This window comes from Mangifera indica, chromosome 5, assembly GCF_011075055.1.
Source record: "Mangifera indica cultivar Alphonso chromosome 5, CATAS_Mindica_2.1, whole genome shotgun sequence".
In the NCBI taxonomy this organism is placed as follows: Eukaryota; Viridiplantae; Streptophyta; class Magnoliopsida; order Sapindales; family Anacardiaceae; genus Mangifera; species Mangifera indica.
This window is the reverse complement of record NC_058141.1, coordinates 20344161-20466056: the sequence shown is the minus strand read 5'-3', so window position 1 is coordinate 20466056 and position 121896 is coordinate 20344161. Positions and strand designations below refer to the sequence as shown.

Sequence of the window (121896 nt, the reverse complement as noted above, 5' to 3'; positions counted from 1 at the left end):
GAAACATAAATAAAATCTAATAGATTTGATACGAGTTAAGTTTGAACAAAATTTAGCTCAATATTAGTTTAAATTTTAAAAAAATAGTTTAAAATTAATAAATTTAAATTTAAATTCAACTAAAAAAAAATTAATTTTAAATTTGAAATAAATTCGGTTAAACTTGAATAATTTGTATTCAATTCTTTTATAAAAACAAATTTAATTATTCACTTACACGTTATTCCTTTGATAGTGTGAAAAAATCCAGTATTGATAATAACAATACTGAAGTTACAGTATCGGCTGCCCTGCATGTGGAGCCATTAGTCTATGAATGCACAAAATTATCCATGTATTTGGCCACTGTAAATAATTTTACGAAATTTGATTTAGAATGTTTAAACTTACACACACATATATATATATATCTGGTTGCGGAAATGAAGAGAGAGAAATATGTGTCTGTGTCTCTCATTACTGCATCGTCACTCCCTGCACGTTCCCCTGCCCCCTCTACTATCAATATATCGGCCCCCCCTCTCTCCCTCTCTCTCTCTCTGAAGCTGAGAGAGCTACTGGCAAGAAATAAAAACCTCCGTGGCTACAGCCATTTTCCACAATATTCAACTATGGATATCTATGGATTCTCTACTACTACCACTCAAGACCCATTTCGCATTGACGACCTCCTTGATTTCTCCAACGACGAAATCTTCTCCGCTTCTTCCTCTTCCACCGCCGCTCCAACTCACTCAGACACCACAACCGACGTCATCCAATTCCAACTCCCTCCGTCTCAAAACCTCGCCATTCACTCTTTTAATCCGTCTATTTCCACCACTGACTTCACCGACGATCTCTGTGTTCCTGTATGTTCTTTTGAATTTTTATAATTTTTTTCTGTTTTTTTTTTTTATGTTTTTGTACATTTGTTGTTTTTAATTCAACTGTTTTGAAATTTTTAGAGTGATGACGTGGCTGAGTTGGAATGGTTATCACGATTCGTAGACGATTCCTTCAGCGATTTCCCTAAAAACTCGATAACCGGAACACTAACCGTTCGATCGGACACGTCATTGTCAGGTAGTGGACGAGGCAAACGCTCAAAAGCGACAAATTCGATTACTTCCTCTAACACAACTACGTGGACCTGGACTTCTGAAACTGGAAATTTGAAACCGAAAAGAGAGATTCACCACCGCCAATCGTCGCCAAGTCTAGACGGAGGTGCGAGGAGGTGCACGCATTGTCAATCGGAGAAGACGCCGCAGTGGCGAACTGGTCCACTAGGTCCCAAGACGCTCTGCAACGCGTGTGGTGTACGCTACAAGTCGGGTAGACTTGTGCCGGAGTACCGGCCTGCGGCGAGTCCGACATTTGTACTGACTCAGCACTCCAACTCGCACCGTAAGGTTTTGGAGCTTCGGAGGCAGAAGGAGATGTTGAGGCAGCAGCAGCAACAGCAAGGGCAGTCACCGTCGCAAATGTTTCGTCACCAGCGTGATTTTGAAGTATGCTGAGCTGTCATAATCGGATTGTTTTCTGACAATGGATCATGTGAACGGGGAAATTACTGTTCCGGTTATGTTATCAGAATTCTCTATATTGTTAATTTGTTGGTTTTGGTTATTTTACAGTCTGTCTCAGCCGATAAAAAGGTCATGTCTTAAAATTCCAACCCACTGTTGCGCCTTTCGAGATTAGGGCTTCAGGTTTAAACGAGCGGGGCTCCAGCCTTAACTTAATGCGCTCGATCACTGTTGACTCGAATTCAATCCGAAAAAATTTGTTGAACTTTTCGATTTTACTTGTACTTTAATTGAAACGCGGGCACATCAAACCGAGAAACAATGTGCTTCACTTAAATATAAAACTTGAGCTTGGCTTGTTTGCAGTGGAGACCAGAATTGGTATTGATTTAATCAAATGATCAGTCTATAGTCTGATTGATTAGACGGATTGATGATGTTAGCATATTATAATTAATATTGAATAACGGTTATTCTGAATCTATGCATGCTTGTGTCGTTACATAACGGCCTTGAGTTTGTGAAGCATTTGTGAAGGAGGGATTTTAATATGCTTCTATGTCATATGATCAGTGGTAGGATTGGATCAGATCAGATCAGATGGTTGTAAATAACCGGTGAACAAAGGAAGAGTGAGATTGCTTGAGCTGAGTAGAAGGGAAAAATTGATGATGATCACGCGATGATCCTGATAATAACATAGGTTATATTGTTTATGCACGAAGCACGTGATGAAGACCGATATCCTTTCTAAGTTTAACCTACAGATTCGTGCAGAAGAACCGGCAATCTGATGTCAAAACACTATTAAATACAATGAGACAGAGCACTGTTGGCTTTAGCTGGCCGTTCCATCTTTTACGTAAAATTTGCTGCTGCAATTAGAGATGAACATGAGTCGAGGTTGGATAAGGATTAACTTGAGAAATTAATTTAGAATTGGAATGACCAAATCAAGTTCAAACCCAAGTCAAATCTAGCGGTGAACATTTTGTAGCAATTCCTTCTCCTCCGTTTTCTCACTTTCAGCCTTCAGGTGGTCAAGGACTGCAACTATAAAACATTTTGTAATGGATTTGAACATTTAATCCTGCATCATGCTTGAATTATCAAGAAAATAATAATCACTCCAAAGCAATATAAGAAATCCTCATATGAAGTGATAAAAAGTTGGAAAAAAAATAACAAAAGATTCCATCTTTAGTAAAAGCAGTCAGTAAGCAGTGCAAAAGATTGAAACGATCAGTACAAACTTGCTTAACGGATTATTCAATCCTAATTTTCCAAATTCATATATCATCAAGACAGGGCATATCATGACAATTTTCTGGAAGTTGAATAAAGAAATTCATTTCTTCCTTAAAAATTGACAGGCAGGTGTTATGGTGCGGAAAAGTTTAAAGAAACTTTCAGCCTCTCCTGCAAAGAATGGGTAGAGAGAGGCCAGGGTTCAATGCTCTGCTTGAGTTGAGAGCATAAGTACTAAGAAAAGGTAACATTATTTTACACAGTTTAAGTTTATTTGTTCACCCCTTTATATCAAAGTTAGTAGGTTTAACAGTCAAACAATATTTATGTTATTTTGTCTAACTATTATAATAAAAACATAATTAATTATCATTTCATTTAAAAAGTTTAAAATATTATATTAACATTTTTTTTTTTACAAACTGAACTATAAATATCATGGTAATGGTAAGAGTGTGAATATTATTTTCATAACTTAAAAATTTCATTAATACATATAACATTTTAAAAAATTATGGTTCACCTCAAATATTTGATTATATATTATTGTCACCTTTATTTATTCTTGTATTTGGAAATTTTTTATTTTTTATTTGAAATTAATATATATTAACAGCGCAAAGATTATATAATAAAAATTTAAAGTAAAGGTTATTTAGCTTTTTAATCATTTAAATAATTTTATAAAAAATAAAACACAGGTGAAAAAATAGTTTTCCCAAACTCTAAAAATGAAAAATTGTCATTTTATCGCTTGGACTTGAAGTCGTCGTTTGGCCCAGTGCACCTGGCTCCCGTCTTCGATCATCAAAAGACGTACGGTATTGCGATACAAGAAATGTCGTGGCCCTGCATGAGATGACTGAATTACATAAAGGCCAGACGACTGTGCCTCCCCCAAGTTTAGGGCATTTTCAAAATCATACATATGAGATTTGAATAGTTAAAAGCCCTACTTATTTATTTAAAATTTCAGTTAGAGTTAAGATAAAATCATAATTTAACTAAAGAAATATAAAATTTAAAGTTTTATTATTTTTACCCCTCAATTTAAAAATTTTATAATTTTTTTATATAAAATTTAAAAAATGAATATTTTCCCCCAGAGTTTGTAAATCATTTATAACAGTTTACAAATTTTAAGAGAAAAATATTAATTTTTTAATTTTAGATTAAAAATTATGAGATTTTCAAATTGAAGAAGACAATGTAACAAAATTTTGGTTTTTAATATTTTTTATTAAATGATAATTTTATTTATAATTCTAACTAAAATTTTTAATAAATAGGTAAAATTTTTAATTTTTAAAATATAAAAAATATAACTTTAAAAGGGCATATAAACTTGAGTGGAAAATTGTCTTTGGCCTTACATAAATGATAAAACAATAAAAGCAGTCATAAAAATTCATTTACTCAAAATAAAGCAAAACCATTATGCTGTGCCATAAAAAGCTTGATATAAATATTTAAAGCATACTGAAGGTTTAATGGCTGGGAATCACAAATTTCAAAAATTATTTTTGGATAAATATTTTAAAATTTGAATTTTATAAACCAAGAAAGTAAATAATCTACTCTGTATTAAAGTTAAAAAAGAAAATTATTGTCCATTCACCGCTTACACGTGTCTATAACTATCATCATCATTCCCATTTCCCCCATTTTCACTTTTCAGCTCTCAGAGAAAATTACCGAAGTAATAGTCTGAAGCGTCTCGACGATTCTCAGTCTTGGCAATCTCAGGTCTAAGATCCTAAGCCATTTGCCAAATCTTCCACCCTTGGTTACCATGCTGGGTCTTTCCGCTATGATTCCTAGTCAGATTCGGTTCTTGCTTCAAAGCTTGACCGAAGCAAACGCCGATTCTGTTTTTTTAGAGCTCTGTCAGGTACTCTGATAAAAACCCTAACTTTCATATTACATTGATTGTAAATATGTTTATTGCTTTTTAAACCCTAATTATTATCAAGCATCTAATTTGGTTGTTTGTAAACTTGAGAATGATTTTAAAAAAAAAAAAAATCTTCGAACGCAATATTTTGTTAGCATTCAGACAGCGTGTGGCTGTAATCTCGAGTCCTGAGTATATTTAGCCAGTAAGTATAAATGAACACCGAGATAAATTCGTTGAGTTAAAGTTACCAGTGGTACGCCAAATTGGTGTGCAATGGTTTTTCTTTGTAGCCTTTTTTTCTTTTGTTAATGTTTTAGGCAAAATAAATTGAAGCTGGATTTACAAGAATAGTAAGCTGTTCCGCCTTGGAGAAACAGAAACCCTAAACGATATACTTCAACGTGTGGTGGATGTGTTTGGATGGAAGGTTTTGTGATTGATTATTCCAGAATCAGAAAGATGTATCCTATGTCTGGCATAGGTTTAGGATTCATCCAAAGTTAGATTCTGAAGGAATCTTACTGATGAATTCAATTTGTTTGTGGTGTTATTTTGTAATTATAAATTGGGACAATTTGTTGCTACGTGTATATCTTAACTAACAAGGAGTTGTCTGTAAGAAATTATTGTAAGTAATACCTATGGAAAAACAGCTTATTGATTGTTATCACTTACGAGTGGGGAATTACATTTTTGTAGTGAGCCAAATAATAGATTTGGATGATGACATCCTTTGTCTTATAGATTTTATGCATCTGATTGGATTAATTTAATTTTTGTTTTTTTTTCTTTCCACTTGGCAGTTTATTGAATATGGAATTGGGGAATGCATTATTACACTGCAAACTTGCTTGGATCACTTGAATCTCCATGAAACTGACTCAAGGAATCCGCAGCTTGAGTCAATCGTAGCATCGGTTTTTAAATACATCATGGATAAACCAAATTTTGGTACTGTAATTAGTGAGTCACTGAGGAGTACCAAGATCAATGAGCAACTGCTGGAGAATTTATCTAATGTGCTACATTTATCTGTACCTGAAAGGATTGGGATTGGTTTTGCTTTGTCTGATTCAGAAAATCTTGACGTTATATTGTGTGGTAAGTTGCAGGTTGGTTGTATGATTGACTTCTGCCAATGCAGTTTTCTTTTACTTTCATTTTGATAGAAATTAACAGTTTGCTCCTTTATAGGGAAGAACTTTTGTGTAGCTCAGATTGAGAAGTTATGTGCCAATCCTGTTCCTTTGAATTCAGCTGAGCAAATTCAGAATATTGTTATGTTTCTTCAGCGGTCAAGTGACCTTTCCAAGCATCTGGACTCTCTTACGCAGATGTTGTCTTCAGTGAAATTGAAAGAACTTACTGAATTTCCCTTAATTCCAGTGCTTCCTGATGATATGCGTGAGGCTAAGTGTTTAAGGTGCCAGTCCTTTTAGTTGTTTTATAACCTTACATGGCTTTGATTTGATGGATCTTGCTAAGCCAACCGTTTATCATTTGAGAGACATAAGCTGCTTAACTATTAAGCTTTTCTTTTTTTTGTTGTTGCTGCAGAATGGATTTGTTCCATGAATGCATAGATAATGATTTTGATGATATTTTGGCGGAAATGGAAAAGGAAATGAGCGTGGGAGATGTTATGAAGGAACTAGGTTATGGATGTACGGTTGATGCCACGTGGTGCAAAGAGATTCTCTCTCTTTTCTTACCGTTGACTGAGATTAATCTTTCTAGGGTACTTGGTACAATTGCACGTACCTATGCTGGGCTGGAAGATAACCATAACACATTTTCAACATTTGGCCTGGCCGTTGGTTGTGGCACTTATTCTGATCTGCCACCATTAAGCTCTTGGAATGCAGACGTCCTTGTAAAAACGATCAAGCAACTTGTGTGTACTTCTGTTTTTCTCTTTGAATGTGACCATTTCAACTTTTGGTGTGATAACTGCATAATTCCTAAATATTTTATGCTGAACACAGGCTCCTAGCACCAACTGGACTAAAGTTATTGAGAACTTGGATTATGAGGGTTTCTACATCCCCAATGAGGAGGCCTTCTCTTTTTTCATGTCTGTATATAAATGTGCATGCCAGGTATATTTTGGTTAACACGCTCAACACGTTCATGTCAGTATATACTTTAATTACATCTGAATATATAGAGTGCTTTCCATGTTTGTTCTAATATTTAATGCTGAATGCAGGATCCATTCCCTCTTCATGCCATTTGTGGGGGTGTTTGGAAGAACGCTGAGGGCCAGTTATCTTTTCTTAAATATGCTGTAACAGGGCCACCAGAAATATTTACCTTTGGCCATTCTGCAAGGCAGCTGGTATGATGCTATGTAGATCCACTTATTGCTACATTCCAATGTGTTTGGTCTGAGTATTATAGTTAACAAACTATTCTGGCAGACTTATGTTGATGCAGTGCATGGCCATAAGCTTCAACTTGGACTTGCAAATCATGCTTGGTTGTGTCTTGACCTTCTAGATGTGCTGTGCCAACTAGCTGAGAGGGGTTATGCCAGCTTTGTCCAATCAATACTTGAGTACCCTCTTAAAAACTGCCCTGAAGTCCTGCTTCTTGGAATGGCACATGTTAATGTATGCATTTTATATCTTATTTATGTGGTCAACTTGATAGTCACAGTTGGATATGTTCTTCTGTTTGATAAAGTTTTTTTTTTTTTTTTGGTTTTTGGCAGACTACTTATAGTCTCATCCAGTCTGAAGTATCTTTCATTGTTTTCCCGATGATAATTAAAAGTACCTTTAGCAGTGGTATGATTCTTCACCTCTGGCATGTGAATCCCGATCTTGTGTTGCGAGGATTCGTAGATATTCACAACACAGAACCTGAAAGCTTGATTAGAATATTAGACATATGCCAGGAGCTGAAGGTAAGCTAGGGTATCTTACAAGTATGGCATTGATTATTGAACCCAGTTGTGTGTTGTATTGTTTGAGGTAATGGTCCTATAAGTGGGCTCATTACACCGGTAATTATTTATTTCCCAATAAGTGGCTCTCCTTGTCATCTTAGTTATTTAATGCTTGGAAAGAAATGGTCTGTTCTCTCATTTGGTACCCATTGTTTATGTGGCTATAAAGATTTCATCTATTAACTGAGTCATATTTCATTTACATTTTGTTCAGATCCTATCATCAGTTCTGGAGATGGTCCCTTTTCTTTCTGCTATAAGGTTGGCAGTTCTTGCTTCACAAAAAGAACTTGTAGACCTTGAGAAGTGGCTGAGTGGTAACTTAAGTACATATAAGGATTATTTCTTTGAGGTAATTCCAGTTGTTCCCTGATGCCAAGATATGGCATGTTGGTGGTCTTGTACTCCCATCAAATATAAATTATAGTTGTAAATAATTATATTAAAAAAAATGCTGACTGCATGGTGCAAACTTTCAGGAGTGCGTTAAGTTTGTCAAGGAGATTCAATTTGGTAGATCGCAGGATTTTTCTGCCAAACCTTTCCTTCATTCTGGTGCTTTATTGAATCTCTACATGGAGAAGATCACTACTATTATGAAGGTACTACTTACAAAATTGAGTTTTCTGATTTCAACTCGCAATCTTCTTTTCAATGATTTTATCTTGTTACCTTTATGATTGTTTATACAGGTTTTGAAATTGCATACTGGCTTGATCACTTCAACCAAACTCCTTGATGAACTGGAAAAGTTGCATGCAACAATCTTGGATTCTAATCCAAAGCTACAGAATGGTGGAGCTTCAGAATCATCAGCAACTGACGGATATGCAGATGATATTGAGGCAGAAGCGAACTCTTACTTCCATCAGATGTTTTCGGGTCACTTGACTATTGAAGCAATGGTTCAAATGCTTGCACGATTCAAGGAATCTTCAGTGAAAAGGTATTGTACTCTTCCTGTCTGGTTGCTCTTACACTAAAAGTTTCATGTATTATTTTATTGCCTCCAAACTCTTTAAATTACAGAAATATTGTCATGTATGGGGCAGAAGGAAGGAAGAGGGGATTCATATAGTTCATGACAACTGTTAAATTTGGGGTTGAGGCTTTGTTGTATTGGCTTTGTGCGTTTACAAACATTGTGAACTTTAGAAGGCAATTTCTTGTTTTTATATATGTTGTGCTCTAGAAATCCTTATAAGATGATAATTCATTCTTGATGATATGAAGGATGATGTAAAACTGAAATTTGATATTGTCAAAAATCATGGTATGGTGTTCAACTTTTGTTTTTATTTTTCTGATTTTTTTTATTATGGTGCTCTAATATGACTTCTGAGAAGAAATTTTTTTCTAATGTGTTCCATTATGGTGCTCTAATGTTTTGACATTTAAAAGCAAATTTTTTTACTAGTTTGCGGATTTGTTGTGACCATGCAGTTATTGCTTAGACATGGATCCTTGGGTTAGCATTTGCTCATGCCATATATAATGTTGTTAATTTTCAGCATCTTTTATTACAAATGTTCATTTTTACTGATTGATGTTTGAATTGACAGGGAACACTCAATTTATGAGTGCATGATTGCGAACCTGTTTGAGGAATACAGGTTCTTTCCGAAGTATCCTGACAGGCAACTCAGAATTGCTGCTGTTCTCTTTGGTGAGTTTCATACCAAATTTCTATCTTTGTTGTTTGATTCTGTTCTCATATGCCCAACCATAGTTGAGATGCTTGAATTTCATTGTGTCCTCCCTATGCTTAGGCATGCTAAGAACTGTTGTTAATTTTTATGGTAAGCTTAGCCTTGCAGCCCACAGATCCTTGCTTGCTACCTGATCATGTTGACATCAAGAAAGGAAAAGAATCCTTGTTTTAGGATTCACCTTCTTTGGTATTCAGGATAAGAAATATATGGTTCATGTGATGTGCAAGAGCTGAATATATACTGTTTACCCATTGGAAGTTATGTGCTCAACTTGGTAGTCATGGTTGTAGTGCTTGATTAGGTACTCATGAAAAATATTTTGGATGAGACTTTATTCATTTCATGTTTTGTTTTGGGATGCTCTTTATGTTGTGTGATTATATGAATCATTTGAACTTGTATCATTCACCCGAATCACTGCCTAATCGGTATTTTGTCTGTGTATTAGTTACTGCAATGTATCTTTAACTTGATTTTGCTTTAATTTCTTCATATTAAATCATTTCTCTGTATAAATTTCAGGCTCCATCATCAAGCATCAGCTTGTAACTCATCTCACCCTTGGAATTGCCCTGCGTGGTGTTCTAGATGCATTGCGAAAACCTGCTGATTCTAAAGTGAATATCTTCTTCTTAAATTTGTTTTATAGGTTTTCCATGTGTTACACTGCTGACATCCTCTCTGTAAGCAGATGTTTGTGTTTGGCACGAAAGCACTGGAGCAGTTTGTGGATCGTCTTATTGAGTGGCCACAGTACTGCAACCATATATTACAAATATCTCACCTGCGTTCGACACACTCAGAGCTTGTTGCTTTCATTGAAAGGGCGCTTGCCAGGATTTCAGCTGGGCATTTGGAAACAGATGGAACTAATAGTGCTTCAATTGTTCATCAGCTTGGTTCTTCTCAGGATACCTCAGGAAATGGGGAGGTACATGGTGATAGTTTTATGGATATACTATTAGTAAGGAAATAAAAATAGTTGCCATTGTCAAAGTGACCTTGCATAAATTGGTTTGCATTCCCTTTCCTTTTGATTCCCATGTCTGCGTATATAAATATTGTTTGTGTTGTACTTAGATCTGAATTTTTTTGGGGTCAATATTAATGATAACTTTGTGTAGCATAATTATAATTATCCTTGACCTCCACATTTACGTAGCCTTCATGCATGTGCTAGAAGAGCACCACTGATGGTGTGTCTTTATCCCTGCTATTTTATTTTCTTTGATTATTCTCTTACATTCAACTGCAAATGTACCAAAGTTGCTGTGTGCTACCATGGTTCAGATCACCACCTCACTACATCCAGATGTCTTTTTACCATCCTAGAGTGACCTCATGAAAATGTCTGATGTTGTTGAATGTGTTGATTGTTGTCTATTGTGACCTGTTGCTAATATGAATGACATTGGTTTTGAAGTAGAAACTAGACTGCAGTTCTTGAAGTAATGGTATAAATATCATGTATATTTATTAGCTAAAGCAGTGTAGATTTTTGTGTTTTGAGCCGTTGTTTATGCTGTTCCTGACTTCTATTTTTTCAGGTTAATAGTTCTGGCATTGCACGATCTGGTCTGCAACATTCTGGCCAGATCCAATTTCAACTGAGAAATGAAAGTTCTCTTGATGAGCGTAATAAAATTCCAGTAGCTTCATCAAATGATGTAAAACCACTTCTGTCTTCCTCTGGACAACCTTCAGTTGTCCAATTGGGTGATAATTCTGGTGTTCAGAAGGTATCCTTGGAGGCCAGCACCTCTTATTTAGCAGTTGAAATGCCTTTTTGCATTGTTGTGATTGGAGTTTTTTCCTAAAATCGCAGTTGCAAAACACAATAAATGCTCCAGCAATGCTGTCTGGCTCTCCTGGTTTTGTTCGTCCTTCCCGAGGAGTTACATCAACTAGTAATCATCTGTAACTTACATTTCAAGCATGTCATCTCTTTTTGTGTGAATAATTTCTTTATTCAATCTTGGTTATTGTATTCTATTACAGAATTTGGCTCTGCTTTGAACATTGAAACACTAGTTGCTGCTGCTGAGAGAAGAGAGACTCCCATTGAGGTAATTTTTCTATATCTTAACTGTCTTTCATAAATTATTGGACTGGACATTTGTGCAAGCAAAGAATATGCGTAGTATGTGATGAAGAGTGAATCTTAAATATTTTTTTTCCCTTACCAAGTTAGTTCTTATTCTCAATCAGCTTAAGTAAGTTCTTCTATGGTTGTCCCTAAACTGTGTTAGCCGTGCTGCCATGTTGGCCATGACATGGGTATAAACATTTAGCATGATGGTTGAAGATGCTTTCGTGATGAAAACTGAGTGATGTATTTAATGTGAGATCATATGAGTTTTCATGGATATCCCTCTGTTGCTGATCTGCTGGTATAAAAGTTCTCTAAGTTGTATCAATCATCTTTATCATGATGTTGGTGGTTGCCTGTATCTTTAGTACTAATTAAGATATTGTATATCTTTGTTTGCTTCCATTCTGATTTGATAAGTTTTTTTTTTAGTGCGGTAGTGTTAAATCTCTTATATATGATTTCCAGGCTCCAGCATCTGAGATTCAGGACAAGATATCATTTATAATCAATAATATTTCTGCTCTGAATATCGAGGCCAAAGCTAGAGAATTCACTGAAATATTGAAGGATCAGTACTATCCGTGGTTTGCACAGTATATGGTTATGAAAAGGTCAGAAATGTTGAGAACATCTATCTACTATTATTTATATTTTTTTATCATGTATTGTATGTTGTATTCTACAAATATTGTATAAATGATGAAGCACAACTTTCAACAGAGCAAGCATCGAACCGAATTTTCACGATTTGTATTTAAAGTTTCTGGATAAAGTTAATTCAAAGGCTCTGATCAAAGAGATTGTCCAGGCTACATATGAGAACTGCAAGGTTTATGTTGCCTTAACTATGCAGTTATATGTCTACAAAAACAAGGAAACAGAATTAATAATTTGTATTTAAATATTCTTATAGGTTCTATTAGGTTCAGAACTTATAAAATCTAGTTCAGAAGAGCGATCGTTGCTTAAAAATTTGGGTAGCTGGCTTGGGAAGTTAACAATTGGAAGAAACCAAGTTTTAAGGGCTCGTGAAATAGATCCTAAATCACTGATTATAGAGGTACTATAGTCTACAATATCTTTTTCTTTGAATGTGATCCTCCCTTGTTATATCCTTCATTCATTCTTATGATGTGTTTTACCCTGTTGGCAGGCATATGAGAAGGGACTGATGATCGCTGTCATTCCGTTTACCTCCAAGGTTATAAATCTTACTTGTGATTGTTTTTCATGATCTGGATTAAGTAGTGTGAATTTTTTTTTTCTAATCACTTGCTGCAGGTTCTTGAACCATCCCTAAGTAGTCTAGCATATCAACCTCCAAATCCTTGGACTATGGGCATTCTTGGATTACTAGCTGAGATCTATTCCATGCCAAACCTGAAAATGAACCTCAAGTTTGACATAGAGGTATTTACATATAATTTGCCCATACTTGGGCCTAGTATTACTTGTGTTTGTCTTATTCATTTACAAGATCAATGGTGTATGGAATTATGCATTTAGATATTCTTATGGTATTTCATTTCAGGTCTTATTCAAGAACCTTGGTGTGGATATGAAGGACATAACACCAACATCTCTTCTCAAGGACCGGAAAAGAGAAATTGAAGGAAACCCTGACTTTTCTAATAAAGATGTTGGAGCATCCCAGCCTCAGATGATTTCTGAAGTTAAACCAGGAATCATTTCTCCTCTAAATCATGTTGAATTACCAGTTGAGGTTGCCAGCTCATCTAATTCTGGGGGCCCTGCACATTTACTATCTCAGGTTTAAACTGGTTTTGTGTACTGTTGTTGATTGTCAGCGGTAAGGACTTGCATGTTGAATTCCTAAATCTCTGTCTCATATTTTTTGTGGGTTTAGTATGCTGCTCCTCTTCGTCTTTCTTCTGGTACTTTGATTGAGGATGAAAAACTAGCGGCTCTTGGCTTGTCTGATCAGCTTCCTTCTGCTCAAGGACTGTTTCAAGCTACTCAAACCCAGACACCCTTTTCTGTTAGTCAGGTATGGTTTTCATTGCTTTTTCTCACTTTTCTTTCCTTTTGATAGAATTTATTGGCTTCTAATTATTTTTTTCACAGCTTTCCACGGCAATACCGAACATTGGTACTCATGTTATCATCAATCAGAAGCTTAGTACCTCAGGCTTGCACTTGCCCTTTCAGAGGTTTGAATCCGGTTCCCTTTTACTATATCCAATTGCTTATTGAGATCAATGGCTTGTACTTATACACTCCATCTTTCATATATTATTGCAGAGTGGTTCCAATTGCGATGGACAGAGCTATCAAAGAGATAGTGTCAGGAATTGTTCAGCGTAGTGTTTCTATAGCTACTCAAACAACAAAAGAGCTTGTTTTAAAGGTTTCCTAACTGAATTAAGCTGTACATATCATATACATGTTTTTGAATGACATTTAATGGTAATTAAATTACTTGAATTCTGCAATTGCATGATTGATTAGTGAAACTTGTTGGGTTCATCCTCCTTAATCCCTTGGTTTTTACTTTCTTAACAAGTATGTAGTTTTTTTGATAAATGATGAAAACTGTCACTTCAAGAATCTCATGTTAATAGAAGTTCTGATAGCTGTTCATGTGCATTTCAAGTTGATCATCTCACCTTTACACATGCTTGACACCTCTTCCCTTAGAGACCCATTGCCATAATTTCTGTGGATATTTCCATCCAACCTAAAGAAGAATGTGATGTGAGAAGCAAAAGGTTTTGATTGAAGTTGTGAAAGCTTGACATACCCTCCCAACAATTCCTCCTGTCCTATCCTGTTGATAATCTGCCCAGCGCTTGATACAAAGCTTTTTCTTAAAACTACTGGTAGAAATATCTTTTGCTTACTTTAATTCAATTCATGTCAGGATTATGCAATGGAATCAGATGAGACACGCATATATAATGCAGCACACTTAATGGTTGCAAGTTTGGCAGGAAGTTTGGCTCATGTGACATGCAAGGTTTTTTTAAATTTTTTGGAATAATATCTGACATCATTTCTCACCCTCTTTGTTTTCTGAATTTTAAATGATGCCTCTTTTAGTTTCTCTCTTTAGAGCTTCAGTTTCTGACATCTTTTCCCTAATTATGTTTGTGGTTTTCCAGGAGCCCTTACGTACTTCTATATCAAGCCACTTGAGGACTTCACTACAAGGTTTAAATATAGCCAGTGAACTCCTAGAACAAGCTGTGCAACTTGTTACCAATGACAACCTTGATCTTGGCTGTGCAGTAATTGAGCAGGCTGCCACTGATAAGGTTTGGTTTTTAGTACTGATTAATAGATACTTGTATGAGTGTGCATCAAGGGTTTTGCCTTTGGATCAGTATAGGTTCTAAAGAGTATCCTGAATGGTTTGAATTTTACTTGTTTGTAGGTTTCTGATGTCATTTTAAATTTATGCAGGCTATTCAAACAATTGATGGGGAAATAACTCAACAGCTTTCTTTAAGAAGAAAGCATAGAGAAGGTGTTGGTTCCTCGTTTTTTGATCCGGGCATGTATGCACAAGGTTCTATGGGTGCTGTCCCTGAGGCCCTCCGCCCTAAACCAGGGCATTTGTCTAGTACTCAACAGCGAGTTTATGAGGTAAATAATTGATGGCCTGATTAATTGAAGTCTGATTAAATTTTAGGAGTAAGCATTTTAAGTTTGTTTGCTATGTGTCTTCTTGTTAGGACTTTCTTCGACTTCCTTGGCAAAACCAATCTACACATAGCTCACATACCGTGTCTGCTGGTCCTTTGACTTCATCCGGTGATTCTAGTCTCAATGGTGCATATGGTTTGGCAGCAGGACAAGTCAACCCAGGCTACTCAGCAATTGCAGGAAACACAGAATTTGAAGCAGGCTCTCGCTCGTCGGATGTTTCTTCTGGGTCAATTGAAACCAGTTCTGCTGCTCTGTTGAGGTGTTTTTCTTTTTTCAAGTACTTTGCTTTTTTCTAAAATTTTTTTTTCTGATAAACTTTAAATTCTGTCATGTTTCAGTGTATCATCTGCCAATAATGTGACAGCTGATAGTGGTGGAATTCAGCATAATTCTGAAAACAATTCTGTCTGTGCTTCTTTTACTCCTACTTCTCCAGCCCCGGAATTACTTTCTGTGGATTCAACTGAATCTGGAAAAGTGTGAAATCTTTCCTTCACTGGTTTATATGCTGCTAAGGATTTAAACTTCTTGTTTCTGATATTTGCTTCTAACTTTTGTGTTCAGGAACCAGGAACTACGTCACAATTGTTACCATCACCTGTCACCACTGAACGCTTTGGAAGTAGTGCTTTAGAACCTTCACTAAGTACAAGGGATGCATTGGATAAATATCATATTTTTTCACAGAAGGTCGGATATTACTGTATTTTTTATTTTTTGGTTGGCTCCTATCATTCTTCATTGGAAATGGTACATGATGAGCACTTGCTCATAAATACAGTTTGCTGCATTATGGTTATACTTTATATTGTCCTGAACGCACCTATAAAGTGAGTGAGTGTGGGTGTGTGATATAGGACTATGTTTTGTAATCTTGATGCATAGGACTATGGTTTGTAATCTTGATGCGTATGATTCTATGAATCTGTACAGTATTGTTTGGGATTTTGTTGTGTTTGTAACATAAACATCTATTCTGCTGCAATTTTGCTTTTTTTAGGTGGGGTTCGGGTTGGGGGCTTGTAGGAATCTGTATTCCGGCCACAGAAAAGATTGTGTCGTTTTGTTTTGTCCTCTCATCTACTTTGTTTCATTTCTAGCAAACTTATTAGTTCTTATCTTGTTTAAATGTATCAGTTAGAAGCTTTGGTAGTCAGTGATGCCACAGAAGCTGAAGTTCAGGTATTGTATTTTCAATCTTCTCGGTGTGTGCCTTGGCTCTGGTAGTTAAATTAACATTAATGTTAATAAACATATGCATTTATTGGGTTTTTTTTCCCTTTTTTGTTTAGGGAGTAATTGCTGAGGTTCCTGATATAATACTGAGATGCATCAGTCGGGATGAGGCTGCCTTGGCTGTGGCTCAAAAGGTTTACACGTTTATAGTTGGATATTTCTGCTGGTTTCTTTTTTTCCTTATTTTTTTTATGAAGGATTTCGATTGGCTTCCTTTGTTGGAGGCAAATTTTCAAATTGTGAATGGCTTCTTTTTTTTCTAAAAGGAAAATTTTGAGGTTAATTGTTCTCATGTTGAAGTCTATCTGCAAATTTTTGAATGGTTTTGGAGGCAAATTTAGACGTGTTCTTAAGATTTTTCCATATTTTCTTATAGGTTTTCAAGGGATTATATGAGAATGCTTCAAACAGCCTTCATTTTGGTGCTCATCTTGCAATTTTGGCCGCCATTCGTGATGTCTGCAAACTTGTTGTTAAGGAGCTCACACGTTGGGTATGCTGTGTTCAAATCTTTCTGTATTTTGCTCCACATTTTATGGTTCCTTGATATGCAGTTTTTCACTGGCTTGCCTGTTGCATATTACCATATTTGGTCTTTCTTCCCTACATATATATTCTATCTTGATATTGACTTGCCTATGCCCTTTTATCTTGGTATTTTGGTGCATGAAATATGCCCTGTTCAACTATTTTAATTAATGAAACGATAATAAACACTACCCATGGGAGGGCCAATACTGCACATTAATAAATTGTTCTGTCAAGATAAATGGCCTCTTATTGCAACTGAAAGTCCATTATGTAACTGTTTTCTGATTCAGGTTTCAACTCAAAATTTGCTGAATCTGAGCTTACCAGCATGTTTGGTCCATGTTCTCTAATTAATTATTAAGATGATCCCAGTTGCATATCTTTTGTTTCTTCACTGTTACAACTTAGTTTGCAACTTTTCTTATAGGTTATTTACTCAGATGAGGATAGAAAGTTCAACAAAGATATTACAGTTGGCCTTATTCGGAGGGAATTGCTAAACCTCGCAGAGTACAATGTTCAGATGGCAAAACTTATAGATGGAGGAAGGAACAGTAAGTATGAGATATATTCGCTTTTTTTGAATTCTACAGCAGATGAAAAGCTGATCTTTTCCATGAAATATGTGCAGAGGCTGCAATGGAGTTTGCCATTTCCCTTCTACAAACTTTGGTTGCAGATGAATCCAGAGTCATATCTGAACTCCACAATCTTGTTGATGCATTGGCAAAGGTTCCATTTATTCTTTTGTTTGAATGAGTGGATTAAATTACAATTTTGTTGTGCAGTTTTTTACTGTTGGACTTGTCTAGGTTGCTGCAAAGCCTGGTTCTTCCGAGTCATTACAACAGTTGATTGAGATTGTTAAGAATCCTATTGTTAATGTAACTGCTTCTGGTGCTGCTGCTGGGATGGAGGATAAGATTAGGCAATCCAAAGACAAAAAGGTTAATATATATATTTTTGGTCGTAAACTTCCAGTGTATCATTGCTTATGATTCTATAACTTTGATGAAACAGGCTCTTAGTCTCTCCACAGCAAACAGGGAAGATTATAATAGCATGGAGCCTGCAGACCCTGATCCTGCTGGTTTTTTCGATCAGGTATCAAGGCCTTTGTTTGATTTATATTTTTATTCTTAAAAATTATGTGATGAGGACAAATGATAAAATCATTGGTATTGACTGAAACCACCCGGAAATTTCTCACTTCAGTTAGTCCCCTTTAAAGGTTAATTGTCTTCCAGAAGACGCAGTTAGAATATCATCTCTATAGCTGAGCCAATGATCCTTTGTGTTAATACATATCTTGATGACCAAAGAAATTAACTGTCTCAAACTAACCCAATAGAAGCAGCAACCACAGGCTTGATTTCCAATCTGTCTCCAGAAGGCATCATATACCCTAATTTAATCTGAAGTAATCTTTGAACATTCTACTTATACATGATTCATTGTTGTTTCTATTTTAACTACACCCCTCTACACTAAAATAGATCTGATTTCTTGCTGGTTGGACTCCTAGAATTTTTTCATCACACACTTGTATTTGGTGTATGAATGCTTCACAGGTGTATGTTTTGTTCAAGGAGTGGTACCACATATGTGAACTTCCTGGCACAAATGATGCAGCTTGTACTCGTTACATCTTGCAGTTGCATCAAAATGGTCTGCTGAAAGGGGATGATATGACAGATCGTTTTTTCCGAAACCTTACGGTGATTGTTCTTTCGTAATTTGATTTTTTATTTAACGGTTTCAAGTTTTTAATTCAGTTTCCCCATCTTTTAGAAAATTGCTGTTGAACATAGCATACAATCTGAATCCCCTCAACAAGTGCAATCTGTCTCCTTCCATACTATTGATAGTTATGCAAAGCTTGTTTTATCAATCCTGAAGGTAAGTGTATATTCTTCTGGATGTTAATGTGGTTTGTCATTGTTTTATTTTCTGATCTTCCCATTTACAGTTCTGTAACTGATTATCTTTAAATGTTATGCAGTATTTGCCTGGGGAGCAGGGATCAATTAAAATTATTCTTTTGTCAAAGGTATCTTAACTATAGTTTTTCTTTTCTATAACTAAACATTATTTGTATAATATTTTTGTATATTTCACAGATTTTGACAGTCACTGTAAGATTTATTCAAAAAGATGAGGAGGAGAAGAAGGCATCTTTTAATCCAAGACCATATTTTAGATTGTTTATAAACTGGCTGCTAGACCTTGGCTTACTGGATCCTGCCATTGATGTTGCAAACTTTCAGGTTTGGCTCATTTGCTTTTACTCTTGCTGCATATAATATTTCATTGATTTTCTGATGTGGTTGCTTGTGTAGCAGATTTTGACAGCCTTTGCAAATGCATTCCATGCTTTGCAGCCCCTTAAAGTGCCTGCATTCAGGTTAGCACCACAACTTTATATACTTGTCAGCTTATAGTTGATATGTTTAAATTGTTGTTAGAACCTAACATTATAAAATATTTAATCATATCAAGTGTCATTTTGTAGGATTCCTTTACTAAGAGCCTTAAATTTTGTTGACATACAATCTTCACTTGGATAGTGTTGACATTCGTGACCATTATTCTGACTGAAATCAATAGTGCATGTCCAAATTGATGAGAGTCAAAAGGCCTAAACATCCATGTAAATCATTGTTGAGCTTATATGGAGTAACTTAATATCTTGTCTTAGGAAATACGAAATCTCTTTGTCTGGGGGCTATAAATATTTAGCTGGTGTTCAAGACTAATTGATGATCAAGTTTCTATCTCTTTGTTGTTGTAATAATATCTTATGATGGGCTAAGGTTTTAACACTAATTAATGACTCTGGTATCTATGGCTTTAGTAGACATTTGGACGGGACTATTTATTTGCTGTGGTGTAACTGTGCAGCCAAAGGCTTCTTTCTGTAAAAGTAGAGAGATGTATCCTCTCTTTGCTGTTCATTTAATGATATGATTGTTGGGAGTGTAAGAAACAGTAATTTTGAGGCTAGTATGATAAAGCATTATGGAATATTCCCACTTTTAAAAGAAGCCTGATTTGAACAAACCTTATTTTGTCTTCAACAACCATCATGAGTATTTTGTCTTCCAAACAGGTTGCCTGATTTTACTGCTTCTCTCTTGGAAAATTTCTTTCTTTTCAAGTCCCTTCAAATTTTGGAAGACAATGGGATTTGGTTGTCGTGTTAGTGTATAATGTGTTGCCTTGACAATTAAACCTGTGTACATGCTCTGAGAACCAATTAGATGATGACAATGAGTGTGGGAGGATGCATTTGTTAGAGAATGATCACAATAACTGAATGAACTTACATCTCTGTTTCAGTATAGACATTGATCTAGAAGACTATAGCGTTTTTGTGGTTTGCTAACATTGGTTGAAAATGTTTGTCCAGCTTTGCATGGCTTGAATTAGTGAGTCACAGGAGTTTCATGCCTAAATTGCTCATAGGAAATTCTCAAAAGGGTTGGCCATATATCCAACGTTTGCTGGTAGATCTGCTCCAGTTCCTGGAGCCGTTTCTTAGGAATGCTGAACTGGGAGTTCCGGTTGGCCTCTTTCAATTTCTGGTCTTTTCTTTCTGATAGCCCATATAACACAAGTACAAGGGGTGCTCATTTTGTTATCTGTGCAGGTTCGCTTTCTGTATAAAGGTACACTTAGAGTGCTGCTGGTACTCCTCCATGATTTCCCAGAGTTCCTATGTGATTATCATCTTACTTTTTGTGATGTGATTCCTCCAAGCTGCATACAAATGCGCAATATTATTCTCAGTGCTTTTCCCCGCAATATGAGGCTACCAGATCCTTCTACTCCCAACTTAAAGGTTCCTTTTGTCATTACTAATTTTGATTAATTAAAAAAGAAAACTAATTCCTTTAATTTCTTCAGATTGATTTGCTTCCGGAAATTAGAGATCCTCCTTGTATTCTTTCTGAAGTTGATGCGGCTCTTAGAGCAAAACAGATGAAGGCTGATGTAGATGAGTATCTCAAGGTATTTCATGTTCCCTTCAATTTTAGGTTCCTCTGATGAACTGTAGTTCATTTATTATAACTGAAGGACTACTCTGGACTTGGCCTAACTTTTAACTAGATCCATTTTGAACATTGCCTTTGTATTTCTGTCTCTGATGTGGAGCTATAGCTTTTTTTTATTAAAAAAAAATTTGGCATGCTTTTAAATATAATTTCAAATTATTTCAGACTGGACAGCCAGGTTCCTCGTTTTTGTCTGAACTGAAGCAGAAACTTCTCCTTCCTCCTAGTGAAGTTGCCACTGCTGGTACTCGTTACAATGTACCATTGATCAACTCTCTTGTGCTTTATGTAGGCATGCAGGTAACTCGTGTTTTGAAGCTAATTTTTTGAATGTTTTTTCTCTTGGTCATCTTGAATTTGAGTTTGGAATTGTTACTGTCTTGTACTTCACTGGTAATCTGTTCTCCAGGCCATCCAGCAACTTCAGACAAGAACACCACATTCACAGTCAACAGGCAACAATAGTTCGCTTACTGTGTTCTTGGTGAGTGCTGCCTTGGATATTTTCCAGACGTTGATACAGGATCTAGATACAGAAGGGCGCTATCTCTTCTTAAATGCGGCTGCTAACCAACTTCGCTATCCAAACAATCACACCCATTATTTTTCCTTTGTCTTACTTTATCTGTATGCAGAAGCAAACCAGGTGAGAACTCTATCCGACTGCATTACATGATTTTTTCTTCGTTTTTTGGTGGCTGTGCAATTTTATTCATTAGCTTAGATCCATTGGGTGATGGGAATATTTGTTGTTTACATTATCAATAACACTGTTTGCATAACAATGAGTAATAATTTATATATTAATGATGAAGTGTCATTATGTGATTAGGCAATTTTGAATTAAGGATAAAATAACATCTAATTTAAGATAGGCAAAAATCTTTCGGTAAAGATTAAATTTATTTTGGGCCTGTATAGGAAATCATTCAGGAGCAAATTACAAGAGTTCTACTTGAACGCCTTATCGTCAATCGACCTCATCCATGGGGCCTTCTTATTACATTCATAGAGCTGATAAAGGTAACTTTTTTTTTTTCTCAATCTTGATTGTTACAATGCTCATAATGTTAATACTTGGACTTGTGGATATTATGCAGAATCCTAGATACAACTTCTGGAACCAGTCCTTCATTCGGTGCGCACCGGAGATCGAGAAACTCTTTGAATCGGTTGCTAGATCATGCGGGGGTCTGAAGCCTATGGAAGATAGCATGGTTTCAGGTTGGGTTTCTGACAACACACACTGAGATTAAGATGTTAACTTTGCATGTATTTTTATTTTATCTTCTTTGGAATCTCTCTGTATTGTTGTTTATGTAGTTATTTTGTATCTAAACATTTTTAGTATATATAGTTTAGTCTTAAGAAGTTTTGTAAGATATATTACAGTACTTCTCTTCAGGTTAAGCGAAATTATCAGAAGAGATTTCCGTTTTATGTAAAGAGTCTGAATGTAAGTAGATCATGCTAACATAGCCTGGTCTGCAGACCCGAATTGAACTTTTGGTAACCAATAGTGGGGATGGATTTTAGTCAAGTCAAACTCCATTTGAATCCAAAACAGTTAATTTGAGATCAAGTTTGGTTCGCTTGATTAAAATTGTGTTTGTAGGAAAATTTGTTAGCAAGTTGACGGAATTGAAAAGATGTATTTTTTGGCAAATTTTCAGCTATTTGATCTCTAACTAGGGTGATTTCAAGTTGAACTAGGCTCATTTTGAGCGAAACTTCAATCAAAGCTAGAGCAATTCGGATTAAATCACTCATAGATAGCACGCTTACCTCTCAACCTTAATTTATATATAAAGATAGATGAAAGGGATTGTATTTCATTAAAGCGCCTAACACAGAGAAGAATATAAAGCATCTTACTAATATTAATTACAAACAAATTTTAAAATCACCTCTTTTGTTTTCCTGATCTCTTCGTTTAGGTGGCAACATCTTCATTTCAAGTCGGAATGAAAGGTATGTACAGTGAGAATTTGAAAGTACTAGTTTCAAGCAATGGTGTAATTGGTAAACCAATTTGGAATTGTCATTGGCACACTATAGGAACTTGTGAAGTTTCAAGATAAATGCATCTATCTAACATAGCAACCCAGACTCAAGTCTAATTTTGGCCTCTTCTTCTGAATAAAAGCCTTTAATATTTTATATATATAGATGGTAGTTGTCCCCTGAAATTCGGATCTCCGGGGACAGGAATTTTCCGGTATAAAGAAAATAATTTTCCATATAAATTTACTAAATTATACTACACATGTAACCAAAAATCATATACGAAATTAAATCCTAGTTCTAAAACCTAATCACCTCATCGGCTCACCGTCTTCCTTCTCTGCTTTCAAATTTAAAGCCCGATTGAGGCTAGGGCATCTCTAACAACATAATGATATGGTTGATGCAATTAGACATTTAAACAGTCCAGAGGTCAATACAAAATAGTGACATTCCAATAAATTAATAAAATTTGGTGCGAGTAATTCGAATTAAGGTTTTAATTAAAAAAAAAAAAAAAGAACATTTTAGAGTTAAAAAAAGCTACCGCAAACTACAGTGATCACGCCATCAGCAGATGGAAATTTCATTGAAGCTGGTTTTCTACTCTCTACGGACAAAGTAAAGTTTGCCCATGACATGAAGGACAGCAACAAAAGCTATGAAGCCAATGCTCATAATAAGTACAACATTTGGAGTAATCTTCAGTCCTGGAGCATCGTCTGTGTAAAATTGGAGCATGGAACCCGCTGCCCCACCTGAGGCTCCGCCGCCGCCACTTGTTGTCCTCCTCCTACGCATGCTTGCAGCCGCTGCTGCACTTCCTCTCTGGGGAGCTCCTCCGTTCAAAGCCATTTTCTGCAAAAAAAATTCAAGAATTCAGTAGTTGCATTGCATGTCAAATCTACAATTTTTTTCTCAAACAAATATAAAATACAGATCGACGAAAAGTTTTCAAGCGTTGAGAACTCACTTAGTAGACTCGAAAATTTAGGGCCGTTGAAGATGCGATTATGTGTTATGCACTGCATGCAGCAGTTTGGTTGGGGTTTTATGGTGAATAGATTTTTATGCTTCGCTTTGATTTGTATCCAGGTGGTACTGTTCAACCCTTCCACGCCTTCACATCCAATGATATTTAGCCATGTCATGATTAGTCCACGTCATTCTACTCGATACTTAAACCCAGTCTAAAATTATCAGCCCGACCCAGTATAATTTATTGTATTATTAGCACCCAACGTTGAGAATTTGGTCCGACCCAGAATGAGTTTAAGACGGTTTAGAATTAGGAATAAATTTGATCCAAATTATCCAAACTTATATTTGAGCCCGGATTGAAATAGTCGAATTTACCTTAAGGATTGTGCTTGATTTGAGTTAATTCGAATATTTAAGTTTGAATTAACTTTGATTAAATTCAATTAAAAGCTGATTTTAAGTTTCCCTCTTTTTAATCTTAAGATTTAATCCTTTTAAATTTATATCAAATTTAACCTTATTTTGAATAACATAAAAAAAGAGATTCTAAACCCATATCTAAATACACTTTTATGAAAGTTTTGATTTCAAATTTGATTAGGATTTTTATTTTGCGTCAGTTTTTCTATATCAAACTTAATTAGTTATTTCCTTAGAACCCTTTCATTCCCAATTTCCTAGTTTCGTTGTAATATCTATTCTTCAAATTTACCAATTTCCTAATTTAAATTTATTTTCAATCATTTTAATATTATATTTTTTTCAATTATTAATATCTATCTGTTATATTCACTCTCACTTTTTCACCCTAGTTAAGTTATACAAATTCATTTTTATATTAATTATAGGCCAAACGACTATTTCTCACCCAAGGTATGCTGTAATAATAAATTTCTATCTTTTAATTATGAAAACATCAAATACCCACTCATGAACGATTAAATTTAACAGAACCCTAACGTCTAAAAATTTTATCTCTTTTTGCCCTCATAAACTTTAAAAACTAAAATTTTCCCTCACCCTAAGTTTTAAAAAATGACAATTTCACCTAGGGTTTGGTTTTGAAATCTCCAACGACCTCTCTGGCTTCATTGCCGACGACCTCTCCCTCCCGATACATCCTCTCATTCTGACGATCTCTTTCCTTCCATTTGGAGGGTCGATCGACGTCGGAGACGCCTTGGGAGATGAAGAACTTCGTCGGGGAAGATGAAGTTCTTCGTCTTTCCAAACGAAGACAAAGTTCTTCGTCTTCCCAAGACGAAGACGAAAAACTTCATCTTCCCCGACGAAGTTCTTCGTCTCCCAAGACGTCTCCGAAGCCGATCGACCCTCCAAATGGGAGAGAAGAAAGGCCGTCAGAGCATGGTGGTCCGTCGGGAAGGCTTAACAATGGATCGGAGATGTCGCCGAGATTTCAAAACATCGGGGTGAAACTATTTTTTACTTAGGCTAAGAGAAAATTTTAGTTTTCAAAACTTTAGGGGGAAATGGTTAGTTTTTAGGGGTTAGGGAAAAAAAAGAGATAAAAGTTTAAGGCGTTAGGTTTCCGTTAAATTTAACTTGTCATTCATGAGTGGGTATTTGGTAATTTTCATAGTTAATGGCTGAAAATTAGTCTCAATGAAGCAACACCTTGGGTCCTAACCAATTCTAACAGGATTAGATTTAATCTAAACTTTTCAAATTTAAGATTAAATTGAATGTGCAAAGTATGAATCAAGTTTGAGTTTATTTTAATAAAATAAATCAAAGTATGTTTGAGTTTATTCTCAAACATATCAACAACTTAACTGAGGACTAGCCGGCTGATCAACAGCCTCACAAAAAACTATAAAAAATAAAAATAAATACATAAAAATTACGCAAGAATCTTAAAATCCAATAACTGTTCTTAGCCTTGAGTTACTCAAGCCACTCAATCTTTTCTCACCCTTGATAGGCACCACCGAATAACTCCAAAACTAGATGATATCCTACGCAGTTCTGTATTTCCTGATTATCATCCATTCTACTACTCTTTATGTCAGCAAACCCACGTATCCTGTCCAAAGAAGAATAATGAACCTTAAATTATTCTCATATTCTTTCCCCAATTCGTGTGGGGGCCTACAATGATTTTGCTTCAAGTTTATGGGCAAAATCCTCCAGCAATGGGTATCTCTTCACAATATATTTTCAGCATATCCTCAAACTTACTTCCATCATTGCTTAAAATGCTTCCCATAGATTTCACCAGTCTACTTCAGATTAATAAAGTTGCATTAGTGTTTTCCTTAAACATGATTATTAGTTAGAGCCATGCATCAATGAAAACATACCCAATGCGAATTTAACGACCAAGAGGTCAAACTTAAACAGATGCAATAAGTCCTCTTGAAAAGTGCTACTATTACCTTGAATACCAGTTGAAAACTGCACGTCAAATCAACCAGATCTTCGTCATTGAACATCCTATAAATCTATTTCTTAGAGATTCCTTTTGACGAAGTCAGCCATTGCTGCAAGATACAAAATAAGACAAAAATGAAATAAGGAGAAATTGTATTACAAGGTTTCATTACAAAAACATGTGAAAATCCTCCTTGACAGCAATACCTTTCAAATGATACTAAAGGCAAGGTAGCACCAGACATTATTATCATCGAATAAACACAGTCACTAGAAAATCTGCAGAACAGTTTGGACATGTATAGAAAATACAAGAGCTGCACTGACGATTGCATGAAGATATGATGATATTGCAGATCCATCAAACTGAAGACAATCTGACAGTACCAAGGAAAGATTAAGTTTACTAATTTTTTTGCTTACACTAAATCATTAAAAAGTCTGAACCATCTGATTAAAAAAATTTAACATATCTAACCTTGCTTAATGTTAGAAAAACAGTACTGACATCAACATACATAAAAAAAGTTACTCTAGTTTAACAATGAAATTTGGACATAAGTTGCCTCACATACACTAATTGGGTTGAAGAGAAATTAGTATATACTTCATCTGGCAGCCCACTATGGCAGGCCTTATCTGTGCAGAGAGAGATCAGCCGCTCTAATCACCATGCTATGCATCTAAATTAGATGATTTAATGAAAATTTATGAATTCCTATAGAGTGTGTGTATGTATCTGCTGAGATTTATTGCAGTTGCAGCATGAATTTGAAACCAAGATTATCCACATCAAATGACACATTTTAAGGCTTCAAACCCTTGAAAAATCTAACACCTTTCTTTCCCACTACAGTCCCTGCAAGACCAGATGACAACAGAGACCTGGAATCTGGCCGCCATTTCAACTCTTTCAAGACAGAAAACAGGGATGCCAGTGAAGGTGTGATTTCACTATCCTTTATCTTGTTACACGATACTACTCTTAGTCTTTGGAGCTCCTTCCAAGATAGAACGACCGACTCCAGGCCTCCAGTTGTTAGCAAAGAGCATCCTTCCAGAGACAGAATCTTCACCCTCCTATAGAAAAGTAAATACAGAATGAGTTTGAATTCTATGAAATTCTAACTACCTAGGAGACTGAAGAAGCACCATTTTGATTTCTTTATTCTTATTCAACCATGTGACATCTCCTGGAGTTGTAAGTTGACGGATCACTTTTGATTTTCCTGATTACAGACATAGATTTAGCAAATGGACTTGTTTCGATTTTGTTTAAGTCAAGTGTCAACAGTTATATGCAATATGCAGCATAAAGAATTTATTAAAATGTGAAACATAGAGATGATTAACATATAACAACAGCATTTTCAAAACATACGCAATGACACAAAAAAAAGTCTAAGAAACAAGTTAGTCTTCCAAAACTGATTGTCCACAATCAAAATTTCACACCACAATTCGCAACATTAAATGAAGTCCCTTTTTTAATCAATTAAACAGACAGTAGCATACGGTTAAAAAATTACAACAAATAGCTGTATTAATATCTTGGTGAACATTAAAAAAATCATAATACCTGCAAATACTGGCAAGGCCAAACACATCATCCTCCAATCCCCAACAGTTTTGCAAAATGATCTCCCTAACGTTCTCACAAACCAAAAAGAGAGCTTCCACACTCTGCTTATCTCTTAGTTGACACCCCTGCAATTGCAATTCCTCAAGAGTCAAACAAGACCCCAAATGCTGAGGCAACCCAGGACTCGAATCAATACCCTTACATAATTGAAGCCTCAACGTTTTCAAATTCCCACAAAACGTCAGAGCTGACAACCACCCTCCGTCCATTCTATGATCACAAAGGGTTAACTCTTCTAACATTTGACAGCATTGACCAATAGCTTTAATCCCATCATAGCTTCCTTCACATCCAGTTAACTCTAATTTCACTAATCTTCTACAACCCTGCGCCAATATTGTTAGACCAATATCTGAAACAACTGAACTATAAAATCCATCAATCGAACCTATCAATTTCACTACTTGTAAGTTTTGACAGACAGAAATACCCTTCAATGATAAATCCCCACAACAATGTAACTCCAATTCTTGCAAAGTGTGACACTCATCAGCAATACTCAATAAACCATTTTCACTTGCGCCAATAACGACTACTCTCCTCAGATTCGGATACTTTTCAGCCAGCAATTCCAGCCCTTGGTCAACTAAATCAGATGGTAAAAGGTTTTCGATTTGGTCAACAAACCCGTTCGTTGAAGAAACCCGAGTATCCACATGAACCGATAATGCCTTGTGAGTCACCAAAATCCCCGAATTTTTCGATGTACGAAAACAGGCACGAATGATGTTTATATCCGAAAGATTCGGGAACCGTAAAAAGACCCGACCCGATTCAATGAACGACCAGTCGGTTACGTTGAGGGATTGAACCAAACGGCCATGAAGGTATAGCCAGCGTTTGCATACTAAAGAATTAGAAACATGCTGAGATATTGGGAGCTTCGAGAAAATCTGAAGAAGAAGCTCGTCGGAAAGTTGGGAGAAGTGATCAGGTCCGGGCGGGTCTACCTTAAAAGATTGAAAAAACTGTAGATTAGGCTGCTTTGATGACGCTCTCGGGGAATCCGCCGGTGTTGAACCTGAAGACACAGATTTTTTCAGATGCATTTTGGCAAGCGCGTGTTTCAGATCTCGCTCTTTGAACCAAAAATCTGCTGGTAAACTGAAGGCTTTGAGCCCCTTTGCTCTCGCTCTAGGGCTAGCGCAAGGGCTTTTCTCTGTTGAATGTGACATTTCAAATAGGGTTAGGGTTAGGGTTTTTATCAAATCTGAATTATTAAAAAATTCAATTTCTTGTCTTTTGGCTGCCCGGACATGGCAGATCTTGGATTAGATTTTGTGGGGTGTGCAGATTTTCTCAGTGATTTACCAACGATTAAATGCGGAAGGGAGTAGGGTAATTGAACAAGATAGTTACCCGATGGCTTATTAATGATGACGTGTCAGAATACTATTGGTGTTTCTTTAGAAGTTGTGTAGTTCATTTATATCAGAGTGTGAGTGGGGTTCACTCTCTTATTTTTTTTTGGTAAGTGACTCTCTCGTTATTTATGAATGATTAGTGGCAGGCAGGCAGGCAAAATCATAGATTTGTCTCATGTAAAAGAGTGACGATATCAGTCTAACTTTGGTTGGGCCAGCGATTTTGGTTATGCAAGTGTCATATCATTAGACAATTAAAGGGTTAAAAATGCATCATCCAATTATTCAATTATATTAACAATAAATTCAAATAAATATTTTTTACTTAAATTTATATGAACTAACGATTCTTTATTTGTTAATTATTTAAATTTTAATATTTTTTTATTTTCACTTTATTTTTTTTATATATATAACAATTAAGGCTAATTTTTCTCTTTTAACTCATGATGTACAATTTTTATCATTATATCTATAATCAACAACTTGTGACACCCATTTATAACAAAAGCTTACATAAGGAAAGTCCTATTTGTTACTCTCATAACTCGTATAGTCTTACATATATGAGAGGTGTGATTCTTGAAAATATGGTCAGAGTAAAAGAAAATAAAACATTAATGAACAAACCCAATAAAGAGACAAAGAATGAGATAGTGGTGGTGAGGTAAAAAAAATGAATGTTAGGGATTTAATAAAGTAAGATTAAGGGGATTTGAGATAGTTGCTAGTGATGCAAATCTTGTGGCAGAATCCAAAGAAGAAGATAGATAAAGAGAAAATTTTGTACATTATATCTACTATTGATCATAAAATATTTTAATGTAGATGATGATGATTGGACAAAGCATGTGGTGATGTCAATAGATAATAGAGAGATTAAATATTTAGATAAAATGACATTCTTATATTTTCTCATAATAATTTTCATTAATTAAAGTAGATAATGGATGAATAAATAAAAATTTCAAATTTAAGGAATTAAAAATGTGTTTCATCAAAGTTGGGGTGGAAAATAGTCATTCGACCTCCTTGTTATTACTTCACAGGCATTTTTTGTCACTTTTCTGCTTTCCTTTTCATTATCTAATTTATTCAGACTTTTTTGTCACTCAAGGCCAATCATATTTAATCCTTAAATACTACTGGCCTAAGGCCCAGCTCCAAAAGGAACTTACATGGCCCGTCCAGAATACAAATTTAGTGGGCGCCCAACTCTATAATAAAATAGTTATATTATATATATTTATTTAAAATATATATTTAAAATTATACATATTAAATATGTACTCAAAATGTATAAATATAATTTTATTGTAATGGAAAAAGAAAAATATATGACAGATTTCAAATAGAGATGGGATCCAATCCTACTAACTCACCACCAATTAATGTTGGACTTGGATATTATTTTATTAACTAAAAATAAAGTATTATTTATTTAAAAATTATTGAATATAGATTATTATTATTATTATTATTATTATATTTGGTAAAATTTTTATTTATAAATAATTATTGTTTATATTTACAATTCATTTAAAATTTTAGTGAAGACAAGTTAGTATTTGGATAAATTAAAAAGATTCATGTCTACGTTAATAATATATTATCGACCATTTTTTTTCCTATTTTTATTTTATATATATATTTTTTGAAATTTGTCAATGTCCTGACCATCTAATAAAGATATGAACTCAAATCCAAACCGTATTTTAATATATAATTTAGTGTTTGACTGTTTTCTCATCTCATGAACTCATGACATCATTGATGAGAAATGCTTTTACATCCAGATTGTACATAAGCTTAGAAATTTCTCCCGTCTCTGTCTCCTTTCATCTGTCTGTCTCTCTGTTGATTTGTTGTTATCTTCTTGATAGCACAGATTTGAAGGCCTATTGACTTGACCTAATTCATCCTTCAACTTCCACTCAGCATGAAAATCATCTGAAATGAGCCACTGTGTTTCCACTTGGGATCTCCATGAGAAGAATCCCACTTTCCCTCCACTCTCCCACCGTTCCCACTCAAATTCCACCTCGCCTCACGTTTCCATGTACTTAAAGTCTTTCTCTCAATTTTATATACATATAAATGTATGTAACCTAAACTTGTGTTAAACTATTTGGTTGGTGTTGTGGTGGTGCAGGTTAGATTATGAAGTAGCAGAGCTAACATGGGAGAACAGCCAACTAGCTATCCACGGGTTAGGACCACCGCGCGTGTCTCCAAAACCCATGGCCTCCGCCAAGTACAATTGGGAGAAGCCACGCGCCAGTGGCACTCTCGAGTCTTTAGTCAACCAAGCCACTAGCTTGCTACAACGCAACAAGGCCCGGTTCGATACCGACACCACCGCCATGACTATGGATGCTTTGGTTCCATGCTCAAACCGCTCTGAAGACCGTATACATGCAATAAATGCAGCGCCAAGGCTTGGTGGCACGGCGAGTGTCTTGGATTGCCCTACTCGTGTTGGGTCTTGCAGCGGGCCAACTGCCACTCAGGATGAAGATCACGCCTTTAGGGCGAAGGTGGCAAGTGTCCCGGTGGCACCTGAGTGGACCAAAGCGTGAGCAGCACCGCCACGCTTGGAATAGATAGCCAGCACGTGACTCATGATACGCTGGGTTTCACTTCCACTTCAATGGGTTCGCCTGAAAACACTAGCTCTGCTAAACCTTACACCAAGGCCACCGTAGCCGATGATCATGACTCCGTTTGTCACAGTACACCACAGGCAAATCTCTAGCCTTTATCTTATAATGTATTGCATGCATTTATATATATATGATCTTTGAATGTTATGGTATTTTCAAAGAGCGAAGCAGGCGATGAGGGAGAGAAGAATAAAGGGAATGGGAAATCGTCAATTTCAACTAAAAGGAGTAGGGCTGCTGCCATTCATAATCAATCTGAACGTGTAAGTTTCTACTTCTTCATATCCAAAAGGCGCCGTTCTAGTTGGAGACAGTCAACTAAAATGATGTGCACTTTAATTTCCAGAAAAGGAGAGATAAGATTAACCAAAGGTTGAAGACACTGCAGAAGCTGGTCCCTAATTCTAGCAAGGTACCAAGTTTCACTGCCTATTTTTTATTTCATGTCATTATTCTACGCTGTGCATTGCAGAACACCCTTTTTGTTTCATCTTTATGAGCATTAACTCTGCTGATCTTACACAATTTTACCGTAAATTTTCATGAACACTCGTATGAGGGAGAATGCAATACTATTATATGAATACAGAAATTTCGAATATCTTGTCCAGAATTCTAGATTTGTATATAGGATAGATCACTTAAAACTTTGAGATATTGAATTTTTCTTTAAATGATATTTCACAAGAGAAATAATTAACTAAAGATCCTCAACTTTTAGCGTTAATAAAATCCCAAATCGATTAATAGGTTTAATGAGAGTCCAACATTATCTCCACAAATGATGTTATTGTTTATGATATTTCGATTCATTCATAACATATCACTTAAAATTAGGAAGTATTGTAACTATAATAGGTATCTAAGTTTTGTCTTCCACATGATATTTTTTTGTCATCGACGTGTTCAAACTGGAATAAAAATGATTTAAAAAAAAAAAAAAACTATGATGAAGAGATAACAAAAAGCTAAAGAATACGTCTTATCCCAAAAGCTTCCTAGTGTTTCACTGTCACTGATTTGCTACTTAAGAATATCTGTTCTGAGGCGTTATCCTTTAGTATATACTTTATTTAGGTCTTCCCTTTTGACTCATGAAGATCATTTCTTTCTTTGTTAGTTTGATGTCCTGAATTCATTCACACTGGTTCTCGATCTAATATTTTTTCGCTGTAAAAACTGCATTCTAGTCGGCTCAATTAAGTTTCATCGTCCGCAACTAACCAGAGAAGCTCTTTTAATTTCACTTAAAATGGAGAATGGGTAGAGGTGTGAGTAAATGTGGTCCAAGACCCTCTTTACATTCAAATGGCTGTATGTATTTTAAGAGTGACCCTACTATCCTAGTCCACAAAAACAGAATTGGCATTGGGACAAGTAGACAGAAGGTTGTTAGGTATGAAGACAACCACCTGCAACCACATAAACCTCCCTCCACCTCCTCTTGTAGGCCCTAACGCATTTATGCTTGTCTCATATCACCTGTAAACTCTTATCATTATTGCTTCAATGGACAGGGACAGCAGTGGTTATTGTGATGAGAATAAAAATAATGTAGGGTGAAGAGGGAGATTTGGGTTTTTTTATTTTTCACTGAATTATTGATGGTGAAGCTGACTGATCAATGCCATCGTAATTATACTTTAATATACGTACAGACTGATAAAGCTTCAATGCTTGATGAAGTGATTGAGTATCTGAAACAACTTCAAGCTCAAGTTCAGATGATGAGTAGAGTGAACATGTCACAGATTATGATGCCAATGGCCATGCAACAACAACTTCAAATGTCGATGATGGCTTCAATGGGCATGGGAATGGACATCAATACGATTAACCGTCCCGATATCAATGGTATGCCCTCCGTTCTATCTAATCCTTTCATGCCTATCACTTCCTGGGATGCGTCTGCTGCACCACCAACTGTTATGACAGATCCTTCATCCTCATTTCTTGCCTGTCAATCTCAGGTAAATATTATTTATTTCAACTAGCCTACATATTAAAAAATTGTATACATTATTAATTGAATAAATATACATGTAATACATTTAAATTTTGCAGCCGATGAGCATGGATGCTTATAGCAGGACGGCTGCAATGTATCAACAGCTGCAACAACATCCAGCCTCAAATTCTAAGAGCTAAGCATCAGAATATATATACATGGTTGGCTATGATATTGATATGATGTTCGTGAATGTTTGAAACTAAAAAATGGATTTAAATTTGTAGCTCTATATCAAAGTCTGCAGGAGCTCAAGCACGTGTCATTTGGCCAAATTATTACTGATTTTTGTCTTGGTATATACAATTATGCCACTTTTAGAATTAGTTTTACAACTTCTATAATTATTTACAAGCTATTATGTAACATATAAGCACGGTCTCTTTTATGTACTTAATCTTTATCATATAATTGACTTGTTAGACGTTACTTGATATTATCAAATTACTAGTAGTTTGAATTTATCTTTTGAAAAGTCATTTACTCACTATCTACTCTTTATCATATAACATATATGCTTTTACTTATTAGCTCATTATAAGAAGTTATTTACAGTTTCCAAAAAAACATAAACTCCAATAGGGTTTAGAGTTTAATGATAATAATAATCATTTCAGAGTTTGGTTGAGAATGACCGGATGATATCGTTTTTTTATATGATTGGGATAACAATTATGTATTATAATTTATATTTATTATAACAACAAATACGACAAAATATTCAAAATATTGACTATGATGGCAGTAGTCCCGTTTTGGGTAAACCAAAACTATTTACCCTATTGATTTTGTCCCCAGTTGTTAGTCCCTTTTCTTCATCCATAATCTAGGCTTTGTACGTTCAAGATTTTGTACAGTGTGGTTCTTCTTCTCCCCACCATTATAATTTGACAGGGAAAGCGTCGGCAGAGACATGCAACATGTAAGGTCTGCTAAAGTGCAAACATGTAAATCATTGAATCAAGGCCTGTCAAAGTGTTTTCACGTTTTTAACCAAAGGTGATGAAGGGAGAAGAGGTTGGTTTTTATTTTATGGGTCCCAATCCCAGACAGACTTATCTACATCTGCTCCCCAAGAGAAATATGATAGTTATGGGCTTGGAAGATATATGAGAGTGCGTGGTTGGAGAAGAAACCAAACGCTAGGACACTAGGACCACCACACGCTTTACAGTTTATCCTCAAAATCCAAGTTTTTGCTGGCAATCAAATTTGTCCCTGCTCCCCCTCTACAAAATCATTTAACCAAATTAGAGTTAGATGTGATCATAGTTATTTGAATTTAAATTCAAATTAAATGAGTTGAATTTGAATTTATATAAATTGAATATTTACTTTTTTAGATTTGAATTGTTCTTAAACTAGATTTTATTAAAATTTGATATAAATCTAATCTAGTCCTAATTAAGATAATAAATAGATAGAGACACAAAATATTAGTAGATAAAACATATGATTCTGAATAAAAAAGAAAGACTTGTCAAAATTATTTGACATTCCATCTATGACACCAAGTGTCACGGGTTTAGGGTTCTAATATAGCAAAACAACATATTAAGCACCTTGGCTTTATCCTTAAGTAGGGTAAGTCTACATGTACACAAACCATTTGCTTGAGATTTATAGGTTTTGTCTTGCTTAATCTCTGAACTCCTATCAATTCAGTAATATACTCTCCTTCGATGTCACGTTAAAAGCACACATAGCATATCAAACAATACTCACATTTTTTTCCGAACAACATGATATCCAATAGACTAACATTGCCCAACAAATTTACTAACTGAGGTGATGGACCAACATTTGCTCAATTGGGCTTGGAGATGTCATTTTGTGGCCCATGACCACACAATTTTGTGGCTTGGAGATAAATGATGGGGCGTGGCTCAAAGCAAAACTAGTTTAACATAGAAAGTCGATTTATTTGATGGATTTGAGCTAACCCAGACCTACATATTGGGCCTGTAAAAATTTTCTCTTCCTTGACCACTTCATGAGGCTAAAATATGGGTACTAATACCAACAAACAAACCAATTCCAAATTGAAGTTTTAGTTTTTGATTGGAGATTAATTTTTTGTTTATTAAATAAATATTGTTCATATTTTTTAAATAATATTATTTATCTCATTAATAACTTTTCAATAATATTAAAACTAATTCAAAATTTAAATCAAATATTATATATTTAATCCAACCTTAAATTAATTCCAAATTCATTCCTAGACTTTGAATCAAAAGTGTCGGTTCCCAATCAAATATTTGATAATAAATAGTACGGAACGAACAAACAATTCTAAACATTGTAATTGGCATTTTATATGGATATTTAATTATGTGGACCTATAGCTTTTAATACGTCTTTTGATGACAAAAGCCAGTAGGCAGTGGGTACTCTCACTCATTTACACAACATGCATGCATGCTTTCCCTTCTCTTTTCTGTCCACTTATTTTGGCACTTAAATGAAGGGCACTCGATTTAGCAGTGATGAGATACTCGTATTAGATTTTATGTGATTCCTGCCGTCCTTAACTTTCATTAAATTACAAATGATATTATTTTTCACAATCTTAGGGTAAATTCAAATGGGATAAATTGAGTTAAATCTAATATCAGTTTGAATTTAAATCAAATCTATAATATTTAATTCAAATTTAAATTTATTTAAACTAATAAATAATGTTATAAAAAAACTATCAATAAAATAAATAATATATTAAAAAATTATATTATTGATTATATAAATAATATTATTAGGATAATAATCAAGTTAATCTTAAATCTAAACTGTCAATATATATATATAGTACTAATACGAGATGGATAGTTTGAGTTGAGCGAGCTCGGCATTCTCTTATCAAGAACAATCTTGACTATCTTTGAGGTGAGAGTGAGATGGAGTCTCACTCAACCAAGCACCAAGAGAGAATCAGAGGATTTAATGCAAAATCAAAATGAAAAACAATAAGAGCACGTGATGGAAGTTGAATACCAGGATTTGATTACTATAATTTGTGTTGTCAAGTGTGATGATCAAGAGAGTCTCTCAAGGTATCACATTCGTACGTGTAATAACTTTGTAAAAAAAACATTGTTGTAGCTTGTAAGAAGGGTAAAATAAAATTCTCATTTTCAAAAAAATTTAAAAAAAATCAAATTTTTACAAATCTTATCTTTAAGATCTTAACATGATGATTTGCTTTTTTACTGATTTAAAAATTTATAATTCAATTTATACAATTTTTAAGTTTAAAAATCCTAGTAATCATGGGTTCACCACTATCACAAATTCACCACCTTTCGAACTCCTTTAATATATGTTTTTGATAACATTAAATTCATTTTTAATGTGGATCAAAACCTTAAAAAAAAGCTATTATATCTTATTACAAATCAAAAGTTTAGATATGTATTGATGAATGCCATTTTTTCTTAAGGTTTGATTTGAACGAGAGTGATAAAAAAAATGAAATAAGAGTGGATGTAAATTTAATACTTAAATTTTTTAAAAATAATTGTAAGTTGATATAATAATTTTGAAAGACTGAATAGTTAGAAAGATCTATATTTTAATAATTTGTCAAAAATGTTATGTGTAGATACGGTGAATGGGAGAATTGGCCAAAGGACTATTTTTCACCCAAATTTTAATGCAAATATAAATATATATTTGTGAGGTTTGAAAAATTTTAATTTTTATTCATAGACTGATTTCTGTTAAAATTTTTTATTATAGACAATGACAAAATTGTTATTTTATCATTAAATCATACCAAATTTATATCATTTTTCATCTTAGTTTAAAAAACTAACAATTTATCTCTTAGGTTAAATTTTGAAAAATTACATTTTCTCTTATAGGGTTTTTCTTTTCTTCCTTGCCATTTCCAATGACTGAAATTTGATCATGCCTCTTTGTCTTTTGCCACCAATGCTTTTTTCTCCTAGATTCGTCGTAAATATCAACAAAGATGTCTTCATTTTCGATTAAAGATGAAGACGTCTTCATCTAAAGAGATCTGAAATCTCTTCATCAGAGAGACAAAGAGATTTCTAGATCTCTTCGAATGAAGAGATCTCCATATCTCTTTGTCGGCTTTGTTCATGTACATTACATTAGAGGTAAAGGTTGACATCAACTCAGCCAATAAAAGAGAGGTCGTCAGATTTTTGAGTAATTTGGAGTAAAGATGGAGGGCTAACTAAAGCTTTCAAAAGTTTTGGGGTGACTGAAATGGAAAAAAAGATAAAAACCTTAGATTTGAGAAAAAAATGTAATATTTCAAAGTTAAAAAACTAAAAAAAAAAAGAGAAATTGCTAATTTTTAAAATTAAAAAAATATAAAAAATTATATATATTTTTAATAATATTATTATAACAATAATTTTATCTTTTATTCTAATTAAAAATTTTAATAAAAATTAATTTTTAAATTTTTTTAATTTTATAAATATATATTTATGTCGACATTAAAATTTAGGAAGAAAATACTCCTCTAACCGGAAAAATATTAACTCTTTCATACCGTCGGATTGAAATGTAGGGCCCAGTCAACAACCTGTGACCCGACTTTCATGCCTATTTCCAATTTTACCCTTCACCTCACTGTCGTGTCGGCGGGCACAGTTGGCGATGGTTAATTGTTTAATGATACATGATAAACTATTGCAAAAGCTTAGCTGTTCTGTCTGTACTTGCACTGTACATACAGGAAGCACTCAAATCTTATTATTTGATTCCTTCTTTGCTTCCACTCACCTTCCAATTGCCCCAAACCGATGTCGTATTATTGTATTTTTTTTATCATGAAAAATCATCAGTAAGACGGATTTAAGTTGGAGCCGAGTTCATTATCTATCTGAGCTCGACATCTGCCCGTAATTAACAGGCTGAAAATATCTATTCAATGCCCCTACAACCTTACTATAAATCCTTGTCGATACCTTGATTGTCCACTAACTGAAAGCTGCATTCTTCTCTCTTCAGCTGCTTTTTTCAGTACTAATGGCTTCATCAGCTCTTATGATTTCTCCGAGAAGGCTCCGATCAGATGTTTACTCTTATTCCTATCAGAATGATTCAAACATTCCATTGGTAATATCAGTTCTTGCTTCTTTGATAGAGAGAAGTATGGCTAGGAATGAAAGAATTGTTAAAAACTGTGCGTGGGCATTGTCAAAAGACCTCAGAACTCGAGTTTTCGATTGCCATGAGATACCAGACATGACAATTCAATCTTATCTCGAGAGAATCTTCAGATACACTCGCGCTGGACCTTCTGTTTACCTCGTTGCTTACGTTTATATCGATCGCTTTTGCCAGGCCAATCCAGGATTTCGAATTCATGCAAGAAATGTACATAGACTTCTCATCACAACGATCATGGTGGCTTCTAAATATGTCGAAGACATGTAAGTATTTTCCCCCTTTCTATTACTCAGAACTTTAGCTTTTTAATTGAATTCTACAATATTCTGATGGAGCATTTTATTTTTATAAACAGGAATTACAGAAACTCATACTTTGCTCGAGTCGGCGGATTGACGGCCAATGAGTTGAACAAATTGGAGCTGGACTTTCTGTTCTTGATGGGTTTCAGATTACATGTGAATGTGAGCGTTTTTGAGAGCTATTGTTGTCATTTAGAAAGGGAAGTGAGCATTGGAGGAGGTTATCAAATAGAAAGGACATTGCGGTGTGCTGAAGAAATCAAGTCAAGGCAAAAGGAAGAAAGAAGATTCAATCAAATTGCTCGGATTATGTTGTAAATTAATATCAAAGTTCCGTCCCAGGTGCCTGTTTTGTGTGCCATGGTGATAGAATTAATGGTGTACAGATAAATATATAAGAGAGTTATGGCTGATTTGAGTTTTTTTAGGCAAATGCAGAGTTATGGGTTTTTGCTAAATTTTTTTTATATTTTTCATAAGATAAAATATATGTTATGGTTTCTTCATTTTGACTCTGGAACTGGAATGTGATCTTTACTTTTTTGCCTTCTTAATCTTACAGCCCCCAGTCACTGTTTTAAACCAGATACGGCTGGTTCAATTGGAAATTAGTGACAAATTCAGTTTACAAAACCTATTTTAATTATGAGATTAGATGGTTTTAGTTTAGGTTCAACTGGATGAATAATACAAAACTGTGATTATATAACCAGATTAGATTGGTCCATATATTTATTAATGTATTATAAATATTTATTTTAAAATTTTTATTATGTCATATTGGTGTGTGTTATTGGTTTGACCAATGACTGATTTATGAAGACTGAGCACAAATTCTCCTTTTGTTGATTTGGGATAAGTTTATGACTAATTGGTTCAAATTTTAGATCTCTAATTTATAGAGAATAAGCATAAAACCAAGCTGCAAATTAAAGATCAACATAAAATTGAATGACTTTAAACTTGAAAAAAAGAGACACGAGCATCCTACCAAGACCTATGAAGGTAAAATTGAACTTTAATGACAGTACAAAATTATCAATTCCCAGAGCAGAGGAACCCACAAAGAAGATTGCTTAAATTTCCGTTTAGATTTAGACCTAAAAGTAAACACAGATGCTTTTCAAACTAGCTTAGTTGAAACGAATTGATTTTAAACTAGAATTCTGATTTGATAATTTGGTTTATTTGTTTATATGATAATACTATTTACTCAATTAATTACATTATTATCTTTTTAAAATATTATTTTATCTCATTAATAATTATTAATTTAGAAATCTCAAACTTAAATAGAGATTGTAGATTTAATCTGAATCCGATTTTTTTAACCCCACTGAAAAGGCAAAAGTAAATTAGATAATAATCATTTTGGTTAAACCTTGAATTCATCATCATTATTGTAGCAGGGGAAGGCCTGCACTGCCATGATTTTACAATTTCAACCAAAATATTAGAGCCCCACTTGGCACACGAGTAAGCAAAACCAATTTGGCATAAAGCATGAGACTAAGCAAAATTTGACATTTTTATATCTCAGTTTTTTGGTCAATTCGGCAGCTTATAAAAGCCATTAAATAATACAAAAAATATGCCCTTCTAATTAAGTACATGGTATGTATTCCCAACAGAAGACAAGTTCTAGCAGAGGAAATACGAAAGAAAGAGCAGAAATATGGAGGTGATAAGAAAGGACAAATGGTCGATAGGAGAGGAATCTTTGGCTTAAAAAAATTTATAAAAACAAACCAAGGTATTTAGCAATTTGTCTTGAAAATTAATTCTACCTAATTGAATTTTCCAAAGAGTTCATGGTGGTCAATTTACGTATATACAATTCTTTATTTATATGATAAAATGAAAGGTAATCAAGTAAATTTCATTAAAAATGTATATAGAATGAATATAATCACTTAAAATTAAAGTTAGACGTTACGTTATTTCGTTAAAATGAAAAATGATTTTATTTCTTATAGGATGAAAAAATAATAATAAAATATGATTAAATGAATCACAAAATTGTCAATATTTATCCCTTTCATTGTTTTTGATTGAAAGAGTTTCTTTTTCATATGTTGAGTTGATTTGATCTACGAGTAGATCACATGACTAGCCATTACATATAATTCGCATAGTTAATCGTCTCTTTTGGTGTTGATTTTGTAAGGTTAAATGTATAATAATTCTCTAGTTAAGAGTCGATCTTAAGATAAGCTATGTTTTAGCTTGATCTAACCCTAATCAATGTATCTTTTCATATTATTAAAGCCACTTTTGAATTGACAATCAAGATGCTGTGTGGGTGTGAAGCTTTTAGCTTCCCTTTGGTGATGTTGATGTACGGACATCTATATAATTCGATTAAAATGATAGACATGGGCTCTATCTCTGTTCTCAAATCTACAACAGGAACGATGGTTCTCCGCCGTTGTGTGGGAATGGATTACATCATGACCTGCCCTTTACGAGTATATAAAATGAGTAGCAAAACGACAAAGAGGAATAAAAAAATGGATTACAAGGAAGGTGGGAAGAAGGTTGGTAATGGCGATAGCGCCATTTAAAAGAGAATTATATGAATTAGATTAGGCGGCAGTATCTTTATAGTAGTTAGGTATTGTAATTCTTTACGTCGTTTACGACCAGCTTCTAATGGCCAACAACATTTTCAAACTATACTTTATTTGTATCACAACTCAGATTGTCTCCTCTCAACTCATGCACTTTCCATAAAATAATGCTCACTGAGTGGCAATGCCTGGCAAGTAATTTCCCAAGTCAATTCTCATCAGCTCTACATTCAAGGAATTGGTTTCCCATCTTCAACTCTTTATCTGCAGAAACTGTGAAATGAAAAGCTTATAATATAACGATCATTGAAGTCTGGTTTCGAGATCTTGTAATTAATTATTAAAAAATGAAGCTAATGACAGGAGTATCTTTTGTTGTATACGAATGAAATTTGACGCATGATTAGGAAGCTAAGCCATGAGCAGGTCTGGAGTCCAAACGAATTAGAACAAAAGCCAACTTATGCTCAGTTTGAATATGAAATTATGAGTTTGAATGATAAACAATGATATTAAAGAAAATGATGGGTCATTAAAAAAAAAAAAGAATCATTATGTATAAGTGGAAATTGATGTATATATTAGAGAGATGTCTATGAACTTGAATCAAATTGCCAAGTTTAGTTTGAGTTCCGCTTGATCAAGACAAATATGAATTCGAACCCAAACATACTCAGCTTGAATCATCATATCCACCAGCTAGTATCATTCTTATAGAAATTGTAATGAGTTTAAGGAAAATACATGTCTATTTTTGCTGCCGTGTCATTAAGCACTCACCTAACAGAAATCTGATCATGTTTCGCTCATCAATTATAAGATAAAAATGCTGATTTTCTGTCTGTAAATCTGATATGTCGTTTGCAATTTTTTCAGATTTAAGCTGTGTTGAATCCAGGCATTAATTTGATGGCATTTTTCACATGCTATTTTTTGCAGTTTGAGATGTCACACACGTTGTTGTCAATAAAGATATTGCTTTAGAATCATCTAAAGAGAAAAAAAATACCAAAAAAAGATTTGGATGTTTGGGGAATTATTGCTGTGTGATTTTAATTGGGAATTTTTCAGGTTTCAAATTGGACCAAGCCTACTAAACTTAAGTCTTGGGTCAGACCCTTCCGCAATGTTTCGGCAAGCCGAATTTTCAGACCCATAACCATTAACAAGGAAGTACTTTTTCTCCAATAAACTTCTCATTTTTTGAAGCATGACCGCCGCATTGTTCATCCATCCTTGAGCTTAAAATTAGGTTATGATGGATCTAAGTTGATTCAGCTAAAATTTAAGCTTGGATCAAACAAGCTAAGGATTGGGTTTATTTTTATAAAAATAAGTCAAATTTGAAATGATTTAAATATTTAAATTTGAATCAATTTAATTCAAATGAATTCAAACTAATATTAAATTAGACTTTCTTTGGATGCAACTCAAATCAAATTTAATTGTACTAAAAAATCTCGTGGTCGGAAGCTTGACCACTACTAAAAAGAGTACCTTCATGAATCAAGCTAAATGAAATTGTTCATTGGGCTTACTAAGGGCACTTTCACAATTTGAAAGACTTAGGGCTTACCTTTTTGATAGTTTATGAAGCTTGGGCTATAGTTTATTTTCTATGGATGATGTCCAGTAAACAGATGCAACAATAGAGTCACATCAGTTTAGGTTTAGCTTAAATTTAGGATGATGAATTTAATCTCGTCTAAGTTAATCAACAATAATATCAAAGAAAGAGAAGGGAAAAAAAAAAAAAAACAATCATCACAAAAGAAAAAAAAGCATTGCCAACATCAATTAGAACCCGAGCTCAAAGGTTGATAAAATGAAATTGTTTTAACTTAAGTTTGATTTGTTTGAAGCAAAAAATGATTTGAGCTTGAGTCCACCTCTAGCATTATTATGAGCTCACCTTTCATTTTCTTTTACCTTCTTTCCGTAATAAATGTAGATCATCATCTTCGTTGACATTAATCTAAAGATGTCGACAATTAGAAAGCAAATAATCAAACTGCAAAGAATCATTTTGAAGTTTCGTTTATATTTGTTGAAATTCAGCCAATCATTGAGCAATACAAGTTACATCAACTTGAGTCCATTTTCCATCAAAGTAGAAACCATACTGGCAAATTCTGTGCAAGTTTCATCTTTTCTGATTTTAGAAAAATCACAGAACAGCTTTCTGTTTCAGTTGTTCTACCAGATGGGAGCTTTGCCATGAATGGTGGTTTCTATGAATGTATTTCTGCAACCCCATTCTGTTTCAACGACCAACAATTTGTTCATAAGGGGAATTTCTTTCCATCTTCAAAATTCTTTCTTTCCATCGTTTTGATAGTGATAGCCATGTGGGTGATCTCAGTCAGGTAGCTTGCTTGTTGAGAATTCTGAAACTTTCGTGTCCTGACAGTGATAACCATGTGGAATTATAACCTTGTTTAAAAACAAAACATTCAGTAATTTCGTAATTTGTCTTTAATAAATCCAATAATTAAAATATGACGTGTCAACCAATGTCTTGAAACGAATTTGATATGTTCATTTAGGAACTGCGAGTTAGTCTTATCCCGTTAAACTATATTATTCGGTTTAAGTCTAAAACTGGAATGAATCACCATCGAACCAGCTCAAACCAACTAATTCATGGTTTAACATACGGTTTACTCCTATCAAATCCTTTTGCTAATTAATGAAAAATAAATATTTATGAAATTTTAATGTGTTGGATCTCTATACAAGGCATGGACCAAGAGACTAAGTATAATTTAGATGCATAGTTGTTTTGTTTTTTGTTTTTTTAATTTAAATTATTTGAAGGAAATAATTTATTAGTTGTGCAATTGTCTTTTTTTTTTTTAAATCAAAATTATTAGAAGTGAAATAATTTATTAACAATAAAACTATGTGTACCTACTTTGAGTACACAAATATGTACATATTTATATGTGTCATCATGTGATTGAATGATTTTGAATTAAGAATAAAACAATAATCAATCATATGATGACACGTATGAGTGTGTATACATTTATGTACCTAAAATGAGTACACATAGTATTGCTCATTTATTAATTTGTAATTGTCTTTTTTTATTTATATTATACGAAGGGAATTTTTTTCGGATCTTTGATTAACTGAGATTGATCTTTTCACCGGTTTAATCTCTAATCCAAGTCTTAAAATATTAGTGTCCACCATTTAATCTTGGAAAAAAAAATATATATATATATTTATACGTGCCTTGGATAAACAAAAACCCATTAGATCACAATCATATTGCATCATCACCGTGAAAAAAGAAGTGCAAAATATAAAAAATTTCAAAGAAAATCTACAAATGCCTAATCCCCGCAAAATATTACGCGCCGTTTTTTCTTTTTTTTTTTTAAATATTGCAGACTTTGGGTGTCCTCTGTAAGATATTCAATATTCAACGGCAAATAACCACCATTAACGGCAATTTTCTAGTTAGTTGCATGAAAATTATCCTTATATCTCAAGCTCTGAAGGAAGACCTCATATTTCATGAAAAATTACACACTGAATATGTCAAAAGCTGATATATATATTTGATTAATTGCTGAAAAAAGGCATACTCAGTCATTTTCCAATTCATTTCGATGCATACAGTGTGAATATTTATTAATTTTTATGATAATCTTTTTATTATTGTGATAACAAAATCTCATATAGTATTTCATATTCTGCAGTAAACAAAATTTTTCAATTGACACCTGGCGGTTCTACAATTCGAGCCACAGGTAGCATGACGAACCTAGTCTGTCTCTATAAATACCTGCAAATAAGGCTTAACCCAACACACAACTGAGAGTGGCAACAAGCGCATAGGATAAGAGTCATTTGATCTCATACAGTGATCATGGAGCTTGTTCTTCAATTTCCATCCTTTCTCTTCACTGTGGTAGCTATCTTATTTCTCTTAATCAACCCTTGTTACTGCTTCGATCCAAAGCTCCTTAACGTTTCGTTGGTACAAGAGGACTCCGCCTGGTCCCCAGCCGGAGCAACCTGGTATGGTAGCCCCACTGGTGCAGGATCCGATGGTAATGCATATATAAGAAGATTGAGTGCTTATATTTTCATAAAGAATGCTTTCAGGCGAATTTAACTTTGTTCTGAATGTATGTATATTATACAGGAGGAGCTTGTGGCTATGGCGCTGCAGTGAGCCAACCACCATTTTCTGCAATGATTTCAGTGGGCGGCCCTTCTTTGTTCAATCAGGGGAAGGATGTGGAGCCTGTTATGAGGTACTTACATACGTACATGCATGCAACAATTTTCCATGCATTCATAGTCAAAATTGCTTACCATGACAATCCAATTTCAGGTAAAATGCAATAACGATGAAAACACCGCGTGCTCAGGAAATCCAGTCAAGGTAGTTATTACTGATAACTGCCCTGGAGGTCCTTGTGCTGAAGGGACTCATTTTGATTTAAGTGGAACAGCTTTTGGAGCCATGGCAACTTCTGGTCAGGCTGATCAACTTCGTAATGCTGGAGCCTTGCAGATACAATATAGAAGGTGATTATCATTATTTAAAATCGCCAATGCTAATTCATAATTTATTAATTGATTTTTTTGGTGTAATCAGGGTTGATTGTAGCTTTCCTGGGATAACAGTGGCCTTTAAAGTTGATACAGGATCAAACCCAAACTATTTCGCCACGCTAATCGAATATGAAGATGGAGAAGGTAGTTTGAGCGAAGTTGAACTTAAACAGGCGCTTGACTCAGACTCATGGCTGCCCATGCAGCGGTCGTGGGGTGCAGTTTGGAAACTTGACTCGGGCTCAACTTTACGTCCACCGTTTTCATTACGTTTAACTGAGCCTGATTCTGGCAAATCTATTGTTGCTGATAGTGTAATTCCTGCTGATTGGAAACCAGGACAAACTTATAGATCAATGGTCAATTTTTAAGGTTAATTAGAAAAAAAAACAATAATGGAGAGGAGAGATAAGATAAGATTTCTATTATTGATGAAATTTCCTAATATGGTTGATATCATCACCCTTGCTTGTGTATGGAATATCATTGTTTATAGACATCTTCACTCCAACTTATATATGGAATATCGTTGACTCTCGACGCTCTTAAATCATCATGCATTTGTTCAATTAATTTTCCATTTTTAGTTTCTCTTTATGGAAAAAGTCATGAGATGTTCTGGCTTTTCTCTTGTTGTTTGCAATGTTTGAAATCTGTTTCGTCTTCAAAATACCTTGCATAGAAAATAAAATTTCTAGTAAGGTTTCTTTTGGACGTAAGAATCATATTGAAAGATAAGAATTTAATATATAAACATATTTATTTTATAAATGATATAGTAATTTATTAACAAATATTTTTATATATTACAACGAAAAAACTATAATATATTGAAATTATAAGTGAAAAATTTTATTTTGCTCAATTTAGTAATTTGATTAGTTTTTTTAAAGCTAAAGCTAGATTTGATCTGAGCTCAATTTGAACATTAATTAAAGTTTTTCAAATCGAACTTAATTTGAGTCCTCTCTTTATACTAGTGTAACAAGAAAGTTAGCTTATCACCAATTCTTTTTAAATTTTGATGACTTTTTATTTGATTTTTTTTTTTCAACCGCTTCTTCTCTCATTATTTGAATAAATAAAATTCAATCTCAAACTAAGCATAAAGTTCAAACCAAACTTCTCGGTCAGTTTTTCAATTATAAGACCAGACTAGTGCACATTTCTTCTATGTATTGTTTGGCTAATTAAGGCAATAATTAATTGTAATCAAGTCAAACATAAAGGGCATAACCTAAAAAAGTTGTGGCATGTGACTATAAACATCTTATAATCAGCTTCATTGAGACGTGAATTCTAATTTATTGAAAACGTACAAAAGTTCATAATTTTTTTTTTTTAATCTTTAATTCATCGAAACTTTTCCCGGATAACTTGTTTATCTGAATCCTACATCTGGATCCGACTAATTAATGTGTCAAATAGTAGGATTTTGCGAAGTGATTTGGTCGTTTCTTTCTGCCAGATAAATCTTTGCAACGGCAGCAAGTTCAGCGACGGGCTGAGATTGGTGGAATAAAATAAACTGGGGCCATAAATAGGCTTGTTGGGTCTCCATAGAAAGCCTATTTCAGTTTGCCAAAAGCAGCAACCGGTAACAAATGATTGTTTGGGCATGGTAATAGATTCGTACTCATTTTATTGATCGTGAAGGTCCGATCCAAAACAAATAATTCTTTGAATCGGGATAGATTTGAGTCGAATTAATCTGAATCGAATCAATTTGAATCACTTGATTAGTAAATAGTATTATTAAAAAAGAAAAAAAATATTTAAAAAAAATTATTAAAAAAATCGTCTGTATTTCAAAGAATTGTAAGTCAAATCCTAACAAAAAAAAATGACAAATAGATGAGCTACAGTACAACATGACAATGAAATGTTGATCTCAAGATAAAATTTCTTGAATTTAAACTTGATTTATTTGAGTTGAGTAGTGGTCCGAGCCCAATCCAATTTGGATTGTATCCAACCTTTGTGGAATCTAAAACTGCCAGTGCATAGACAGTTGAGTTCTCAATGTGCAGCAGGTGGTCAAAGAAATTGTAGAGGACGAAAAGAGTGCGAGAATTTTCAAGATTTAATGATGAATCGTGTCTTTATGTTATTGACTGGTTTTATGATTAGGTCTTGAAATTGTAATTAAGCAACCATAATCACAATGCAGCTTATGAATCACAGAATCCATATGAATCGAATATAACGTTGGACCTCAACATGTGTCACTACATGACACAAAACAAATCATCAAGCCAAAAGAAACCGAAAATAAAATAGATTTATGTGATTCAGCTAATAATCCCTACATCCATCCATAACCACATTAGAATTTCTCAGTAATTTTAGGATTACAAGATATACAATATATACCCATGTATTTATTTGTCTAGGAATTTAAGATTACCCTATTAACCTTGGTTGTGAGTTATGTCCTGAAATGACTGGAAACTTGCGAAAATGGAAATTAAAATCACACACACGACAAAACATATTTACATGGTTTGGCCAAAAAGACTTATATCCATAACTGCACTAGGTCTTCTTAAAAATTTTTGGACTATGAGATACAATCATATTTATACAAGAATTTAGGACTGCCTCCTTAACCTTTGGTTGCAAGACAATAATAAATTGAATGGAGCGTAATGTTAAAATTGAAATGATTGGCGTATTTCCACCCACGTAGCTGTGATCTCCCTGGAAAATGGTTGGTGATTGTAAGCTACAGATAGAGTTGAGCAGAGTGGGTGCTTTCAGCTGTGTTTTCTACTAAGCATGCTTCCCTACTTAATCACTATCACTACTGAAGTGAGTGATAGCTATTTGGCTTTCCGTCTGATTTGCTTTGAATCGAAGCGAAACAATAATAAATTATTATTAATTGATTGATTGGAGACTAAACCCACTGCACCGATGGAAACAAACAATGACTAGTATAAATGAAATAAATTATAATAATGCTTTATGTATTTAATGATGGTATTAACCGTTAATATATTGTCATATTAGTAGGTAATTAAATTATTTGTTTTTATTTTTAATTTAAAATATCAATTAATACTCATTTGTTAATACATATATTTAAGGGTTTATTTTTCTGAGTTGAGTTTGACATCAGTTTGAACTCATATCAAAGTTATAATATTTAATTTGAGTTAATTTAAACTAATGCACAATATTAATAAAAGTTTGTTGACAAGAAAAACAATATCGTTGGAGAAATAAATAATATTATAGATTAAGAAATGAGTTGATATAAACAATATTACACATGAACAAATGAGTTGAGTATGAGTCAAATTGTTAAATTAGAGTTCTAAATTAAAATTAATTCGTTCGAATCAAATCAAAGATCCATTCTGAGTTTGTCTTGAATTGTATCCTCGCTATACGTAGGATTATTCAATAATATATGTTGTTTAATTTTAATGAAAATAAAATCTGAGATATGTATAATCCATTGATTTTAGTATAACGGACTTGTGGGAATCATTGAGGGTAGAATGTGTGGAAAAGCTGGTAGAAACCAACCGACAGAGAAGGAGAAGCACTGGCTTTGTTTTCTTGGCTTGGAATTGAAGGGATATAAATAGGTATGGCAGTTAGAACCACTTTCTCTCTCTCTTTTTTTTTTTTTTTGCTTTTTCTGTTTTTTAATTTAATTTATTTTTTTTTCCTAAACATTAACCCATTTGCAACTCTTATGGGTAAAACTGTGATATATTATATTAAATATAAATAATAACATGTTATATATATAATTTGATATTTATTATATGTATATATAATATTGTTTCGTATTAATAAAATTATGTACGTTTATAATAATCCATGTATTATTATAAATATTCAATTTGATAATTGTTATAAATATATACAACGTTGTTATTTATTAATAAAATTATGTTTATTTAAAAAGTAATGTCATGTGAACTCATTTTTATATACGAAAATAAATATACATATAAAATGTTATTATATGATTATATATTATTTTATATTTAATTTAAAATTATTTAATTATTTGATAACATAAATAAAATATATACTTATATATTTAAAATAAGTATATATAATTTTATTAATATTTAAAATATATATATTAAATTATATATAAATAATAATATATTATCGCATAATTATATATTTTAAATTAAAAATAAAATAAAAATTAATTAAATTAAGTTATACCATCTTTAATTTTTAATTTAGTATTTATTGTAGTTACACGAGCTCCTTATTAATTAAAAATACGCGCACTTAAAATGTGTTCCAAATTGAACGCAGGTTATTTCCAGCTTTTATTGCCCAAACACACACAAAACTAAACTGTTTGTACGGACAACCGTCGATATAAGTTTGACCGGCGGCGCCACCACACCACAAACCGAAAAACACACTTGTAGAAAAAGTCTCAAAGCCCATTTTTCTTCCATAATCCTATCCTACCACTTGTCATTTTACACTCCTCTTAACATTACTCTTCGTCTTCTCTCTCACTCTCCTGTCCACAAAAACTCACCATTACTTTTACTAAAAACCAGGACTAGTAATCCTTCTTCCACCATACAACCTGACAACAAATTTCACTACAAGAACAATCTGACACCTCCCCTTTCATTTCCATCCTCAACCCCATTTCATTTTTTTATTTCTATGGCTTTGATGGTCGATCAACAACATTCAAACTTCAAACATTACTGTAAAATTTGTAAGAAGGGGTTTGGTTGTGGAAGGGCTCTTGGTGGGCACATGAGGGCGCATGGGATTGGTGATGAAAGTGGTCATTTTGATGAAGATGATCAAGCTAGCGATTGGGAAGATAAAAGCAATATACCAGCACCGAGCAATAAGCGTATGTATGCATTAAGGGCTAATCCAAATCGTTTAAAGAACTGTCGTGTTTGTGAACACTGTGGGAAAGAATTTTTGTCTTGGAAATCTTTTCTTGAACATGGGAAATGTAGTTCTGAGGATGCTGAATCTCTTGTTTCTTCGCCAGGATCGGACGGTGACGTCGACGGCACACCACGAAGAGGGTGCGGTGGTTGGTCTAAAAGGAAAAGATCTTTGAGAGCTAAAGTGGATAATTTCAACTCAATTTGCCCATCAAGCGAAGAAGAAGATCTTGCTAATTGTCTTATGATGCTTTCTAATGCAACAGTCGATCCTTTAGAGGCTGAGCCTGAAGAGTCATGTGCTTCAGCTAGTAAAGACGAGGAACAACGAAGAAATACAATGAATTTCATCGCTCCTATTTCATGTAGATCAATGTCCATGGATAAGGCCAAAGGGGTTGCCACTAAAGGATTGTTCGAATGTAAAGCATGCAAGAAAGTGTTCAATTCTCATCAAGCTTTGGGCGGCCATAGAGCCAGTCACAAGAAAGTTAAAGGGTGTTTTGCAGCAAGGCTCGATCATATGGATGATAGTTTAGCTGATGAAGATCACGATGTCATCACACACGAAGAGTTTTTTCCGACTAAATCAACCTCCAATTACCAATTTGATCATGGCACAAATACTCCATTACCCTCTACATCAAAAAGAAAATCAAAAGTCCATGAATGCTCAATCTGTCATCGTGTTTTTTCATCAGGACAAGCCCTGGGCGGCCATAAAAGGTGTCATTGGATCACTTCAAATTCACCAGACACTTCATCCTTGGCTAAGTTTCATAAGTTTCATCACGACACCATTCAAAGACCAAAATTCATCGACAATTCTGACCCACTTGACCTTAAACTCGATCTCAATCTTCCCGCCCCAGATGACAATCAAGCTGCAGCAGCAGCACGACGGGAGCACGCAAAGCCTTCAAGCTTTGAAGTGTCAACAGAGATGTACTTGCAGCCGTGGATGGGGAAAGAAAGCAAGGAGGATAATCACCATAGCCATCAAGTTAACAGTGACCATAAAAACATTAATAACAAATATAATTGTAACAACAGTTCATTGCAGATTGTGGAAGATGAAGCTGACAGTAAAGTGAAGTTAGCCAAGTTAAGTGAACTAAAGGATATGAACATGAACGAAGGTTCATCTCCATGGCTTCAAGTAGGGATTGGTTCAACTACTGATGTGGAAGCTGACCCATAAACATTACATTTTTTTCTAGTGACAGTATTTAATCCCAATTTTTTTTTTTTTTTCCAATTAAAAGGTGTAATTACAAAGTCAACAGGGTGCAAATATTAGGTGCAATGAAATCTGCACCCCATATAATTACGAAATCAAATTTTTGGAACGTGAATTTTTACAAATTACAGTTATGGCTGTGTAATTTATTTAAAAAAATAATAATATTTCCACAGTTGACATTATTTTTTTCTGTATCATTCATGCTTCGCACACTATGGCAAAAAGTAGTGGAGATTGATTTGGTTGTTTTTGTTTCAAAATCAGATGGGTGATGTATAATTTAAGGTGGAACGAAGATGAATATCATTCTACCTTGAAATCAGTATAAAAGTACATTGAAAGATTGTGAAATTCAAAATAAAAAACAAAGAGACAATAATAAAATATTAACATAGTTTGGCCGAAAAATCAAGAGATTACTATCATGACGGTGTCATTAGCCGAGTACTTAGAGAAAACAATGATATTATAGTGTTAAGAGTTGTTAAACAAAATGCTAGAAGTGTTTTTCCATTAACTTTTTCTACTATCTTGAATTTATAATTTAGGAGATTAGAGTTAGATGGGTAGATGAATAAGTAATGTGATATCATATGCAATCGTATTTAGTGGGTGATATATAATTACAAGATGGAACGAAGACAGGTATCATTATACTTAATGCTTCTGGTCCAATGAGAAATATATTGAACGAATTTGAAATCTAGTACAAGAGATGATGAAATTTTTACCATGGTTCGACTGATAAATCAAGGTCTACTTCCATTAAGGTATTATTAGCTGAGAATTTAAAGAAATAATGATATTATAGTGCTAGAAATTGTGAATGCTAGTAAAATGCTAACAATTGTCTCTCTTCTTTCACCTTTTTCACGATCTTGAATCTACAATAAATAAATCTAGGGATAAATATGAATTTAAGTTAATCCATATCCATATCCAAGCATAATCCAAACACCCTTTTTATAAAAGCAGGAACTGTAACTAGAATTGGAAGCAATTCATAACAGTAGATATAAATAAAAGATTAATGAATTACAGTTTGCATCTATTTTTAATAATCGGGTTTAGCAGATATAACTCTCTCTTTAAATTTTCGAGCTGTTTTCGATTTATTAAGACGAGATCGGCAGCATGTGAAAACGCATAATTATTATTGCATCCGATCATGCTTAGGATATATTAAGTGCACGTGATTCATTTATTTTACAAAATAATTGAGACAATTAACTTTTTTCAAATAAATCTACGCGTCATAAAATAAATAATAGACATTTATTAAAAAATCAAATTAATAAATACTAAATATTTTATCATTAGACTTTTTTTTTTTTAAGTGATGCAGTCTAGAGTAGAGATGTCAATGGGCCGGGCCGAGCCTAAGGCCCAAATAGTACTGGGCCTTCGGGCCGGCCGGCCTATTGAAATATAAAGGCCCGACCCATATAATAACGGGTCTTAATCGTGCCGTGTTGGGCTTTAATTTGGCTGGCCCGACCCATTTAATCAATTTTTTAAAATTTTTTTTAATTAAAATTTTTTTCAATTATTAAAACCGATAACAGTATCTCGAATATTTTATTTATAATCTTTCACTTGTGGCGGAAGAATACCGTAGTTATATGATGAAAAATATTATAAATTAATAACATAGTACAAATAAATTAATTTATATACGGTATAAATTATAAAACATAAATAAAATATATCTACTATATAATATTTATCTACTCATCTTCTATATTTAAATATCCGAATTCTTAAAAAATAAATAATTATTATTTGTGAATTTAGATATTTTATAATATTTTGTAATTATAAAATTAAAATAAAAATGAAATTATAAATATAAAGAATTATTATTTACGAATTTAGATATTTTTTTAAAGAGAGTTAATTAGATTGAAAATATAATGAAATAATTGAAATTGAGTGATTGAAATATTTATAAATAAAAGTGAAAATAAAGGAAAATAAAACAGATTTATTAAAAAATTTTTTTTTAAAAAATTATGCAGAGGCTTCTGCCTTGAAATCTGCTTCTGCCGCAGCGGCTTTTTGTTTTGCTTATGCCGCCCAAAAAAAAAAAATTTTATAAATAATACCAGGTCGGGTCAGTTTATGGGTTTAATATTAAAGCCCTAAGTCCGGCCCAGTACTTTATAGTATCGGACCGAGCTTTATCGTACCTGAACTTTTTTCGTGCTTCGGGTCGGGCCTCCATTTGGCCCGGTCCAATTGACGTGTCTAGTCTAGAATATTTTTGAACGAGTTATAAGGTTTACGCTATTAGCTATGCACAAACTTAGTTGAGTCCAATAATTGGCCTGAATATTTTCCGATTTGAGTTAAATTTAGTTATTAAATAAATTTAAATGTTAGTTTAAATTTAATTCATATAAAATTAAGCCAAATTGATATTTAAGTCTAAATTAGTTCAATATGAATATAATCCTACCTCTCTCTAGTGTTGTTATCACCCATAATAAGCTGAGTCTCCTTCATTTTGTACGGGGCAGTTTGATTTTGATCCCTTGTCCCTATATTTTCCAAGAATTCTTTGTTTTTAAATAAATGTTGCCAACAACTACAGCACAATTCTTCTTTCAGAGGTGCATCTTCAAACTACTTTGAGTCCGAAACTAACGAGAGGCTTTCAAAATTAAAGCCCACGAGTTCGTATTTCTTCTCCAACACGTTGCAATTCATTGTTGATATTTTAATAATTGATTGTGGTGCATGCAGAGCATTCTATCATACTTTGCAACTCCAACGCTCACAGGGGTTGATTAGGTTCCAACATCTTGTTTGTAAAGCTGATGTATCACCTGTGTCATAGGATTATAGTTAAAAGATGTAAAGATAGCTTTTGAAATTGAAAAACTGAAAACCATACTTTCCAGTAAAAAATTCAAGTGTCTCACCACCTCATCCCGTGAAAGAATTCGATTATCCCAACAGCCAACCATCAGTGGACCCAAGTCTTAGTGGGTTTTGAAAACTAACTGTAAATTAAGATCAGGGCCCGTTGAGTGTTATCATCATTTCCCCCATGTTCAAATGTTCATCAACAAAAGCTTCATCCATGATGTACGGCCAAGGTCACAATTGTACTTTATTGCCTACTTCGCTAAAGTATCGTATTGCTAACAGACAATCAATAGTCAGAAGCTATCGGATTCATTATTATTATTCTTTTATACGGTGATTTCATCGGAATAAAAAATAATCTTTTCTTTTCCGGAATTTCGGATATTAGTTCTTTTGTCCATGGATGAACAGGCTGTCTGCTCATGTTGTCCAAGCCCAAAAATCATGCCAGTAAAATGCGATTCTAACATAAGCCGATTCCAATGAAAGGCTATCCGTTGTCCCCACGGGATAACTTAATAGTAAGGGTGAGGACCCTTGAACAATGAGAGTGCACGGTTCATTTTTAGACATCCCTTAATAACAATTATGTCATTAAACAAACATGAAACATTTATTTTAACCTAGTAGTTATTAACTTAAACTTATTAATCTTGAAATTACTTTTTTTAATTTAAATAAATCTTAAATTAAGTTTGATATAAATTGAATCTATCATATCTTGACAAAAATATTCATATAGTAATACTTTGTGTATATAAAGTAGGGTTCGATGCTCTAAATAGACTAATTAAATATTTTATTTGACTAATTTCAAGTGCAATTAAAAGTTTTGGTTCATAAGCTACATGCTCTAAATTTCTCAACTATCAATATTATATATACATTCAATTTTAAGTATTCAATTTTGTATTAAAAATTATGTTATAATATAATTGAATATACATTTATATTTAATTTAAAATTATTAAATTATATAATAATATATTATTTATATATTTAACCGAATACTTAAAACAAATTTATATGGTTTTATTTAATTCTCAACACTCTTGTAATAAATTGATCATCCCTACTTTCACAACGAGCATTAAATATCGCTGCATCAGCTCCATCCATGCCAACATTGAAAGAATTGCAATGTAAAATGTTCATAATATTAATTGAATTTTAATTTATATATTAAATATTCACCGAATTAACATTAAATTGGGTTCAAATAAATATCGAAAAAATGTTTTTGCTTTAGACTTTAAAGCAAAATGCGTGCAAACGGGAAAGGCAAAAAAAGTGTAAATCAGAAGTAACAAAATAAAATTCCACATGGACTGCGCGAGCGAGATTTGAAGATGCTTGTGGGTGGGGATTGGATTGGATAGGGTTGGGTGGGACTGGATGGGATTAGGACCAGACTGGGTCTACGACTAACCCCTAACAAAGCGGCATTTAATCCCCAAACAAAACTCCCGTCACAAAGGGATCTGACTTTCCTTTCCCACCCGTCATTTCCCATCAGACATTTCAACTGAAGATCCAATTTTAAAGGGAAAAAAAAAAAAAACCTACATTACTTTTTATTTTTATTTTTTTAATTTTTTCAATAAACCAAAAAAAAAAAATAACAAGAAGCCTGCCACTAGCCGGTCCAGCCGGCTTGCTAAAGCTACCAAGACTAACACTTGGCCTTAGGATCACCGGCAAAAAGTAACAGAAGCTGGAAATAAATAAATAAACTGATTACAGTTTTTATATTTAGAGATGCAAAAAGGGTTACGTGGAGAGTTTTTATTTGACAAAAGAAGCCTGTTATTTTAGTCTATATCACAGCCAGTGGATATAAACTTAGTGGGGTCGGTTTTCTATATATGATGGCGCACTGTGTGGTTTTTTTATTCTGCCTCGTCGTTATAACAACCCAGCAAGCAATTCTCTTGACTTGAACAAGAAAGCTAACCATCGGTTGATTCTGGTCACCTCTTTGAAATACCTAAAATACCCTCCACTGGTTTCATTAGAAAAATATGAACACGCTAGAGGTTGGGAGGACAGATTAGGAAATCGAAAATGTGAGGTAGAAAAGGGAATAAATACAGAAACGGGCAAAGTTCGCATGTTACATGTCGTTCTTTCTCCCTTCATGCATACGCTTTAAATCCATATTTATATAATTTCTTTTTTTTGCCGTTTTGAAGAAATTTAACTCGTAATAAATAAATTAAATTTTGGTTTTGGTTTTAAATAAAAAAGAAAAGAAAATTATGACTTTGTATATATGTCTTGGCGGAGGAAGGGGAATGCTTGTCACCTACTCCCGAGTTTCCATTTTTCTATGAAAAATCCAGAGGTCGAAAGCTCTGAGTCTGGTTTTTGTTGTAATGGAGAAGCATAAGTGTAAGCTTTGCTTGAAGAACTTTTCGAATGGAAGAGCTTTGGGTGGTCACATGAGGTCTCATATGTTGAATTTTCCGATTCCTGCAAGACAAGATGAAGAAGAGGAGGAGGAAGAGGAAGAAGAAACGAATCGACTCAGAGATGATACCGAGTCAAGTTCTTCACCAGCTTCATCGTCTCCGTCAGAGGAAGAAGAAGAAGAAGGAGAATTGGAAAAGGGTACGTTGTATGGATTAAGAGAGAACCCAAAGAGAAGCATTCGTTTGGTGGATCCTGAGTTCTCTTTTGCTCTTGATGCAGGGTCTGTTATTCTTCAAGATAGAGAAAGCGAGACTGAGTCGTCAAAGAATCCAACTCGTAGACGATCGAAGCGGACTCGGAAGTTGGAAAATCGCTATCAGTATCATCATCATCAGCAGCAGCAACAACCAGAACAAGAGATGGTAAAGAAGCTTAAATTTAACAAACTGAGTAAGACCGAGTCATGGGCTGAGCCTGAACCGGTGAGTTCCATTTCTGACACAACTACAGAAGAAGATGTCGCTTTCTGTCTTATGATGCTTTCAAGAGACAAGTGGAAGAGAAAAGAACAAAAACAACAACAACAACGACGACATGAAGTTCGAGAAGAAGAAGAAGAAAATGAAGATGCAGAAAAGTCAATGGAGGAAACGGATGAATCAGAAGAATTCAAATCTTCAAAACAACGAAGTCGAGGAGGAAAGTACAAGTGTGAAACATGTAAAAAAGTATTCAAATCTTATCAAGCTTTAGGTGGGCATCGAGCAAGTCACAAAAAGATTAAATTTTACTCTGCAACTCAAGAACCTGAGTCAGAGCAAGAAAATGCAGGTACTTCTACTTCTGTTCCAATAGCGGGTAAGAAAATCCATGAATGTCCTGTTTGTTTCAGAGTTTTTTCATCTGGGCAAGCTCTTGGTGGACATAAGAGAACTCATGTAACTGGTTTAGTAACAGCAACAATGCCACCATCGACTAGTACTCCTGGTAGAAGTCGGTCCAAGTTAGGAGAAAATTTGATAGATCTTAATCTTCCTGCTCCAATTGACGATGATGATATTAGCCAGATTGAGCTGTCTGCCGTTTCTGATGCTGAATATGTGAACCACATCAAACGATGAAACGCTCAACTTGTTCCATCTAAAGGTAAGAAAAAAAAAATGGAATTTTTAGCTTCTTTTTGCGTGTTTTTGGGATCTAAAATTATGCCATTCGTTGCAGTCAACTGGGTTTTTCTATAACTAGTTTCATGTACTAAATCATCTAACTGTAACTCTTCATCTCCTTCAAAATTTCTCTCATGGTCTGTAACCACCGATTCAGGAGTATTTTTATTAATGGAGAAATCATAGATGTTTACTTAATTTTATTCCCTCTTTTCATATATATATATATATATATATATATATAAAATGCCAGGCACTGTAGATAATGGGTTCTGTTTAAGCTTTTCTCTGTTTTTAGTTGATTGTTTCACCTGTATTTTCTTAAAAATACAAATAAAAAAAAAAAGAAGGGTCTCTCTCAGAAACAGCATATCTGCTATTGTTACAGTTCATGAAGAAGAAACTTATGGTGCAATGCATGTTCTGCTATTGTTCCATATCTGTTCTTCTTTTGTCTCTGTCTCTTCTCAGACTGTTTTAAACTTTACTTACAGAAACATCTGCTAATAAGCCAGTAGAGATTTGGAGGAGATACAAATTAATCAACCTACACCAGATTCACATTCAATACACATCCATTTCTAGAATTCTTCTTCTTCTTTTCTTATCTTTTCTGGTAAACCATTTCTACAATTCTGAAAAGGGGTTGAGAAAATCCAGAAAGTGAACTATTTCAAAACGAAATAGGTTGCTATTGGAATATAACATGTTTGGTTTGGATTGGTAAAAGTATCTAAGCCAAGGGTAAGGTCTCATTGTCAAAGGTGGGGCCGTCTAAATAAATGTATAATCTCGAAATTGTTTAAAAGCTTCAAACCCGATTAAGAGCTTGTGTTGATAGCTTTAGCGACAAAGGTAGATGCACTCATGGAGGAGAGTAAAAGTTAAAACAGTTGGAAGTTTCAGTCTGATGCAATGGTTATGGATCATGAATTAGGCGTAGAATTTTTATTTATTTGATATCATCAATTTAAATTAGGTTCAATTCAGACAAAAATTATCGTTTTATATATATAAGCCTAGTCAGTCAGGTTAAGTGGATCAAAATATATGGAAGTTTCAGTTCATATTCGTTTAAAGTTGTAGTAAATGAAACTATAAATGGCCATATTTTATACTTTCCTTTGCCAGTTCCTTGATTTGTTCTTGTAAAAAAAAAAAGTGGGAAGAAGGACGGCTAAACTGGTCATGGGTACTTAAAAGAACAAAAGGAGAGGTGGTCACAGGAAACTAGTTTAACAGGAGTTTGAGCATTTGATGTGTGACAGTTCAATCAGATCCATAAAATCCGTCAGAATGCATGGATTTGTGTTGTGATCAGATGTTATTTCACATGTCTTATGAGATGACTAAATGGATTGTCAGCTTTTTAGCTTGACAACTTGCCATTTTAGACATATTATATATATTACTCCAATTCACTACATATTATATATATCACTCCAATTCACTACTGGTGCTCTGCTCCGGATCATTTCACCGTGAGAAGAAAAGGTTTAAAAAAAAAAAAACCCTTGAAAGCTTTTCAAGATTCACGGAACAAGTTTGCATGGACAAATTGAATTTGATCCTTTGGTCAAAATTAGGGTTGGATTTGTTCTTAGTTTTATAATATTATTTATTTAATTAATGATATTATTTATTATACTAATTTCTTATCATAATATTATAGTTGTGATATGAGTTCTAGCCATTTATAGTCTAGGGTTGGCTCGGATCAAACTTCAAAGCCTTCCCCACTTGGAATTATTAATATTCGTCGGATACCTTTTGTGGAAATTCAGAACTAGATTGCATTTTTTTTTTTTAATGTATCACTGTAGAAAGATTTATAGGTAGCAAATGCAAATACCTTTCATATTCTGCTGTAATTTAGCCGTGAATTTAACGATGCTTAAGTCAAGATTATCATACTAATTATATTTATTTTCTAATGATGCCAAATTATATTCCCAAAAAGAATCTGTTCCTTTAAAATCAGAGCAATTTTCAGGAGACAAAAATTACAGAAATTGATTTGGCAAATTAGGCTCCTACTCTAATATTTGTACTTTGAATCAACTAGCCTTTAGTTTTTTTTGCCCTTTTAAAAAGGAAAGGGTAAACGTCCACTTCAATAAAATTAATGGAAGAATTAAGTTTGTTTAGTGTCATAATGTCTGTCCATTAGTTTAGGTTTATCTTTAATGCTGACCTAATCAACTTAATTAGGCCATGAAAAAATTTAAAGGATCAACAATGAGAGGGAGATACGTTTGCCAGATTGGGTTAATAGCTCATGTTTGTGTGCGTGGTGTCTTTCTTGTGTTGTAGGTTAGAGCACACTTAATTTGAACACATGTAAAATAAAATCATATTGAAAGCATTTAACTTGAATATGACATGTTTTATGAACAAGGTGACACGTCATAATCTATTTAATCCATTATATAAATGGGTCGGATCATATTTATTATTCATAACTAAATTATGTTCAAATTGAGTATTTTTAATACAATATTAATTTAGATTCTGTTCGAACTGAATATCCTTTATTTTGTAATATGAAAGGACATGATACAAATATAACTAGTGGTAGACTTTATTAGTTGAATTAGCTTTGTTTGAATTAATATTCAATTTGATTTGAGCTAAATTTTTAATTTAATAGTTTGACTTAGAACTTTTTCTACTAATATTGTTCATTTCTTTAGCGATACTATTTATTTCATAGTAATACTATACATCAAATCGGCAAGATTTTAATAACATGTTGCACATATTTGTCATTTATACATGACTAAACATAGCTCATTTTGTCACCAAATGGCATAACCCTTTCTATAATCCCGTTTGCTATTTACATTTAAAAAAAAAAAAAAAAAACCTTTACCCAAACCGACTTTCTTCTCGGCTCTTATTATGTCGGTCGTGCCCCAAATCACAAGTCTGGATACTTTCAATATCAAAAAAGTCGGTGAGTGGGTTATTGTTCCCTTCAAATTAAAAAGATGGCAGTAAAGAAGGGTAAAGCTTCATGACGTGAGGGTGAGTGCTAGCTAGTTCATATTCTCGCACTCAATGGTGGGGAGGCAGAAGAAACAAACAAACCAAATCAAAATCACCTCTTGATTTGCCGGCTTACGCCTTAGAGATGTCAAAAAAGGAGCCACCCAAAAAGAACCAGTCAACAATGCCATCCCTTTTCAACTCTCATCCTTTTTCTCTTACAACTTCTAACAAACACTACATCATCATACAAAAAAGAACCCCACTTTTTTACTTTGTTGAATTCGTTGCAGGATTCGTTTCATCGTAGAAAAATCATAAACTTGAGCTTGTTCGAGAGACTACCATCATTTGGTTTGCCGTCATTTCCAGAGAGTCTGAGACGAGTTCAATATTCTAAACTAGTATTAATTTTAGATGAAGATCTTGTTAACTATTTACATATTAGCTTTATTTTTATTTTATATTGTTATTACAAGGTCTCGATATGATTTGAGTTGTCTTGAATTTTACTCACCTCAGTTGCCGAATTGGAGTTTAGTTTAAAATCTGGGTTGGATTCAAACTAAAACCTAAATATAGATTAATTTAAAAAGTTGATTTAAATAAATAATTATTAATTTAAATTTATTTAAATTGGTTAAAGATATTATTAAAGAGTTATTAATAGAATGAATAAAAGCACAAATAGGATAAACAATATTAACAAAAGGGAATTTAGGTCAAACTCATACAAAATTGAAGTTTCTGCCTAAATTTAAATATAACTGAGTCAAATTTATATTTATATATATGTATAGCTTTATTTTTATTCTTTGGACTTTTTGTATGCCATATGTTGACATTACCTAAGGTTCACGCCAGAAACGCCATGATTCCTTTACATGCTCCTCCTTCAAAGTCGCATATACTCGGTAATGCGTCTTGCATGGGATGTGAAGGGATCTCCAACACTGTCACGGCAAATATTACAATACTTGGGGGAAAATTTTGTTTTCGAGTGTTTAAAAGATAAAACGTTTATGATGAATGTTGAGACTTACCATTCATTTTCTCATTTGGTATTCTTCTGAAGTTCGAGTCTGAAATGAAACTTAGACGGTCAAGATTAAATAATACAGAAGATGTTTTATAGTTCTTTTACATATTTCTTTTTCTGCTGTCATGAATAACAATCCTATGAGAATTAGAAAAGTGTCCATTAACCTATAAAGATAAGTCTTTCTCTAATTTTATATTATATAAAATAAGAAAAACTTGTTTCTCTAAACCAGCTTGGTATGAATAACAGCAGTCGAAGAACCGGTAACCATAATCACATGTTGAATGAGATATGGGCGATGAAGCTTAAGAATAATAGAGCTGAGGCAGTTGGGTTGACTCAGTGCGCAATAAACATTATAAACTAAAGTAGTTGCAGAGAATAAATTGGTTGTTGGGAGTATCTGAATGATCGATCATGTAGCAGCTGATACAGGAAAGTGGCATGCAATGTAGTTGGGAAAGGGAAAGGGAAAGGCTAATCAAAATATACTTAAATTTATATATGAAGCTCGTGTTTGTTTCAGAATCACATGAACATGTGAAGAAGACAGACTTTAACATGAATAAAATTCTGTGTGGATGTGACTGTGAGATGAAAAATCACAGTTCCTGCAGTGAACTTTATTGTTAGGCTCTACCAACTTGCTCTTGCCCTTTTTTCTATGAATAATTTTATGATGTAATTATGACTGCCAATTATCGTGGGAATGGAATTGGGCTGTTATCCATGGGTTTGGACTATCACCAAATGAGTTGAGTGAATAGGTATTGGCATGTAAAAGCCACTGAACCCAAAATAATCTATTTAAGGTTGAATTTAACTCATTTAATTGATAAATAAATGAAAAATTATTAAAGAAAAAGATAAGTCATTGAAAATGAATTTAAAAAAAAAAGATAATTGTTGGAGAAGACCAAAAATAATTGTGGCTGAGACAAATTTTATTGCAGCATTGCTAGCAAAACCTCGATCTAAATTTGCCAATGTCGAATTAACCTTTTTTGTAATAAAACTAATATTGAATTGAACCTTGTTTGACTCTAATCCCATTTGGATTGGCCAAAGTTTAGAATATATTTATTTTCAATACTTATGTTTTTATATCAAAAAAATTATGTGTACTTATTTTTTATACATAATTTATATACACAAATGAGATGTTATCATATGATTGGATGTTTCGTTATCGTATGATGACACATGTTTTAAAATCATTTAATTATATGATGATACATTATTATGTACATAAATTATGTACAAAAAATGAGTACACATAGCCACTAAGATCATTATATCTATTAATTAGAGAACAATTTTGTTAGTTCAAGAATTTGTGTTAGGCCAAAGGATTATTTGCCACTAAGATTTAGTGAAAAAATATATTTTCTTATGTTAATTTTTAAAAGTTTAAATATTTATTTATTAATTTTTTTATTTTTTAAATGTTTTTAATTAAATAATAATTAAATAATAATTTTATTTTTAATTTAATAATAAATATTAATAGATAAATAAATATTTAAATTTTTAAAAATTAAAACGTAAGAATTTGTCTTTACACGGATCCTGGGGTGTGAAATAGTCCTTTGGCCTTTGTGTTATTGGCATTCGTGATGATTGGAGTAGACTGACCTGGCATGTGGACAAAATTTGATATTATATATTTGATTCCAACTAGACATGGTAATGGCCCGAGTTAGCTTCACTGCCCATCGAGGTTATGGGTTGGGTAGACCTATATGTTTTTTAAAGTCTAAAGTCTAGCACTATAGATAATTGGGCTAAATCGGGCTTTAAATGGACTGCCCACTTAAACAATTTTTAAAAAAATTAATTATAAATTATTTTTTAATTATTAAAATTAAGAATAATATCTCGAATATTTTATTTATGATAAAAAAATATTATAGTTACAAGATAAAAAATATTATAAATTTATAATACAGTATAAATAAATTAATTTTCATACTTTATAAATTATAAACATAAATTAAATATATAAACTTTACTATTTATCTACTTATTTTTAACATCTACTTCTCTAAATTCTTTTGACATTAGATTCATTTGTAATATTTTATAATGATAAAATTAAAAAAAAATGAAATTATAAACATAAAGAATTATTATTTGTGAATTCAGATAATTTTTGAAAGAGAGTTGATAAGAGAAAATATGATTAAAAATATAATGAAAAAATTGAGATTGAGAGAAATTGAAATCAATGAAGAGTTGGATTGGTTTATATGAAGAAAAATAAATTAATTAAAAAAAAGAGTTAAAGGCTTCCTTTCTGTGTTTGATTTTTTTAATTTTTATTTTTTAAATAGTAACGAGTCAAGTCAAGTTGGTCTATTGGTTTAATATTAAAATTTATGATTCGGTCTGAAAGGTCTATGGGTTAGGTTCGATATGTTATAGCATCATATCAGACTTTATTGGATTAGATTTTAAATTTGTGTTTTAAATCAGGTCTCTATTTAATTCAATTTAATTGACGTGTCTAATTCCGGCTTAATAGCTATTATGGTAATGAACCATGATCCAAATTGGACTCGACAAGTTTCTTGATTGGGCCAGTCCAAGTTTTAAAACAGTAGAAAAAAGTCAACATTGTACCTTCCGGTTTCTTTAATTCAGCACCTACCTCGCTTCAAATGTTTCAATTTTATCTCACGTGCTCTACGAAAAGTCTTAAACAACCTTACCTATAAATGTAAGTTGGCTTTTCTTATGTTCGCGGTGACCTGTCGTCTCGTCCGGTGCTTGCTCCAAAACAGAATTTTGTCTCAACTCTTTCTCCCTTTTGTCTTCTCTTCCCTCTCGTCGGTGCTCAGTTTTCCCGTAAGTCCATTTCATTATTTTCTTTAATTCTCTTAAATTTCTGATTTAATAATTCTAGTGTAGGTCTTTGTTTAACTCTATCTTTTATCTTTCTTACTTCTTTTGTTTGGTCAATTTGATGTTTGTAGCAAAGACTATTAAGACTCTCACAAACCCTTTTTTTATTTTTTTGTTTTTATTGTAGATTACTTTTGTTTAGCATTAATTCTGTTATGTTTATGCATTTGCCTGTACAAGTTTGTTGAGTGCAAAATTAAGGTTTACTGTATTGTGAATTGTGATGGTGTTGCTAGGAAGGAGGGTTCTGTTGTAGAGATGGCGTCTCCTCTATTTGAGGCTGATGATCAGACGGACGAGGATTTTTTTGATAAACTAGTTAATGATGATGATGATGGGATTCCTTACAGTGGATCTGGGAATAGTCCTGTAAAAGTTGGTGACGCAGATAAGGCAAACGCATTTCCCGGTTCGATTATCGGTGATGTTGGTCCTACTAGAGTGAACTCTGGTGATGATATTAATTTTAGTTTTGAAGAGTCAGAGGGTGATGAAAATGGTGTTGTTTTGGCATCATCAAATGATAATGAGGACCATTTGGTTGTTAAAGAGGGCAATACAGTGATACCTAGTAGTGTAAATGAGTCCAGTGACGTGGGGTTATCTGAGGAAGGTGCATTGGATGAACATGCAATGGATAAGAGTAACATTGGTACAGGAACAAGTGTCAAAGTGGTTCAGTGGAGTTCATTTGACTCTGATCAGAATGTTGATGATGGTAATGGATCGCTGTCGAACTCTGGTTGTTTCAATGAATTTGGGGATGATTCTGGAGATCCATTTGCAAATTTGGGGAATTCAGATAGTTCAGGGGCTAAATTTAGTTGTGAGGTTGGTATTTTGGGAAATTCAGTTACTGATTTGGGTTCCTTTACTTTTAGGAAAAACCTAGACTTGCAGATTCATGATCAAAATTCAGAACAGAATATAGAGGGAGAGGATATGAGTAGTCTTCAGAACTGGGAAAATCTTTATCCAGGATGGAAGTATGACCCAAAAACTGGGCAATGGCATCAGTTGGATGGATATAATGCAGATTTGAGTGCAACTGGCATTGTGGATGCTGTGGGTAGTAATGATGTGAATGCCCAATCTGTTAGAATTTCAGAACAAAATTCAGCTGCACATCATCTGCCGCAAGCAGTTCAAACCGAATCCATTATACAACATGTGTCTGAAGGAGCCATAGATGTTAGTGTATCCAACTGGAATCAGATTTCACCAGGGACTGCTGAATACCCATCACATATGGTGTTTGATCCCCAGTATCCAGGTTGGTACTATGATACAATTGCACAAGAATGGAGATTGCTGGAGCCTTGTAATGTAGCTGCTAATCAGTCAGCTACTTTAGCTTCTAATCAGCAACTTCAAAATGACATTATCGAAAATTATGGGTCACAAGGCCTTGGTACTGAAGTACATAATATGAACCGGGATGGATCTGTGAACAACTTTGATCTGAAAAACACGAGTATGTGGCAAAACCAGCAAGTTGCCAAAAGTGAGATTACTTGTTTTACAGATAACAAACAATTAGACAACTTATTTGGTCAAACTGGTCTTCCAAGCAATTCTATAGGGGAAAAAACTGAGTTCAGACCCCCTGAATCAGTTGCTCAATTTGAGCAAGCAAATTGGAATTATAATAATAGCAATGGGGTTTCTGGCGTTCAAAACTTTATTCACTCCCAGCAGTTATTTCAGCATCCTTACCAGGCCAAGATGGAGTCAAGCCAACTAATGCATTCTAAACCAGCTTACTTTGATAGTCAGAAACCTGTTAGTTTTCCACAACAGCAGCATCTCCTGAGTGACAGTCAATTCTCTGATGTACCCAGCGAAGGTAGGTCATCTGCAGGGCGTCCTCCACACGCTTTAGTTACTTTTGGATTTGGTGGAACAATTGTAATATTAAAAAATTGCAGTACTTTCGACACAGACTCCTCATTTGGAAGGAAGGTTAGGCCTTAATCTATTTTGTTTCCACCTAGTATTTGGTTTCTCTTCAACATATAGATATTTAGTTTCTTTTCACTGTTGTGCAGTCATTAAATGGTATTTGTTTTTTGACATGAAGGATTCATTAGGAGGCATGCTCAATGTTATCAACTTGATGGAAGTTGTCATGGACAAGACTTCTGCATCAAGTTTTGGATTGGGTACTTGTAACTACTTTCGCACATTGTGCCAGCAATCTTTTTCTGGCCCATTGGTTGGTGGAAGTGTTGGAAATAAAGAGATTTACAAGTGGATTGATGAGAGGATTGCAAACTGTGAAGTCCCAAGTATTGACAATAGAAGTGGAGAGGATATGAGACTACTGTACTCTTTGCTGAAAATAGCATTCCAGTTTTATGGAAAACTTCAATCTCCTTTTGGCACTGACCCATCATTGAAGGTCTGATACTCCCACTGTTCGTGTCTATTCAGTTTTGAATTGTTGTTTGTGTTTTTTTTTTTTTTCTTCTGTTGATAACAGGATTATGATAAAGGCATGAGTGAACTTTCTTATTACTTTTTAACACCTTAAATTTATCTTCCATCCTTGATTAATGTGCTACTTACCAATCTGCTTAACTACCGATAATTTGCACTCTTTTATGTGCTATTGACTTTGATAAAAAACCATGCTTGTTTTTTATATCATTCTGGACTAAGCAGTTATTGATTTAATGGCTTCCACATATCATTTAAGCAGAGGATTTTTTGCTTCAGCTGCAATCCGTTGGTAAAGAGATTCATGTAGGATAAGCTCTGAGCTTGTTTTTTCTCACAGCGGCTCATCAATTACAACAGCTTTCTCAATGGTGTTGCCAGTGAGATGATTTCTTATTATTTTTTTCTTTTTTTATCTTCTGGAATTAGGAAAGTGATCGTCCAGAGTCAGCTATTGCTAAGCTGTTTGGGTCTGCCAAAAAAACTGATATGCAATTGAGTGACTATGGTGCCCTGACATACTGCTTACAGAATTTGCCTGCTGAAGCACAGATTCAGGTACACCATGTCTCCTCATCCTGGCATCTTGCATTAGTTTTCTTACGCTATAGTCTCTTTATAATGGAACTTTATAGAACTTTCTATAATAGCCACTTATCATTGGTTTAGGCAACAGCTTTGGAGGTGCAGAAGCTTCTTGTGTCTGGTAGAAAAAAAGAAGCTTTAAAATGTGCACAAGAAGGTCAATTATGGGGACCAGCTCTTGTTCTTGCATCTCAACTTGGTGATCAGGTAGTTGCCATCACTTTTTACATTTTCTTGGATGCGTGTTAAACATGCTTTCTGGGGATATTTTATAGTTGATCCTATTTTATTATAGATGTAAGATATGAATTCTGCGTGGTGCTAATACTTGTTTGTCTTTTTTATAAATGAATGAAGTTTTATGGTGATACCGTGAAGCAAATGGCACTTCAGCAGTTAGTAGCAGGGTCACCATTGCATACATTGTGCCTGCTAATTGCAGGGCAGCCTGCAGATGTGTTTTCCTACGACAAAACCACTAGCATTATCCCGAATTCTATAAATACATATCAACAGCCTGTACAGGTATATTAATTTTGAGTACTTATGCTCCGTTGTAAGTTCTATGTTGAGGATTGTGTTCAGCAGGAGTCAGCTAAACAACCAATATGATTGTGTGTTGGCAGGTGTTGAGTTGAACTTCTAAAGCATTTGGTTTCATCTTGTCTAGTGCTTCTGTTTAGGGGCACACTTGGAGATGGAAGTTAATATTATTTTTAATTAGTAGGTTTTAGGGTACAGATTATTAAGTAATTGAATGCATTGATATGGGCAGAGAAATTGTGTTGGGTGGAGACTCTAGCTCTATTTTCCCATAAAATTATTTATTTAAATCTTAGATATAGGATGACCAGTTGGGTCAATCCTGTTTTATGTGGAACTATGGATTCTGATTTACATACAAGAAGCATAAGAAAAGAAATTGGTTCTTATGGCATCAATTTAGATATATAAATGTAAAATTTAAAACCTTAACTTATTACATCTCATGAATCTGAATATGGAAGTTCTTATTCTCCCCTTAAAAGGTTTTCCAAACCTATTAGGTCAGGAAAAACAACTGATTTTATGCACCTTCTTGTTATCTAATTTTGTTGAAATTATGTTTCCACTAGCTTGTTCCATGAATACTATAATTTCTTTGAACTACAGATTGGGGTGGGTAATTGTATGTTAGATAAATGGGAAGAGAACCTAGCCATCATTACTGCAAACAGAACAAAAGGTGATGAGCTTGTTATGATTCATCTTGGTGATTGCTTGTGGAAGGAGAAGGGGGAGGTAGGTTGCATGTATTTATTTTCCCTTTACTTGTGGAAAAAAATTAATTATTCCTGACATTATCCTTGACAAAAGGTAATTTGACAGGTTGCTGCTGCACATTTATGTTATTTAGTTGCAGAATCCAAGTTTGAGCCTTATTCAGACAGTGCAAGACTGTGTCTTATTGGTGCAGATCATTGGAAATTTCCACGAACATATGCTAGTCCTGATGCCATCCAGGTTATTAAACATTATTCTTTTCTCTCTTAATAATTACAAAGGGAATTTTTTGTGTGGCAAAGCAGAATTTAATCTTCATACTCCTGCTTATCATACTTACTCGCCTTAGCCAGTAAATTCATGTTACTTAAAGCAAGTAGGATCTTGGAGAAATTTTACATAAATTTATGTCTCTACCACTTGTTTGCTCAGAGTAGGAGATGTTGCATTTGACAACTTTGTTTCTTCTATATTAAATAGTATTGCAACTGAACTAGCCTTCTGAATATCTTGGCAGAGGACGGAGTTATATGAATATGCAAAAGTGGTTGGAAATTCTCAATTTCTTCTCCAACCTTTTCAGCCATATAAGCTTATTTATGCTTACATGCTGGCTGAAGTTGGAAAAGTAGCTGAATCATTGAAGTATGTATGATATTCTATCATTTAAGATGCTATTTTCTCTGATTTGCTTTTGATTTTTTAACCTGACATGTTGTGTCAGGTACTGTCAAGTAATTTTGAAGTCTATGAGAACAGACCGAACACAAGAAGTGGACACATGGAAACAATCAGTGTTGTCTCTTGAGGAGCGATTGAGAATCCACCAACAGGTATCTCTCTGACATTCTATTCATTTCATCATTCCAGCTATCTTCTTTTTATTTCTTATGATTATAATTTTATGTACAGGGTGGTTATACCACAAATTTGGCTCCAGCTAAACTGGTTGGTAAATTACGCACCTTCTTTGATAGTACTGCTAATCGTGTCGTTGGAAGCGTACCGCCGCCTGTTCCTTCAAAACCGCACAATGCTCTATACAATGAATTTGCTCGCCAACAAGGAGGTCACCCCGCAACTAGTAGTTATTCGTCAATGACCATGTCTTCTTTGATGCCTTCTGCATCAGTGGAACCCACAAGTGAGTTGACTGGTGAGACCAATCGACTCGACATACCTAACAGAAGTATTTCTGAACCTGACTTTGGCAGAAAACCAAGTAAGGTGAAATTATTATGTTCCTTGCCTATTAGAGGTACAATTTCTCTGAAATATTTTGATGCTTAATTGCTGTAGACAAGTTTTCCTTCCTTTGACTCTTTCAAAAGAAGTATTAATTTACAAAGTTATCATTATGAATTAAGACAGTCTGTTATTTCAGCTCTTTGCTGAATTAGATTCATGAGAAAGTTGATCGTCTATCATGGAAGTCATTTACTGGGAAGTTGAGAGGTTTAGCTTTTATGTCAAGTGTTGAACTCCCAAGTGTGTTTGGTAGTTATTTCAGTCCATTCTTTTATATTTTGTGAACAAATTGCTTGTACAGTTTTGCTACTTTCTGTTCTCTCATCTTGAAACTGTAGTGCTAGATAAGAAGTGATCCCGATTCCAATGACTCACTGTAGCTAGTTTGATAAAGAAAACCTGTTTGGAAGGGCACAAGCACAGAGATCTTATATCTGATACTATGTTTTACTCTATATTTGTATTTTTTGAATCACTACTAATTGAGTAAAGATTCCAGTTCCTTAGATCTAACATCTATTTTTATTGAATCAGATTGATTCTTCCAAGGAATCAAACATATCTGATACACAAGAAAAGGTAGCAGCCTCAGGTGGGACATCTCGCTTTGGTCGTTTTGGTTCACAGCTATTCCATAAGACTGTTGGGTTGGTCTTAAGATCTCGTCCTGACAGGCAGGTATTTTTTTTTTTTTTTTTGTTTTGGAGTTAATGACACTTTTATGGATTATATTTTTTAGCTTAGATTGACTATACATTGTATATGTTTCTGGTTAAGGCTAAATTGGGTGAGAAGAATAAATTCTATTATGATGATAAGCTTAAGCGATGGGTTGAGGAAGGAGCTGAACCTCCTGCAGAGGAAACTGCCTTGGCTTCTCCACCAACTTTTGCAGTATTCCAGGATAACACTGTTAATGATGCTCCTAAAATTGAAAGCTTGCACACAAATACTGGCCCAGAAACTATTAGTTGTGAATGCAGTTCAGGAATACCACCCATTCCACCCAGTTCACATCAGTTTTCTGCACGTGGACAGATGAACATTCGCTCAAGGTATAAAATAATGTAGCTGCCTGAAAATTCCTTTGATTTCCTTGTGCATTTGGTTATTCTTACCATCTGATAGTGTTAAATATACTTGAAATTACTTCAGGTATGTGGATACTTTCAACAAAGGTGGTGGAACCCCAGCTAATATATTCCAGTCTCCTATTCCTTCTTCCAAATCTGGAGGCAGTGTCAATGCCAAGTTCTTCGTACCAGGTCCAGTTACTACCATTGGTGAAGAGACAGTTCAAACAACTGGGGAGATTATTCAGGAAACTACTGTGACCAATGAAAATCCCAAATCCCCAACATCATCTAAGGGGTCCTTCTCGCCTTCACCAACATTAGCATCCACACCAACAACAACCATGCAACAGTTTCCTAGTGTGGACGATATCCTACCCACAAGAACAGGAGAGATGTCACATGGTAATAACTCTTCTACTCAGTCCCGGAGAGCAGCATCATGGAGTGGAAGCCCTAGTAATGCCGGCAGTCCAATGATGAATGAAATAAATCCTCTTGGGGAAGCACTAGGTTCACCTACACCAGCTTGTTCTGATCCTCCATCGAACCAATTTTCGAAGGGTGTTGATAACCGAGATGCCTTTGATAAAGTTGAATTATAAGGTTTTGAGGAACAGTTGTAAATGGAAATATTGGATTCTTGATCATACAATTTTTAGGAGATTATTGTCGCCTCCGTTGCCAAGTGCCACAGCTGTCCCTAACAATGTGAAAGGGCATGCATGTTGTCACGGGCTTCTGTGCCGGGATAGCCTATTGCTGCTCTGCATGGAACTGACGGATCGCGACAATGACCTAATGTAGATGAACATGATTCGTTATGCTCACATCACATATACTACAGTAAAAGATAGCTGATTCAGAAATATTTTTTGCTCACTCATGGGATACTCCGAATTTTATCATTCAAATAAACAGATGCTTATTCATGTGATAAAAAAAATGAGGATGATGTTACTTCAAAACTATTGTAAATCAATATAATTATATGCACAAATAACATGTATAATTTTCTATATAAATAATAATATTTTAATATATGATTCAGTGTTATTTTATTTCTAGTTTAATATTATTTAATCATATGATAATATGTCATTATTTGTGTGCAATATTTACTATTCTTCTAAATAAGGTGGTTATTACCCAAACTAAACTTAAATGAAAATTAGTTTGATTTTAATTTGAATTCAGAACAATTAATTTGATCTCAAGTTTGGCTTATTCAATTGATAAACAGTGTTTTCAGAGAAGGAAAAGACTGTTCAAATTTAGAATAATTGTTGCAGAAGAATAAAAAGAATTTCCGTTGGAGCAAGCTTTGACACAATGACATTGATGAGACAAAAGAGTCAAACTGAGTCAAATAATTATCCAAACTTGTTATACTTGAATTAATTATCATATAATAAATTATTATTTCTACTTAAAACAAATAATATAAACACGAATTAAAATGGGAGTAGATGAAGAATTACGAGTTAATTAATAACATGTATTAATTAATATATAAATAAAAATTACTAATCATTTAATTAATAATAACATTTATTTCTAATAAAAAAATATTGTACCAAATTTTATTGAAATTTGTTTGAATAACCAAAATCTCGGCCCAAAATAAAAGCCCAAGGGTCCAAGCCCGGAATGAAATCCTCAAAATGGGCTGTGAAGAACTCGCAACTTCAGCTGTCTCGGTCTCGGTCTCGGTCTCCTCCTACCTTTCATCCACAATAAGAGCTAAGCATGAGAAACAGTCACGCATAATCACAGCGTTGGTTAAATTCTATACAGGAGAAGAGGCGCCATGGATTACACCACTGAACACCAACAACAACACTACCAACAATACTACCAGCAATATCAGTCTCAACCACAAACAGTTGAAGTTTACGATCCATCTCAATCGCAACCCTATTATGCTTACGATTACGATCATCATCATCATCATCAACAATATTACTCTTCTCAACATTACCCCTCCACGTCTTTCTCTCAACAATTGCATCAAGAACCCGTCTCCGTTCATCCTCCCGGGGTTCCAATCACGCCCGACCCAACCAATTTCCAGAACCACCAGAATGCCTATTATTCTCATGAAGTTACTGATAATCAATCCAATCTCTCACAATTTTCAGGAACTGCCGGTACGGATGCGCCCCAGCGGAGCACGCACACCCGGGTAATTAAATTTTGCAACCAATATTGGATTTCTTGCCGTCTTTGTACATCTGATTTACCCAATTGGATTTTTTGGTCCTGGCTATAAGCCTTGATTCTCGATTGAATGTTGCCTCGATTTATATCTCTTACCGGTTTTTTTTTTTTGTTTTCATTTCTCGGTGAAGCTTGTGGACATTGTTTGATTGTTTTCCTTTTCGGCAATCTCTTTTGTTGATCTGTTATTATGGCCACGGAATATTGTATTGTTTCCCGGCTTGACTCAGCATAGGTTCTTTGCTGTCTCTTAGGGTTTCTTCTCGGTCACAAACTCTTTGCGGTGGTGAAGATTTTTCTGTTTTTTGACTTGATAATTGACATTTTAATATTATGTTGGAGTAGATATTTTGGCGTGCTTCTTCAGCCGTATATGGGAATATCTTCGGGACAGCTGAGTTGATAGGTATTGCATTCTTAGCATTTAATCCAATTTCTTATATAATATGAGAAGTGAGCTATGCTGACTTGGCCACGACCCCCTAGAGCGACCAGATGCAGTTTAAGAAGCAATTGTGGCTTTAGGTTTCGGTCCATATTATAGATGTGTAGTGATGGATCTTTGCGGCTACTTTTAGCATCCTGTGGGCATGTTGGCATTGTCAAGCTGTGCTTTTCTGGATCAAAGTAACCATGATTGATAACTTGGCCACAACCTATGCATCAGTGGTAGCTATAAAAGTTTGGTGCACATTCTACATGTATATGAATGGATTCTTACTGGTTGCTTTAGAGATCCTGTGGGCATGTTGGTATCCTTCCAGATGTGATCTTTCAGATCAAGTGATTTTGATGATATTTTTCTTTCTCAAATTTCTGTTTGTTGACATTTTTGTTGACTAGTGTTGCTTGTTATAGTGTGATAATTTAATTGATGTTGCTACTTGTCATGGTAGGTAGGTTGAGCTAACCTTTGTGTTCTTTCTGCCGCTTGATTGTTTGATATTTTAAAATGTATCTTGTGATGCACCATTGTTTTTCAAACCACAATTTGGTTTTAAACAATATGCTTTACTGCTTATTTGGAGTTAGGTACACATTGATCCTTTTGTTCAGGATCTTAAAGGCTTAATTGTGAGTTAAAGAGGTTTGCTTACATCTTGTATGTTGGTGCTGCCTGAATTTCTGTGCATTTATAATTTTGGTTTGAGGAATTTCTGAAAGTTGATTTCATCTTCAAGAAACTTTGTCTTTTGCTCAATGACCGTCAAACCATTAAAGCACGTGTAATAGGAGTGTTGCTTTTTTATTTTCCTGTATCCTATTAAAAAAAAAAAAGATGTCATTTCTAATTATGAATTTGAAATTGGGATAGTGGAGCAGTGAAGAACCATTCTCTGACATCCCGGGTTTCACATTGTCACTGTTTACAGAAATGAGATATTTATTCTGACCACTTGTATTTTGGTTTTGTGTATCCCATAGCAGAACCACTTAGATCATAAACTTATACTTTTTTTAAATAGATTGAGTAGCACTCAGTATATGTTCATAAGTCACCGTCATTCTAAAAAAAAGGTTTTCTTCTTTTGTCGTTTTAATAGCTTGCTAGAATTTTATATGTTTGGCATAAATTTTGTCACATTATATATTTTTTACTTGATTTTTGCAGAATTTAGCAAATATATTTTTACATGGCGCACTTTATCTTTGAATGCTATTTTGTAGATTGGCCAATTTGCGTATAGAGGTAATGGTAGAAATGGTGGCAGATCTTTTAGAGGGGGTCGTGGTCGAGGGCCTAGATCAGATAATCGGGGACGTGGCCAGGTTGGTGGTAGCTACTTTACATCACATGGTGCAGCATCAAGTTCTGCACCATCAGCTTCAGTTCATGGGAAGATACCAGCAACCATACCAGCCCAAGTACCTCCAGCTACCTGGCCACCGCCACGTATGGCATGGTGTGAACTTTGTAGGGTTGACTGCAATACACCAGAAATCCTGGAGCAGCATAAGAATGGAAAGCGACATAAGAAAAATTTGCAAACACATGCAGACTTATTTAATAAAGTTATAACACATCAACAGGATGTTCAAATTCCAAGTTCCGGAAGTCAACCAGAACTTACTCAGCCTCAGACAGTTGAGAGATCCAAGGAAAAACAACCCCCAGAGCAGAGTTTACCCTCCCGAGCTCTCATTGATGATAACAATATCAGGACTGAGCTGCATAAAGATGCTGTTGAGAAATGTAAAGATCACACAGAGGATTCGTCTGCCGAACCTCAAAGAAAGCCGAGGGATCAATTTGATGGTCATAATCATGGTTTGAAGCGCAAGAGGAGAGGGCGGCGAGGGGTTAAGCATATGAGACCTAATGAAGGGCTCAGACAACCTGTTGAACCTGTCAAACTTAAAGAGGTGATTCCTTTTGCATGTGAATTGTGTAATGTCAAGTGTGAGTCGCAGGTTGTTTTTGATAGTCATTTGGCTGGTAAAAAGCACCTGATGAATGTTAAGAGGTTTCATGGTCACCGGGCTTTGTATGGAGAAGCAGGGCTACAAGCACTCTACCCACCTAACTTTGATGCCTCCTCATCTTCTGGTGCTCCTCAATTCCAACATGGTGTTAGTGATCCACAGGTTGTTCTGGCTCAGCTGCTGACATATTTACTTTCTCAAACTCAAGCACCAGGACTGCTAGCTGCACAGTTGCCAGCGCTGCTGGCTGCTCAAGTATCAGGTGTAGCAGCTACAGTGGCACCGGCACTAGCTCCAGCACCAGCACCAGCACCAGCATCAAGTCAGGAAGCACAACATCAACATAACCCTCAGGCTCAAGGATCAATAGCCGAATCAGAAGTGTGGATCAAAGATAAGATTATGGCAGAAGCTGAAAGTAAGCCGCAATCTATCACTACAGAGTCTGAGGCCCCAGTTGATGTGAATGTTGACACCAAAGCAGAGGATGGATCTTCCGCATAGGAAGAGAAGACCCCTAGTATTTCCAGTGATAACCAGTTGATCACATCAGTTACAAATGAAGGGCGAGTTCTTTCTGAAACTGCATCTGAACTGCCGTCATATCAAAATGTGAAACTGCCTGTCAGATCATGTCATCCAGTTAAGACCCGGTGATGATTTGGATAATTCAGTGGTGAAAGAAGATCAGGTTCCAGGATTGGAGATAAAGGAGGATCTAGTGGATTTACAAGGGGATACCCGCTGCATAAAAAAGAGCATACTGTTTATGATGGTGTTTGATCAAGTTTATGACTGCCAACTACTTATATGGATTTCTCTTTTATCACTTTCAACCCATGATGATTGATTATAGATTCTTTCACTTTTGGGTAATGCTATACATAATACTAATTTAGCTATGTGTCACCATATCATGGGTAATTCTGAAAGTAGGATAAGTAATTTACAACAGTAAAACTATGACCATATTTGGAATGTTGGTGTGTTTATGATTGGAAACAGGGAGAAGACTATTTCCCACCTAACTTTTGATGCATTTTCAAAATGTCACCCATAGTAGATGAAAATCTACTTTTCCCACCCATGAGCTGTTAAAATGGATGATATCTGTTTGCATAAGGGTAAAATGTCCATTTTACCCTTGTTAGATGAAATGACAAAAATACCCCTCAATTTAATTTCTCAAAATTGATGTGAGGGTTTTATCATTCACCCCCTTTAGGTTTTAGAAACTAACATTTTCACCTTACCTAAAGTTTTTAAACTTTAAAAACTAACATTTTCACTCTCAAACTTAGGGTTTCCATATTTTTCAAAATACAGTCACTCCCCATAACTTTCAAAACTAGCATTTCACCCCCATTCTTCAACTTCATCTCCCGACGTCTTCTTCGGCGTCGTCACCGACCTCCTCCTTCTCCTGGTGCGATGGCGGTGGTGTGACGAAGAGACGCGATGCGATGAAGAGACCTCTCTTCGTCGCTCGTCATCCAGATCTGGGAGATCGCTCAACGAAGGTCTCTCTTCTTCTCTCTTCATCGCTCGTCGCGTCTGGACGACGTGACGACGAAGCGTCGTCCTTCGTCTGTTCTTCCAGATTTGGACGACGCTTCGTCGTCCAGATCTGGGCGATAAAGGGTCGTCCTTTGTAGTCGGAGATGGGAGATCGATCGAATACGTCGACCGTTGGTGGTGGCCGGAGAAGGAAGCAAACGCCAGGGGTGAAATTAAACTTTTCAAACTTTGAAGATGGGTTAGTTATTAGTTTTTAAAACCTGGAGGGGGAAACGGTAAAATTTTAAAGTTTTAAAGTTTTAAATAGCAAATGACGATTTTGCCCCTATTCCTAACTGAAAAATAAGACGACAGTTTGCTCATAGGTGGAAAAAATGGATTTTCATCTGCCGTAGGTGACATTTTGAAAATGCATCAAAAGTTAGGTGGGAAATAGTCCTTCTCCCTTGGAAACACATTATTTCAACATGGAAACCAGTGTCCCTAGGGTTCATGCTTAAGGTTTTGATTCTTTTTAGAGTGATAAATTTAAGAGTTTTGTTTTGTGTGTAAACAATATATATAATTTTATATATAATTAAGAACATATCATCATCTGTGATTGGTTTGTACACAAATAAAGAGAGATCATTTCATGGGGGTAGTTTTAAACTTTTAAGTTCGTGAAAGGCCAAACGATTATTTCCCACCCAAGGTTTAGCGTTTTCTCAAAAGTTTCTCCTTTAACTATGGAAACACCAAACACCCACCCATGACCGGTTAGATTTAACCAAACCCTAACGGTGGTAAGGGTAAAATCGTTATTTTTACTATAATATTAAAAATAAACTAAAATAGAATCTAATTTTGCCCCCCTAAACTTTAAAAACTAAAATTTTCCCCCATCCTAAGTTTTAAAAAATGACAGTTTCACCTTAGGGTTTGGTTTTGAAATCTCCGGCGACCTCTCCGGCTCCGTTGCCGACGGCCGCTCCCTCCCGAAGCAACGGAGCCGGAGAGGTCGTCGGAGATTTCAAAACCAAACCCTAGGATGAAACTGTCATTTTTTAAAACTTTGGGTGGGGAAAAATTTTAGTTTTTAAAGTTTAGGGGGGCAAAAGGAGATAAAATTTTCAGGCGTTAGGGTTTGGTTAAATCTAACCGGCCATGGGTGGGTGTTTGGTGTTTCCATAGTTAAAGGGGGGACTTTTGAGAAAACGCTAAACCTTGGGTGGGAAATAGTCGTTTGGCCTTCGTGAAAGCAAAGAATTTGTTTGTATTGGACTGGACTTGAATCTCAGAATACAACAAAATTTTTAAATGCAATGCAAGGTCACCAATTCATAATTAAATTAATGAAGAAATATAGAAAATAAAATCTAAATAACAATATATTTTCCTCCCCCTCCTCTATGCTTCTTAGATGTGCTTATTGAGGGTGAATCCTTTTCTTAATTTACCGGTTCATCCCTCTCCTCGTCGACTAGTCTTGACTGGAACCCGTAATTGTGCACTAAGAATAAGGGCTGTGTCGGCCACAGACGACCTTCTCCCGAATGCCGTTCGGCGGAGGAGGGACCCGCTTTGGAGAGGAGGGTTCAGTCTCGGTGTCGACTTGGGATTTTCTCGCACTGGCCTTGCCCTAAGCAAAGGCTTCTCTGTCCGTCCACTAACGGTAATCAATCACTTTAATTTCGGTCGATTGTGTTTTTAAATTCTGAAAATTGTGTTGGGTTGTTTTATTTATTTATTTTTTCTAGGTTTTGAAATTGAGGGGGCAGAAGCTTGAGTTGCGGCTTCTTGAGATTGCTCAAAAGGAGGTAAAGATGGTTGTCTGCAAGCGTCGAATTCATTTTGTTTTAATTCTTTTATATATGGTTGTGCAAATAACAAACGCAAATGGGAAACTGTAGGAGGTTGATGAATTCATAGTTGGGCTTCCTAAATCCTTCGATGGAAAAGAGACTCCTCAATCCAACAAAGTTCGTAGTGTTGCTGGAAGACTTGCCGTTCGAGCGGCGGAGAGGTCAGATTTGCCCTTTTTCAATTTGTTGATTTGTTTGTTTTCCAAATATTGTACTTGAACAAAGGCTGACTATTAATGGGTATTTTGTTTGATGCATTTAGTTGCTTCTTTGTGGAAATATCATTTTGCTTGGCATTTTTTTCCTGTGATTGTCTTAATTTATTTTTATAATTGTTTACTAGAACTCCCTCTTTCTTGTTTAAACTGAATCGTTTTTGTGGGATTGTAAATAATAGGGGCTGGAGAGTCTACCTTCAGGATGAACATGGTACGTCGGCAGAAGCTGCAAACCTGATGATTGACATGTAACTATTTCTCAAAAGCTGTTTTCTTTTGCATGAAATAGTTGTTGATTATTTTGATTATATATCGCCTAGGGTGGATTTGAGATGAGTTGGTTCGAGCTTGATTACCAGCTCAGTTCGTTTGAGCTTGAGTCTCAAGGGTTTTGTACTATCTAGTTTGAGCTCGATCTTAAAAGGTGTCCGGCTTGCTAAGGTCGTGAGCCTGAAGGAGCTCAGTTCGAATCGGTCAAAATGATGTCATTTTGACTAATATGCAATAAAACAACTGATTCAAGATTTTTAGTTTTCTCTTATGCACATTTAGTTGTTAGTCTCTTGATGAATGGCTTTGGCAAATATGTGCGATTGAACATTTCGGGTCTTTACTATATCTGGATATAATTTCCTACATGTTCTTTCAGGGGCCTCACCAAGTCTGCTCGGCAAACTAAAACAGATGCCTATGCTGCTGTGGTATGTGGGGAATTCTATCATTTTTGTAAGTTTATGAAGCAACTTTCTCAATATAGGATAAGATGTTCTTTTTTTCTCTCTGGTTGCAGATATTACTAGAGAGATATTTTTCCATGTCAGGTCAGGGAACTGAGATAGTACTGCCCAAGAACATCGATTTGCAAGAAAAACTTAGAAACAGTGCATTGGAGGACATGGATTTTTTTCCAGAAGATTTTGTGTAGTGACAGCAAATTACTAGAACAGTATTCCTTTCTTCATTCACACATAAGCAGGGAGTTTGTGAGAATGTAGGAGTAGAACCAAGCTATGGTCTTCTTCTCTTATGCATAAGCTTTATGAATTCACCAATCCTGGTGAAACGGCAGTTTGGCAAAGTACAAGGGTGAAAACATGCAAATCTGGAAGCATTGAAGGTGTTTTACCGGCTGCAATGCTCTCATGGAAGAATCTGTGTTCTAATATCGTGATGGCAAAACTTTGATTTTCTGTCTAATAAGGCTTTCTATTCTTCTGGAGATGTGAGGAAAAAGCTCTTATTTATCATATTGGCCCTGGCGGAATATAATGCAATGTTTACACATGTTATCAAGTTTGATTTTCAAGCTTTTGTCCATCAAATTCACTCTTTCTCTTGATTCGGTTTGAACTAGCCCCAAGGAAACTAGCTTTTATATATATATATATTCAAGAATGTTTAAACTGGAAAATCATAGTTATAAATATCTTATGATATATAATATTTATTATATAATATAATATAATTTGATACATAAGTAAAATGTTACATATTTTAAGGTATATTAAAAAGTAGTATAAAATTTTTGATAGATTGTATGATATGAAATATATTATCAACATGAAATATAAATTTTTGGGGAAGTGGTAATGTGATAAAAGATTATTTGAGAAAATTTTAAAATTTATAAATTATTTGTAATATTTTAAATATGATTTTGTGATAATTAAGATTTTTTATTATTTAAAAAATATATATTGCAGAAAGATATGTTATGCTGTACATTGTGCGATACAATACAAGCAAGTCGACCTACTTTGATGTACATTATCTTATCATATTCGTGACAATGACATTGCTGGCCGGTTTGCTTTTTTTGCGCGAGTCCAAGCTACTTTTGTGATTGGAATGGGATGACTTCGTATGACTTGTCAAAATTTGGGGCTGATGAGAATAATAAAAGGCCAAACCACTATTTCCCACCCAAGGTTTAGCGTTTTCTCAAAAGTCCCCCCTTTAACTATGGAAACACCAAACACCCACCCATGATCGGTTAGATTTAACCAAACCCTAACGGTGGTAGGGGTAAAATTGTCATTTTTACTATAATATTAAAAATAAACTAAAATAGAATCTCATTTTGCCCCCCTAAACTTTAAAAACTAAAATTTTTCCCCACCCTAAGTTTTAAAAAATCACAGTTTCACCCTAGGGTTTGGTTTTGAAATCTCCGGCGACCTCTCCGGCTCCGTTGCCGACGGCCGCTCCCTCCCGAAGCAACCTCTCCTTCCGGCGATCTCTTTCCTCCCATTTGGAGGTCCGATCGACGCCCGGAGACGTCGTGGGAGACGAAGAACTTCATCGGGAAGACGAAGTTCTTCGTCTGGGAAGACGGTCGTCTTCCCAGAGGTCTTCTTCTGGGAAGACGAAGTTCTTCGTCTCCCACGGCGTCTCCGGGCATCGATCGGACCTCCAAATGGGAGGAAAGAGATCGCCGGAAGGAGAGGTTGCTTCGAGAGGGAGCGGCCGTCGGCAACGGAGCCGGAGAGGTCGCCGGAGATTTCAAAACCAAACCCTATGGTGAAACTATGATTTTTTAAAACTTAGGCGGAGGGAAAATTTCAGTTTTTAAAGTTTAGGGGGGCAAAAGGAGATAAAATTTGCAGGCGTTAGGGTTTGGTTAAATCTAACCGACCATGGGTGGGTATTTGGTGTTTCCATAGTTAAAGGGGGGACTTTTGAGAATACATCAAACCTTGGGTGGGAAATAGTCGTTTGGCCATAATAAAAAACAATACTTTGAAATCTTAATTTGGGAATCCTACGGGAAAAATTTTAGGTGCCCATTACTTATCTTGAAGATTAGTAAATGGCAAGGTTAGTAAATGCTCCGATTGGTGAAGATATGGTTGCTTTCCATTTTGGCAACCTAACTTTCATATATTTTGTTTTTGGGGTAAGTATTGACTTTTCCTCCTCAATCTCAAAACCTGTAATGTTACCCTTTGTTCAATTAAAATAGTAATATTAGCAAGTATAGTTTAATTTTAGATTTGATTTAAATCAATTTAAATTGAATATTTAGGTCGACTTATAAAAATAAACCCATTATATAATCTAAATTTAACTCATTCAGTCTAAATTTAAATAACTCAAAACAAATTTTATTCTATAAATAGAGTTGAATTTAAACTGAATTAATTATATCTCAAAAACTAATTCAACTCAATTTAAATTTATTTAAGTCAAATTTTAACTTATGTATAAAATCTAGTTTAGGTTAACTTAATAAGAGTTTTACTTAGTTTAAATCATGAGTTTAATGATGACTTGATTTGATTTGAATATAACTTATAGTTTGGTATAAGTCATATCAAATGACTATAAAAATGACATTACTTTATCAATAAACCAAAAATTTGAAGCACAAATTTGGATTATAAATTCAAATTATAAACTCAAATTAAGTTTCAAGTTTTAAATTTAAAAATTTAAATTATTTTTGAATTTGATTCAATAACTTAAATTATCTTATTTTTTATTCAAATTAAACTAAAATTAAAAAATTTTTGAGGTTAGTTTGGTTTGTAACCTTTACCTACAAATTAGATAGGATTGCAATTTTTTATGAAACAAGACTAAGGTTAGGAAAATGAAACAATAAATAGGTGATTCACCAAATAAAAATATCAAAAAAGATGACATAAAAAATAATTTAATTATTTTTAAATAATAAATATAAATTTATATAAAATATAATATATTGTAATATAATTAAATATTATTTAAGCTTTTATTAGATTCATTTAACCTTGTTTACCCAAAACCTTACACGCGTTATTAGTTCAACTTGTAATTAATTTACAAATGAACTTCCAAGTCCTAAAGTAAAACATGATTGCTTATTTCACTGAACCACTCGGCAGATACAAGCACAGCACGCGAAGTAAAAACTAAGCATACATATCACCCATAATTTCTACTCAGGGCGTTTAGTTTGAGTTTTCAGATCATATTTTGTTAATCTATTTTTTATTTTTTATTTAATTTATTAATAATAAAAAATTATTATTATCAATACTAATATGATAAATAATACATATGATAATCTAATTATTATTTTTATTTTAAATATTTAAAAATTATTAAAGAAATCTTGATTATATTATAATTTATTATTTTTTAAAATAAAAATAAATTTATTTTTAATTAATATAAAAAATAATATAAAAATATTTAAAAATAATTATATTTAAATAAAATAATTTATTAATAATTTTTTATTATTTTTAACTAAATATAATAATTATTTATATTCATAAAATTTTATTAAACAAAATATTTATTTTTAAAGTAATTTTTTTATGGCCAAACGACTATTTCCCACCCAAGGTTTAGCGTTTTCTCAAAAGTCCCCCCTTTAACTATGGAAACACCAAACACCCACTCATGGCCAGTTAGATTTAACCAAACCCTAACGGTGGTAGGGGTAAAATCGTCATTTTAGCTATAATATTAAAAATAAACTAAAATAGAATCTATTTTGCCCCCCTAAACTTTAAAAACTGAAATTTTCCCCCCGCCTAAGTTTTAAAAAATGGCAGTTTCACCCTAGGGTTTGGTTTTGAAATCTCCGACGACCTCTCCGGCTCCGTTGCCGACGGCCGCTCCCTCCGGAAGCAACCTCTCCTTCCGGCGATCTCTTTCCTCCCATTTGGAGGTCCGATCGGCGCCCAGAGACGCCGTGGGAGACGAAGACTTCGTCGGGAAGACGAAGTTCTTCGTCTTCCCAGACGAAGCCGACGCCGTCGTCCTCGTCTGGGAAGACGGTCGTCTTCCCAGAGGTCTTCTTCTGGGAAGACGATCGGACCTCCAAATGGGAGGAAAGAGATCGCCGGAAGGAGAGGTTGCTTCGAGAGGGAGCGGCCGTCGGCAACGGAGCCGGAGAGGTCGCCGGAGATTTCAAAACCAAACCCTAGGGTGAAACTGTCATTTTTTAAAACTTAGGCGGGGGGAAAATTTCAGTTTTTAAAGTTTAGGGGGGCAAAAGGAGATAAAATTTTCAGCCGTTAGGGTTTGGTTAAATCTAACCGGCCATGGGTGGGTGTTTGGTGTTTCCATAGTTAAAGGGGGGACTTTTGAGAAAACGCTAAACCTTGGGTGGGAAATAGTCATTTGGCCTTTTTTTATTTTAGTCACCCAAACCGAAAGCTGCCCAATGTTTCTTCTCTATCCCGACTCTCCGATCGTCATGTCTCGCGACCCTCTCTTTTTCATCGTTCTTTGAACGCACGATTAACGCGACAATGTCCGCACCAAACCCTAATTTAACTCACAAGTCAGTTGCCAAATCGTTCACAAACTCTCTTAAGGCCGATAATCAGCTTATTGATTCCCTCACATCTCACATCTCTCTATATCACTCACATTCACTTTCACCAAACACTAACCCTAACCCTCACCCGCGATCTTCAATTCTTAAATGGTTTTCATCGCTCACCGTCCATCAACGTCTGGCGCACCTGACAATCGTTGATTCGAAATTCACTCAGCTCCTCATTCAAATGATTGGGAAAGTGCGTACAAAGGGCCACGGCTTCTTCATCATCCTGCCGGACTTACCTTCCCGTGTTCCGCCTTATTTGCCTGGTCTCTGTTATAAGAAGTCACGTGGACTTTTAAGTAGGGTATACGAATCAAACGAGACAGAGCGATGGATTTTGGAGTGCACTCGGTTGTTTAACTCGCGAGAAGGTGAAAAAATAGATGAGTGTTCTTGTTCTACTGATTTTCTTGATTGCGTTACGGTAAGTGAAGACTTTGTTGGAAATGTGGATCGGTTTGTTGATACAATGGATATAGTATCCAAGGGGGAGTTTCTGAGAGGTGAAGAGAGTGAATTGGGGGCGGATTGGGTGGAATTTGATTGGTTAAAAGCGAAGGGTTATTATAGCATTGAAGCGTTTGTAGCAAATAGGTTGGAAATGGCTCTGAGACTGGCATGGCTGAATAGTAATAATGTGAAGAAAAGAGGGGTGAAGTTGAAAGAGAAAGTAAATGCTGCAGGTGTGGCGGCAAATGTTTATTGGAGGAAGAAAGGGTGTGTGGACTGGTGGAGGAATTTGGATGCTGCGATGAGAAGGAAGGTCTTGACCACAATTTTTGGAAAAGCAGCAAAATCCCTGGTGTTGTCTCGGAACCCTCTTTGTCCCAAGGAAAATTTAGCCATACATTGTGCTGCTATATATTATAATCTATATATTTTTCTTATGGACAGTAAATAATAGAAGGAAAAATAATGGTGAATTATGAATGTTTTTACATCACTGGGTGATAATAAATATGGAAAGTACAATTAAAAGAAATGCTCATAAGGTTAATACATCAAATGATTATCTTGTTTGAATAACACTACCAAATATTCAATCTTGAACTGATGCTTGATTTAAAGTTGATTGTATCACAAGTTCTAAATTGGCTCTTGATGGTTTTCAACTCTTCAGGGTATATGTTACTATTAAAAATGCTCATACAATTTGCATATATACACACAGTATAAATCTTACTTTAATATTTAATAGTAGAATAAGAACTTTTGCTAGAAACTTATTAATTATTTCATGAATTATATATACTCCTCTGTGTGGCACAAAATTGGTTCCTGGAAAATGTATTAGCTTTAAGGGGCTATAAGTTTTAAAAGTTTTAAAATACTAAATGTTCTACTTTTGTAGTTAAGTTAGTCCTTTAGTAACAACATTGGGTTTGCTAGAAACTTATTAATTATTTCATGAATTATATAAACTTGAACCTCTTAACTTTTAATTTGGTTATGAAATTTGGTGCTTCAAACACTATTGGGTTTGAGATATTTTGCTTATTCATTTGAGACCTTCTATGAAGTTTGGTTCTGAATCTTGATCATTATAAGTTTTCAGACTCTTGAGGTTCTAAAGGAGGTCAGTGCCCAAAAGGATGAAACGTGGCTCTTCAGTGCTGGAGTGGATCAATCATTGAGGTTCAACCATAGCAAACCACGGCAAGAAATGATACTGGGACTCTTAGCTGATGCCGAATGTGGCTTAGTCAATGCATCAACTTCTCTTTCTGAGAAATCTACTTCCATAACTAATACATTTAATAGTTTGCTTGTGCTTCAGGATATCAGTCCTATGATATTGTTTTGTCGGCATAATGAATATGATATAGACACTATGTTTTTTAGCAATCTCAGTTCTCTAAGTACTATAACTGATTGTTTTCTACGAAAACTGAGAGTTCTCCTTATGGTTGTTTCACTTGAATGCACAAAGCTAGAGCTTTTTGAAGAAGGAAATTTCAAGTCATCACCTTGTAAATCTAAGGATAAACCCAGTGCTTGTGGCCGTAGAAAGAAGGGGAGGAACCGGAGTATGAAGAGGCAGAATTCTTTGCCAAAGTCAGCTGTGGATGAGCAGTTGTTTGATAAACCATCTAAGGTACTGATCTTTAGTGAAGACTTTCTGCTTACTAGAAATCCTTTTGCATTCAACTATGTAATTCGGGAAAATCTATCTAGTTGCTTCATTTATCTCAGGATCTTGAAGGTGCTTTGGCTGATACAGAGAAAGCTGGTTCAATTGAGTCCAATAATATGCCTGGTATACCTGATGGGAAAGATATCTGCAGAGGAGAATCATCTTTAGCTACAGAAAGGGTCATCAGTCACCAGGAACATGGCCAAGGAGTGATTACTGGTAAAGGACGAACTACTGCAAGGAAGGGTAGGAAAGAGAAAAGTAAAAACAAAAATGCTAGTTCTAACAATCTAGTTGGAGTGAAAGATTCTAAAATATTAGTGACAGAAACCTCCTTCTCAATTACTAAACAAAATGAGGCAGCAAAGAATGTGGCATGTGATAATTCATCCATCCAGAATGTCTCAAAGGGTAATGTAAATTTTGGTGACATAGTGACCTTAAATACAAGTTCTTGCCATTCTGCTAATAAGCCTGGTACAGAAATTATTTATACTCAGAGCATAGAAGAAGATCCTGTGGTTGTTTCTAACGATCCAGAATATCAGCAGTTATCAAGTGTTAGGATAGAAAATCAAACTAAACCTTCTGTAGAAGAAGCTATAAACTCTAAGGAAGAATGTAATATAATGCCTCATGCTATGCCTGATAAGGAGCTTAATAGTGTTCTAGGCAATGGAGGCATTAAATTTCAAAATTCCTTTCATACAAGTAAAACTGAGGTAAAATCAGCTACACTTGGAGTTGGTACTCTTGATGTGGGGAAGGAACGTGTCTTGATTCAGGATCAAGAAAATGGAAATTTATATGATACTGCTTCAAAAAGCTCTTTAGAATGTCCTTCTTATGAGTGGCCTAGTGTTCCACCTGTTTATTTTCCTACTATTAGGTCACATCTCCCACCTGCCACTGATAGATTGCATCTAGAAGTTGGTCACAATTGGCATAACCATGTGCGTCAACCTTTTGTACCCACAATGCATCAGGCTAGAAATTCCGCCATTGAAGGTGGATGCAACCAAATTTTGTCACAGTCTTTGACAATGAGTTTAGATTGGCCTCCGATGGTAAGAAATGTTTGTGGAATTGCACCTTCAATGGCCTGTAATTATGATTCCGGATTTGTCTCCACACGACAGTCTGGCTTTCAGCATAGTTTTGCTCCTAAGAATGTGCTGTTTAATGCAAAGACCACTGATGATGAAAGAAAGTATTCTGGGGATTTCACAGACTTGCCTGAGCTTTCATCCACACAGGAACCAACAGATGAATGTGACAGTCACTGGATATCTGAGGAAGAACTTGAGTTGCATGCAGTTTCTGGGTTAGATTATAATCAGTACTTTGGTGGCGGTGTCATGTATTGGAATACTTCTGATTTTCCGGGGACAGGTTTCTCTCGGCCTCCTTCACTAAGTTCTGATGATAGCTCATGGGCTTGGCATGAAGCTGACATTAAAAGGGCAGTTGATGACATGGTTGCCTTCCCTTCTTCTTATAGTACGAATGGTTTGACTTCACCAACTGCTGCTTCATTTTGCTCTCCTTTTGATCCTTTGGGCTCTGGTCATAAGGCATTTGGTTATGTTGTCCCGGGAAATGAAGTACCTGGAAAGGTGCTTCATCCATCATCAACAACTACAGATGTGGCAACCGAGGAGGAAGCTCCTGTGTCTTTGGCCAGTTTACGCGGTGATGTTGATGGGAAGACTGGAGATTCACTTCCTTACTCCATGTTGCGACCTATTATTGTTCCAAATATGTCGAGGGAAAGATCAAGATCTGATATTAAGCGAAGCCCTTGTGTACCTCCCACTAGGCGGGAGCAACCTCGGATAAAAAGGCCACCATCACCTGTAGTGCTTTGTGTCCCTCAGGCTCCACGCCCACCTCCACCCTCTCCTGTGAGTGACTCCAGGAAAAATAGGGGTTTTCCAACTGTTAGATCTGGCAGTTCTAGCCCAAGAAATTGGGGTGTGAGAGGTTGGTACCATGACGGAACTATGTCGGAGGAAGCGTGTGTACGTATGGATGGTTCTGAAGTTGTTTGGCCTTCATGGAGAAATAAAAACCTTTCAGCCCATCCAATGATTCAACCTCTTCCTGGTTCATTGTTGCAAGATCATTTGATTGCTATTTCCCAGCTTACTCGGGATCAAGAACATGTAAGCATAGCATCTGCCTGTATGTTCTAAATCAATTTAGGGATTATGAATTTCAGTTATTTATTTGTGATATTATGCTAGCCGGATGTAGCATTTCCATTGCTGCCACTGGAGTTACAAAACTGTCCTACTAGAAAGGCATCAGTCTCTTTGATGCACAGCCTTCTTCACGATGAGATTGATTCCTTCTGCAAGCAGGTACAAGCTTGATTAATATTTTTTTCTTATATAGTTTATTTTATATTTTTAGTATTTTAAATTGCAACTAAAACTATCTAGCTTTCAGATTCTTTTGTTGCTTTACATGATTCTTTAATATCATTGATTATTGTATGCAATGATGTTCAAGGTTGCTGCTAAGAATACCACTCGTAAGCATTTCATTAATAAGGCTGTCAAGTGGGTTACTCGGTCTCTCCAGGTCCTGTGGCCGAGGTCAAGGACAAATATTTTTGGTTCAAATGCAACTGGTTTGTCCCTTCCCACCAGTGATGTGGACCTTGTGGTTTGTCTCCCTCCAGTGAGGAACTTGGTTAGTGCCTTCTTATGTATTTGCCTTTAGGTTTCTTCTATCTTGTTTGCTTGTACTTTTTTGGAAGAAACTTATATGCAGATGTTTTTATAGGAACCTATCAAAGAAGCTGGGATTTTGGAAGGTCGTAATGGTATTAAAGAAACTTGCCTTCAGGTAGTTTCAATTTTGCAGACTTATAATAGTAGCATTCTCATCATAATTTATTCAAAAACAAAAAGATGGCAGTTGCAGTTTCCCATATTCACTTGTATGCCTACTTAGTTTATTACCACAGCCTTTTTGTTTATGTAATTCAGCATGGTACTGTTAAGGCCACTGTGGTATTTTTTTAAAATTTGGATCTTATACCCTTGTATTTGATTTTCCCCCAAAATTCATCATCTCAATTCAGCAATTACATTGCAAGTGAGCTACAAATGTGTTTTATTTATTTATTTTATGTTTTTCCTGTAGCATGTTGAAAGATTGACACTCCTACTTTTGTCTTCCAGCACGCAGCCAGGTATCTTGCGAATCAGGAGTGGGTGAAAAATGATTCTTTGAAGACTGTTGAAAATACAGCTGTAAAGTCTTGTCTTTTAAGAAATTTGTTTGTTTCCTTCCCTTTGTTGTAGCCTCTCTGTTTTTTTTCCATCTCATTCTCTTATCTTTTCTGCTCCTAGATACCTATTATTATGCTTGTGGTTGAAGTTCCACCTGATCAGAATACTTCTGCTGCTGCTAATGTACAATCACCAAAAGAGGAGCCCGCTGATACAACTGTGAAACATGTTGATCATGTTCACTCTGATGTGATTGGCTTAGAAGACTCTTCCTCACCAAAGTGCTCACATTTAAATTATGATAGTACAAAAGCTGTGACATCTGTTCGTCTTGACATTAGTTTTAAGTCCCCATCACATACTGGACTCCAAACTACTGAACTGGTAAATCTGTGTCTTGAATTCTGCCTTAAAATTTAACAAATTTATACCATTTGGAAGTTTTCAAAATATTCATGTGGCCTGTGCTGAGGTGTCGTGTAATCTTATTGTCAGATTTACAGAAGAGTTTTTTGAGCTTTGCCTTGACATATTTTTTTATAGTTAATTGGTTCCCTCTGAGAACTGGTTAAATATCATCTCTTGTTCCTATTAATGGACATTGTAAACTGGTTGACTGCAATGCATAAATTGAACACTGCTTTTCAGCTTGTTGATGAGTATAAACCTCTTCTTTTTCTACCTTTGGGTGAAGTATTTCTGTAGGAGTTTTGCCGGATTTACATCTCTGTATTGTATTGTACCACTATGGTGTGGACTGTAGAGCTTGGTTTTACTGGTGTTCTCTGACCCAAGAAAATATAGTTTTTATATATGTTTGGCTTACCATAAATTTCTTCTATTTGTTTGCTCTGTGAGTAGTCCTGTTTGTGTGTGTTCTGAATCTATAACGTTTAATTGTTTTGAGAGCTTATCAGCTTGAAGTTGCTTTGGAAGGTGGATCAACCTTATCTTTCTTTCTTGTTTAACTTTGGGCAACCCTTTGACTGGAGCTGGGCCCACTTTCTTTGGGCACTGTCCAGCCTTGGCACAACCCATAAATTTGTCGGCCGTGTTGGGCATAGCCCACCGGCCTGCCTGCAAATAATTGAAAAAATATATTTTTTTGCGGGCAGGTCTGCCAATAAGCCCATGAAGGCATGGCCCATTGTGTTGTGGGCCATGCCCTCGGCCTTTATGTTTGGTTGTCCATGCCTTTGCACTGCACAGGCTGCCTTTGACTTTGTAACTTGTGAACAGTGAATGTGAGGCACTATTAATCAACATGGTTTTATGAGGTTCTTATGACATCTGATGTCTTCTCCGGACATTTTCAGCTGTTTTAGGGCTCTTGTTTCTAGGTTAAGTGTATGTGTGCTCTATAATATTTGAGAAGTCTGATTTAATAAATGATACAAACAAGCATACCATGCGCATCGTAGTGGTGAGCTGAGTCTATACGGAAAATGCTTCTTTCTCTTTTCACTTTCTCAAATTATTTGTTGTTTGATAAGACTCTTTCCTTTTTTTATTTTTACGAAATAATTCCATACGTGTTACTTGTATAATAGTTCAGCACTCTTAGAGTTTTTCTCCTTGAAATTTTATTGTTCTCGACTAGTTTCTGAAATCTGCCCACTTCCCAATGATAAGATATATTGTATCTTTGCATCAGTGGCAGGATGCTTAATGTTTATAGGACATCTTGTAGTTACTTTTGTTGTCAAAATAGTTTTCAAGAGAGGAGTGTCCTGAGAGTGTATGTGTGCCTACATGTCTGTGTTTTAATTTAATCTGATTTGACTTTATTTCATTTAGTATTTCTTAAGTCAAATTGTTGCTTCAGGTGAAAGAACTGACAGAGCAATTTCCGGCTTCAACGCCCCTGGCTCTGATACTAAAACAATTCTTGGCAGATCGTAGCCTGGACCAATCCTACTCTGGTGGCTTAAGTTCCTATTGCCTGGTGAGTCATCCTGCGTATACCCATTTGCATGCTATAGTATCAGAAAACTGAGTGTTGTGACTTTCCTGCCTTATTCAGTGGTAATGCATATATGGGTCTGACTTTTAGTGTTCTTTTGGTTATTTTTTGCTTTTGTCTGGTCAGGAGTTGATCATTTAATTGAATTTGGACTTCTAAATCTTCTGTTTCAACCTATTTTTAGGTTTTACTAATTATACGTTTTCTACAACATGAGCATCATCTTGGCCGGCCTATTAATCAGGTATGCTTGTTTTCCAACTTTATTTTAATTTTGTTTCAGATAATAACTAATGCAATCATTTAACAGCATTTTTTATTTTTCTTGTTCTTTTACCTGACCGTGCTATATATTGAAATATTATCTCACCATTTAATGGTTCTCTCCTTCATATTATGTCAAGTTTAAAACATTTTTTACCATAAATTATAGAATTATGTTTCAGTAGAGTTGTGACATATGAAGCAATCTAAATGGTGATGGTAGGCTTCAAGAATTTGTCTTTCGGGAAATATTTTAATCAGATTTTTAATGGCTTAAAGTGACTCTATGCTAGACCATTCTATTTCAGGATTCCTATAGTTGTCTTTAAAGGTAGTTTTCATGGAAATTTGCATAAAATGCTCCATTTGATGCTAAAAGTGAGGATCAAAATGCTATGTGATGACATGATTAATGTATATAAATTTTTTGTTCTTTCTTGCTCACTGAAATTTGGTTTTTGGCTCATAAAATTAAATGGTATTCTTCCTGAAAGCCCAATTGCTGAACAAATACCAATATAATTTATTTAACCTTGTTACAAAAATCAGTTAAACAGAATATATACTACATGAAAAGAATAATTTTCCAGGGCTTATGTTTTGCTAGTGGTTAACCAAATATTGATTTTGCTGTGAAATTTCAATGCTTCTGCAGAATTATGGAAGCCTTTTGATGGATTTTCTTTACTTCTTTGGGTGAGTCAAAAGCTAGTGAAATATTTTTTCATCTCTTTAATGGTTGTAAGCAGTGGCAATTTCCCCTGATTTCTACTGTAAGTGGTTTTATTTACATACAATTTAGTTGTCAATTGTACAGGAATGTGTTTGATCCTCGCCAAATGCGTATTTCAGTGCAAGGAACTGGAGTATATATAAAAAGAGAAATAGGTTATAGGTAATAGCCCTTTGTTCCTAGTGACAAGCATTTTACATGCTTTCCACTTAAATCATTGCATCTTTATCATATGTTGATAATTTACTAAATGTTGTAGCATCGATCCAATACACATTGATGATCCTCTTTTTCCAACAAATAATGTGGGGAGAAATTGCTTTCGAATACATCAGTGTATTAAGGTCAGTTTATGATCCTGGTTGTTTTGTAATTTTTTAATTAATTTGAATGAAAACATGATCAATTTTAAATGGCCAGGATTTTTCTTGATTAAACAGTAACCAGTTAAGCTTATCTGTAAACAGATTTGGGAATAAGCTTAATTCGTTTGAGTGTTTTAAGTGTTAATATTACAAAAAGTTTATGCTTTTGGAAAAACTCTTCTGTGTTGTTACTATTTGTCCCATCTTTTAATGATGGAAATAAGTAATATGTGATGCAGGCATTTTCAGAAGCTTATTCAATCTTAGAGAATGAGCTTGCATGCCTGCCTTCTAATGGTGATTCATGTTCAAGGCTGCCATACAAATTACTACAAAAGATCATCCCCAGTATCAATTTATTGTAGGGATTTTGAAGAATTCTTTTGTGTAAGTATTTTTTAGGCCATTTATAATGTTGTTGCTGATGCAGTATTAGACTGTCACTATAAATGCTTTTCTGTCATTCTGAGAATGCTTAGTAAACCTGGCAAAATTTGGGATTCTCTATACCAGTCATAAATATTTATTGTTTGTTTACAGGACCATGGGCAATTGTTTGTGTTCTTGTCCACAGTTTCTATGATTTATTTATTTTTCTCAAATGAAATCATATAGGAATAAAGATTTTAACACATTGACTCCGGATGATAATTACGCTAATTATGCTTGTGTAAATGATGAGACTTTTTTGAAGGCATCTCTTATATTTAGTTATTTGTCTGTTCTCATACTCTTTAGAGTTCTGTTGTTTTCTTATATATTGTTCTCCTTTTTGATAAACATATGCATAATATATGTGATATTTCTTTTATGTCTCAATTTTTACATTTAGTCAAGACACCATTGGACAAAACAGAGAGCACAACAATCTTAGTTAGAGATGGGGAGTTTATATGTTACATTTTTGCATTTAGAAATGATATCCCACTATCACTTTACCCATGATAGCATGGTTTACTCTTGAAAATTGTTTATAACGCTCTGGCTGCAGTAATGTTTGTCATAAATTAAGAAAATTGATTGGGATTCTTCTCTTTTATGGCTTCGCATGCTAGATAATGGTCCATCCTTTTTACTAAAATTCGGTGTTTGATATGCACTGTTATCCTTATGGTAGCTTTAGCGATGTCTGTTTAAGTTTTGGTGTTTATACTTAGCTAGATATGGTAGAAGGCAACAACTTCCACATGTTTAATGTAGATCACTGCAGTACTTGAAGGGAAAGGATTAGCAGGGGGTCCCAGGGCATGGAAACCCTGTATATGAAGTAAAAGAGAAAAATTTTGAGAATGTTAGTTTTTCTCCTGGCATCCCACTTTCCTCATTTTGTATTCTCTTCAGCCTTGATCATTGTAACTGATGCCTTAAGTCCTTGGCTTTCAGAAGAAATTTGTGCTGTTGCTGATCAGCAATTTGAGACCCCTGTAATTTTTCCTTGTGTTTCTTGTTTCATCCTTCAAGTCTTGTTTATGGGGGTTGCAGCACCTCCCCCTTCCTGTATGCAGAGACCAAAAATAAAAAATAAATATAGAGCAATTTTCAGTGGAAAATTTTTTGAGACCCTGGAAATTTTTTTCTTATGTTTCTTGTTTCTTTCCTTCAAATCTTGTGTATGGAGGTTGCTGCACCTCCCTCTTCCTATATGCAAAGACAAAAAAAAAGTAAATAAAGAGCAATTTCCAGTGCTAGTGTGGTCGTAAACCATATGAACCTCTTACGTAAGCTTCCTGATAGGTCCCCCTACTTGTTAGCTTGTGAGTTTTATTTACATGGCACTTGCTGATTTTCATTTATGCTGATGCCTATCTTAAGGCTTTTTTGTTTAGGGAGTGGCTGATACATGAATTCGATGACTGAGTTACAGTGGAGATGTGGCTGCCAGAACGCCAAGTCACTGTGTTTTGGAGTTAACTGATCAGATTTGAGGGTGCCTTCATCTTCTGGGAGGTGATGCATGTGAGTGTGTGTGAGTATGCTTTTGCACTTATTTGGCACTCACTAGATGATCTTCAACTGAAAAATTACTGGTACTAAAGACATCAATGATTGGAAAGAACTCTTGTTTGTTAGGGTGTAACTGAGCTGAGCCCAGTAATGCTTCGTTCAATCTTGGCTTGATTATTATATGTAGAGGTCGAGCTTGAGGTTAGTTCAGTTGGCTTGAGCTCGGCTCAAAAACAGTTCACGTTAAAAAATTATTATATTTTAACCTCATAGCTTATATATTTATTAATTACCTCATATACTCCAAAGTACACATAAAAGATTTTGGGGCAATAAGTGTAAGATTTAAAACTTTTAAGGGTTTATTGATATTTTTGTCAAGTCGTGAACTTGCGAACTCATTGAGCCGGTCATTTTCAAGCTTGAGCTCATCTTAAACATTAGAAGTGCCAGCCCGAGCTGCTCACGAGCAGCTCAGCTTAAACCCCTAGTTTTACTTGACTTTCAAGTCTCTGCTTTTATTCTGCCTTGCTAGGCTGTGCTGTTTTGATGGCTGCAACAAAGAAGACTTTGATATCATTGAAGAAGCATAACCAGTTGGGTTGAACTTTGTTCTGCTTATTTTTATAATTCTATTGCTTCACTCTTTCTTTTGAGTGCCCAATTGCAGCCAATGACATTTGAGCGTATAGAATTGAGCATTGTTGGCTTCTCAGAGAAGAGTTTGTGTGTAGCGCTAAAAATAAAAAGATAAAGATCTAATAAGTTGGCTCAAGAGTAGATAGCTTATTTATTATTTCTTATAGTAAAAACAATTTATTTTTTCACTTTGACTGCAGCTGTACTTTTCAATGGCTTTGTCTGTTTGGTTTAATGATAGAAGACAAGATCCAGCCAATTGCACTAAAAACTGCATGTTTCTTGGGCACATCTTACTTCGTAGCTACGTTAATCTGCGTGTTGGATGAAAGGTATTGTGTTGCAGACTGTTATTAACAATTTTAACTTATTATCTTTCATATTCTTGCCGCCTCCTCTTTGTTTGGGTCTACAGGTGAAGTGAGTCATGAAAGATGGGCTGAATGATTTTCGGGGTAGAATATGGAGGAAGGAGGACTGGATTCTGTTGATACTGTGTTTTGAACGTGAAGTTGAGTGAGGAGTTGTAAAATTTTTAATGGAAAAACAACGTTTGGATATTGGCATTGGCATTGGCTACTGTGGGCTGATGCAAAGAAGGATATTCACCAAAGCGGACCAAGCGGTAATGAATGAAACTTGGCATCTTATATTCAGTATGTTCTTTAACGTGCTATTTATTTTATTTTTCCAACTTTGTTTCTATTATTTTGTAATTGTTATCATTAACATTGAAGATGTTGTCCATGATCAGTACTTTCTTTTCTGCAACATTTTGTTCTCCTTTTTATTAATATATATATATTAATAATATTTTACTTTGGTTTTTGTGATAATTTGCTCATTAATGACATGGTGTCGAATTAGGTTTGTGTAATCTGGGCATGGCTTAGAGATGGTTATCAGAATAGGACTGGGATCGACCTGATCTATTGTTTATGTCTAGTACGGGCTCAGCTTATCTGAATCTGTACATTAAGATTATGATTAGATTCATTGTGAGTTGAGTTCGAGCAGGGGTTAGCTCAAGATTGAAAAGTTGAAATTTTTTGATCTCGAGCCAGATCCAATTTGTAAAATCTGAGTCTTGTACTCTGGTTAGGTGTAATTTGATTTTGGTCTTGGATTTGAGCCTAATCCAATGAATCTTGATTCACTCATTTAAGTCACCTCGATCAATTTGAAATCACTGAATCTATAAATTAGGATTACAGTTGGATTCATTGTGAGTTAAGTCTGAGCAGGGTTTAGCTCAAGATCGAAGATTTGAAATTTCTGGATCTCAAGCTAGACTCAATTTGTCTGGTTAGGTGTAATTTGATTTTGGACTTGGAATTGAGCCTTATCTTCATGAAAACAAGTTCCATCTAGTCGAACAACCTAGCCTTCAACAAAGTTGAATGGTCAGCTTTTGTGTGAGTTATGTAAACCGAGTTTTGCTGGTGACATGTTGACGAATAATCACTCTAATAAAACTGTGTATATATTTTTGGTATATAATTTGGATATATAAGTGATTGTTATTATGTAATAGGATGATTTTAAATTAAAGATTAGTAACATTTAATTACATGATAACATATTATCTGTGAATTTAAATTGTGTACCAAAAATATATATATATTAGGCATTATTCTAATCACTTTTATCTAGATTTAGAGGCCTGGACTTTGAAATTTGTCTAAAAATTCCTGCGGATTTTCAACACATAGTTACGAAACCAAAGAAAGACAATATGTAAAATGCACAAATAGTTAACACAAGATCACACGTATCTACATGAAAAGACCAATATGGGAACTTGAAAATTTATATTTTGAATTCTTCCTGAATTTGGATTATATCTTTAAGAATTAAGATCATTACTATGCAACCTACTTGTTAAAGTCAATGAGCATCACCAGCTTGTCGCGATTGTAATCCAAACTTTTAGAGAATTAGCTTTAATCACTCTCACCCTAACTGCAGTCTTTATATAAGTTTTCATTTATACTCTTGTTAGTTTGGTTGGATTCACTTTAAAGTGTTTCTTGGATTTGATATAAGTTGTTCGGTACGGATTGAATGAGCCAAGCTTGAATTAAGGATTAGATTTGTTATCAGGGAGAAGGACTATTTCCCACCCAACTTTTGATGCATTCTCAAATTGGCACCCACGGCAAATGAAAATCCAGTTTTTCCACCTATGAGTTGTTAAAATGGATGATATCTGTTTGCATAAGGGTAAAATGTCTATTTTACCCTTGTTAGATGAAATGACCAAAATACCCCTCAATTTAATTTTTTAAAATTGATGTGAGGGTTTTACCATTCACCCCCTTTAGGTTTTAGAAACTAACATTTTCACCTTCCTTAAAGTTTTTAAACTTTAAAAACTAACATTTTCACCCCCAAACCTAGGGTTTCCATATTTTTCAAAATACAGACCCCCCCCCCATAACTTTCAAAACTAGCATTTCACCCCCATTCTTCAACTTCAACTCCCGACGTCTTCTCCGGCGTCGTCACCGGCCTCCTCCTTCTCCTGGTGCGACGGCCGTGGTGCGACGAAGAGACGGAGATCTCTTCGTCGCTCGTCGTCTAGATCTGGGAGATCGCTCGACGAAGGTCTCTCTTCGTCGCTCGTCGCATCTGGAAGACGCGCTGATGAAGGACGACGCTGTCGCATCTGGAAGACGCGACGACGAAGGACGACGTCTGTTCTTCCAGATCTGGACGACGCTTCGTCGTCCAGATCTGGGCGACGAAGGGTTGTCCTTCGTCGTCCTTGTAGTCGGAGATGGGAGATCGGTCGAATGCGTCGGCCGTCGATAGTGGCCGGAGAAGGAGCAAACCCCAGGGGTAAAATCTAAACTTTTCAAACTTTGAGGATGGGTTAGTTATTAGTTTTTAAAACCTGGAGGGGGGAAACAGTTAAATTTAAAAGTTTTAAGGTTTTAAATAGCAAATGAAGATTTTACCCCTGTCCCTAACGGAAAAATTGGACGGTAGTTTGGTCACGGGTGGGAAAACTGGATTTTCATCTGCCGTGGGTGCCAATTTGAGAATGCATCAAAAGTTGGGTGGGAAATAGTCCTTCTCCCTTGTTATCATAAACAAGTCAAGTTTGAATTAATTTGAATATTTAAGTTTGAACCGTTTCAATTTGAATTTGAAGTTATATTGTTCTCAAATTGAGTTTGAATTTCAATTTATCTATTTCTAATTGATATCAAATTGATTATTTTATATAGGAGTTAATCACGGTCATTGAATTCAACCCAATCTTCTGTCCATTTTAACTATTAGCCTAGCAAGATTTTAGTTCCCGTTTGTTTGAGTTGGTAAAAACTGAAACTGGTATACAGAGTTTTCGGATGAACTTCCTCTTTAACTTGTTTGTGACGCAAAGATTGCTTGGAATCTTCCAACACAAAATCTGGACAACCTTTTTCCCAGCATTAAAAAATAATAAAGACAAAAAAAAATGAAAAGGCCTTGATCACTTGGCCCACAATCAGCGTAGAGAGCATTTTCTAGTTCGAAATTCACATATTCCCTTCTTTGGTTTTTTGTAATTTCTGCTCTGAAAGTTACGTGTATTGGTAGATTCTAAGCAGATTCCTCAGATCCATCCTCTCTCAAATCCAATTTTTTCTCTGAACTCGCCATGTTGTCACAAACGCAATCGACAGACAGGAGCCGATTCCGATAATATATTTGAACAGAAAGGCCACAGCCATACAAAAATAAGCCAATCCATAATATCTTTGGGTGTCTCATATTGGTTGGAAAAAGAGTTAAACGATAATATGTAAATATAAGAGAAACTTTTACCCTTCGAGCTAGTTTTTAATATTGAAGAGACCTAACTGCACGTACATTGGTTTCAAAGTTCAATTATAACAACTATACTAGGGTAATTATTTGATGTAAAAGTCCAATTAATACCCATTACTCTTTCAGATGATTGGTTGTAAGAAGTGTTTTAATTGGTGATCTAATACATGAGGGGCAGGTTGTTAGATTATTTTACATCTTTTGAAAAATGAACTAAGTTTTAATATATAAGTGTACAAAAAATATCACTTCAAACTAATTTTTAAAGTAAAAGAAACCGAATATTACATTTCATAACTAAAGATGAATATAAACCAAACACCCCTGTCTTGAGTTGAGCTTGAAAGAAAATTGCGGCGGCTTGAGTTTGTCAAGCCAAAGCTAATTGTAGGTCAAGTTTGACTTTCAATTCAAAGTTTAATTCTAGTTCAATCTAATCAAATTTGAGTTAAGTCAAATCAAATTGAGTCGATTACTTTAATTTAAAATCGCTTTATACACATAAATATATTTGCATTCATTAAAATATATGGTTTATACATAAAATAATATTGTTGTCTTGATTAGGATTAGGTACACTTTCCAGAAAATTAAAGGGCATGGTAGTAACTATACAAGTAATTTATTTTCATAGTCTATGGTCTAAAGTATGACCATAGAAACCGAATATGCTTCATTCATTCCTTCACATCAATGACTCTTTCATGCCTTTTTCTTACCGCCACTTCGTCACGCCAGGCATATGCTATCAAATATTCTACCAATCTTCTCCTATTAAAATGCATCTTCCTTCACAACCCAATAAATAATTCCTGATTTCCCTAATTTCTTTCAAGAGACTGAGAGTCATAATATTGATAGCCTGGACTGATGAAGTTCGGCAAGCGATTACAGCAACAGATTCAGGAATCATTGCCCGGTTGGCGTGATAAGTTTTTGTGTTATAAGAAATTGAAGAAGCTTCTGAAACTGATGGTTACTTCCACTCCTCCATTGTTGAATGGATCGCTGGAATTTTTGAAGGCAGAGGCTGAGTTTGTGTATTTGTTGAACAATGAGATCGACAAGCTGAATGCGTTTTTCATGGAGCAAGAAGAGGATTTCGTTATCAAGCATAAGGTAATGAGTTTGTCTTTTTGTTTCTACTTGCTTCTCTTTTTTCTGGCCTCTCTGAAATGGGTTTATTTTAGAGTAGCTTAACAGTTGGAATCATCTAAAATTTGTCAAATAACTAAGACTCTATGTATAAACGGTATATAGAATCAAATTGATGTCATCCAATGATTTAAACAAAATTTTTTAATTATTCGATGATATATTAATTAATTTATATTAATTAATATTCAGTCATTTCTACATAAAATGTTATTATTATTAAATTTGAGTAATGGAAGCAACCGAGCCAGTCACGAGGCAACATTATCCACCAAATTTATCTATTTAGTTATTTTTAGGTTAAAACATATTTTTATATATACATATTTATGATAATATGTGACCATAAGCATATGATGTTTCCCTGCCATGATCGATTTTCATTCAGCCCGAGAAGAGCTTTGAGCTTCAATATTAAACGTTTTAGTTTTTGAAATCCTAAATCAATAAAAGTGTATATATATGGTATTGTTTATTTTAAGTAGAGTTTATGTTTGTGAATAACGTTATATTCAAGTTAATTCTCCGTAAACTAAATATGACCCGTATATTTTAAAAAAATTTTGGGAAAATTAGTATCTTATTATAAGAGATAACACACACTTATTTTAGAAAAGTTATACATGCGCTATTAAAGACATTCGCATTTATGTAACAAATTGATGAGAAGATTACTTGTAGTTTCTTTGCTTTTGTTTGCTTATCAGTCTGCTGGTGTGTTCTCAGTACTAGTGGCTTGTCTTGTATAAAATTTCTTTATTTTTAGCTTGAGCTAAAAATATTTTATTTAAGGTTTTTATGAGCAAGATATAATGAAATTATATAACAATTTTATATTAACAAAATATATCGTTTTGTGTCAAATAAGTTGTGTTTTGATATGACTCATTTTTTAAATAATTTAATTTATGTCATGTCAATTCGTTCATAGAATCGGATATATTTGAAATTAGTGTTTTAATATAGTTTTAATTTGAATCAAATCCAAGTTCAATATTTTTTAATCCAAAATCCAAAAAGACCTGACAAACATAAGACCCACGGTAATTGATTCAAAAATAAAAATTAAAAAGATAAATTTGAATAAAAATAAAAAATTAAAAGGTGAATAAGAAACAAAACAATAAAAGATGATCAATTATTTTAACTAACAATTTTTCAATCCTATCCTCTTTGGGTCAGCCATTGTAGACCCTTTTCCACGTCCAATTTGTTAATCGATGGGAACAAGGAAAGAAATCAAATTGCCAATTTCAACTATTTTATATTCACTAGCTATTGGGCCATTTTCTTGATTCCAAGTACCCATTGTCTCCATCCTAAAAAGAAAGTATGGACGAATACGTACAGGAATTGCAACACAGGATTCAGAGTGTGATTGATGCTTGGGGGCCTGGCGAAACCCATCTGACAGATACTGATTATAAAGAGGAGATAGGGAAGATCAGGAAAGAGATTGTGAATTTTCATGGAGAAATGGTGCTCTTACTCAACTACAGCAATATCAATTACACAGGTGAATGCACATTCAGACTCAGTTCTTACCCAGCTTCCATTTCACAACTGCAATATTAACAATCTATTTCACAACTTGCAGGATTGGCTAAGATCTTGAAGAAATACGACAAGCAAACAGGCGGATTATTGCGCTCGCCATTCATTCAGAAAGTGCTGAAGCAGCCTTTTTTCACAACTGATCTTCTTTCGAAACTCATAAAGGAATGTGAAAACACGATAGATACAGTGTTCCCAGTTGAAGCAGAAGATGACGAAGAAGGGAAAAAGGAAAGAAGAGAAGGAATAAGAGTGACAGGAGAAGGAATATTTAGGAATACAGTTGCAGCATTACTGACAATGCAAGAGATGAGAAGTGGGAGCTCTACTTACGGCCATTACTCTCTTCCTCCTCTCAGCTTGCCAGACACTGAGATAATTCAGTCACTCCAGCTCAACTCACCCATACCCATTCTCTAGAAATTCAAGTTGTTGAAACTAGTTGAAATGGGAGGCGAAAGCTTTATATATACTGGAATGTATTTATGTTTTCTGAATACGTGTAACGGTTGCAGATTACTGATCAGTAATATGTCATGTTCCGTTAAATATTTTGGTTATTTTTATTTGATCATATTTCTGAAGTTCCCAAATACTCCTAACAAGATCAAAGAATAGTCGGGGAAAACCCAAAACAGAAAAGGAAAAAAAAAAGGAGAATAAGATTGAGAAATTTTCGCTATAGATGAAAAGGATTATAAGATAAAGAAGAGATTGTTTTTGCTGTATATATTTTGCAGCACACGCTCACACATACTTTCTATACATATATTTTAATACAACATTTTATATATATATATATATATATATATATATATATATATATATATATATATATATATATATATATATAAAGCTATTTGGTAGATACTTCATGTGTACTCGCATGTTTATAATGGGTTACACATGTCATAATTGTTTTATGGCATGTTGAGTCATGTGACCTATCGACCTTATCTCCCTACAGCCACTGCATATATTTTTGAAATCTCAAAAATCGCATTTCCTGAATTTGGATCACTATTGTAATACAGGTCGCGATAAGACAAACATATATAATACATGTTTACTCTTAACAGACAACGTAAAAAAGGTCTAAGGAAGATAAGATTTAAGCAGGACTCGAGGGTAATTGAAGCCGTTCATATTATAATAATACAAGTTTTACATGGGCAAATGAGCTTATTCATCAATATTGTAAGAGAACCACAGAACCTATTGAATCTTAAACTTGCTTGCCGCATAAATGGTTTTGATAGTTCTGTTTTTTACCCATTCATAGATATATTTGATAAAGTCTCTAGCTAGTGTAACCAGGGAAACACTCCGCAAGCCGAAGACTTCCAGCCAAACTTGGGGATGAAACCGATGCTAGTGAAACTAAGCGACAGCAATCAAGATGAGAATTGGGGAGAATATGATCCAAAGTGGCTTGGATCGAATTCATGATGACTTAAATGAGTTGATTCTAAGTAAGTTCGAGTTTTAATTTGATAACTCAAATTGAAATTGATTCATTTATTTATTCAATAATAACTGTATAAAATGTTAAACTTATTGTTTTTTAATGTTTCCATCACTAGTAGAGTGAAAGATGGTGCAACAACTAGACAAATTTTATACCGATAAAACTTAGAAAATTAGTTCAAGATATCTCACATCGTTTGAAAATTTTAAGACAAAACTTGCTAAATATTAAGTTCACAAACTGTTAGAAGACATGTGTTGACTTTTGATCTGACTCCTTTGTATTGGATCAAATGTTTCAAAAAGCTAATATATCTTTTTGGTGGAGAGGAAGGAACCAAGTATTTCTATCCCTTTTCAATCCTTAGAAGCCCAAATAATTTTGCACCATCAAGTCAAGATTACTTGCAGTGACACCTTAAACATGTTGGATGAATTCGATGTAAACATCTGAGTTAACGATCAGATGTTTGAAGCTGAGCTAGAAATAATGATCATAATAATAGGCAGAAACAAGATGCATCATGCATTAATGAAAGAAAAACTCAGTTACAGGCTGAGAGGAATATAAACAAGTTTTTCAAGGTTAATACGTGCATAACAAATGAGTGCTTTCATGGCATAATAAAAATGTAAAGGAAACCATTGAAATTAAGCTTATCAAAACACACGGATTTTGGCATATATAGAAAATAAAAATGAAGTGCAGAAATTGGAAGAGCAAAGAATAATAGGAAGTGACACCAGATCAACAAATTGAGTTGATGAATAGTAATGATATAGAAATGAATAATAACACCGGATAGGTGAATCTTTGATGAATCTTTAAACTCTATTAAATTGAAATTTTGGTTTGAATTTAGCTCGTTTAAATCTGAATTTGAACCTTCTTGGACTCAGCTTGAGTCAAACCTACTGACTGATATTTGTCAAGAAAACCACGGGAGTAACCACACAATTTTGCCAGACACGTTTACATGAAAAATATCAGGTGTGTAAAAAGAACCACCTACAGTGGAGAAAGACCGGATGTGTACAGAGAACCAATAATACCGAATTACAAAAGAAATATGATCGAAAACATTAGGATGTATTTTGGTCCGAAGTGGACTCTATTTGGGGGCCAATTTGAATTGGATCAAATTTGTAGTGTCTAATTTGAGATTGAGTTTGAGTTTGTAATGACAGTCCCAAGTCAAACTGTGGAAGATCGATTTCGACATAAGAAAAGGAGGGTAGCTCGTATGTTTGTAAGAAATGGGGCTTACTCCTTTGAACGCTGAGGCCCAATTCTTTTAGGGTCCAAACAACAAGCCCAAGACAATTCCCTAACATGAAAAAAAATTAATAATTTTCATTCTCCCTGCGGTGAGACCCTGTTAACATAATGCAAAAGATCTTGGATTTGAAAACTCGAATGGGACAGGCCAGTTCAACCGCTCCGATTGCAATTTAGTTGTCTGTCTCGTTTGGGTAAAGGTTAAAATTTTTATGGTAACTGGACTGCCGCAACTAGCAGTCAAACTGTCCCAAATTTGATCTGAATTGGTCAAGAATTTTAAACTTTCTTTTTTCATGAACGTAATTTAATCATCAAAGTGACTTGGCTTGATGCAAAAGATCTTGAACTCGAAGCCTGGATTGAACCGGTTGGTTCAACCTATCCAAGTAAGGGTAAATTTTATTATGGGAGTTGGAACATGAAGAATCACAGATAAATAACTTTAGATCAAGGGCGATTACAATTATTTGACTCAAATCAGACATATTATAAATGAATATGAATATAGGTGATCAATAGATAAATTTAATCTTAATTAAATATATTTTATATTTAATTATTATATAGATAAAGTTGTTTTCAATATTATTCCAATATTTATTTACACATATTATCTGTCTAACAGCCAATTCAACTAGCCCAACACGTAAAAACCCGAACCGACCATTTCCCCGAAACGCTATCTGGTGTGGGTTTTAAAATATTGCAAAAAGATGCGAGATTATACTTCCTATAGAGTTACAAGAGAGACAAAAAATTAAAACTGTTGTAAAAGCAAGAGACAAACATAACAATTGTTCAAGGAAGACTCCTGTAAGATGAAAGCAAGACTCAAAACAGCTGAAATTATTGTATTGGGCACATGTTGCTTTTTCGATATGAGAAATTCCCAGAATCTTTTGAATCTAATACGACCCACATAAATGGCTAGCGTAATAGGCAAAACAGTCCATAAGCATAAAATAATCCATCCAATGAAACCCGGGAACAAAACCGATGCCAGAGAAACTGAAGCAAGAGCTCCGGAACTGAGAATAACATGGCTAACCATTTTAAAGTAAGTTGTAGGATGAGCCTGTAATTCCGAATTAGTACCAAGTCCCACACAATAAACAAAAGTAGCTGCTAAAAATCCCCACATATTGATAGGGTGTGTATTAAATGGGGACACATTTTTGCTCTGATAGTCCACTTGGAGCAGACCAATCAGTAGTGGTATCAAATACAAGAATATCAGATGGTGCCTGGTCGAGGAAATTAATGGCTTATCTCCTGAAAAACTGTCAAAGCAAAATAAAGTCATTAAGCATGAGCTTACTCAGAAGACTTTTTCAAGGTTAATACATGCGAAAGGTTACATGGCCTGCAATGAAAAACAAATTGTTGAAATTGAGTAAACATGATACACAAACCTAGCCAAATTGTGATGGAGAGGACAGAGGCAGCTTGGCGGCTTTGGTCGACTCAGTTTCTTCTTACTCTCCATGTTGCCTACTTTGACTCTCCGAACTTTGAATTTGCGTGCTGCTGGTTCAGTTTTTCCGGCTACTCTAGTCTCATTGTTTCTCCTGGCCGAACTCATTTCTTTTAGATGTTGTGATCTCGGTTCGTGTTCTGAATCCAGTGATTGAGTATTGTGTTTTATAGTCTCCAGAATTACTTGGAACAAGGCGTAATCGGAAGTTTCAATTAGTGGGAGTAAAATACTAAGCCAATTAAATATTTAAGGATTATTTTTATATGATAAAGATGAAAGTGAAGGCAAGATAAACTACTCTTTGTCAATTATTTATTTATATATATATGTGTAGAGTCATTCTTGTTATTAATAAGGAAGTTGAGTTGGTCTTTGCCGAGTCAACTCAAGAACATTTGTGGTGTTAGGCTAGAGTTACATTGGTGGTCATCTAATTATATAAATATATATTAACAAAATTATTTTTCTTGCCTTTTGAGATGCAAAATTACAAATTAGGTTGTTGTATTCAGTTCTGGAAACTTTTTTTTTTTTTTAAATTGATAATAAACAGAAATTATTTAATATTTCTTGTGACCTGGTTGAATGCAAATAAGATTTTATTAATTTTAATTTTGAAAAACCTTATTCCGCTGAGGATGCAGTAATAAGAATATTTAATATTATATAACCTATAAGAATTTATCTTCCTTTATTATTATTTTTTCCATAAAATCTAGTATCTCTAATGTTCAGGTCTGTAATTTCTTTATAAATTTTTTATTCTTACATGTCTTGGAAAGTTTCAAAATTTAAACAAATTCTATTCTAAATATATTCAATTATGCATACTCATATATATTTTTTCTATTAAAGAGATTTTTTTAATTAAAAAGGTTGAATTATCGTATTTTCTTATTAAAATAATTAAATTTTCAAATTTTTTTATAAAATAAATTAATTTTTTTATTTTTATAAAAAAATACAATTTTAATTATTTGTTTTGTTTTAATTTAAAACGTATAATGATTAGTTTTGTAACTTTAATAGAAAGAGTAAAAAGTTACATGCAGTCGTGTCATTCCAATTATAAATTTTAAAATTTTATTTTCAATGCAAAAATAAAATTCCCGAACTTTATTCGCCACATATTCACTTGTTTTCCCACTTTGTGACTGGGAGGAAAAAGTTGTCTCCCCTGTGGTTTTTATCATCATGATCCAGTTGTTTTAAAAAACTAATGATGATCCAGTTATTTTTATCATCAACATCACAATTTTTACTGGATTTTACTAACTCAAACATATCTTCTCTAGTGTAGCGAAAATACCCATAATATTTTTAAAAAAAAATTAATTAGTCATAGCTCCAACCTCAAAACCACAACCCCCTCCCTTTAAAAAAAACAATTTTTTTTCATCTTTAATACTTATTAACATAATAAAATCAGATAGATAAAATTTCGAGTACAATGTTCAATGCTACAATTAGTACAACAAGTAAAAAAAACAAAATATCTTAATTGTTTTGTCTGTTATAATACAAAAAAGATCAAAACATAAAAGACAACTTTATCATGAGAAAATATTTCTTTGAAATTTCAATGGTGAAGTGTCGTTGGGCCACAAGATGGATGGTAGGAAAAACATTCTAAGAGCAACCCATTACAATGAACGGAAAAAACACCAAGTAAAGCTAATATTACTTTGTGGCAGGGAAAGGAGCAAAGTATCTTAATTCTTTTAACTTTAAAAACACCAAGCAAAGCCCTGCAATTTCCGAATATGTGCATCATCAAGTTCAGTCAAGATTACCTATCAGAACACACGAATGGAGGCATACAAATAAAAATTAAGAAAGTGCACTTATACTGTTTTGGGAGAAAAAATTAAAATACATATATTTTGTTCAAAGGTGGATTCAGAGGCATAGAAACTCAAATTAACTCCTGCAGTAAAACATCACAAAAGATTCGAGGTTATATTGCATATACAGTTGCAATTAGGGGTATTGCCACAAGACCAAAAGAAAAAATTTCTATTTATAAGAAAGAGACAACACAACAATCCTTTTAAAAATATTACAGTAAGATCAAAGTAAGACTCAAACAACTGAATTTACTGTAATGGGCAAATTTTGATTCTTCAATTTGAGAGATTCCCACAATCTATTGAATCTGACACGACTCATGTAAATGGCTTTGTTTATTCCAGGTTTGAGCCATTCATAAATATGTTTTGTGAAATTTGTAAATAGCGCAATAGTGAAAACAGTCCACGAGCATAAAAGAAGCCATCCAATGAAACCTGGAAGCAAAACCGACGCCAACGAAACTGAAGCAAGAGCTCCAGAACTGAGAATAGCATGGCTAACCCTTTTAGAGTAACTTGTAGGACGAGTTTGTGATTCCAAATTACAACCAAGTGCCACACAATAAATACAAGTAGCTGCTCAAAATCCCCACATATTGATGGGGTGTGTATGAAATGGAGATACATTTTTGCTCTGATAGTCCACTTGAAGCAAACCAATCAGCAATGGTATCAAAAACAAGAATATCAGATGGTGCCTGGTTGAGGAAATTAATGGCTCATCTCCTGAAAAGCTGTCAAAGCAAAATAAAGTGATTAAACTTAAACAGAAGACTTTTTCAAGGTTAATACTTGCATTAAAAACATGAATGCTTTCATGGTCTGCAATGAAAAACAATGAAACTGTTGAAATTAAGTTAAGAATGATACAAACCTTGCGAAATTGTGATGCAGAGGACTGAGGCAGCTTGGCGGCTTTGATTTCAGTTTCTCCTTATTCTCCATTTTACCTACTTTGACTCTCGCAACTCTGAATTTGGGTGTTGGTAGTTCAGATTTTCCGACTACTCTGATCTCATTGTTTCTCCTACCCAAACTCATTTCTTTTGATCCTGGTTTCAGTTCTGTATGGGTTGTGAATTTATAGGGTTCAGAATTATAAATAGGAAGTTTGAAGCCACAGAAATTGCATAGCAGCTTCCATGCTTGCGATTTAAATCAACATAAATCAGCATAAATCAACATCAATGTTTGACGTGGTAGTATCTGCCTTAGAATGCTCGAATGACACTCGCAATTCCTCAAAATAACGATTGAGTCATGATGGGCATTTCAGAATAACTGGCTCCCTACTGCCAACTCACGGTCAAGTCTCTTGACAAAGAGTGAATGACCTTTTTGCCGTGCCTGCTTAAAATCACTTTTTTTTAATTTGTATATATAAGTAGGAAATTACATTTTTGCCTTAAAATCACTTTTTTTTTTTATATAGAAAATTACATTTTATGAGCTTGGGGCTCTAAATAGTTATTGATTTGTTTATGTGGGCATTTTCATTATTCTAAAAAAGATACTCAATCATGAATTATCTTATCGATTTAACCAAATTTTAACTAATCACACTAAATATATAAAATTTCGGGTTTTAAAAAAGGAAAAGTGGTGTTATGTTTATATTTAATGTGTACTAATATGAATATCAATGATAATAATGTGTTACAATATAATTTGATATTATTTTATTCTAAATTCAAATAATCTCAAATTAGATAGTGACACATTATCAATGAAACTTATTTTGATAACACTTTATTTTGTTATTTTTATATATATTTTCAAATCATTTTGTTTGATTTGTCTAATAATAAAAGTTTTTTATCCAAATAAAATAAGAGGTAATATTAGTTAAATTATTAAAATATTATTATTTAATTTTATTATAATTTTAAAATATATTTAATTTATATAAAAAACATTTGAATCAAATGATATTTTAATATTATTTTATTAATATAAACTAAATACAATAATTATTTATGTATATTAATTTAACTAAATACAATAATAATTTACACTTTAATATATTAATCTTTGGGATAATATGAACCAAAAGCTCTTGATGTAATTCCCCTAGTTTCTACTTTCATCTAAAGAGATAGGATTGATTAACATCAAATATGAATAAAAAACTTAAATCAATAATGAAGAGATCCGCAACAAACATTCAACAACCACAACTAAGGTGATTTATTTGTCTATTCAATGAAAGCTAGAGAAAATGTCAAACTAACTGTTTTTCAATGTTTCCATTAATAGTCAAATTGAAGATGTTGCAACACTTAAACAAATTTTATATCGATAAAACATGAAAAATTAGTTAGAGACATTTCACATCCTTTGGGAATTTTAAAAGAAAACTTGTTAAATATTAAGTAAGTTCATAATTGTCAAAAGACACATTTTGACCTCCTTCGTATTGGATCAAGATGTTTCAAAATGGTTGGTAAAAAGGAAGAACCAAGTATTTTTATCCTTTCTAATCCTTAAAAGCCCCAATAATTGTGCACCATCAAGTTCAAGTCAAGATTACTTGCAATGACTCCTTAAACATGCATAAGGATGGATGAATTCGATGTAAACATATGAGTTAACGATCAGATGTTTGAAGCTGAGCTAGAAATAATGATCATAATAATAGGCAGAAACAAGATGCATCATGCATTAATGAAAGAAAAACTCAGTTACAGACTCTGAGGAATATAAACAAAGTTTTTCTAAGTTAATACGTGCATAACAACTGTGTGCTTTCATGGCAGACTAAAAATGTAAAGGAAACCATTAAAATTGAGCTTATCAAAGCACACGGATTTTGGCATGTATAGAAAATGAAAAAGAAGTGCAGAAATTGGAAGTGAAGAAGAATAATAGGAAGTGACACCAGATCAACAAGTTGAATCGGTGATAGTAATGTAATGAATAATAACATCAGAGAGATGAATCTCTGATGAAACTCTACTAAATTGGAATTACGTTTGAGTTTGTTTAGTTCAAATCCGAATTTGAACCATTATTGGCTTGGCTTAAATGAACTCTACTGATTGATTTTTGTCAAGAAAACCACGGGAGTAACCACACAATTTTGCCAGACACATTTCCATGAGAAATGTCAGGTGTGTAAAAAGAACCAATTAGAGTGGAGAAAGATCGGGTGGGTATAGAGAACCAATAATACCGAATTACATGAGAAATACGAGAGAAAACATTAGGATGTATATTGGTCCCAAGTGGATTCTATTTGGGAGAGATTGGATCGATTTCGTAGTGTCCAGTTCTAGATTGAGTTTGAGTTTGTAATAATAGTCAAACTGTGGAAGATATATTTCAACAGCGTAAAAGGAGGGTAGCTCGAATTTTTGTAAGAAAGGGGGCTTACCCCTTTGAACGCTGAGGCCCAATTGTTTTAGGGTCCAAACAACAAGCCCAAAACAATTCCCTAATATAAAAAAAAAAAAATTAATAATTTTCATTCTCCCTGTGGTGAGCGATTCCGTAGCTTTGTTTTATATAAAAGTTAATTACCAAAGCGCTTGACATAATGCAAAAGATCTTGAATTTTAAACCCGGATGGGATAGGCCGGTTCAACCACTCCGATTGCAACTCAATTGTCAGTCTTGTTCGGGCAAAGGTAAAATTTTTCGTGGTAATTGGACTGTTGTAACTAGCAGTCAAACCGTCCCAAGTTTGACCCGAATTGCTCATGAATTTTAAACTTTCTTTTTTCATGAACGTAATTTTATCATCAAAGCTACTTTACATAATGCAAAAGATCTTGAACTTGAAACCTGGATTGAACTGGTTTGTTCAACCTGTCCAAGCAAAAGTAAATTTTATTATGCCAGTTGGATTACGAAGAACCACGTAGGAATAACTTTAAATCGGCTGTGATTGTAATTATTGGAATCAAACCAAACACAATATAAATAAATATGAAGATAGATGATTAATAGATAAATTTAATTTTGATTAAATATGTTTTATATTTTATATTTAATTATTATATAGATAAAGTTGTTTTCAATATTATTTAAATATGCATCTACACTTATTACCTGTCTAATTATCAATTCAACTAGTCTAACACGTAAAAATCCCGATTGACCCTTTTCCTATACCATTATCCGGTGTAGGTTTTAAAACATTGCAAAAAGATGCGAGGTTGTACTTTTTATAGAGTTACAAGGGAGACAAAAAATTAAAAATGTTATAAAAACAACACAACAATTGTTCAAGGAAAACTCCTATAAGATGAAAGCAAGACTCAAAAAGCTGAAATTATTGTATTGGGCACATGTTGTTTCTTCAATGTGAGAAATTCCCAGAATCTTTTGAATTTGACACGACGCACATAAATGGCTAGCGTAATAGGCAAAACAGTCCGTAATCATAAAATAATCCATCCAATGAAACCCGGGAACAAAACCGACGCCAGAGAAACTGAAGCAAGAGCTCCGGAACTGAGAATAACATGGCTAACCATTATAGAGTAAGTTGTAGGATAAGCTTGTAATTCCAAATTAGTACCAAGTCCCACACAATAAACAAAAGTAGCTGCTAAAAATCCCCACATATTTATAGGGTGTGTATTAAATGAGGACACATTTTTGCTCTGATAGGCCACTTGGAGCAGACCAATCAGCAGTGGTATCAAATACAAGAATATCAGACGGTGCCTGGTAGAGGAAATTAATGGCTCATCTCCTGAAAAGCCGTCAAAGCAAAATAAAGTGATTAAGCATAAGCTTAAGCAGAGACTTTTTCAAGTTTAATACATACGTAAGGTTACATGGCCTGCAATGAAAAACAAATTGTTGAAATTGAGTAAACAATGATACACAAACCTAGCCAAATTGTGATGGACAGGACACAGGCAGCTTGGCGGCTTTGCTCTACTCAGTTTCTTCTTATTCTCCATTTTGCCTACTTTGACTCTCCGGACTTTGAATTTGTGTGCTGGTAGTTCAGTTTTTCCGGCTACTCTAATCTCATTGTTTCTCCTGGCCGAATTCATTTCTTTTAGATGTTTTGATCTCGGTTCGCGTTCTGAATCCAGTGATTGAGTATTGTGTTTTATAGTCGGGAATTTCAATTAGTGGGAGTAAAATATTAAGCCATTAAAGGAAAGATGTCAGAAAAAGATGAAAATAAATGCAAAGAAAAGTAAACTTTTGCAATACATACATAGTTATTGGGGTCAATTGACTCCGTTAATGGTATCTTTTCTATAATGACGAAAATGCCCATGATAGTAAAAATCAACTACTTAGATCCCCTGCGTCAAAACCCCAACAAAATATAAGTGGTTTATTATAAATAAGAAAGTCTAAATGGGATAATAAAAATTTTAATAATTATATTAATATTTTACATATACTATAATATACAATTTTTAAAGTTAATACAGAGTCAATTGACTCTCTTGAATTTGCCACTACCACTAAATTACCAACTGCGCTTTTTTTATCGGCGTAATTGCTTCTTTTGTGTTTTGCCTTCTCACCTGCGGGTGCCACCACCGGCTGCGGTGTTCCCGTCAACGCAACCTCGATTGGGTTCAGCATATTAACAAGGGTTTGGAGATGAAACAACTATACCAACAGAGTTTGGAGAGGGATTATATCCATTTGTATGAAATGTCCATTCTGCCCCCAACCGTTAATGCTTCTCTAACGTACAGGGGATTAATCTTAACGTCTGGATGCGGATTATGTACCTCAAGTCCTCAACTCAAGGAGGGTAACCTCCTGGTAGGTTAAGTTGCTAAGCAATTTTGAAGCTGGCTTTAAAGCAAGCCAAACTACCTTCAAAAAAGAAAAATAAAATAAAGAAAGTTTCTCAATATCTTAGTTAGGGGTGTGTTTCAATATTAAAAGTGATCTAAGTCTGCGAACATTAACTTATTATCCATTAAAAAACGAACAGTTGATTTTCACTCAAACTCTATTTTGTCTCACTCGATCTGACATCTATAATTGGCTTAATACTTTACATCCACTACTAAGTAATGTTCTAAAAAACTCTGGAGCCTATAAATCACAATACTCTAATCACTCGAATCAGATCTCGAGCCAAAATCACAAAATCTAAAACAAATTTATGAATGGCTCAAACCTGGAACAAATAAAAATATTTATGTGAGTTGAGTCAGATTTACTAGATTTTGGGAATTTCTCACATTGAATAAGCAACATTTGCTCATTACAATAATTTCAGCTGTTTGAACTCCAATTAATCTTCCTTGAAAAATTGATTGTTGTCTCTTGTTATTATTAGACAGACTAGTATTTTAGTCCAGTGGCATGCCCCTTGTAACCATATATGAAATTGAATGGACAAAGGACTATTTTACACCCAGTGTATCCTCTTATCTCAAGTTCCCATCCTTTGACTTTGAAAATCTTATATACCCATCCATGATGATTAAAATTAACAGAACCTTAACTCTTTAAAATTTTATTTCTTTTTCCCTCTAAACCCTAAAAACTAATTATTTTCTCTATAGACTAAGTTTTAAAAAATAACACTCTCCCCATGGTTTAGTTTTTGAACTCCGATGCTATTGTTGGTGGCCTCTCCTTTTCGAAGCTTCCTCTTTCTTCGATTATCTCTCTTCTCTCAGTTGGATGTCCAATCGACGTTGAATAAAGCTAAGAAGACAAAACTCTTCATCTAGGAAGACGAAGAGCTTCGTCTTCTGATGAAGCTCTTCATCTTTTCAGATGAGATTTTCGTCAGTTGATTTTCTAGATGAGAGGGGAGAGGCTATCGGATCATGGTGACGTGTTAGAGAATCTTTGTTGTCGGCGATGGCATCAAATTCGATATCGAGGATTGAAAACCAAACCCTAAAGGAGAAATGTCATTTTTTAAAACTTAATCTAGATGGACAAACTTTTAGTTTTTATGGTTTTTAGTGGGGAAAATAGATTAAATTTTAATTTATTTTTAATATTACATATGAAATGATAATTTTACCTTTGAAACTAACAGACTTAATCTCTTATGGATAAGTATTTGAAATTTTTGTAGTTAGGGGATAAAAATTTAACAAAACATTATACTGTGGGTGAGAATAATTCCTTTGGCCAATTAGAATCTCAAAACTTTTGCAATGTATTAAAATTCGGATTGGACATTGTCTCTGTGAAAGGATCGATCCAGCTTTTACAGGTCAAATTGATTCTCTGTACACACCCGATCGTTCTCCGCTGCAACTGCAATTCTAAATCACACTCACAATTCTCTGCTGCAATTCCCGATATTAAGACAATGAAGAAACTGGTTGTAATACCCCTAGGTAATAAAAAAGGTAATTTCGTCGTTTTGCTAATATTTGATATTTCATTTATTGCTTAAATAGTTGGATTTAAAGTGTGTATGCCCTATATTTGAAGATTGTGTATGTTCGAGTGTAAACTTGGAGGAGATTATATATTACACGTTATCAAGATATTATATTTACATAAGATATATGTCTACATTTATATAAAATTTAAATTGAAAGAAAAAAAAAATATTTTATATATATATATATATATATATATATATATATATATATATATATATATATATATATATATATATATATATATATATATATTTACGTATAGAATACTTTGAAGTGGAAATTAAAAATTTACAATCAATCATGAATCCCAAAATTATGCATAAAGGAACGCGGTTCTGGGAGGTTTGCCATGAAGGGCGTTGCCTTCAACTTATATATAAAGTAACAGCATAAAAAAAAAAAAAAAAAGAAACGAAAGAAAAGACAGGAAAAGGGGAGAGAGAAAGGAAGGAAGCGGAGGCATTTTATTTTCTCATACCCAGCAATCGTTTTCGACGAGAGGGAGAGAGAGCAGAACCTCCAGTACGTCGATTAGGGAAGGAAGTCATCGGAGTTGTCGTCACCACGCAAATATTGTCGAGATCGCCGGAGGAGAGGCAGGCCACCAACCATACTTTTCTGCAACTAAACTTTGTGATCTGAAATTTCTGAATGTTGTGTATGTATAATGTATCTGCTAATAATCATGTGTATTACGTGGCTGGGTGATATTGTTTCTGAAAATTAGAATTTAGGCTAAAATTGATTATATGTATGCATTTGTACACTTTTATGATGATGATGGCGATCGGCGATTATGAATGTTGGAAGGCCGGGATCTTGTGTTGGCGCTTGGTTGGGTCACCGTCGGCACCGCCAAGGGCTGGCCTAGCAGCTAACAACGCCGGATGGGCAGCACGTCAAGTGAACTCTCGCTGCCGGTATGCTGTAGGCACGCCAAACGTGCACCACGTCTGGTGAAGTTCTCGCTGCCGGCATACTGCACGTTCACCGGAAGTGTCACCCTCTCGCTGGTATGGCGTGTTCTTGCTGGCATGTACTCCACCGTCGAGCAGCATGCACAATCGTTGGTTTAGAAACTGCCTGTGTGGAGGACGGACTTTTCTGCTTTGAAACTGCAAAGAGATGGCCATGTGCACACCACGTGCACATTTAAATGCAGGGTGCAGGTGCACTCAATAAGCTACAGTGTACCTGCACCACATGGCATATACCATTTATTGGGTGCAGGCGCACCCACCTTAGTTACGGTGCACCATATGAAATAATATTTATTATTCATTTATTTATTTATTTTCATCAATTGGTTTCTAGACCAATTGCATATTATCCATATTAAATCATAAGAAATTAATTCTCATTCTGAGTATTGATATGGGAATAAGTGTATGGTAGATTATAATAGGTTTGGTCATGAAATATAGGTACGATTGAACATAATTATAGGCAAATTATGTTAAATGTCAGTTGATGAGATGTCTTGGTATTAAAGGAGTCATATCAAACAAAGACTAGTTGATGAGACGTCTTAGTAATAAGAAAACATAGATTGATTGATGAGACGTCTCGATCTTGGAAATTGGAATAGAAGAAAAAAATTTTGGAAGGTAAGTAGCACTTGAAATGGGTGTCCATCTCGATTATGGTTATACGAAATACCTGAGATGGGTGCTCAATTCGGTATGCATCAAAGACGAATGCTCATAAGGGGCACTTGAGATGAGTGTCCAACTGTTACGTCTGAGGCCTGTTCGATAGTGAGACTCCGTTGGGGGAAAACCAATGACATTATGAGAATCTATGAGTAGTTATACTCACAGTATACCTTGTTCTGTATTTTGCAGGTAGGAGAGACGACAGGGCAAGCGGGAAAACGAGTGGATCAACACGCTAAGCTCCAAACTTGGCTCATATTATTTCGTTATCTTGATTTATGTTATTTATGTTAAACTTATTATTATTATTTTTTTTTTTTTTTGGGATATCTTTTGGCACGTTAATTTAATTTCAATAAATAATAATTCGTTTTCAGTAAATGAAGTATTTTAATTTAGACATTTATTTACATAAGACACGTCTCTTTGAGATAATTATAGCTAAAGATATATTTCTAAATAAGGGTGTTACACTGGTCCAACGGTTGGCGATGTAAAGGTTAGAATTGGGAATTTCAGTTCTTTTAGTTAGTTGATCTTATCCTCCAATGCTTGTTATTTTGGTTTTCTTGAGTATAATTAAAAAAAAAAAAAAAACTTCTCATGATGGAAAGACCAAATGACTATTTCCCACGCAAGGTTTGGCGTAAACACAATTTTTCATCCGATAGCTTTCAAAAATCTAAATATCTATATTTCTAATAAATTTTATTGTTATTATCAAGAGTAAAATCGTTATTTAATAAAAATATTTAAAAAATTATAAATTTATCACATTCTCTCCACGTTTAAAAACTAACCATTACACTCTTACTTTCTCTTACTTAAAGTTTGAAAAATAACTATTTTTCTTCTAGGATTTGTTTATTTTCCTTCGGCTTCTCCGATCACCGGAGTAAGCCAATTGCCACCTCTCATCTTTAGGACAAGGATGAATCGTCAGCCAATAATTCATGCTCTTATGGGAGATGGGAGGGTGATGGTTGGCCAGCTTTGATGGTCGAATAAGCTAATGGGAAAAACATAAATCTTAAGAGGAAAATAGTTATTTTTTAAACTTTGAGTGAGGGGGAAATTGATTAATTTATAATTTTTTTAAATATTTTTATTAAATAACGATTTTATCTGATTATAACAATAAAATTAAACAAAGAGATGGATATTTAACAGAAATTGAGTGCGCACCAAACCTTGGGTGGGAAATAGTCGTTTGGCCTAACAGAAATACAAGGATTAGGAAAGTATTTTTTTAACATGAATTGTTTATGTCTGAATCTCGAGAGCTTTCTGTATGTTGCTATTTTGGGAAAACTGGAAAGTAATGTTTGGGCAAAAAACAGAGAAATCGAAAGCTCCCAGAAAACTTAAAACTCTGACTCAATCTTTCAAAAGCCTCTAAAAAATTGTTTAAACCTGTGAAAATAACAAACTTATTCCACTGTGGAACAGCCATTTCATTGGATAGTGTGGCCATTCAAAAGGGAACCAAGCTGTTCCTCTGATTGTTCAACGTTACTCAGTTGAAACACCAGTCCTTCAAAATGAAATGCATGCTCCTCACTTGAAACATTTGTTCCAGAATTCTAGTGACTATATCCAAAATAAGATTCTTAAACAAATTGTGAGGCTGATATATATTTATAACCGTGCATTGTGGCGGAGAGATGACGATTTCTGGGAACGAACTAATTGATCGTCAAGCGCATTACATAGGCAACAGTTCCTTCTTCAAGGTAAAACGACCCCAACATCTATCAAATCTGTCACTTGCAAGTGAAATTGTTCTGCTAGTTCCGTCTCTGAGCCATTCATAAACACATTTTATTAAATGCCTAGCTAGCACAACAGGCAAAACAGCCCATAAGCAAAAACGAAGCCATCCAAGTGAAAGCTGGAATAAAACAGATGCAAGCGACACTGAAGCAAGAGCACCAATGCTGAGAATAACATGGTCAACCATTTGAGACGAACTTGGCTGATGATGTTGTAATTCCAAGTTAGTAGCCATTACAGTACAATGAACACAAATGGCTGCAAAAAACACCCACATATTTAAAGGGTGTTTCTCCAATGGAGACAGAGTCTTGTTCTGATAATCCACCTGGAGCAGCCTGATCAGCAACTGTATTAAGAATAAGAATAGAAAAATTGTGCATGGTAGAGGAAATTATCGGTCGCTCAACCGGAAAACTGTAAAAAACAGAATACAAGTATTTTAGATAATAATTCAACTATTACAAAACTATATTCTTGAATCCATAACGTCTAACTCGAGTTTGAGTATGTGACATGGGCCGAAAATGAAGGAAATTGAAAGATGGAAACTGATCTCCAATAAGGAAGGAAAACATGAACCTTGCATGGTTGTAATGAGATGGGCTGGGGCAGCTCTGGAGCTTTGGTTTCATCTTATTACTTTCCCTTTCAGCGATTATCGATCCGCTAACTCTGAATTTGCGGATTGGTCTTTCAGAATTTCCAACTTCTCTAACTCTGACCTTATTGTTTCTTTGTATTGACTTCATTTGCATAGGTAAATTACCTCCCTATTAGGTTTTGGTTTACGATATGAATCAATTAACAAGCAGAATTCGATTTAATAGGCCTGTTGACTGTACACAAATCGGCTCCGGAGGGGCCACTGTCTCTTCTTTTGTGGGTGCCTTACACGGTAGGCCGATTGAAGAAACCATAAACTTCATATTAAAACATGAATGTATGAATTATGCTTGGATTCAGTATGAACTATTTAAGCTCGAATTTGAGTTTAGAT

General features: G+C 34.4%; 13 protein-coding genes and 1 pseudogene across 36 annotated transcripts; 12 read left to right on the top strand and 2 right to left on the bottom strand.

Annotated features, from left to right (window-relative positions):
- Positions 1–503: 503 nt before the first annotated feature.
- Positions 504–1611, top strand: LOC123216145 (GATA transcription factor 4-like). The gene is made up of 2 exons (XM_044636513.1): positions 504–851; positions 948–1611. The coding sequence occupies exons 1-2, from the start codon at positions 612–614 to the stop codon at positions 1500–1502; spliced, it is 795 nt and encodes a 264-aa protein (XP_044492448.1). The 5' UTR covers positions 504–611; the 3' UTR covers positions 1503–1611.
- A 2819-nt stretch (positions 1612–4430) lies between these two features.
- Positions 4431–22441, top strand: LOC123217063 (CCR4-NOT transcription complex subunit 1-like). The gene is made up of 51 exons (XM_044637815.1): positions 4431–4650; positions 5460–5757; positions 5851–6079; positions 6214–6550; positions 6642–6755; positions 6866–6994; positions 7077–7268; positions 7370–7564; positions 7821–7958; positions 8086–8208; positions 8299–8552; positions 9169–9272; positions 9841–9935; positions 10010–10249; positions 10866–11057; positions 11144–11225; positions 11317–11384; positions 11876–12021; positions 12131–12239; positions 12324–12470; positions 12564–12611; positions 12692–12820; positions 12942–13181; positions 13278–13418; positions 13496–13581; positions 13673–13778; positions 14292–14387; positions 14533–14685; positions 14834–15016; positions 15106–15338; positions 15418–15556; positions 15644–15769; positions 16217–16261; positions 16372–16449; positions 16692–16808; positions 17274–17400; positions 17478–17578; positions 17659–17793; positions 17867–17950; positions 18418–18564; positions 18638–18745; positions 18849–18896; positions 18967–19113; positions 19189–19250; positions 20256–20409; positions 20496–20687; positions 20753–20857; positions 21067–21201; positions 21311–21547; positions 21823–21924; positions 22002–22441. Exons 1-51 carry the CDS (start codon positions 4552–4554, stop codon positions 22149–22151), a joined length of 7245 nt encoding a protein of 2414 aa, XP_044493750.1. The 5' UTR covers positions 4431–4551; the 3' UTR covers positions 22152–22441.
- Positions 22442–23338: 897 nt separating this feature from the next.
- On the bottom strand, positions 23339–23995 carry LOC123217068 (protein transport protein Sec61 subunit beta-like). Its single transcript, XM_044637824.1, has 2 exons — positions 23879–23995; positions 23339–23763 (listed from the first exon to the last, which is right to left on the bottom strand). Exon 2 carries the CDS (start codon positions 23758–23760, stop codon positions 23509–23511), a length of 252 nt encoding a protein of 83 aa, XP_044493759.1. The 5' UTR covers positions 23761–23763; positions 23879–23995; the 3' UTR covers positions 23339–23508.
- Positions 23996–25601: 1606 nt separating this feature from the next.
- Positions 25602–29247, bottom strand: LOC123217064 (F-box protein At5g51370-like). 7 transcript variants are annotated; one of them, XM_044637817.1, is made up of 5 exons: positions 27857–29232; positions 26853–27357; positions 26485–26654; positions 26283–26387; positions 25602–26126 (listed from the first exon to the last, which is right to left on the bottom strand). In XM_044637817.1, the coding sequence occupies exons 1-2, from the start codon at positions 29092–29094 to the stop codon at positions 27084–27086; spliced, it is 1512 nt and encodes a 503-aa protein (XP_044493752.1). In that variant the 5' UTR covers positions 29095–29232; the 3' UTR covers positions 25602–26126; positions 26283–26387; positions 26485–26654; positions 26853–27083. The 7 variants fall into 7 exon arrangements, with proteins under 7 accessions (XP_044493752.1, XP_044493754.1, XP_044493751.1 ...); XM_044637819.1 differs by having other exon boundaries at positions 26885–27357; XM_044637816.1 differs by having other exon boundaries at positions 26485–27357.
- A 1783-nt stretch (positions 29248–31030) lies between these two features.
- On the top strand, positions 31031–34393 carry LOC123217067 (annotated as a pseudogene).
- Positions 34394–38750: 4357 nt separating this feature from the next.
- LOC123217409 (cyclin-U2-2-like) lies at positions 38751–39840 on the top strand. Its single transcript, XM_044638436.1, has 2 exons — positions 38751–39368; positions 39461–39840. The coding sequence occupies exons 1-2, from the start codon at positions 38962–38964 to the stop codon at positions 39723–39725; spliced, it is 672 nt and encodes a 223-aa protein (XP_044494371.1). The 5' UTR covers positions 38751–38961; the 3' UTR covers positions 39726–39840.
- Positions 39841–45802: 5962 nt separating this feature from the next.
- LOC123217664 (putative expansin-B2) lies at positions 45803–47089 on the top strand. Its single transcript, XM_044638755.1, is given in 5 exon segments — positions 45803–46041; positions 46137–46214; positions 46217–46248; positions 46329–46525; positions 46596–47089. Coding segments are annotated over 5 exon segments (819 nt in total). The 5' UTR covers positions 45803–45857; the 3' UTR covers positions 46924–47089.
- A 4122-nt stretch (positions 47090–51211) lies between these two features.
- LOC123217786 (zinc finger protein ZAT9-like) lies at positions 51212–52878 on the top strand. The gene has a single exon (XM_044638913.1). The coding sequence runs from the start codon at positions 51212–51214 to the stop codon at positions 52652–52654; it is 1443 nt and encodes a 480-aa protein (XP_044494848.1). The 3' UTR covers positions 52655–52878.
- A 4935-nt stretch (positions 52879–57813) lies between these two features.
- LOC123216283 (zinc finger protein ZAT9-like) lies at positions 57814–59343 on the top strand. Its single transcript, XM_044636692.1, has 2 exons — positions 57814–58177; positions 58259–59343. Exons 1-2 carry the CDS (start codon positions 57943–57945, stop codon positions 59098–59100), a joined length of 1077 nt encoding a protein of 358 aa, XP_044492627.1. The 5' UTR covers positions 57814–57942; the 3' UTR covers positions 59101–59343.
- A 6527-nt stretch (positions 59344–65870) lies between these two features.
- Positions 65871–73625, top strand: LOC123215394 (protein transport protein SEC16B homolog). Of its 3 annotated transcripts, none has more exons than XM_044635458.1 (14): positions 65871–66022; positions 66316–68041; positions 68160–68480; positions 68948–69076; positions 69188–69310; positions 69461–69628; positions 70256–70384; positions 70472–70606; positions 70884–71011; positions 71091–71199; positions 71279–71593; positions 72149–72292; positions 72392–72669; positions 72770–73625. In XM_044635458.1, exons 2-14 carry the CDS (start codon positions 66338–66340, stop codon positions 73290–73292), a joined length of 4206 nt encoding a protein of 1401 aa, XP_044491393.1. In that variant the 5' UTR covers positions 65871–66022; positions 66316–66337; the 3' UTR covers positions 73293–73625. The 3 variants fall into 3 exon arrangements, with proteins under 3 accessions (XP_044491393.1, XP_044491395.1, XP_044491394.1); XM_044635460.1 differs by having other exon boundaries at positions 72149–72288; positions 72770–73091; XM_044635459.1 differs by lacking the exon at positions 69461–69628.
- A 752-nt stretch (positions 73626–74377) lies between these two features.
- LOC123215393 lies at positions 74378–78234 on the top strand. The gene is made up of 2 exons (XM_044635457.1): positions 74378–74872; positions 76576–78234. The coding sequence occupies exons 1-2, from the start codon at positions 74498–74500 to the stop codon at positions 77833–77835; spliced, it is 1635 nt and encodes a 544-aa protein (XP_044491392.1). The 5' UTR covers positions 74378–74497; the 3' UTR covers positions 77836–78234.
- A 1875-nt stretch (positions 78235–80109) lies between these two features.
- Positions 80110–82217, top strand: LOC123215447 (putative pre-16S rRNA nuclease). Of its 5 annotated transcripts, none has more exons than XM_044635539.1 (6): positions 80110–80503; positions 80589–80648; positions 80742–80854; positions 81091–81122; positions 81561–81637; positions 81733–82217. In XM_044635539.1, the coding sequence occupies exons 1-6, from the start codon at positions 80252–80254 to the stop codon at positions 81748–81750; spliced, it is 552 nt and encodes a 183-aa protein (XP_044491474.1). In that variant the 5' UTR covers positions 80110–80251; the 3' UTR covers positions 81751–82217. The 5 variants fall into 5 exon arrangements, with proteins under 5 accessions (XP_044491474.1, XP_044491475.1, XP_044491472.1 ...); XM_044635540.1 differs by having other exon boundaries at positions 81561–81612; positions 81733–81889; XM_044635537.1 differs by having other exon boundaries at positions 80113–80503; positions 81091–81159.
- A 3821-nt stretch (positions 82218–86038) lies between these two features.
- Positions 86039–98336, top strand: LOC123215520. Of its 12 annotated transcripts, none has more exons than XM_044635653.1 (17): positions 86039–87036; positions 87790–88329; positions 88410–90533; positions 90615–90731; positions 90883–91065; positions 91159–91221; positions 91560–91631; positions 91731–91994; positions 93436–93555; positions 93758–93817; positions 94493–94533; positions 94640–94732; positions 94830–94914; positions 95175–95322; positions 96762–96901; positions 97719–97850; positions 97934–98336. In XM_044635653.1, the coding sequence occupies exons 1-14, from the start codon at positions 86158–86160 to the stop codon at positions 95298–95300; spliced, it is 4767 nt and encodes a 1588-aa protein (XP_044491588.1). In that variant the 5' UTR covers positions 86039–86157; the 3' UTR covers positions 95301–95322; positions 96762–96901; positions 97719–97850; positions 97934–98336. The 12 variants fall into 12 exon arrangements, with proteins under 12 accessions (XP_044491588.1, XP_044491585.1, XP_044491595.1 ...); XM_044635650.1 differs by having other exon boundaries at positions 96748–96891; XM_044635660.1 differs by having other exon boundaries at positions 88428–90533; positions 96748–96891; positions 97719–98336.
- Positions 98337–102057: 3721 nt separating this feature from the next.
- LOC123216108 (SPX domain-containing protein 3) lies at positions 102058–104595 on the top strand. The gene is made up of 3 exons (XM_044636474.1): positions 102058–102456; positions 103843–104008; positions 104090–104595. The coding sequence occupies exons 1-3, from the start codon at positions 102208–102210 to the stop codon at positions 104464–104466; spliced, it is 792 nt and encodes a 263-aa protein (XP_044492409.1). The 5' UTR covers positions 102058–102207; the 3' UTR covers positions 104467–104595.
- Positions 104596–121896: the final 17301 nt, after the last annotated feature.

Bases quoted from the DNA above. Each gene is read 5' to 3' on its own strand.
- LOC123216145 (XM_044636513.1), top strand. From the start codon at position 612: ATGGATATCTATGGATTCTCTACTACTACCACTCAAGACCCATTTCGC. The intron at 852-947 runs GTATGTTCTTTT...TGAAATTTTTAG, and splicing joins CCGACGATCTCTGTGTTCCT to AGTGATGACGTGGCTGAGTT.
- LOC123217063 (XM_044637815.1), top strand. From the start codon at position 4,552: ATGCTGGGTCTTTCCGCTATGATTCCTAGTCAGATTCGGTTCTTGCTT. The intron at 6,756-6,865 runs GTATATTTTGGT...TGCTGAATGCAG, and splicing joins TATATAAATGTGCATGCCAG to GATCCATTCCCTCTTCATGC. The intron at 16,450-16,691 runs GTTTACACGTTT...ATTTTCTTATAG, and splicing joins CCTTGGCTGTGGCTCAAAAG to GTTTTCAAGGGATTATATGA.
- LOC123217068 (XM_044637824.1), bottom strand. From the start codon at position 23,760: ATGGCTTTGAACGGAGGAGCTCCCCAGAGAGGAAGTGCAGCAGCGGCT.
- LOC123217064 (XM_044637816.1), bottom strand. From the start codon at position 29,094: ATGTCACATTCAACAGAGAAAAGCCCTTGCGCTAGCCCTAGAGCGAGA. The intron at 27,358-27,856 runs GTATTATGATTT...ACTTTTCTATAG, and splicing joins GGCCTTGCCAGTATTTGCAG to GAGGGTGAAGATTCTGTCTC.
- LOC123217409 (XM_044638436.1), top strand. From the start codon at position 38,962: ATGGCTTCATCAGCTCTTATGATTTCTCCGAGAAGGCTCCGATCAGAT. The intron at 39,369-39,460 runs GTAAGTATTTTC...TTTTATAAACAG, and splicing joins TCTAAATATGTCGAAGACAT to GAATTACAGAAACTCATACT.
- LOC123217786 (XM_044638913.1), top strand. From the start codon at position 51,212: ATGGCTTTGATGGTCGATCAACAACATTCAAACTTCAAACATTACTGT.
- LOC123216283 (XM_044636692.1), top strand. From the start codon at position 57,943: ATGGAGAAGCATAAGTGTAAGCTTTGCTTGAAGAACTTTTCGAATGGA. The intron at 58,178-58,258 runs GTACGTTGTATG...CTCTTGATGCAG, and splicing joins AGAAGGAGAATTGGAAAAGG to GGTCTGTTATTCTTCAAGAT.
- LOC123215394 (XM_044635458.1), top strand. From the start codon at position 66,338: ATGGCGTCTCCTCTATTTGAGGCTGATGATCAGACGGACGAGGATTTT. The intron at 69,077-69,187 runs GTACACCATGTC...TCATTGGTTTAG, and splicing joins CTGCTGAAGCACAGATTCAG to GCAACAGCTTTGGAGGTGCA. The intron at 71,012-71,090 runs GTATGTATGATA...ATGTTGTGTCAG, and splicing joins AAAGTAGCTGAATCATTGAA to GTACTGTCAAGTAATTTTGA.
- LOC123215393 (XM_044635457.1), top strand. From the start codon at position 74,498: ATGGATTACACCACTGAACACCAACAACAACACTACCAACAATACTAC. The intron at 74,873-76,575 runs GTAATTAAATTT...GCTATTTTGTAG, and splicing joins AGCGGAGCACGCACACCCGG to ATTGGCCAATTTGCGTATAG.
- LOC123215447 (XM_044635536.1), top strand. From the start codon at position 80,252: ATGTGCTTATTGAGGGTGAATCCTTTTCTTAATTTACCGGTTCATCCC. The intron at 80,855-81,090 runs GTCAGATTTGCC...TGTAAATAATAG, and splicing joins GCCGTTCGAGCGGCGGAGAG to GGGCTGGAGAGTCTACCTTC. The intron at 81,613-81,701 runs GTATGTGGGGAA...CTCTGGTTGCAG, and splicing joins CAGATGCCTATGCTGCTGTG to ATATTACTAGAGAGATATTT.
- LOC123215520 (XM_044635657.1), top strand. From the start codon at position 86,158: ATGTCCGCACCAAACCCTAATTTAACTCACAAGTCAGTTGCCAAATCG. The intron at 91,066-91,158 runs GTTAGTGCCTTC...ATGTTTTTATAG, and splicing joins TCCCTCCAGTGAGGAACTTG to GAACCTATCAAAGAAGCTGG. The intron at 93,556-93,757 runs GTGAGTCATCCT...ACCTATTTTTAG, and splicing joins GCTTAAGTTCCTATTGCCTG to GTTTTACTAATTATACGTTT.
- LOC123216108 (XM_044636474.1), top strand. From the start codon at position 102,208: ATGAAGTTCGGCAAGCGATTACAGCAACAGATTCAGGAATCATTGCCC. The intron at 102,457-103,842 runs GTAATGAGTTTG...GAATACGTACAG, and splicing joins ATTTCGTTATCAAGCATAAG to GAATTGCAACACAGGATTCA. The intron at 104,009-104,089 runs GTGAATGCACAT...CACAACTTGCAG, and splicing joins CAGCAATATCAATTACACAG to GATTGGCTAAGATCTTGAAG.